The sequence below is a fragment of the Vigna unguiculata genome, chromosome 11 (genome assembly GCF_037176805.1).
Source record: "Vigna unguiculata cultivar grain cowpea cultivar isolate G323 ecotype 2 chromosome 11, ASM3717680v1, whole genome shotgun sequence".
NCBI lineage: Eukaryota > Viridiplantae > Streptophyta > Magnoliopsida > Fabales > Fabaceae > Vigna > Vigna unguiculata.
The window spans coordinates 15,094,499-15,238,677 of record NC_140802.1 but is presented as its reverse complement, the minus strand read 5'-3'; the positions used below and the strand labels follow the sequence as shown (position 1 = coordinate 15,238,677).

At 33.5% G+C, this 144,179-nt stretch overlaps 4 protein-coding genes, 3 long non-coding RNA genes and 1 pseudogene across 7 annotated transcripts; 5 read left to right on the top strand and 3 right to left on the bottom strand.

Moving 5' to 3' along the window:
• Positions 1–11,857: 11,857 nt before the first annotated feature.
• On the bottom strand, positions 11,858–12,405 carry LOC114170190 (uncharacterized). The gene is made up of 2 exons (XR_014986303.1): positions 12,328–12,405; positions 11,858–12,245 (listed from the first exon to the last, which is right to left on the bottom strand). It is a non-coding gene; the product is annotated as an uncharacterized LOC114170190 (long non-coding RNA).
• A 10,078-nt stretch (positions 12,406–22,483) lies between these two features.
• On the top strand, positions 22,484–24,500 carry LOC114170056 (uncharacterized). Its single transcript, XR_003601035.2, has 2 exons — positions 22,484–23,649; positions 23,915–24,500. It is a non-coding gene; the product is annotated as an uncharacterized LOC114170056 (long non-coding RNA).
• Positions 24,501–31,312: 6,812 nt separating this feature from the next.
• Positions 31,313–36,018, top strand: LOC146881563 (uncharacterized). The gene is made up of 3 exons (XR_014986112.1): positions 31,313–31,410; positions 31,729–31,852; positions 32,318–36,018. It is a non-coding gene; the product is annotated as an uncharacterized LOC146881563 (long non-coding RNA).
• A 48,251-nt stretch (positions 36,019–84,269) lies between these two features.
• On the bottom strand, positions 84,270–85,409 carry LOC146881562 (uncharacterized). The gene is made up of 4 exons (XM_085669237.1): positions 85,257–85,409; positions 84,867–85,001; positions 84,588–84,752; positions 84,270–84,461 (listed from the first exon to the last, which is right to left on the bottom strand). The coding sequence occupies exons 1-4, from the start codon at positions 85,407–85,409 to the stop codon at positions 84,270–84,272; spliced, it is 645 nt and encodes a 214-aa protein (XP_085525363.1).
• Positions 85,410–87,151: 1,742 nt separating this feature from the next.
• Positions 87,152–87,736, bottom strand: LOC146881561 (uncharacterized). The gene is made up of 2 exons (XM_085669236.1): positions 87,600–87,736; positions 87,152–87,479 (listed from the first exon to the last, which is right to left on the bottom strand). Exons 1-2 carry the CDS (start codon positions 87,734–87,736, stop codon positions 87,152–87,154), a joined length of 465 nt encoding a protein of 154 aa, XP_085525362.1.
• A 28,659-nt stretch (positions 87,737–116,395) lies between these two features.
• Positions 116,396–117,792, top strand: LOC146881560 (uncharacterized). The gene is made up of 6 exons (XM_085669235.1): positions 116,396–116,554; positions 116,669–116,936; positions 117,020–117,116; positions 117,215–117,336; positions 117,410–117,494; positions 117,579–117,792. Exons 1-6 carry the CDS (start codon positions 116,396–116,398, stop codon positions 117,754–117,756), a joined length of 909 nt encoding a protein of 302 aa, XP_085525361.1. The 3' UTR covers positions 117,757–117,792.
• Positions 117,793–117,801: 9 nt separating this feature from the next.
• LOC146881559 (uncharacterized) lies at positions 117,802–119,174 on the top strand. The gene is made up of 5 exons (XM_085668446.1): positions 117,802–117,954; positions 118,045–118,165; positions 118,307–118,486; positions 118,574–118,651; positions 118,719–119,174. The coding sequence occupies exons 1-5, from the start codon at positions 117,905–117,907 to the stop codon at positions 119,007–119,009; spliced, it is 720 nt and encodes a 239-aa protein (XP_085524572.1). The 5' UTR covers positions 117,802–117,904; the 3' UTR covers positions 119,010–119,174.
• Positions 119,175–122,654: 3,480 nt separating this feature from the next.
• LOC114163728 (uncharacterized) lies at positions 122,655–129,055 on the top strand (annotated as a pseudogene).
• The last annotated feature ends 15,124 nt before the right edge of the window (positions 129,056–144,179 follow it).

The window sequence follows — 144,179 nt, the reverse complement described above, 5'->3', positions numbered from 1 at the left end:
TAACATGATTATAATTGGTACTAAATGGGTGTTTAGAAATAAAATTGATGACGATGGTACATATGCTAGTTGCTAAAGGGTGAAATCAAAAGGATGGCATTGATTTTTATGAAACATATGCACCTGTAGCTAGGCTAGAAGATATGAGATTACTATTGGCATATGCTTGCATGTGTAATTTTAAACTTTCTCAAATAGATGTGAAAGTGAATTCTTGAATGGTTTCTTAAATGAAGAAATATATGTATCACAACCTCTTGGCTTTGAAGATCACTTATATCCTAATAATGTTTTAAAATTGAGAAAGCACCACGAAAATGGTATGAAATGCTAATCAATTTAATTTTGTTAAAAGGATATGCTAGAGGTGTTGTTGGTAAAAAACTCTTCATTAGAAAACATGAAAGTGATGTAATACTTGTTCAAGAATATGTTGATGATATTATCCTTGGTTCAAATAATAACTCTATGTGAGAAGAGTTTGTTGCAGCTATGCAAGATGAATTTGAAATGTCTATGATGGGAGAGAAAACCTACTTCCTAGGGATACAAGTCAACAAACTTGAGCAATGGACTTTTTTAAGCTAGTCAAAATATTGTTTTGATCTGCTGAAAAAGTTTGAAATGGAGAGTTGCAAAGAAGTTACCACCCCAATTGCTACAAACTATCTTATGGATTCAGATTAGGCTGCGCAGTAAGTAGATTCAACTAAATATAGAAGGTTGATTAGGTCTTTGCTTTATCAATTCAGTGTACGCTTGTGTACAAGATTTGAATCCAATCCAAAGGAGTCACATTATAAAGATGCAAAGAGGATTCTCAAGTATTTGAAAGGGACAATAAATGTTGGATTATGGTATCCAAGTGATTCTAAGATAACTCTTAGTGGTTTTTTCAGATTCTAACTATGCAGGATGCAAATTAGATAGGAAAAGCACAAGTGGAACATGTCACCTACTTGGCTTAAGCTTGATATCATGGAATAGCAAAAAGCAAGCTTGTGTGGCACTCTGCACAACTAAGGCAGAATACATAGCATATGTGGTCATGGTTGTATTCAAATCATATGCCTAAAACATTAACTCATGGACTATGGTGTGAAGTTCGAAAATGTATTCTTGTATTGTGATAACACTAATGCAATTAATCTAACTAAGAATCCAATACAACACTCTAAATTCATACCTATTGAAATAAGACTTCATTTCATTAGAGATCATGTTCAAAAAAGTGATTATGAAATTAAGTTTGTCAAAACAGAAAACCAACTAGTTGATTTGTTCACTAAACCACTTACTTGTGATAGATTGAACAAGCTTAGAACTGAAGTGGGTATTCTGTATATGAATAATGTGATTTGATACTTTTTTAGCTTGTTATTGAATCATGTGTTAATTCCATCTAAAGAGTTAAAATCTGCATAAAATATGATTTGTCTGTATTTTAACCTATTGATTTTACAAAAATAACACATAGATTTCATTTAAACTGTCAAACTCTGCATAAAGTGTGATCTATCATTGTTTTAATCAATAGATTTAACCAAACAACACATATATTTCATTTAAATTGATATTGCTTGAATCATGTGTGCTCTAAAAATTTTTAATTTGTTGATTCTATAAAAAACACATAGATTTCACTTAAAACTTTCACTGCACTCCTTCATGTGCTGATTATTAACTACATGAACTAAATTCAATTGATTGACCTAAACAACTCATCATGTGATATTGTGTGGACTATGGTAGCAGTAGATTAATAAAGCCTTTTAGTCAAACCAATTTTCCCTTAAAAATGCAGTATAGGGAGAACCTTGAGAATGAATCTGTGGACATGGCTAAAGTCAAATGCAATATTGGTGGTTGAATTGTGGTGGGAAATGTATTCAAAAACAACACTTAAAAATAGAAAACTCAAAATATCAAATGCAAGAAATGTTATGAACCGTGCATGAACGCATAACTTGTAATGCATAAAATGGTAGGGAATGATGAATTAACTAATCCTAAATGCTCCAAACATGTTTAATGATCAAAACTAAGCTAATGCAATGGTTAAATTGGTCCAAATTCATCAAACTCAAAATCTGCCCAAAATCAAGAATATGTTCATGATAAAGTGCATGGTAACCTCAGATTGGGATCTTTTGATGATACAATTGAAAATGTAATGAAGTCGAATGATTATAAATGATCTCAAATGCATTTAGAAACTGGAATCACTCGATTTGGTACACTACACACAAAGTTCCCAATTTTATGAACCCTAATTCCCAAATTTGAACAGAAACGCGATTTTGATCAATTTTACCAACTTGTGCAATGAAAATGCAATTAAATGTGCAGAAACCTTCATCAGGATGGAGTGAATGAAACCCCAAATCAATTTACATCAACAATCCTTAAATGGAATAGTGTTTTGAATGCACGTGAACACAAAAATGGTGACGGAATTGGGTATGTGATGATTCGAATAGCTTGGGAATCATCCAAGTAGTGTGCACGAATTTCCAGAACTCAAAATGATTCAGAAGTAAGTTAGAAATTCAATGTAATAGTAATTATGGTGTGTGTGAAGTGTGTGAAAACTTTAATGTGATTTTTGTTATTTGATGATGGAAACTCAAAATTAAACTTGCAAACAATTAAAGGAACTTTAATGTTATGTGTGTGAAGTGGTGGAATGAAAAGAAATTCGAAATTGTAGCAAAAGTGCAATGAAGTGGAGAAATATCAGTGAAATGAGTTTGGCTACTACCATTGGTCTTGAATCCAACCCATTCATCTTGTTTACTCTGAAACAATGATGTATAGAGGTCTTTTGGATACACCAATTCATAGGCGTGGTTCCAGAACCTAGATTTTGTAAGGTAGGGTGGAGTTCAAGCTCAAAAAGTGGTAGCCAAGGTGGTGATTTAGTGGAAAATGATGATGAACATTATGAAACCATAGACCAAATGAACAATACTGAAAATTTCATTCATTGAAGCTTAAATCCATATTACAATACAAAAAATGAGTACAAGCTTCCTCTCACCAAAGCTTGAGCTATCCAAGCTTCCAAAAGCAAAAATGGAATGAAAATGGGTGATTTTAGGGGGAACTTTGGGTCTGCTGCATGAGGTGGTGTTGTGCTATCAAAATATGGTCATGGAATTGTCCAAGAAACCTGCAGCCTCCTTAGGAGGTTGCTGGGTTGTTCCCCACTATGCCCCCAAACCAAATCTACCTTAAAACCTACCCTACACTAAGCCACCTCTCACCAAATGAGCCCAAACTTCAAAGTGTAGTCCCCTCTCATATTTTTAGCAATCCCAAGGCCCAAACCAGTCACATTTAGTGTCTTAAAGTGCTCCAAATGATTGGCTCTTGATTTGGGGTCCAAATGGTAAAAGTCAACCTAAGGTCAAACATGCTACTTTTGCATGCTTCATGCTTTGCCAATGTGCAGCCCCTTCTAAGATTTTTGGCAATCACAAGGCCCAAACAGTTCACATTTAGTGTTGTAAAGTTCTCCAAATGATTGGCTCTTGATTTGGGGTCCAAATGGCAAAATTCAACTATAAGGTCAAACATTCCACTTTTGCCCACTTCATGCTTTGCCACCAACTTGACCTTGTTGCTATGTGAACTTCTAGGCCTTTAAATCTTCAATTAAACTTTGCCTAAGGATAGAGGATCTGCAAATTTATCAAAAATTCAAGTCAAATATTAGCTCTATCTAGACACTACTTGAACAACTAAACTAAAATGACCAAAAACTTGAAAACTAAGAATTTTACTCAATTAGCCCTAAACCTCAAATTTTGGTGTTTGATCACTTCCAACAAGTGTAATTAGGCATTTATAATGATTTGACAATGTCAAATCACACAATTTGGAAGAATTTCAAAAAGTCCACTCTAAAGTCAACTATGTCATGGTTTAAAGGCTAAATGCGCAAAATTTGACTCTTAACACTAGGTTTGACTAACCTAAGACCCTAGGACTCAAAATATGATGCAGCCACACTCAAATGATGTTTAAAAACACTATACAAACACTAATTCTATAAAAATGCGAAAATGGTCCTAAGTGAGGAATATAACCTAATATACTCAAATTAGTTATTCTAGAATGGCAAAATGAACACTTTGACTAAAGAAAACTAAAAAAATTCAAGACACATCATAGATAACAACTATTGCATAAGCTAAAACTGTCTTTTCATATTGCATTTACCATAAAGCACTTTTATTACATGATTCCTAATATGCATGCATCTATTGTGATCTGAATTCAGTGGATAACACATAAAACGTCTGGGAAATATCATACTTTATGATCATACACATATTACAATGCATTTAATTGGCTTTGATTGCTAATGTTGCATGGAATACAAAATTATTATGCAAATTAAATGAATGATTATAATATTCAACACGTTGATTCTATATATACTTGCATTAGCATCATGCATTTGTATTCATATCTACTAGTAAGAGCCAAACCAAGAAACAAGATGTGTCACAAATAGAGAAATGTTCAATTTGATGAGGAGATTTCCACTCCACCCACACCATCCTCTCCCATTGCCGTGAATCATGGCGAACTTGAAGCTTGATTTGAAGGCCATGAAGATTATAACATCCCGACCGAATATTACAGATTTAAATAATATAATAAATACATCATAAATAAATTGCATTTAATAAAATTTCATTTCCCAAAAATGCGAGAAAATTAAAACTTTATTACATCATTATGAAACACCTCAAGTCCAATATTATATAAAAACTCAATGAAAATATTCAACTCTGATAAACTGAAAAATATTCAACTCTGATAAACTGAAAGTTTACAACTAATTCAAAAACATCGTTAAAACTATGAATAAATTATCCCAAGCTAGCCCCACTCCGGGTCTACGCCTCACTAGATCCACCTAAACAATCATCTGCTCCCGTGTACCGCGTACATGATCATTGCCAAACACAAACAGATAGGGTGAGCTAGCAGAATAAAACATATGCATACAAATCATATAATTTCAATCACACCAAAGGAACCCGTATTCTTTGATTTCACACACATGGCCCCCACCATGTCAACTGTGTTCTACGTCTTCTGATGAGTACCTAAGGTGTCTTGCTGCCACACCTACCAACCACAACTGGTAGAACACGTGAGGGAAACCTTGCTATGGATCACACAAGTAGAGTTCCCAATACGAATAACATTTGTAACATCCCAAGACTACCAAACTCGTCAGCTTAATATTGAGGAGGGCAATCTAATTAGACCCATTCGTACACGCCACAACGTGCACACTCACACTAGCAACACTTGCCAACCCAAGCCACAACTCAAGAGTTCCTCGTGTTCATCCGCCATCTCGAGCCACAACTCAAGAGATGCCATTCCAAGCCATACTCAAGGAATGCCACGTGCTTAACCCCTATCTCGAGCCACAACTCAAGGGATACGTTCCGAGCCACAACTCAAAGAACACCAGCAAGCTGATCTTCGAGACATCACCAAAACTCGTAGACCATGTACATTCAATCACAAGCAAAGCACTCATGCTTCATCAATATCGCCTGGCACTGCACACGAGTCACCAAGCGCAACAGGCTTCCAGACCGCCTGGCGGGAGACACGTACCCCATTGCGCCACGTGCCTAGAAACCCACTACCTCTGCACTATCGCCTGGTGTAACGTCCCTCACCGCCAGGTGCCTTACGTAGTGCAAACCCTCTATAACACTGGCTATCGCCTAGCGGGTTGAGCCTCGCCGCTAGGCACCACACTAGTACAACGTACTATTCTAGTTTTGTTGCACTTCATCTGATTGCAAATCCTCAATCATACCATTGCACACCTCCAGAACATCGGTTTTCTTAATGGTTGTCTTATTTCTAACGTATTTGCACCCATATGGGCTCACAATTCCACTATATCCATGAGTTGATTTACTTAAGATCAACCCGACTCACCAACCTTTCACCTCATGCAACTCATATTAAATTATGACTAAGCCTTACCCATTCCTAACAGTAACATATTTAGTCCATTCATACCTACACCACAACCATATATCATGTCTTATCATTTAATATGTTATTTGTTCCCTATGCACAAATTGTCAATTTCTCTACGTCAACCATCCTAACTACTAGCTAGGTTTATGAGGAACATATACTAACCACTGCCATATTTTATACTTCAGCCACAATACAATTAAAATCCCTGATTTCCAATCCACTCTTTAGTTCCCATCTCCTTTCATTACACAAGTTTCCTTTCTAACTCTCAAGATAGTCCAAAGGGATCCTTTTCACTAATTGTTCAATATCATTCCATGCCAAAAGTCATCACAACATCTAATCCAAACCCAGCACACCCAAAATCCCTAGAATGCATCTGGGTGTCGTGCTGTCGCCTGGCGGCACGTTATAACCTACCAGGCAATGCATCAGTCGTGGGAAAAATCCCAGGTTCTATTACACCTACTAAAAACTTCCCTCATTCTCTTTTCGCATTTCTTTGTCTAATCTCTTTTATTTCACTCGCGAACACAATAATAGTGGTACAATAATCAACTCTGAATATATCCAGCAGAGGTTCCAGTTCAAATTCACAATAATTTCACCCCAATCATCAAAACCCCCCAATTTGTTAACCCTAATAATCATATATAACTAATTTCACTTAATTCTCTCGTGTTGTAATGTAATTTCACAATTACTCATCTCCCTTTAATCAATATATGGTTTAGACATCTTTTCCACCAATCAAAAACAGCCCAGAACCCAGAAAACATAAAAATTAGGCAACCATGGCACGTGTCGCCTAGCGGATCAATCACCATCGTTAGGCCCTTCATCAGGGAAACCTAGAATTGGGTGTTAAGGGACGTGTCACCTAGCGGCACACTGTTTACCGCAAGGCTGTTCCTCGTAGGAACCCAGAAACACTCATGAATAGCATGAGTCACCTGGCAGCTATGAGTAGCCCGCTAGGCGGTTTCTGGAATTTTTCCAGAAACACAAACATTGCAGAATTAACAAACTATGTGCATCCAATTAACATATATTGCATGCAATTTAAACGATACAAATTAAAATTAACGATTACAGCTCCCCTAACTTGGTTTCCTTTGCTTAAATTTGACTCCTTGGTTGCTCCTAAGGCTGCTAGGGTTTCTGGCTTTTCATATTCATGCTAAAACTAATTTTAGCAAAACTAAAGTTTAATGTAAATCTACCAAGATTCGAACCCATAACCATATGAATGTCCAATTCAATGCACAACCATTCAACCAATTCATGTTTCGTGATAATTCATATAATTTTATGATTATATTATCACTTAACATGATTAAGCATATTGTTAAAATAATAATAATTTAATTAACGCATAAATGGCATACATAGGACTTGAACCCAAGTCCACTCAAAGAATTAAGTACTCTTAACCACTTGAACTAGTACTTTTCCACATCACACATGTCAGAATTAAATGTCATAAAGGCTCCCACTACCCACATTTATTAATTATTTATTTATTTAATTAATTAATTTTCACGGGTCTTACAAAGATAGAGTTCAAACGTTCCTTATTAAGATCACTCGCAAGAAAATCATCATCCCTAAGGTGCTGCATTTCTCATGGCTGAGCATTGAGAACTTTGAAGCCTTACATCAGCATCTCAAGATACAAAAGCTTAAGACATTTCTTGAGCTTTCGGTCAAAATCTATCAATATTTGGTGAAGGTGTTCTATGCAGATCTCAAGTTCAACATTGGCGTACTTAGATTTATTCTGAAAGGAGTTCATATGGAGATTACAAGGAAAACTTGGAAGGTTGTGGTTGGCCTTAGACAAATAGGTGTGCAAGTTCAAAAGGACGAAACCACAATACTTGATGAATTCAACAAAGTTCAGTATTTCAACCAATGTGTGTGTAATCTAGGTGAACAAACTCCTAATTTTCATGTGGGAAAGCTTCATGTTGATGAGAGGTCGCTAGCCATGATTGTGACCAAGATCATTATTGCTAGGGGGAGAGACCATTCAACTTTGAATGAAGGTGATTTGGTGTTGATGTATCCATTCAAAATGTTATAGTTGTTGACTGGATATATATAATTCATGACAACATGATGAAGGAAAAGAATGGATTGTTCTCAATAAACTTCAAGAACTGAATGTGTCACAAAATGCTTATCATGCCTACTACATTACAAGGTTTCAAGACATGGATGATCAAATCCACAATTTCCATGACATCCTCTCCAATTTCTACAATAGTGACAACCCAAGGAATGATTTAGTGGGATGGCTCTTAGGTCATGCATTAAATTTTGTGTGTTGCATTCATGCTTTTTTTTTCTGCTATCAATTCTTCAGTTTGTTGTTTTTATGTTTTAATTGACTGATTGTATTAGTCCCAGGTTTAGTTTGTTTTCTTTTCTATTTTTCTGCTTTTAGTTTGTGTATCCTCTATCAGTTTATCTGACAGTATGTCTCTGGTCGTTTTATTAATGAAAATTTTAACATTTCCAAATAATCAGTTCATTACCTTAATTTGATTAATCAAAAGGGGAAGAAAATTTAAGTAAATTGAGTATAATTAAGAAAAACTAAATATTTCATGAATTGGATAACTTCTGCAACTGAATAATAATGTAAAATGGATCCACAAATCTGAAGTCAAATCACAATAATGATAGGGATACATGTTAAATGTATGCGTGCTTGTATGCTTTTGTGTGTGTACGTATATGTGTGTATTTCTTGAAATCAAAAGTTATTTCATGTTTCTCAATGGATCTTGCCTCATCAATTCAACTCGGGGGTGTTGGCTTCATCGAATTAGGAGGAGATTGTTAGCACAAGTGACCATGGTGTATGGATTTGATGAAGCAAGTGCATGAGATCATATGAGGTTGATGAATAATTGATAAAGATGTATTGTTGATCAAGCTAGGGATTTGTTAAATCTGAAATTGTCTTGAAGATCATTGAGCTTGTTGTTTGTATTGTATTTGTAGACCATATGACATAGGTTAGATGTTGTTTTATCATGGGTGTGCCGTTTTTAGTATGTTAAAAAGGTTTTTAACCGGTTAAAATGCTTGCAGCATATAATTTTGGTATGAATGTATTCAATCAGTTGAATTGTTATTTAATCAAATAATTTCACTTAAGTCAAGTGAAATCAACAGATTGTACGGACAAATCAACCTGTTGAATTCACTTATGATTGAGTTATATATGTTGGCTTTCAAAGAGATGAGATACAACTTGAGATTTCTGAGTGCGAAAAATAGTGATACGAATTTGAAAAACTCTCTCTCTATATTACTCAGTTGCAGTTGTTGATTGAAGATCTTGGTTGGTCTTGGAATTTTTTACTTGGTTGAAGCTAGAAGAACACGTGTCTGGTTGACTAGGGAGAGCCTCCAACGGGTTTGGTTGTTCTTGTGATTTTGAGTTGATCCTGGTGTGATTCCAAGTCTGTAAGTGGGATTCTTACAGTATTGGGGATAAGATTTTTGTGGGATTAAAGAATCTTGGTGTTTTTCTTTATTTAAAAGTGTATTCTTTGAGGGATTGTGTAAAACTTTTGATATAATGCATGACCAGGCCCAGGTTGCCTTGATAAACAAGATGTAGCTTAGTTATTGAGTGAACTAGAATAAAAATCATTGTGATCATCTCCCTTACCTTGTTCATCATTTAAATCTCAAGAAAATCAATTAAATCAATTTGTAAGGTGTGCATGTGTTTTCACGTTATCTAGTAATATAACTATGTTAATTATATTGATTGGAGCATATCTTGGTTGATAAAGCATGTTGTTTGAGTGAGTTTCGTGCATTTTGTGCTTCTGCATAATTTCCCAGAATATCAGCTGATTGATTTTATATTTTAATATTTTGGAATCATATTGCATAAACAGATTAATTTGCTATTTTTGGTTTTAATCACTTGAAAGTGTACAGTTATGCAATACTTTCTTTCTAATTTTGTGGTTAGTTTGATTCTTTTAAAAAAGGAAACAAAGTTTTATAAAGCATATTCAACCCCTTTTTCTTGGCTAAACTATCCATTTCAATACTTACAATAATAAACTTATTTGGTGTTAGTGAAGTAAGTTGATTCACTACGAAAAAAACTAACTTTTGTTAACAATTTATTTTCTTTTTTTATATTAAAAGATTAAAAGAATTATAATTTTTGTTACTTTATGTTAACCATAACAAATGTTTACTTTATTGTAATATTTTTAGTTTTTTACTTGATAGAGGAGCAAATATTCACTCTATTTGCTATGGGAGCTCATAGTCCAAGCCTTCTGATCTATGGAATTCAATTATAATTATTTTCCTAATTGTATTAAACTTCAAGGAAGATCTCTTAATTCACTTGCGCCTTTCCCACTTTTTCATTTATTTATGTTTTATCTTCTTTAGTTTGCTCTTATCACCTAGTTTTTGTGTGTTTCAACATGTAAGGTTAAGATTCTTGAAAGCAGAATACGTGCAAAGTATATTTGAATGTGTGAGTTATTGTTGTGAGATTTCTCAATATGACTATTTGTTTGCTTTCATAGTAAAACAAAGATAATTTTCTATTCAACTTGACTATTTTTGATTTAGTATCAGGATTTTAGCTCCATTGATTTGTCTTATTTTTTCACTAAAACCCTAATGATTCAAGCAACAAATGTTGTTGTTCCCTGTATGGGCCTTCTTCAGCACTGATATATTCTGTTTGAAAACATTGTCTTATGCTGACAGTATTGCGGAGGAGAGGTATGTCATTAATGATGATAATCTTGCCATAAGAAAAAAAAGGCTAATCGAGTACTAAGATGTTTATTCATTTTGAAACCAGATTTGATTTGCTTTTTGGAGAGATGGTTCAATAAAATACCTAATACCTAATGATATTTCAATAATGATATTTGCCATCGCCATGGAAAAGTACTAATCAATTTTTAGTTTTATGAAATTATAATCCTTGTGTAGAAATTAATTAACGTCTATCCAACTTCATTAAATTACTATGAAAAACTTAAGTTTAAATCCAAAATTGATCTGGTATGCTCCAAAATGTAGGTCGCATGGACACAAATCTATATATTAGATCATTATGTGTTTAAATACTCAAAACCATCTACAAACAAGATTATTCAAATATAATAATCTAAAAATATTAGCTAATACTAAAAAGAACATAATCCATCAATCTAACGTCTCAAAAATAAAAAGCCATGATTATATGAGATTTGTACCTTATTTCTATGATCATAATAGAAACTTATACAATAAATTTACAAGTTTATGGGTCTTTTAAAAAAACATTGTATTTGTCGTTATTAACATTATGTTGGAACCATATTAAAATTATGTCAAAAACAAAAAAACACATGTCTTTCATATTAGACACTTCACTAAATATCATATGTATATCGGTGTTTAATAAGTGTCAAACATGGAACACACCATCTATAAAACTATCAACTGTTTTCCATGCAATTATTTATCTTCTATCACAATAAATTTTGAGTGACTATATATCACACTTACTCAATAATTTAATCTTTGAATTTAATATTATTGTAATTTCTAAAATATTACACGATTCTTCTAGAGGGATGGACGAATGTTACATATTTAAAAAGATAGTTGTCCAGTTAAGCTTTATATACGAAATAGTAAACACTTATTACACTATATGGTTTAACAATTTAACTTCATTAACATTAAATAAGTCAATATAAAAATAGAATATATTATTAGCATAGCAAACACTTTCCAAAGAACTAGTAAATAGTAAATTAAAAATTATGAAAAGGAATTCAACATCACAAGAGCAATGTTTTATTACAAAATGGTAATATTGATATATAAGATAGCAGAAAAAATATTTTGGGTGTACGCTTAACACTCAATATCTGAGGAAATGGGATTGAATGGAAATTGAGTGTCCCAAGCATAATTGAATTCAATGGCACCATTAAACAGAGGTTGACCGTCACTAACAAGACAAAAATCACCTAAAACTTTCAAATATGAAGCTTCAACTGCTTCAACAGTTTGAAATCCTTTGCAATTCAACTTCACATTCTTTTGATAACATGCACACCGATTTGTGATAGTCACAGTCCATTCTGTCTTTCCAAGCACTTTTCTTCCGGTTGCAGATTGGGTTACAACGATATTGCTCAAAGAGCATTGACTATAACCTGAAAGCATCATGCATAACACAGATCATCAACAATATTTTGTAAACAAAAGTAATATTTCTCTCATGAGAGAAAATCTCACCTTGAGAGACAAGGACAAATAAGAGAGTTGCAAGAAGAATCTTCTCCATTTCTTGTAACACAAATACAAATTTCACTTCTTCAAATTGTTATGCAAAGAATAACATTGTATATGATATTATTTATAGACCTATTTGAATGTAACCCTTCCATTAAGTTTTTTTTTTTTTCATTTGAAAACATAATTAAATCGGAATTTAATAGTGATAAATTAGAAATATAATATAAATTAGCAAAAGGAAAATATAGTTTTAATTACATACATAATTATGTAAATAAATACATTAGGAATAAAAGAAACAATATTATTCATTCTTATCTTTAATATTATATCATTATAATGTTCTTACTAATTTCCAAATAAATCTTATAAAGGTAATGCATTAATAAATTCCATACTTTTTTCCATACACGTGAATAATTAAATAAAATCAAATTCCTACTTAATAGTTACTTTTTTGTTCTTATATAATACTACAATATTTAACTAATTCACATGAATTTAAAAAATTAATTAATATAATAATTATTTTAATTTTAATAATTTTATTACTTTTCTAAAATTATCTTTAAAATCAATGGGACTAATAATAAAGTAATATATTAATCTCAATTATTATTGCTTAAAATAAAATAACAATATATTTGATATGCATATGTTCATTATATTATTAATTATGATAATGTTCCTATTAATTCTAAAATAAGTCTTATAAAGGAATGCATAATAAATTTCACACACTTTCCCAAAGACATATACAATAATTAATTTCAAATCAAATTCCTCCTGAATAATTAATTTTATGTCATTATACAATACTACATTATTTAAGTAATTCACAATAATTTAAATAATTAATTAATTTAGTTATTACTTTTAAATTTGTAAATAATTGTATTATTGTTAAAATTGTCTTAAAGTCATTGCGACTAATCTGAAAATATTAAATTAAGATAATTTTTTTTTTCTTATAGTAAATTAACAATATATTTGCTATACATTATTTTTCTGATAATGCTTTTATTAATTTCAAAACAAATCTTATAATGTAATCACGAGTGGACCTTGGTGATGACAGGAAAAGTCGTAGCTACCCCAAAGTTTTTTTTTTTAATTTTTACATATATTTATATATCTTTTAAAATTATATTTATATATCATTATATTATTTATATTAAATTTATATTATAAAAAATTAAAATAAAAAATATAATAAAAGAGATTAGAGTTATGTATCTAATTATAAGGTAAATCATAGAGTGTAACACCCCATTTAATTTAATATGCGAAATTAAAGGAAGCATCACATACAAATAACATACTAGCGCAGTCTTGGAGTTTAAAACTCAACTCCTTACAACCCAAGGCACACCACGATGCCCAAAAGAAAACTGGATAAAGAGTTTAACAAAAAGTATATAAATCCAAGGACGAACAAGTACATGGGCCATAGCCCTAAAGAAAAGCCCATGAAGAAATTAAAGTCCAGTCCATGCGGACTAGGCAGCGGAACCATCACCTCCCTGTTGCCCACGGGTGTTCCTCACATCTGCTCACACCAACAAATTGATGATCATCGCAAAAGAGAGTACCACACATCAGAACACACAACAATAAAAGTAGGGTAAGCTAGAGCACAAAAGATTCCATCCATAGAATCAAATATATTTTCACAATCCCATATACACATATCAACCAAGCATGTTATGACTTCTCAGAAAATACACTAAGACACGACTCGACTCATCCGGATACATATAACCTGGTCAGATTCAGCGGATGCTTGCACTTGTGGTGGATACCTCTGCTCACCCCTGAGCTATGTGTTATAAGTGTTACAATGAATCAATTTTCCTCACCACAAGGTTAACCGTTAATGAATTTCAGGCCTCCTGCTACTCTCACCACAGGAGTCAGTCCGCTTTAGGTGAGACTAACTAACTCCTTAGAGTGTCAGGATGCAACCTTACCTTGAATCCTTACCAAGTTATACAGATGGGGCACCACCATAGACACCCACTAACAGGGGCCATGGAATTACGTCCCGACCACTGAAGCACGACCCTGAAGCCTCACCTAGAGACTCCAAGGGATTACGTACTGACCCCTTACACACATATATAAACAGCCAAGAAATAAACACAAACGTCATGCATAGGAACTTCATACCAACATCCATAACCAATCCTCATTTATCCCATGTTGAACCAGTACCAACTCGTTGTTACCAACCATGAGAAAAGTGTCTCCCCTCATACCAATATCATGCCACTGAATTACCAACCATCATTGTTCATCATTGTTCATGCCAGATTTATGACCACATATATACCCAACCCATCATGTATGCTTCACATAACATCATGCCAAACTCACCATTCACTACATGTAAGCCTCCCCTAATCAGGTATACTCATCCCCATCATGCCATCATACAATAAACCCATTAATTACACGCCAAACATCCAAGAATGGAAAGAACAACCAAACTAAATCGCACTCTCGCCTAGCCTCTCGCTCAAGCAGAGGAGTCTCGGTCAAGCGAGAGGATCTCTCGCTCAAGCGAGCTCTTTTCGCCTAGGCGAAGGCTCAAAATCCTGGAATAGTGGCTTCTACGCTATCTCGCTTAGGCTCTTTTTTACTGCGTAGTTCTCGAGCTCCATAGTGATGACCACGGGATCATCCTGCTGTTCGTCGACGCCATGGAAATCATCGTCTGAAAAGGTAATAGGAGGCATGCGGCATCTGTGGTGAGAGTGGGTTATGTGGTTAATGGATTAGAGGTGATGAAGGTGTTTCTTTCTAGCGGAGGAGGTGGATCCGCCGCTGGCAAAGCCTCCTAAGATGGTGTTAATTATGCCGCATAGTGGGGGATTAGCCGGGTTGACGTTAGTACGGGCAGGTTGTCGGTCTTGGTGGGTTGGTTGACTGGTGCGGCGATCGTGGCGGGTACTGCTAAGGGGGTGTTGGTTGTCAGATCGTGATGGATGTGGGTGTTCGTCTTTGCGGACAAAGCGGCGGAAGTGGCCAACGCGAACCAATTCTTCGATTTTATCTTGAAGCATTTTGCACTCATTTGTAGTGTGGCCATTGTTTCCGTGGTAGCGACAGTACTTAGTCATGTCTGCATTGGGGGGTTGGATGTTTTGCAAGGTGGTGGGATGAGGTCAGCATGGAGGGCTTCGTCAAGAAGTCAGGATTTGGGGACACTTAGCGGCGCATATCTGGTGAAACGTGGTTGTCTAGGCTCTCTTGGCTTAGCATCAGGTCGTGGGGGTGGTTTATCGCGGTCAGTGGTGGAGGGGGTGTAATCATTGCAGAACTTGGTGTGGAGGTTCTACATATCTTCTGTGCGAATGTAGTCCGTGGCACGGAGCTTGAGTTCGTGTATGGAGGCGGGGGGTGGAGTTAAACGTTATTAGCGAATGGTCCTGGTTTGAGGGTTAGACCCATACATTACACGATCATTTCTTAATTGGGGTTAGGTGTGCGAAGGGCGGCTTTGTTGAAGCGGTCGATAAACGCACGCAGTGCCTCGTCTTGTTCTTGTTAGACATTGAAAAGGGATAGGGTTGTAGTTTGATGTGGGCGGCTGCCAGCGAAATGGGTGGTAAACATGTGAGAGAGGGTGTCAAAACAGTCGATGGAGTATGGTGGGAGAGTAGTGAACCATTCAAGGGTAGGACCTTTGAGGGTGGTGGGGAAAGCTTTACAGGAGACGACATCGTGGGCTGTATAAAGGGCGACATGGGTTATGTATATTTTGAGGTGCTCGTCGAGGTCGGTCTCTCCCGTATAGTGGTCCAGTGTGAAAGGTTCCCACTGGACAGGGAGAGGTGTGTTGGTGATGGTGATAGTGAAAGGGTGGCGACACTTGGGTGGTTGGGGTGGTAACGGGTGTGGTAGAATGGGATGGTGGACGAAGGTAGGGAAACTAGTTATGAAGTTATGAGGTGGGATATGGGTGGTGGGAAGGGTGGTAGCAGGGGTTGGTGCTGCAATGTGTCTAGGGATGGTGGGATGAATGTTTGTGTGATGGGTAGAGATGATGGGTGTTTGCTGAGTGGTGGTGAATGTGTGCGGGGTGGGGTTGTACTCGTTTTCTTCTTCACTAGGCTGATGAGCCGGAGACTTGGGGGCTTCTAAAGATTCCTTGGCCTTCCCTTTTTGGGTAGGGTCAGCCTCGATCTTTCTTCTCAACCATGTGTTTTCTTGCCTGAGCGCTTCCATCTCGCCGGCACTGCCCTTTCTCAGGTTAGTGAGCTCTTGTTGCATCTTGGCTTGGTCTTCAAGGATGGCAGCCAAGTCCGGGGTGACGTCAGTCAGTGCAGTAGGACCTGCCTCAGGTTGCTTCGTGATTCCAGCTCTGCTACGAGTAGAAACCATCGTTGATAGTATGCGGATTGCTCGGTAAGGTGTTACTTCATGGCCTACAGTGGGCGCCAATTGTTCCTGCAGAAACAAATAAGAGATGTTAAGAACACAAATATCAACTTACCTCAATCCTCCACCTTTCAAGTTGGCTCCTCCTCGGTTTGCATATGCCATTTATCGGTGTACACGGTCTGGATTTATTTAATTTACTGTCAATCTCTTACTTCACTTTATATTTGGCATCGTGGTGTGACTTAAATCTTTTCCTAGATTTCTTTGGGTATTAGTAAGGAATATCGTTACACTTCTGACTTTGTTTCTCATTCTATTTGTGTAACATTTCATTTCAATTAAGGTTATTATTTAAATGGGGTGTTACATAAGTCAAAGTTAATTTTTTTTTGTTTTTTCCTTTTACTTTTATTTGTTATGTTCTTTCAGGATATATATATTTATTGTGAGACATTCTTTTTTAAATGTTTTTCTTCTATATTTCCAGTTTCTATAGTAAATGTTATTACAAAACATATACTGAAACTTAAAATTAGGAGTGAGATAATGAAACAATACCCAACATGTATTACACTACATATATATATATATATATATATATATATATATATATATATATATATATATATATATATATATATATATATATATATATATATATATATATATATATATATATATATATAGTTTTGCGGTTGAAATTGATTAACAATAAATATCAACAATGAGTCAAAGCTAAGGCAACACATCTCTTCGCTCTCCACTACCTCACACATGCAAGAGAGTATAATACTCGAACCCATCCTCTTCTACTACCTCACAAAGGCGAAGATGACCCATTTTTATTGTCTCACGTAGGCAAAATAGTCATCTTTAATCGAAATAGTATAATAACTTGTATATTTTTTCATTATCAATATTCATTAGCTATATTCATTAACTTGGATAAAGCACTAGTATCACAAGAGTGGTTAGATTTGTGGCCTGAATCTAAGCAGTATGTGTTAGATATATTAGTTTCTGATCATTGTGCTTTAGTAATTAAACACTCCCTCATTGGACCTAAACCTTTTAGATATCTAGATGTATGGCACACAAAAGCAGGGTTTATGGACATAGTTAAAGAGTGGTGGAGGAATTACGACATAAATGGAAATGAAATTTGGATTTTAAAAGAGAAGTTGAAAAGGTTAAAAAAGGACTTAAAGGTTTGGAATAAGGAGGTGTTTGGACATGTAAATATAAGTAAGGAAAAAATAATGTCAAAAATTAGTGAGTTAGATAAAAAGGATGAAGACAATGGCTTAGATGAAGAGGGTATGAGTGAGAGAAAACATATGTTTGCAGAACTAAAAAGGATAAACTATAGACAAGAAGTGTTACATAAACAAAAATCAAGAGTGAAATGGTTGGAGGCAGGTGATTTAAATACCAAGTTTTTTCATAGGATGATTAAATGGAGAAGGATGAAAAATATGATAAAGGGCGTTAAAATCGAAAATCAGTGGTGTGAGGAACCAAGGAAGGTCAAAGAAAACATTAAAAATTTCTTTGAAAAAAGATTTACGAAGAAATCGGATATTAAATTTAGGTTAGATAATGTACAATTCACAAGTATTAATAGGGAGGATAACGTCTCACTAACAAGTAGATTTTCAGAAGATGAGATCAAGGAAGCAATATGGGATTGTGATAGTAGCAAAAGCCTTGGACCTGATGGTTTTAATTTCAATTTTATCAAACAATTCTGGGACACTATAAATTGGACATAATAAGGGCTGTGAATAGTTTTCATAGTTGTGGGAAGTTGGCTAATGGGAGTAATGCTTCATTTATTACTTTAATACCAAAGACATAGGACCCACAAGGTTTGGAGGAATATAGGCCTATATCTCTGGTAGGAAGTGTCTACAAGATAATATCCAAAATTTTATCAAAAAGAATGCAAAAAGTCTTACATAAGATAATTGACCAAAAACAATCTGCATTCATAGAGGGCAAAGGCCTATTGGATAGTGTGGTGCTAGTTAATGAAGTCATAGATGAAGTTAGGAGAATAAAGGGTAAGTGCACCATTATAAAGGTTGATTTTGAGAAAGCATACGATTCAGTCAATTGGGAAGTCGTTTTGTACATGATGGCTAGATTGGGTTTTTGTGATAAATGGATAAAATGGATAAGGGGTTGTTTAGAATCATCAACCATTTCAGTTTTAGTCAATGGTAGCCCAACAGAGCAATTTTCCCCTACAAAAGGCCTTAGGCTGAGGGATCCACTAGCTCCTTTTTTATTCCTCATAGTTGTTGAAGGGTTAGCAGGAGTAGTTAGACAAGCTGAGTATAAAGGTTTATTAGAAGGAATAAAGGTGGGTAAGAAGCAAATACCAATTAACATGCTACAGTTTACGGATGATACAATATTTGTTTGCTCACCTAAAACCCAAAACATAATGGTCATAAAAAGTATTCTTAGATGTTTTGAAATAGCTTCTGGACTAAAAGTTAATTTTCATAAGACCAAGCTAGGAAGTATTGGTATGCAAAATAGAATGATTGAAAGATTCTCTATAATGCTGAATTGTATGACTATGAATATACCTTTTCTATACCTAGGTATAAAGGTAGGGGCAAATCATAGAAAAAAAGTTTTTTGGAATGATATGATAATAAATATAAGAAAGAGGTTGTCTAAATGGAAAGGAAGACATCTATCTTTTTGCAGGAAGGGTAATGTTAATAAAATCTGTAATTTCTACCATTCCTTTGTATTACTTATCTATTTTCAAAATACCTGTTAGTGTGGGGAAAATTATTAGAAAATTACAAAGGGAGTTCCTCTGGGGATGGGGCCATGAAGGTAGGAAGATTGCATGGGTTAGGTGGGAACATATATGTAGAACTAAGGAAGATGGTGGGTTGGGAGTAAAGGACTTGGACAAGTTCAACATAGCCTTGCTAGGAAAATGGAAATGGAGACTAGGTAAGGAAGAACCTGGACTTTGGAAAGATATTGTGCTATCCAAATATGAGTCTTGGAGAAAATTAGACGATAAAAAAGTTTGTAGTCATGACTCATGGTGGTGGAGAGATATTAGGAAAATATGTGGGGGAAGGTGTAAGGAAAATTGGTTTGATAGAAATATAAGATGGAATAGAGGGATAGGTAATAAAATCAATTTTTGGGACGATTTATGGCTAGGTGAAATCCCCCTAAAGGATAAGTATCCGAGGTTATATACAAATTCAATCTTAAAGAAAGCAAAGTTAGGGGATTTCGGATATTGGAATGGAGAAAATTGGGTGTGGAACTTACAATGGAGAAGAGAGTGGTTCGAATGGGAGAAGGATATAGTGGCAAACCTCATGAGGGAGGTGGAGGGCACTACATTACTTAGAGATAGAGAGGATGAGAGAATATGGAATGATGACGAAACAAAGGTGTATATAGTGAAATATGCATATAAGAAATTAAATAAGAGTAATGGAACACAACAAGAGAATTTGTTCGAACTCTTTTGGAAAATGAAAGCATTACCATCAGCCCAATACTTTGCATGGAGGGTCATAATTAATAGAGTGGCCACATATGATAACCTACAAAATAGGGGTGTTGAGGTAGGCAGCAAAGTTTGTGTCATGTGTCACTGTTGCGATGAAACCGTCACACATTTATTCTTTAGTTATAGGATAGTTGCACGTTTATGGAAAATGTGTGATTCTTGGTTAGGACTCTACTCAGTACATCATAATTCTGCTGAGATTCATTTTCTCCAATTCGAACACCTAGGATTAAGTAAAAGTTGCAATATTGTTTGGAGATGTATGTGGGTGGCAACAATTTGGAGTATTTGGAACCAAAGGAATAATATCATTTTTAGGAATGCAAAAGTAGATGTTGAGGAAATGTTTTCTTTGGCACAAGTTAAAACATGGGCCTGGATCACAAATAAGTACCCAAGAGCATCTTTTTCGTATTCAGACTGGTGCTTATGCCCAACCACGTGTCTAAAATCAATGCGACGTTAATCATAACATCTAAAACTCCATTGATCTCTTATGCATGTTTTGAAAAGCGTAATGAGTGAGTTGTCACCATTATGTGTCTTTATATGATGTTGTGGTTTTTTGTTGTTGTGGGATTCTTGGTTGTGGTTTTTTTCATGGTTGTAGGATTATGTGGACGATCCATTGAAGACCACAAAATCTACAGTGAAAAGAATTGAGACTATGTTTGATTCAAGTATGCATGGAGGACTCTTTGAATAGATGTTTTTGGCATTGTTATAGAAAAGGAACTATAATGTAAAACTTAGTCTTCAATGGGATTGTTGTCATGATAATGTTTTTTTGCAGCATCATTTAGAGAAGGAATAGTATATTGTTGCCATTTGTCTTTCTTTTTGTATATATTACGTTATGTATGGGTTGGGACAACCCAATTGTCCCTATTAAATATATTTTTTTGTGCTGATTAAAAAAAAAATAGCTATTATATTTCTATTATTGTTAATAATTTGTAGGTATTTGTAATACAAAACAACATTAGGATGGAATGAATATGTTAATGTATGAAATTATGGTGCTCTAGAATTTGATTTGATTTCAATGATTCTTTACTCGTGGATCAGTTCTATTTCCAAAATTACCCCAGCGAAGTGCTTTCAAACTGTTTTCGTAAGAGGAATGAATAATTTGAAGTTCATTTTTATAGCATAGAGTATATTTTGTTAATTAGTTTTTGTATTTACTTTAGATTCATCTGCTACATCATTTAATAAAGAGAGGTTATAAGGTTTCATGCGTTTATAAATTGAACAGAATCGTATATTAAAACTGATAATAAGAAACTGATACAAATAATAAGAGTTAGTAGTAAGGAATAAAAGAAGATTAAAATTGATAGAAATTGATAACATTAGACAAAATATTTGCAATTACAATCTTTTGTAACGCTCCTAAACAATTAAAACTCGAATATGTGATTGATCCTGGTCCCTCTGATACATCTCAGCAGCAAACTGCAGAAGCATTTGAACGATGAATCTTACCCTTTTGCATGCATTCTGATTTCTGTGATGTTGAAGAAGCTGTGAATAATAATCACAAAATAAATCTTACTTCTTTCTCCTCTCTTATTTCTAACCAAAATTTATCTTCAAATTTTCAAGTAACAGACAAACAATATAAAGTGATAACATGCATTGGTTAAATCATATTCTCTCTTCTCCTTTTTTCTGTGGTAAAAGTTTCTTTGTTTTTTCTTGAGGATTTTCTTTGGTACACTGGAATCATTTGCAAAACAATAATTCTTTGAAACCAGAAAAGGACAAAATTACTTTTTAATTATTTCCAGAGAAAGGCAGAGAATGCATCTCAGACAGCCATGCATTGGTTCTTTGCATGCCAATTTTGTTTTATCAGACCAGAAGAACGCAGAAAACAGTGTTCAGAGTAATATTTAATTATTTAATTTACAATTTTCTTGCTATTGTTATAAATACAGAAAATGAATTTGTTATTCAAGTGGGAGTGCATGGTACACTTCACCTCATCGTTATTCAAGTTCTAAAACCACAAAAATGAATTTGTTACATGCTTTTCTTTTGTTTTCTATAACTGAATGCAGATCATGGAAAAAAACAAAAAAACACGTAGGATACTGCTTTCGAAATATCATATAACATGACTTTGGATGAGAATGAACAACAAGAAATAATATTCTCTTAAATTCAAATTATTTAAAACCAAAATATTATTACAAGTTATCTGCTAACAGTAAAAATAAAAAATACATTCTCAAAAATGTCAAAATTTTATGATATGGAATACTGCTTATGATTGATTGTTACAGCATCCATTCCATTTACGTTTTACAACATAATTATGAATATGGAATATTACTTATAATTGATTGTTAAAATCTATAATAGAATTATATTATATTATATTATGCATTTATACTTATATATGGTATCAGAGCCGCTCATATTTAATTCATATTTGTTTTTGTTTTTGGATAAATTAATTAATTTTTCAGAACCTAAATCCCTAATTCAGAACCAATTAGTTAAAAATCCCCAAATCTGGTGGATTGTTCTCGAGGGTTCAAAACCCTAGCATCCCATATGCGTGAACCCTAATTTTCAATTGGTGTTCCTCCTTCCTCGAGTGCCTTCATCTTCATCACTGGAACTGCGCCGTTGTGGTTCGCGTCACTGGATATGCATCGATCTCTGTCACAAAGGTTCTCCAGCGGTGCGCGACTCGTAGTAGTTTCATCGTCGGCGGAAACGATTCAGCTTCACGGCTGCGTCGACGGTGGTTCCTCCAGCAGTGCAGTCGCACGACCTCTGTTGCGACGACAGCGGCCTCTTTTCCCCTTCTGCAAATGCACCTCTGTTTCTGGTTTTTCTGCAGGTTTGAGGAGGTGTATTCTGCAGCGGCGGTGACTCGCGATTGCTTCCTTGTTGCAGATGGACTCGCGGTGGTGGCTCGCGTCCGATCTAGTCCAGAGTCGTTCTGTTATAGCGGGGGTTTCGCGTCTTCGTCTCAGCGGTGCATGACCTGGACTCACGAGGGTGCTGCCATGATTGCGTTTGCTGGGGTTGAGGGGTGCGTAACGGTGGGTCTGCTGCTGCGACGGCCATAGGGGCGTCTGGTTCTGGTTTCGTCGCAGCGGAGATGGCTCGCTGCGGCGGAGATCTCGCAGTGGCTTCCTGCAGCGGTGCGCAACCTCTGTTGCGATGGTTCGTCGCGCTGCTCACGGTGGATCGCAGTCATGATGGTGTTGCCGGTGTTGCGTTACAAGTGTGTGATGGTGTTCGCGTCGGTGGGTGCGTGATAGTGTTCGCGTGATGGTGCTGTGTCACGGTGTGGCGGCTAGGGTGGCCTCGCGGCAGCACCGATCTGGTTCATGACGGCGGCTTCGCAGAACATGGTGGCTAGAGACTAGGGTTTCCCTTCTTGTTCTGTTCGTGTGAAGAGAAGTAGATAAAAAAAACCTAATTGAATTAATTAATTTTGAATTTTGGGTTCAAATAAGATATTTGAACATAAGGATTTATATTTTTGAAATATAAATAATTTTATTTATTTTATATATTTTTTGGTTGTTTAATATATAAAATAAATATATTTGATTTTGAAACATATAAATAATCAAATTTTGAAATCTATTTCAGGTTATATTTTTATGTTGGCAGGTGGTGCGGTTTCTTGGCGCAGTGTCAAGCAAACTCTTACAGCTTCATCCACCAGCAGCAGAATTTGTAGTATGCTATAAGGCATCTAATCACGAGATATGACTGAGAAATTTTGTCACAGAGCTGAAAATTGTGGAAGGCATTGAAAGACCACTTGTGACAATAAATCAGTTGTATTGTATTCCAACAACAATAGGAGCTCGACTAAGTCGAAGCACATCGACTTTAAGTTCCTAGTTGTTAAAGAAAGAGTACAGAGTGGACAGATTTTCATAGAACATTTAGGGACAAATTCCATGATTGCAGATCCTCTAACTAAAGGACTTCCACCCAAGGTCTTTCATGAGCATGTTGTGTTAGGAACAAGGCAATAAAGGAAAGAATAAAGGAGAGAAAAATAGACACAGAGAATTTAACGTGGTTCGGCTACAATGTGTATGTCTACGTCCACGACTACACTAGAAAGTATTTGTATTTTTGGTGTATTTTAAAGCTTTACACAGAGTCTCTTATATAGTAAAATAGAGAACCACATCTCACTATTCTAAGCGATGTGGGACTAAATCAAGCACCATAATTCTAACAATTCTCCCATGGGGTTTGATTTACATTACCACCTAGTGTAGTGCCTTCATCATCAATCTTCTCGAAGGCCAGTTGAGGCAATGCAAAGCCTCAACTTAGTTGTTGTGACAGTCTTGGTTAACATATCAGCTGGATTCTCTGCACCTGGAATCTTCAACAAAATCAAATCTCCATCATTTATCAAGTTTCTGATAAAATGATACTTCAATTCAATGTGTTTGCATCTGGAGTGAAGAATTGGATTTTTAGCAAGACAAATGGCACTTTGACTGTCACTGAACAATGAAGGTTCATCTTGCCCTTTTCCTAATTCTTTTAGAAGATTCTTCAACCATATCATCTCTTTTGCTGTTTCTGAGATAGCTATATATTCAGCTTCAGTGGTTGAAAGGGAGACTCTTCCTTGAAGTTTGGACTTCCAACTAATAGCTGTGCCACCCAACGTAAAAATATAACCTGTTGTGCTCTTTCTACCATCTAAATCACCTCCCAAATCTGCATCAGAAAACCCCTGTAAAGTGAGATTACTTCTTTTAAAGGACAAATGCATCTTTGAAGTGCCCTTCAAATATCTCAATATCCACTTCACGCCTTCCCAATGCTCCTTTCCGGGATTGGATAGAAACCTGCTCACAACTCCCACTGCATGTGCTATATCAGGTCTGGTGCAAACCATAGCATACATCAAGCTCCCTACTGCAGATGCATATGGCACTTTAGACATGTGATTTTCTTCTTCCTCTGTCTGAGAAGATTGCCTTTTTGAGAACTTTAAGTGAGTTCCCAAAGGTGTATTCTTGGTTTTAGCATTTCCAACATTGAACCTGCTAAGCAATTTTTCAATATATTTTTCCTGAGATAAATTTAGAATACCTTTAGATCTATCCCTGGAAATTCTCATACCAAGAATTTGCTTGGCTGGACCAAGATCCTTCATTTCAAAATTTTCTGACAATTGTTTCTTCAACCTGTCAATTTCTGCCATATTAGCACCAGCAATCAACATGTCATCAACATACAAGGCAAGAATGATATAACTATCAATATATTTCTTCACATAACAACAATGATCTTCTTCACATCTGTGAAATTCTGAGTTTCTCATAAACTCATTAAACTTCTTATACCATTGTCGCGGTGCTTGTTTCAACCCATACAAACTTTTATGAAGCTTGCATACAAGATTCTCTTTGCCTTGTACTTCAAAACCTTTTGGTTGTGCCATAAAGATTTCTTCCTCAAGATCTCCATGTAGGAATGCAGTTTTCACATCTAACTGCTCCAAATGAAGATTTTCTGCAGCTACTATACTCAAGATAACTCTGATGGTAGTCATCTTGACAACAGGAGAGAAAATTTCTGTGAAGTCAATTCCTTGTCTCTGTTGGAACCCTTTCACTACGAGTCTGGCCTTATATCGTTTGCTGCCATCTGTTTCTTCTTTTAACCGATAGACCCACCTGTTTTGCAAAACCTTCTTTCCTTCTGGAAGCTTGGTTAAAGACCATGTCTTATTCTTCTGAAGAGACTTTATCTCATCTTCCATTGCTAGCTCCCACTTAATAGATTCACCTCCCTGCATAGCCTCAGCAAAATGCTCTGGCTCACCAGCATCAGTCAACAACAAGTAATGCAATGAAGGGGAGTACCTTTGTGGTGCTACAATGGTTCTGCTAGACCTTCTAGTCGGTAATTCAGAAGTTACTGACTCTACTATCTGTTCAGGTTCTGACCCAAACTCTGACTCGGGCTCTGACTCAGGCTCTACATCTGTATTCTGCCTTCTGATGGCTACATCACTTTTTGAAACTTCTTCTAATGATACCTGCTCTGGCTTTTTATTTGCATTTGCAAATTCTGCAGTCCTGTCCTTATAGAACATGTTTTCATTAAAAGTAACATTTCTACTTCTGATAATTTTCTTGTTTTGGTCATCCCAAAACCTGTAGCCATACATGTCAGATCCATAGCCAATGAAATAGCATCGCTTTGCCTTAGGGTCCAATTTATCTCTACTATTAGAGTTCAACAAAATATATGAAGCACAACCAAAAACTTTCAGATGTGAAAGGTTTACCTCATTTCCAGACCATACTTCTTCAGGTAACTGATAGCCTAAAGGAACTGATGGTCCTCTGTTTATGAGATAGGCTGCTGTGCTTATTGCATCTGCCCAAAATACCTTGGGTAATCCTGACTGGATTCTCATACATCTTGCTCTCTCATTCAAGGTTCTGTTCATTCTTTCTGCCACACCGTTTTGTTCTGGTGTTCCTGGAATCGTCTTGATCATTCTGATCTCATTCTCTGAACAAAACTCCTTGAATTGATTACTGTCATATTCTCCACCATTATCAGACTTCAAACATTTAATCTTTAAACCTGTTTGAGTCTCAACCTCCTGTTTCCACCTTTTAAACACAGAAAACACATCAGATTTATTTTTAAGAAAATAAACCCATACCTTTCTTGTAGAGTCATCAATGAAGGTTACGTAATACTGTGAACCTCCAAGAGATTTCACTGGAGCTGGCCCCCAAACATCTGTATGCACTAGTGCTAGTCTTTCAACTTTAGACGACTTACTTGTTTTGGAGAAGCTAACCTTTTTCTGCTTTCCAAAGATACAATGTTCGCAAGGTCCAACGTCAACATGCTTCAAGTTAGGTATTTTACCTTTAGAGACCATGAGCTTCATTCCTTTCTCACTCATATGCCCAAGTCTCTGATGCCACAAAGAGGAACTGTTGCCAACTTCTGCAACTGATATCATATCCTCATCTGCAATCATGTAAAGAGATCCTTGCTTCTTCCCACGAGCAACAACAAGATTACCTTTCATTACTTTCCAATGTCCATCTCCAAAGGTGGTGTAATGCCCCTCATCATCCAACTGCCCTATAGATATTAAGTTTCTCTTTAAGGCTGGAATATGTCTGACATTCTTCAAAGTCCACACACTTCCATTAGAGGTTCTGATATTGATATCATCTCTTCCTATAATATCAAGAGATTTCCCATCTGCAAGGTAGACCTTCCCAAAATTTCCTGGAACATAGTTAGATAATAGTTCTAAAGAAGGTGTAGTATGAAATGACGCACCTGAGTCCATAATCCATGAATCAATAGAACAATCTAGACTACATAATAGTGCATCTTCAATTTCATCCGTTGCTGCATTTGCTGATTGATCACTATCTTGCCTCTTGTTGTTGTTCTTCCTTGGAGCCCTACATTGATTTGTAAAGTGACCCCTTTTCTGACAATTCCAACAAGTGATATCATTCCGGAATTTTGGTTTTGATTTCTCTCTAGACTTTGATCTGCCTCGGCCTTGATTACGACCTTTCTGGCTACTTCTTCCTCTAGTTTCAGTACTCAATGCTGAACCGGAACTAGAACTGGAAGATTCCCCTGAACTTTTCCTGCGAACATCTTCGCTTAAGATCAAGTCACGGATGTTATCAAGCTTCAACTTACTATTACTTGCAGAATTACTAACTGCAGTAACAGTTGCACTCCAACTTTCCGGAAGAGATGATAATAAAATTAATGCTTTCACCTCATCATCAAATGTTATCTGCACTGATGTCAACTGCGCAATAATTGTATTGAATTCACTAATATGATTAGTAATCGAGTTACCTTCACCCATTTTTAGGTTGACTAGTCTGCGAATCAAATACACTTTATTGGCTGCAGATGGCTTCTCATACATATTTGACAATGCCTTCATCAAATCTACGGTTGTGTTCTCGTTCATGATGTTGAACGCAACATTCTTGGCTAATGTCAATCGGATCACACCGAGTGTCTGCCGATCTAACAAATCCCATTCCGCCTGCTCCATGTCAGTTGGCTTCTGCCCTGTTAAGGGTAGATACAACTTCTTCTGATACAGGTAGTCCTCTATTTGCATCTTCCAGAACCCGAAGTCACTGCCATCAAACTTCTCAATCCTCACCTTCCCTTCTTCCAATGCCATTGCTCTTGCTGCTTTGACGAAAGCTCCTGCCGCTTTTGACCAAAGCTCCTGCAGCGGCTTTTGACCAAAGCTCCTGCTGCGGCTTTTGACCAAAGCTCCTGCTGCCTTTGACCAAAGCTCCTGCTGCCTTTGACCAAAGCTCATGCTGCCTTTGACCAAAGCTTCTGCTGCCTTTGACCAAAGCTCCTACTACTTCTCTAAACTGAGATCCCCAAGAAGAAAAAAATAGAAACCAAATCTTTTCTGATGTGGAAGATCAGACAATGCTGCAACCACAGAGCATACTAAGAAAAATGGCTCTTGATACCAATTGTTAGGAACAAGGCAATAAAGGAAAGAATAAAGGAGAGAAAAATAGACACAGAGAATTTAACGTGGTTCGGCTACAATGTGTATGCCTACGTCCACGACTACACTAGGAAGTATTTGTATTTTTGGTGTATCTTAAAGCTTTACACAGAGTCTCTTATATAGTAAAATAGAGAACCACATCTCACTATTTTAAGCGATGTGGGACTAAATCAAGCACCATAATTCTAACATGTTGCTCACATGGGTGTTTTACAGTTTGAGGAATATGAGGTTTAGGGAGAGATAGTCATTTTCATATATTTTATGTTCTATGTTTAATTTCTTGTATGCATACATTGAACTTTCATACATATTTGGTTATTTATATATGTGGTTTTAATTTTACACTTTGTACATTAAGTTTTTATATCGATCTCATTAAGTTAAAGTTTGGACCAGTTGAAAATAGATGTGTGTATACAGATCACCTTCACATAATTTTTCAAGCTACACATTTCATGATGAATCCATGTCATTTGGTTGTGTCAGAATTAGTGATCATTGTTGGTTTTAGTTGCGATTGATGCAATGAAAAACTGGTTTGGTTATACATATTGATACAATTAATGGACGAGACTTTTGGACTATGCTCGAGTAGTATAATGGCAATTTTGAACTCATAAAGTCTAACACATTTATAAGGTTGTAATGACATATATATTTGTGACCAGTGGAAGATTGTTAGTAATTTTGGGTCATGCATATATATGATACATAATTAAATGTGTTACAGCCATTATTTATAAAGCCAAATAATAAAGTGATCTGACTAAATTAAAGATTTGGTTAAAGGTATATGTCATGAAAATAAATATTGTGTAGAGATCATTTTGTAATTTCTAATTTGATGAGGGGCCAAATTAGAAATACTAAAACTTAAGTAATTCAGTTTATAAATGGTCGTGGTCCCCCTTCTGAGAGCACACAGAGTGAGTCATAACGTACTTTTCCTGTTCCTTTCTCCCTATCCCCATCAAGAGAGAAAACCAAAGGGAAATAAAGGTGCTGCTCTACAAAGGAAATTCACTGTATCATTAGTGCTCTAATATTATTGTTATGACCAATTCAGGGACGCTTGCATTTACTTTTTACAACATGATTATCAATATAGAATATTGCTTATAATTGATTATTAAAATCTATAATAGGATCATATTCTAGTTTATGCTTACACTTTACACACGATAATTTGAGATCAAATATGGAACCTATTATGTGAAAACTTAGGATTTCAGAAACGAGCTTCCGGCGGCGCAAAGCATGAGAATGAAAAAGGAAGTGCGAGCAAGAGTGTGAGTTTTTAGGGTTTTATGTTAAGATTTATATAACCGAATTTGAGGCCAACTTGCTCAATTATGATGCTGTTGTAAAATTTCTATCATTATTTAACTATCATACTTCTGTAGAGTATGCATCATAAAATTAGTATAAAATAAATAATAAAATTTCTCAATAAAAAAATTATCAATTTAGCCAAATAAATGTTTCTTTCCCACTATCCAGAAAATAATGTTCTACACTGCGTTGAATTGCAATGTGCGTTTACGATGCTCTAAGACTAATTAGGTTTTTCTGCTTTGTTGGCATTTGAGATTCCCATCCACCAAGAAATAATTGCATTAAACCAGTTAAAAAGTAAAATAAAAGTTTTTGATAAAAATAAAAACAAAGAAATAACAGTGGTATATATTTTAAGTTAATTTCCTTTAAATTCAAATTATTTACAGCTGTTGTATTTTTTAACTTATATTTTTTACACAGCAGTAAGTTTGAGTATAAATATTGCATGGCTGCCATTTGTATCCAAAAACCCTGAATCAGTTTCTGTCATTCACGTTAGGAAAGGACAATTCATTTTTGTTAATTATTTCAAAAAGACAGTGTCCGGGACAGCAATGCACTGATACTTTTGTTCCATGCCAATTTTGTCTTGTTTGAAAGAAGGTATCAGAAAAGCACATCAAAAATTCTATATATTAAGTACAGTTTATATATAAATTAACCCTGATATCGATGAATGAAGTGAAAACAAATAAATTGTGTATAGGAAAATGCTCGTCCTTTAATCCTTTATCAGATTGTTTTAATTAAATGAAATATCTCATCATCAAATTATTCATGTCTTATCATCGTACTGCATATACTTTAATATCAATAATTTTAAATTTATTATGAAACTTCTATTTGATTAATGTGATAATATTTTTTTAGTAAGTAAACTTTTTTCACGTTCTTCATTCACCATGTTGAACGATTGTGCACAAATGTTTTCTTATCAATACAGATCAATTACATTTCAAAATTATGGATATGAATTCACTCTTTAAAATATTACATATAAGAACTTTTATGACGGTTTTTAAGTGAAGTCATGCTTTAAAAAATTGAATTACTGGTCTTGTTTAATAAAAGATAATTAAGTAATTTTACAACTCTTTTACGACCACGAGTAACTGAGACGGTGGACCCTCGTATTCGGCTATATAAATCTAACCTAAATCGCTGAAACCTTACACTCTCGGTGCTCCCTTTCTTCTCCATTCTCATATATTTGCTGTCACCGGAAGTTCTCGTTGTAAGTTTTTTAATGCAATAGATTTTCATATTTTATGTCAGATTATTGTTTATAAAAAGGTTAAACATCTACATTTTATCTTTTTTTTAATGTTTCTCGATATATTTTTACATATTATAGCCACTTAAAGTTTCTTTTTTTATTTAACAGTAAGCATTATTATGTTTATCTTTAACAACTTCTTTCAAGATATATATCTAACTACATTAACCAAACATTTTATTTATTCACCTCATAAAATCAAGTAAATTAACATCATTATTCACAACTAATAGTTCCTATTATTCCATCTTCTAAACAATGTATTTTTGCAACCAGGTAAGAAAGAGATCCAACAAATGCAACAAGTATGTTATCTGAAGGCAAAGAAAAATGAATGGATGATGTTGTTAATCAAATGCACTATTTCATCTTTCACAGGACAGACATTACAATATACGAGGTTAGCATCTCAAAATTACTGCAACACAATGCTGCTCATGATTTATCTGTGTTTGACAGCATGCAACAGACCAATTTTGTTTGTTAATGATATTTGCTTATCAGTAAATCCTACTAATAATAACAAAACAAAATAGAACAATATTACAGACCAATTTTGTTCTTTATGTCTCGAGAGATTTCATGTGAAAAAATGAGAAACTTTCATTATTTTCTCGGTGATTTAAATTGAAAATTTATTATCATACAGTCACATTTTGACATTTTTGAGGTTACACTTTCTATTTTTATTTTTACTATTAGCAATAACTTGTAATAATACTTTACAGCTGTAAATAATTTGAATTTAAGAGAATATTATATTATTTTTTGTTTTGCTTTTCCATCCAAAACCTTTTTATTTTTTGTTAATTTTTAACTGGTTTAATGGAATTATTTTTGGGTGGATGGGAAATCCAAATACCAGGAAGGAAGAAAACCAAAACGCAGACGTTTGAATTCAAAGTGGCCTTTAGATCTTCAGACAAGTTGTTGATCAAAGGCTCTCTGCGAAGACAAGTTGATTTCATTAAGATTGAAGATGGCAATAATGTACAATTTTAAGGCTTTTGAGGTGTCAAGACATTTATCTATGAATATTTAGCGACAACAAGTTATGTGTGATTTAGATAGACGAATTTGGATTCTTTGTTGGGTTCTTTTGTGATGTTCCTCTACTGTGTTTTCATAATACACTGATTATCACTAATTTTGATGTTTTAAAATATATTAAAAAGATATTTAAAATACCAATACAGAGTATTTTTAATGTTCAATAAAGAACAGCACAAAAAAAATCAGTAGAGAATCTGAACTCAATTTAGACACAGGAAAAAAAGTCATATAAGTTGTTTTTCGTTTCATTTCAAAGATGTAATGAGATAAAAAGTTATATCAGTTGAGAGAATACGAAAAAGCAACTAAATCATGTTAAATATGGAGTGATTCTATGACTTTTATGTATTCTTTTATTAAATTTCTGGTGTGCTTTTTTATAATCTCAACATATATGTTTAAGTTAATGATATTTTCTTTTATACTCTGTTTTTTTATTTTACTAATGTGTTACTTATTGTGGGAGAGTTAAACAAACAACTTTCGTTATGATTAATATTACATGTATATGTGGAAACAATTGACACAATATATACTGTTGAAAAAAAATGAATAAAATTATTTAAGTGAAATAAAAAATCTAGGAATCCAACACTTTAAACAAGTACTGACGTCTAACCTTTCTTCTGTCTTTATTACACACGATACAGTTCAATCTTTTTAGTTATTCAATGGAAACAATAAATGATCTGAGCAGAAAAAATATTAATTAGGGTTCATAGCCCTATATCAGAGCAGCACCATGCATTGGTTAGAACTTTAAACGAAACATCCAAGGCAGTGACGGTGTATTATTGGAAACGACTAAAAACTTGACGAAAAGTGTGCCCAGTCTAATTCTTTCTTTTTATTTTCAGAAAACTTCTCTGATTTCTGAAGAAACTTGGTTGACCCAGCCATCTTAAACCAGTAATATCACACTCAGTTCTTTACAATGAATAAGAGAAACTATCGGTGAATTTTGTATGCATAGAACTGATATACATGATTGCATAAAACCTTCAATATGCATCCAGATTCTAACTCACAAATATTTCATTTTCATGTGCAAACACGACGCACAGATTCAGTAACTTTTATGAGTCAAAGAAAACTTTCCTTTTCTTTTTCCAACAATGCATTAGTTTTCTTTGTCTTAAATAATCAAGAAAACAATGACAACCCATCTCTTGAAAATAGAAAAAACTAATACAAGGAGAAACTAATATTCTCTCTTAATTCTTCTCTCAAAAAAAATAAAACAAAAGGAATAAGATGGGAGAGACTTTGGGATGATTTCCTAAGGAAACACTAGACTCCTTTTATAACATTAAAAGTAAGCCCCAAAGTAAGTTTCCATCGATGTGGGACTTCTTTTCTCACAATCTCCCACTTGAAGATTTTGATGAAATTAATCAAATCTTCACACCATGCTTTATTCTCTGCCTTCATGTTGCTTGTTCTTCTGATAGACTTCAGTAGGATCGAATCCACGTAGACTTTATTGACACATAATTCTGATCCTCCGAAACGCAATGCAACACCTGAGGTTCCTTCTAAGGACCTCTTGTCAATACTTCACTGCTTTCCACTAAACCCGCTATGAACCTACTAACCACTCTCACTGCTTGTGCAATGTCTGGTCTTGTACACATCATAGCATTCATAAGGCTTTCCACCACCGATGCACTCGATACTCGAGACTTCTCCATCCTCTCCGCTTCACTGCTAGGACTCGCACGTGAGGAACAATTGATAGAAAGTGGGGTCGAAATTGGCTTGCAATCTTTCATGTTGAAGCACCACAAGATTATCAGTAAGTATTTCTTCTGAGAAAGCCAAACCTTCCTATCTTTTTGTCTCGGTGAATTTGCATCCCTGAAATCCTTGTTTGCTGGTTCCAAGTCCTTCTTCTCATACTCCCTAGCCAATTATGCCTTCAATTCTTGGATTTGAACTTTGTTGGGGTCTACCTCCAACATGTCATCCATATACAACATCAATGGTCAAAACACTCAGTCTGTTGTAACCGAGGCTTATGAAGGAATCAAATCTCTGGTACAAACACCTGAGCTCTCTTTAAACCATACTGAGATTTGTTCAACCATGCAAACCAAGTTTTTTTGTTCTTTAACACCTTCTGGTTGGAGCATCATTTCATTTCTGCTTAACAATAACCTTGTGGATAGTGGGACCCACAGGTGGTACCCCTTCACATTGTTAGCATAACCCTAGCACTTAATTTTCCCCAATTTCAAGCTCTACTCGTGCTTTGGATTCCTTGAACTGGTAACAACACATTTGACTTCCTCTTGATGTAGTACACCCACAATCTCCTGGAGTAAACTTTGATTCTCCTAGTGATAATTCTGGTGATTCCCTTACATCAGAATAAACTAAGTCTTCTTGTGTTTTCCTTTTTCTTGGTAGTCAAACTAGCAATCTGCGATCTATGACTATGTTTGTTGGTTTACCACACAGTGCCCGCGCAGAGGTAAAACAACCTTTTTGTGCTCGAGTAAGAGATTACATTCTGCCTGGATTTGCAAACTTTGCTCTGACTAATACCCAAGTTTACGACGTCACATCAATATCGCTTGTTCTTGACTCGTCGATGCAATCATTGCATTAGCATCCTGCAACATATCTCCCAAAAGCACATACACATCTGTCATGATCTTCTGTGCTTTCATGACTTACCAGATCTCTCCTCTTCTTCACAGAATATCTTCGTCCTCTGAGGTATTTGCCATACAACCTTGTGAGATTAATGCCTCAGAGTTCTTTCCTCCATTCTTTAAATGCCAACAATCTTTCTTCACATGCCCTCTTTTGCCACAATGGTAGCATTTGAGATGCTGATGAAGGATTATCTTGTTTCTTTTTAGATTATTGAATATGGTGTGAGTTGATTAAGAAAACTAAGTGAAATCCCCACTGGACATTAAGATAGCAAGCTATCTAGATGTGAAGGTTCCTTTCACAAAGCTCAAAAGAAGAAGATGACGGATTGATTCAAAACAAAAAGGAAATGGAAAGCACATAAACCATAGAAAAACAAGAACAATTAAAGGAAGAAGAAAATATAAAATGGAAAGGAAAGAAATAGTAAAAATGTGAGAAGTACGCCACTACAAGGCTAGGCTAGAAGTCATGACAACCTTGAAGATGAGTGGATGTGTGCCGCCACTTGCTATGCAAGATAAGGCATAAAAGTATTCACTCCAAGGGAGGAAACTCTCACAAATGGTTGAGACACAAGAGTGTTTTTACTTCAAAATGTGCAACGCTTTTACATGTCTAGGAGCACCCCTTATATAGAAGAGTTTAGGGGCCTCTAAGCAAATAAAAGATACCTAAGGATGTCTCTACAAAAACCTAACCCTAGCTTCTAGAAACTAGGTCAAATAAGGTTATAAAAATGAGAGACAAAAGAGCTAACTATGGTGTGTGCAAGGCTATTTTCGTTCTATCACAAAAGGAGACAAAGAATGTGTCTCATATGTCTCCAAAAAGTGGTCAAAGTGTGCTAAAAACAAAGGAGACCAAAGGTACATAGGTACACTTGCTTCATGCCTTTTACTTTATGCTTTATGCCTTTGCTTTACTCTCTCCTCCACATCATTTATGCTCCCAATCATCATGCGCCACCTAGCATTGCATTCTTACTCCTAATTAACCTACAAAGCAAATAAACATAGATTAGCATGTTGGCTTAAGTCAAGTCAACTATAGTCAAAAAGTCAAACATAGTCAAAGGTCAACAAGTCAACTAAAGTTGATTCAACTAAGTCAACTTAGGGAATCAAAAATAACAAACACAAATGAAAGGGATGAAGGATTAGTGAACTTCCTTTCTAAACATGCTTAGTCTTCTTAAGCATGTGCCTTCATCCTTGGTTGGGGTCAATCCTTCATCAGATGCTTCTTACTTTGGCATCTATCATGAGACTGACTCCCACTAGATCCACGTTCTGTTGATCTACCTCTTGGCATCACCAAAGCTTCTATTTGCCTTGCACTTTCCACCATATCCTCTTTGTTCTTTCACTTGGATTCTTCTTCAAGAACGGCTCTGGCAATATCCTCAAAGTGTAGGAGGTCAACAACGTTGTAATTTGTAATGTTGATGACAAGTTGATCATACGAATCAGGTAAACTCTGTAGTAGAAGCTCCGCACGTTCATTTTCAATTATGTTGAAATCTGTCGCTGAAAGTTGGGCAAACAATGTATTTAGATTGTTGATGTGGTCTGTCACCGATGTAGACTCACTCATTCGAAAAGTATAGAGTTTTCTCTTCTAGAATATTCTTGTGTGACGTGACTTAACCTCGTACAGGCTTGTGAGAGTATCCCAAATCTCCTTCGTTGTAGTCTTCTTCGCAATGCTGGATAAAACCGCATCTGCTAATGCTAAGTGTAAGACCCGTAGAATTTAATTAATTAATTAAATAATTAATTAATAAATACGGGAGGGGAAATAATTATGACATTAAATTATGGTTGGTATGACGTGGAAAAGTACTAGCTCAAGTGGTTGAGAGTACTTTGATTGTGTGAGAGGACTTGGGTTCGAGTCCTATGTATGCTAACTTTTGTGTTATTGTTTTATTATTTAAATCTATGTAAACATGTTCTTGTATGTTATGATACTTGAATTGTGATGGTTAGCATGAAACATGATTGGTTGAAATGGTTATGCACTTGAGTGGTAACAATGGGGTCATGGGTTCAAACCTTGGAAAGGCTAAATGGAAATTATGCTTGTTTTTATTTTGCTAATGGTGACTTTAGAGGGAAATGGGAAAGGTTAACAGAGGCAATGGGAACGGCCAAGGGGGGGGCTGCATTCTCATTCATGATGAGAGATGGAGGGTTATTAAAAGGTAAATGAAATTAAATTCGTTTTAATATTTTTAAGTAACCTAAAGTACTAGTTTAAAAGGAAAAAGTTAGAGTTTAGGCAAGGTTTTGGCAAGGCTGAACCTATACTTAGAAAAACAGAGGCAAGGGTGAGTGAGAGGGGCTGACGTGAGGGAGTTGGAGGCAGAATTGAGGGAAACCAAGGGTGGCCATTGGTGATCAAGGGAGAGCTTCATCAATTGTTCTAATTTAAGCTAAGGAACCAGGTTAGGGGAGCTTTTACGCGTTAACTTTATTTTTAATTTGAATGGCATGCTAAATAGGGTAATTCATGCGTTGATTAATTTAATTCTGATTGGTATGCTGAATTTGGTATGATTATGTAGGATTTGTATATTCCATTTTTAAAGATTGTGATTCTGGGAAATTTCCAGAATTAGACTAGTTGGTGGTGAACTACCGCCAGACTATCTTTTCCTTGCTAGGCCATTTAGGGTTCCTGTAGAGGAATCACTTGCCAAGTATAACGTAAAATGGGCAAATTGACCCAGGTTGACCAATCCTTGCTCAGAGTTGATTGGTTAACCAGTCTGACTTTTTGGACTGTCCATTGAGAAGCGGACATGTGGCAGCGCTTTCTCTTCCCAAAAATTAGGGTTTCCTCGTGAGTCCCTCCATGGTTAGGGTTTCCTCATGGTGGCGAGCTGCCGTAATGGGTTTGCGATGACACAGAATGTACTTCCGACGAGGCTCATGGCGAACTCGTGGTGGCTTCCATGGCGAACTCGCGGTGGCTTCCATGACTTCGATGGTGGCGCTACCATGAAAGTGTTGAGCTTGGTGCAGCGGGGGTGGTTCGATGCGTGAAGACGAACTGCGGTTCTGGCATGGTGTAAGGCAGATCACACGGGAGGATGCGGAGGTGTTGGTACAGGTGCTGCCGGAGATATTGAACAGTCCGGTGACATCAATGGAGGTTCTAGCAGCGTGACCAAATGGAGAAGATGATGCGTGATGGAGACAGACGAGTGCAGTGGTGGTTCCAGCAACACGACTGCGGAGACGGTGGGGCTTCGTGTGGTGGACGGGTTGATGGTCCGAGGAGTTTCGAGGTGCGCGCAGTGGTGGTGGTAGCGTGATGGAGGGTGACGGCACGGCGTAGAAGACGGTGGCGCGAGGGGTTGTCGGAGGTTGGCGCCAGAGATGTTGTGCGAGCAGGTGGTGGCTGGCGCGGAGGAGGATGGCCGACGGAGGTGCGGTGACGGCCGGAGTCAGGGGTGGCGGCTGCGGCTGCGGCATGGAGTGGTTGATGCGGAAGAGAGAGAAAGAGAGATTAGGGTTAGGGTTTGTGTTGGGAAGGAGACGATGACGTGGCAAACATTGATTGATGATTTGAGTTAGTGGAGGATTGATGATGTGGCAATCTGTCATTGGTTAACTTAGTAAGTGGAGGATTTCCACGTGGCGAAATCTGGTGGACTAGAGTTTAAGTGACATTAGGGGTGTAGCTTAGTAAAAAGGAAGGGTGCAGAACAAAAATGAATTTCTATTACAAAAGGGGGTGTAAACCTGAAAACAGGGGGTGCAACTAGCTCTAGAAATGTTTTATTTTAAAAATGGATATTCCAATTTGAAAAAGGGGTGTAAACGTGAGAACTGGGGGTGCATTTAGTACCTGAACTATTTCTCTCTAAAATTCCTATTTTTGGGACTTAATTTATGAATTAAAAGATTCACTATTTACACCCTTAAGGACCTAAATTAAATTACACTTGCATTATTAAACTCAAGAATATCTAATAATAAATTTGATGCAACTAATATCAAATTTGTAAGCGCAAAAATAATATTAAATTCCCCAAAAGTTAATTATTGAATGTGAGCCAAGGTTCGACTCATCATAGCTTCCAAGCGGTCTGGAAGCTGTGGCGCCTAGCGGTACGTGTCCCCCGCCAGGCGGTTTAGCTGCTGTAAGTCCCAGTTGTTGGACTTCATAGGGTGTTCTACAAGGCTTCTGGTAGTGCTTTAGAGGTGAGGTTGCTGGAGTTCCTTGAGTTGTGGCTCGGAACGTATCCCTTGAGTTGTGGCTCGGGATAGGGGTTAAGCACGTGGTATTCCTTGAGTTGTGGCTCGGAATAGCATCTCTTGAGTTGTGGCTCGGGATGGCGGACGAACACGAGGAACCCTTGAGTTGTGGCTCGGGTTGGCGAGTGTGGCCGGTATGAGTGTGCTGGTTGTGGCCAGTACGGATGGGTCCAGATAGATTGCCCTCCTCAGTTGTTGGCTGACGAGTTTGGTAGTCTTGGGACGATACGGACTTTGTTCGTATGTGGGAACTCTACCTGGCGTTGCGGTGTATGATCCGTAGCATGTATTCCCGCACGTGCTCTATCGGTTGTGGCCGATAGGTATGGCAGCAAGTCACCTTGAAGTAATTAGCAGACGAGGTAGAACACGAATAAACGTATTGGAGATTGAATCGAGGGAATAAAAATATAGGGCAATGTGGAAAGTTAAATTTAAGTGATGTTATGTGTATGTATACTGATTTATATATATATATATATATGTTTATAGCTTTGAATATATATGTGTTTTATTTGCTAAGCTCACCCTATCTGCGTGTGTGTGGCGATGATCGTGTACGCGGTACACGGGAGCAGATGCTGGTGATGCAGGTGGCTCAGGTGCAGCTTAGGCGTGGAGAGGGGATTGAGTTGGGGAAACTTTTTACTTGTATTACTTGTTTTGGAAATATTTGTAAACCCAGATGGGTGACTTAATAACATTGGATTTTAATTATGTGATGGACGTTCTAAGTTTTTATCAGCAATTAATAAAGTTTTAAATTTTCCCGCGTTTTGGGAAAATGAGGTATTATTAAACATGTTGTCTTAATTATTCCAATTATTTATTTATAAATTAGTAATATCCTGATGGGATGTTACACTAAGTGCAAATTTGCTATAGCATTGTTATCTATTTTCTTCCACTTTTTATCCGTAATGCCCTCAGGTTTTTCTTCAATTGCTTCTAGACAGTTGCCATTTCTCAAAATTGCCTTCATCTTCAATTTCCACAATGAGAATTTTTTCTCATTGAACCTCTCTATCTCGTATCTTGTTGCCATGGCTTTAAAACCGACTTATGCACTTCTCATTATGAATAGTACTGTCTACTGGAACAATGGAGGCAGACCGTGAACCAGTGCACCAGGTAATTCCCAGGAAAAAGAGGTGGGTCACTAATGGACATGCTTAAGTACCAAGTCTTTCCTAGCCAGAATTTTCCTAGACATGCACTTTCACACTACCACACTTTATCCACTATCACAGCACTATTCTAATGACAATAGCAGTGAAATATAATCATACGAACCAACAGCTCTAATACCACTGTTGGGTATCAGGGTACTAGCACAAGTACTCACAACTAAAATAAAAGATGAAAATAAAGGAACAAAAATAGATAATAGGCAATGAATATAATTTATTCAAAGAAAGGAAAAATTACACACCATTCTCTCTAATCCCAAGGAAAAAACAATGACAACCCCTCTCTTGGAAATAGGAAAAACTAATACAAGGAGAACCTTAAAGGAGAAACTAACCTTCTCTTTTAGAGGAGAAACTAATATTCTCTCTTAATTCTTCTCTCAATCAAAATAAAACAAAAGGAATAAGATGGGAGAGACTTTGGGATGATTTCCTAAGGAAACATTGGACTCCTTTTATAACATTAAAAGTAAGCCCCAAAGTAAGTTCTCATCGATGTGGGACTTCTTTTCTCACAGAAAAATAATGGGACCAAAAATAAAAATAAATCAGATCAAGAAAATTAGATTTTTTTTATCCCTAATCATCGAATAAAGAAAATTAGATTTTTTTATCCCTACCTCGTATGCATAACATTATCTTTATGAACATACTATATAACCCTATTTCCAAGCCAAGTGTAAGATTATTAAGTCATACTCCCTTGTCTAACACCTTGGCTAAGAATTTTTGTATAACCTACGGAATTTTTCTTTAGTTAGGACATTTTCGTTCCACCTATGCTTCCAAATTCAGAATTTGTTTTTTACTTATTTGGCAACACATATTTTTATCAAACCACCCTTGATAGTTCCCTCATCCGATTAATTTCTTTAGATATCTCTACCACACCTATTCATACTTACATTTAGTCATGGGTACTTGCAATTGAATGGTCGATAATTATATTGTTTTAAAATAAGGCTTAATACCTAATTTGTTCCTCTAATTTTATTCAAATTTTTAAAAAAGAATCCTAATGTTTCATTTATTCAATTTAGTTCTCCAATTTCTAAAAAATATTTAATTTAGTCATTTCCGTTAAATTGACGTTAACGTTGTGTCCATACAGTATCATATATCATGTTATTGTCACTTGACAATGTTTGTTTTCAATTTAGTCCCCTTATTTATAATTTAGATCTAATTTGATCTTTTTTTTTTCTTAAAATGAAGCAATTTGGTCCCTCTCAAATTTGAGGTCAAATTAGTAATTAAACTTAATTACAACTTATATATACATTTATATATACATGTTCATTTAAAAAAAAATTATAAATCAAATCACTCCATCTAAATATTCAAATTATTTTATTTTTACATTTTTACATAAAAATAATCCCTATTTAAACTTATAATATTTTAAAAGTATTAAAAAATGTAAATATAAAGTGACACTTGTCACATTAAAAATATTTGTTACATTAAACATTTAAAAATTATAAGTGCCATTTTACATTTACATTTTTAATATTTTAAAAAAATTATAAGTTTAAATAGGGATTTTTTATGTAAAATGGAAAAAGAAAAATAATTTGATATATAAATGTTTAAAAAGTATTTAAACACACACACACACACATATATATATATATATATATATATATATATATATATATAAGTTGTAAATAAGTTTAATTACTAATTTAGTCTCAAAAATGAGAGAATGTCGAAATTGCTTCATTTTAAAAAAAGAGATGACCAAATTAGATCAAAATTATAATTAAGATGACTAAATTGAAAACAAACATTGTTATGTGACAATAACATGACATATGACACTATACGGACACGACATTAACGTCAATTTAACATAAATGACTAAATTGAACATTTTTAAGAAATTGGAGGATTAAATTGAACAAATGAAAAATTAAGGATCTTTTTAAAAATTTGAATAAAATTAGAGGATCAAGTATTAAGCCTTAAAATAAATTCTAATATGCTTTTCTATCTAAGTAAAGGTAAGGAATCATAATTAATTATATGGGTTGGTGTATTCCAAATATTTCTATAATAATATATTTTGTTTTCTTTAGATAAAAAAAAAATCTATGTATTATAATACGTGTTTAAATAAACTACACATATAGAACGTAGGAAAAACAAATACTAAAACACTCAGAAAAGACCTTGCTATAAACAAACTAACAGGGTAAGAAAAATATTAGTAGTCTTTAATATAGAAAAAACTGATTGAAAGATATTATTATGGTGTAAGAACACTAGGGATGGCAACGGGGCGGGGCGGGGACGGGTTTCACTATCCCATACCCATCCTCGCATAAAAAATTCATCCCCATCCCCATACCCAAACCCAACGGGTATCAAACTTTTTTCCCATCCCCATCCCCACCGGGTAACGGGTATAATCTCGTACCCATACCCGTACCCATGTTCTAACTACTTCAATATTAATTTTTATAAAAGAAAAAAAATTACGGTAAAGAAAACATAATATTATGAAATATTTAATATTAGGAGGATTTTCTTCGATGCCAAATACATTAAAATAAATTATAATTGTTTATATTTTATATTAGAATACGAAATAAAATTTCATGTGAACCAAAACATTTATTAAATTTGCAAACTACAACATTAATGAACTTAGTTGATAAAATTAAAAAATATTTCAAAAAAGTATAAAAGGAAAACAAATATTCAAATTAAAATATATTTTAAATGTTTGTTTACTTCAATTTTTTAAATTCTAATGAATCTCTTTTTTATACACTAATAAAAGTTATAATATATCACTTGATCAAAATGACACAAAGAACAAATATTCAAATTAAAATATATTTTAAATATTTGTTTACTTCAATTTTTTAAATTATAATGAATCTCTTTTTTATACACTAATAAAAAGTTATAATACATCACTTGATCAAAATAACACAAAAAACAAATAATAAACATAATAATAAAATTTTGACATAGATTTTGTATCTTTTGAACTTCAATATATGTTGCATAGTGACAAAAAAATATTCATAGAAATTACATTAAATTTTTATATTGTAGTAAATAAAAGTTATTTATACAATTAAAGTAAAAAAAATTACAGTATGATTAATAGTGAGTTATAAAATAACAAATAATTAGATAGAATATATCGAAATATTTTATTCTACATGATGAAAATAAACAATAAATAAAAATATTAAAAAACTAACAAATGTGTGTTTTAGAAATAATTTGAGAGACTATCGAAAGAAATCGCACAAAGGAAATCAAATATATAATTAAGGTATGATAAAATGAAAAAAACCTTAGAGAACTAATTATTAAAATTATGTTTGAAGTGGTTAAAAATAAATAGAAATATCATTAGTGACCAAAAAATTTATCATTAAATTACAAATAAATTAGTAATTAAATTGGTCACTAAATCAAGTACCGATTCGATCATTGAATCAGTCACTAATTTAGACAATAAATCAACTACTACCACCAATGACGAAAAATAGTGACTGATATGGGTTACTGACTAAATCAGTCACCATTTCATTTTTTCTTGTAGTGAATTATCATATACTATTCCTAAATATCATTATATATATATATATATATATATATATATATATAATTTTAACCACTTCAAACAGAATTTAAAGTGAAACAATTACATTATGATATATTATTCTACATGATGAAAATAAAAACAATAAATAAAAATATTAAAAAACTAACAAATGTGTGTTTTAGAAATAATTTGAGAGACTATCGAAAAAAATCACACAAAGGAAATCAAATGTATAACTAAGGTATGATAAGACGAAAAATATCTCAGAGAACTAAGAAAACTTTTCAAATATCAACATATATACTTAATGGTTGAAAAATAACGAAAATTACTTTAATGAAACAAAAGAGTTCTTCAAATTAAACAAAAATTAATAATAATAATAGTAATAAGTAAAGAATTTTTTTTATATTACCTTAAATTGAGAGTATAAACATTCTCATGTGAAAGGAAAATTTATAATAAATAAAAATATTAAAAAATAATATAAATATTCAAATGTAAGGCATAACTTTTTTTATTAACATACATTATTTTAACATAATTACATAAAGGTTATGATAAGATAAAAAATATATTGGAGATGAGAATGAGTTTAATGACAAATGAAATAATTAAAAGAAATAAAAAATAGAATATATATATATATATATATATATATATATATATATATATATATATATATATATATATATGGGTTACTTGATTAATTGTGAATATTTTAATAATTTAAACGAGAATGAAGATATGGCGGAGACGGGTATTATGGCGGGTATATGTACATCCCCATACCCATCCCCATACCCAACTGAAAAAGTCGGGGATTCCCCATACCCATACCCATACCCAGTCAATGCGGGAATTCCCCGTCAAAACGGGAACGGGTTCGGGCAATACCCACGGGGACGAGTTTATTTGCCATCTCTAAAGAACACACACAGTCTTTTAATATCTCCTCATAAGATTGCTTGACATAATTTAATACATTAATATATTCATTCGATCCTAATGAAGTTTTTTTTTCTTTTTTTTTTTAAGGTTCGTAAGGAAGTTCTTATTGTAAATAACGTTATTAAAAAACAATTCTTTATTTTAATAATTGTACAATGTTAATGTAAATAAGGCATAATGTTGTTTTGTATTACGAATACTTGCAAATTATTAACAATAGAAATATAAGAAATATAAGTTCCTTTTTGTTTTTAGAGGCATCTTAGGAAGTTGGATCACACTAAATTAAATAATGACTAGTAAATATGACCTAAACATGTAATAAACAAAATTTTGATAAATGTTGTATAAATATTATGAAAGTCTATACTTGTATAACTGTTGCATTAAACTATATGTAGACAAAACCAATAAAAATGTGGTCTAAAAATATAGGTGAGGTCTAAAATCAATCTGAAAAAAAATTGTTGTTTATGGTGAGAATTTTAAGCAACGGCCTTAAAATTATTGTCGTGCTAAAAATCGTTGTCTATTACCTATAGTCACACTCACTTCACCAGTGTAGTAAGGGCTTTTTGCCCCGGTTATTTTCCTCATTTTACCTCGGGTCTGGAACCGAGGCATATTGGGGTGAGGCCAAAAGGTACCCCTTTTGGCCTCGGTTATTACCCGAGACCATAGACTCCCTTTTATGCCTCGGTTCTAAATGAACCGGAGCCATAAGGTTCCTTTTCTGCCTCGGGTCCACGAGAACTGAAGCCATATGGTAAATGCAGAAACTTCTGTAGATTCTCCCGTGTGCACTCCTCCGAGTGTGACAGCTATTTTAGGAGCCACCGTTAGCGCCGCAACTGTATGGTGGGCTGCCCATGGACTGCTTCCTCTGTGTACTCCACTTCACACACCCTTTGCATGTCCTTTTGTACCACCCAGTGAACCTCCATCCATGGCTCCCACTGAAACACAACACAAAATCCAACAAGGAGAGGTTAAGCTAGAAAACGCTCCTCTACAAGATTAGATACTGGATCCAAAACAATCGGAAGTTCTGCAAGCTCAACACTCGGTTTCGAATTCACCAGGTGTTTCTTCATCGGAATCTGAGGAGAAGGGTGATACCAATGTAAATACCGCATCAAAGGCTACTAATAATGAGATGAACCAAGCAGTTTCGAACTCACCCGCGGCGGGAGGTGATTTGCAATCAGTGAACCTGGACAGCGCGACGGAGGCGACGACACACGACTATTGACGGAGGATGCTGGTCGGCGAAGGAGGCAGAGCATGGTGGTGGTGGCAGAGCGGAGAAATTCGCGCAGAGAGAAGAGAGTTGGGGGAGACGATGAATAGTAGCTAGGGCTCACGAATTGGGAATTTTAACATCCTTTATGGCCTCGGTTCAATTAATAACCGAGGCCAGAAGCCCATTTATTGCCTCGGTCCTTAAAGACCCGAGGCCAAAAGCCTGATGCTGATGGCATTTTTGAAAATTTGAAAACTGACGCTGCCTTTATGGCCTCGGTTCAATTAATAACTGAGGTCGAAAGCCCATTTATCGACTCGGTTCTTAAAGACCCGAGGCCAAAAGCCTGATGCTGATGGCATTTTTGAAATTTTGAAAACTGACGCTACCTTATATGCTTCGGTTCTGTTGCAACCGAGGCCAAAAGTCCTATTTATTGCTTCGGTCCTTAAAGACCCGAGGCCAAAAGCCTGATGCTGATGGCATTTTTGAAAATTTGAATACTGACGCTGCCTTATATGCTTCGGTTCTGTTGCAACCGGGGCCAAAAGTTGGATGAAAATTGCAAAAATGCCACCGTCTCCTTATAGGCCTCGGTTCAGCGGCAACCGAAGCCTATAAGGCGAAGTAAAATGTCAAATCTGCACTAGTGCTTATATACCACGTCTAAGAAACTGTAGTCTAATTTTTAGATCATGATTTTTATAATTTAGATCACAATTTTATGACATTGTCTAAAGTGATTTTTGTTATATATAGGGTAAGAATTGAGGAATGTTCATATTTAGTGATGATGTTAATCACACTTAGTATAGGTATTAAATTTATCTTGTCTAGCCTAGTGTTATGAAGCGCTAATTCTGTGAATTTTATGTTTTGACATCATTTTGTAAAATTATAAAGGATATGTAAAAGAGATAGCCTAATAACATAATGAGATTTTGGATGCACATTTTAGAAATGGCATTCAAAGTTGAGAAGAGGCAATGAATTTGGTGAGGCCAAAGGTGATAGCCATAGCCATCCAACCTCCGATGAGAACCCTTACACAACATCTCATCAGTGGAGTTCTTCCAAGAACTGCTCCTACCCCTCCAAACACCATCAAAGCCATGCTAACTGCAGCAGCAACAACTCCCATTCTAATCTTGTGCCTCCTTACAAACACAGAGACTTAATATTAGGGGGTTGGGAGGATCGACTAAGTGGAAATATCTTAAGGAGAACATCACTAAGGAGGATGTGGATATGATATGTCTCCAAGAAACTAAAACAAATATCATCATACCTGACAAATGTTATAGAATTTGGGGAAATAATAATGTAGAATGGGTGCATAGCGTGGCTGAAAATGGGAAGGGGGTATATTAAGTATTTGGAACAAGAATAAGTTTTTATTAACAAACCATCATTTTGGAAAAGGATTCATAGTATTGGAAGGAAAATGGGGAGAGGAAAACCTATTGTTAACTTTAGTGAATGTTTATTCTTCATGTGTATACAGTGAAAAGAAAATCATGTGGGAGGAATTGCTTAAATGTAGGAGAGATGATGAGAACAAGGTATGGTGTATGATAGGTGATTTTAATGCAGTTAGGAAGCCAGACGAGAGGAAAGGATTAAGTCAAGTAACTATAAGTAAAAGGGAGATACAAGATTTTAATCAATTCATTGAGTACATAGATTTGCTAGACATACCTATGATAGGGAGGAGATATACATGGTATAGACCAAATGGGACAGCCAAAAGTAGATTGGATAGAGTCTTAGTATCCATTGAAGACTATGCTTTGTTAGGCATAAAGTAATATCATGGGCTAGGTATGAAGGATTTGAGAATGTTTAACATGACTTTGTTAAGAGAATGGAAGTGGAAGTTGGGGAGGGATGAACCAGGATTATCGAAAGAAGTATTCATGGAGAGCACTAGACAAAGGAATAGATGGAAACTATTGTTATCAAACTATGATTCCAGCAAAGATTTGTTTTGATAATATTTATTATAAGTTATTATTGCTTTTATATTAAGTTTCTTTTTAAAATGCATTAACATACTCTTGATTTTACAAATTTTATTCTATTCCAGAGTTTTAGTTGCACAATTTTGTGATAATGATTTCTTCCAAATTTTGAGTTTATTCTTTTGAAAAATTAGCTAACCTTTGCAAATTTTTTTGTGTACATTTTGTTTCTTTTCGTTTGCAATGGTCGTATTTTGAATATGCGGGCAGAGATAGGATCTGATGGCGACAATATCATTGGAGCTGAAAGAATTAGTATAGGAGTATTTTTAGATAAATAGTTGAACATTTTGAAAATTTGTATATAGTTTATATCTTGAAGTACTAAAAGAATGTTTGTTTAGGAAAAAAAAAGAAAATTAAGATGTTACACTTTTTATATCAGAGCAGTTGGAACCTTAGGCAAACTGTGGGAAGTAGGGTTTTGTGTTCCTGTTGCATTAGTTGTTTGTTCTTCTTAGCTATGTGTTAGAGTTCAAAGTAATTCAATCTTAGGACTAGCATGAGGGTTGCGGGTTTGTGTGTTCCTTTGTATGAAGAATTTTTGGAATATATATAGAGGCGTGGATAACAATAGTCAAAATTAAAGCATTAACAATGAAAGAATTTTAATATTAAGAATCTTGATATTACTTTTAAAGATGGATTGATTTTTTTTTCAATTTAATATTTATAAGCAGTGATTGATAGAAATTTTACCTTCATATTAGAAGAATATAAAGTGAATAGAGTATAAAAAAGTGAGGAGATAATAGGAAGGATGATGGTAATGTTGGTTGGTGTTGAAATCACTCTTTATGTGTTAATCGATAGGTTAACTTATTGTATTAGAGAGAAATTAGCAAAGGGTGGAAGAAAAATGTAGGGGTTTTATTTTTGCTACAAAATGAAACACTTGTTAGTTGAAAGCTGCAATTCTTAGCCTTCTTTTCGTTGTTGCATCTTGTTTTGTGGTATATGTTTGTTGTGACTTATAACCATAGATTCCTATGTTTATTGTTGTTTTCGTATCAATTGATAAACTATTTGTAAGTTGTCATTCAGGTTTTACTATGTATGACCCAACAACTTTATATATCACCATGTTCTGAGCTATGAGCTCTAAGATGAAATTTTATAAAAAAATATATATATATAAGATATATACAAATTAGAAGTAGAGATCCAAATTATAAAATTTCTTATATGAAAGGTTTCCACCTTCTTATATTTTCAGTGAAGAAACCTTACGATACTCATCGGAATAACCTAAATTCTGAATTTTTATTTTAATTTATTTTTTCATAATTCAATAAGTAAAGTTATTTTCCGATCAATGTATAAGAGTAAGAGAGTACGAGTCTGTAACTTTTCCACAGAAATCAGAAAAAGAAATTGAAAATAAAAAGCCAACAATTAAAGCGTCTGCCACTGCCAGATGGAAGACAACTAGATTGGGTACACTTTTCGTCGAGTAATTTTTTTTTTCTTTTGTGGTTTAAAATAATAGAATTTGCGTTTGCATTGTGTTACCGTCATTAGGAAGGCCTGGCTGGTTGGGCTGGCCTCCAGGCTAGTGAAAAAAATGTGGAGTGATTCAGGATAATGAATTTGTAGGTCTGTAATGATTCGGTCCGTATAAATTTATAGTTCACGCGGATCTGTCCGTAAATTTACATAAAAAAGAAAAAAAAATTATTTATGTATATTAGTTATTTTTTTATCAATTTTTCTATTAATATTTTAAATTTTTGTATAAGTGGAAAAGATAAGTATTACGTATCTTTTAATGTGCTAAAATTTAAAGAATACATTGTGTATGTCATAGTATGAATATGATGAAAATGTTGAATTATCAATTTATCATCAAACTCTTCAAAATTTTTTACTTAATTCTGTGAACTTTTTAAAATTTTCCAATTTTTAAACATCGAAAGTTTTATCATAAAAATTAAAAATAAAAAAACTAGTCTGTGAACTCGCAATTCAAGTGATGTGCGAGCCAGACCAGTGATTGCAGTCCGCATAAATTGTACAGAGTAAGACGAACGAAATCACGATGTATGGGTCGAGCTTAGACGGGTCGAAAGAGACTCAGATTCCCATCCGTAACTGCCACTGCCTCTAATGTTTGGATTAAATGCAAAGCAATGCATGTCGTTGATCTCACACAGTATATAAGGAATCCACCGTTGATGCTGCCAATTAACGTTTTTTTCTGCCACCAACCTTCGACATGCATCACCGTAAAATGGCAGGTACAAATATGTATGAAAAACAGAGAAAGATACAAAAATGTTATTTTTCTATTAAGCTGATATAAATGGACACACATCAAATTTGTTATTTTTCTTCCAAACATTTTCTTTAACAATTTTAATTTAATTATTTCGTGGTGAGTGTATTTCTGAAAAAACAAAGCAGAAGACAGATTTCAAATGAAAGGATGGTATTTACAATATATTATTTTATACAACAAGAAAATTTTGTTAGTCGGATAAAAATATGTTATTTACAAATGGTATTTCCAATTATTTAATCTTCTAAACCAAATACAATTATTTCAATTCATACCTGATAAATTAATGTCAGAATGTAAATTTTCACACTAATTTTACGTAAACATCATTTAGAGCAGATTCCATTAAGATTAAACTGATATCTAACATTTAATGCAAGGATGCTCACAGAAATGGTGAGTTTACATGTGATTCTATTGTAGTTTATAGTTTATGTTATCGTAATATTAATTTCTTTTATCAGCTATCGTAATATTAATGTATAACTTTTATGTAAAAGACTTAAATTATCTCAATTTCTTTATTTATTTAATTTTTGTTGTTCAAAAAGAAAATAAAATGTGATTTAGATGTTCATTAAAGAACTCAATATGTACTATGTTTTTGCTATTACATCGGTTTAGATGTGTTGTAAACAATATTTGAATGTATTGTTTCAATGGTTAAATATATGGTTAAATATATGATATACATTTATTGGATATACATATATGAGTTTTGTTTGCAACATAAAGTATATTAGAAATTCTGAAGAGATTCTGGCTTTCAGAAACAACTAGTTGAAGATTATCTTCCTATGACTAAAACTTGTTCATATTTTGAGAAAAAAAACCTATGAAAACAAGAGAGCCTTGCTTTTTTATGAAAGTTGTAAGTACATGTGATTCTGGTTGTATTTTGGATCTCCTAATGCTCCTGCTCTGATTGGAAAGTGTCAAACAGATTCTTGATGAAAGAAAACGAAGAAGAGTGAAGTTTGATGTTCTTTTGTCTTCATATGAGAAGATAATTTCTGATTCATCTCATTCATCATCTCATTATATCTGTGAATGCAGATAGTGGATGAGGGTCGTCTTCTCACAAACAAAAATTCACATAATGGAAAAAATAAAAAACATACTTTCGAAATATCAGATAACAATGCTCACTTTGGATCACAAAACACAACAACAAATAATATTCTCCGAAATTCACAAAGCAGTGTTTATGTGTTGCAGTAGTTTGTATATGCTAACCTCATCATACAGTAATGCTTTTGCTGTGAAAGATGAAATCCATGCATCTTTTGGATCTCTTCTTACCTGTTGCAAAATTATACAGTTTAGAATATGAAACAATAGGAGGTTTTATTTGTGAATAACATCTTTCTGCCAAAGTTTTCTTCTTTTATCATATGAATAAATAAAGTGTTTTATTGAAAGTTGTTAAAAATAAACATAATGCTTACTTTTAAATGAAAAAAACTAATACTTAAGTGGCTTTATACGTAAAAATGTATTCAGAATCTAAAGTACATAAACCAAATGCATCATTATTAAAAATTTTCATATTAGATGAGATTTTTCTTGTAAATTTATTAACAAAAGTTTGTAAAAAAAAAACTTTTTTCTGTTATTTTTGTTAAAAATATTCTTTCGTGAATAATAATTTCTTACAAAATTATAAAATTTATAAATATTTTCTATAAAATTTGTTGCAAAAATGATTTTATAAAAAATATTTGAAAAAACAGTAGTAATTTTTAACAAATTTTTTTTCACAACAAACTTATATATATTTTTTACGAAAATATTCTTCAAACAAAATTGATAAGAAATATAAATTTTGTTAGTAATGTATATAATTAAAAGCAAGTTTTTCAAAACAGATACCCGCTGTTATAAATTAAGGTTTCACATAAATTCATTCTTTTAATTATCTGGACAAAAATAATAACAGTTATTTAGAAAAAAAAAAAGGTATGGATAACATTAAAGAAGAAAAATCTGAATGTAATCGTTTAACTTCTTTTAAACACAATGATTTGACATATGAAAATATTAAAACTTACGATTTCAGAAAGGAGCTTCCGGCTACAGCAAAAATATACGAATGAGAAAGTAAGGAAAGAGCAAAGAAGCGCCACAAGATGTGAGCTTTTAGGGTTTTCAGTTTGATTTATATAGCCGAATCGGAGGGTTGATTGTGTGGTTGTAAAAATTCTATCATTATTTAATTATTTTTAATAAATAATATCAAAGATTCAATTTCTTAAAATATAAAAATAGATATAAAATCAAAATTTTATAGAATATGCATCATAATATATGAACAGCGTTATATAATTAGTATAGAATAAATAAAATTTTATTCAATAAAAAATTGACAATATAATCAAATAAAAGTTTCATACTAAATTGAATATTTGTTAATATATATATATATATATATATATATATAATTATAATTATAGAAAGTAGTATAATTAACTTAATTAAAATAATAAGATAACTTGAAGATATTATTTATTAATATTAATAAATTAATTAATTATCTAAACTTCTATAAAAATATTTTTTAGTGTTTATAATTGTAACACCCCATTTAAATATTAACATAATCAAATGGAATATTACACAGGATAACATAAAGGGCCAATTTGTTGAGTATCAAGTCACTCCTTACAAATATCCAGTAACTAGACAGAGAAAATAGTTCGACAGTGTTTAAAATAAATACTTAGAGAGCAATAATACATGGGCCATAGCCCTAAACTAAACTCTGAAAAGCGGGATTTGTCCCAACACGGACTAAGCAGCGGGACCTCCATCATCCTGATACTTACACTTGTGGTGGATACCTCTATGTGTTACAAGTGTTTCAATGAATCAATCCCTCACACACATAAGGTTAGCCCTTAATGAGTTCCAGGCCTTCTGCTACTCTCACCACAAGAGTCAGTCCGCTCTAAGTGAGACTAACTAACTCTTTAGAGTGTCAGGATGCAACCTTACCTTGAATCCTTACCAAATTATATAGATGGGGCACCACCATGAACTCCCACTAACAAGGGTCATGGAATTATGTCCCGACCACTAAAGCACTACCATGAGGTCTCACCTAGAGGCTCATGGAATTATGCACTGACATAGACCAAACATACTCAATCAATAAAGTAATATTTATCATGCACATAACTCTCATGCCAACCTTTATAACCAAATCCTCATTCATATTCCATGTTGAATCCATTCCAACTCATCCTTCCCAATCCATGAATATAGAATTTCACCTCATACCAATACCATGCCATTTTGATACCAACCATTTCATTGAAATCACATGCCAAGATTTATCCAAGCTCATCATTCACAACTCATACACCCTCTTACTCATGCATATTCACTCATCTCATGCTTTAACATAGCAATCCAACTTAAAGCTCAGAAATTTTTTGTATCTATATTCAAATTAAATATGATTTGAATCAAGAACCAAATGAAACAAGAACCAAATGAAACAAGAACCAACTTAATTGAATAACTATAAAGAAAGTTGTAAACCAAACAAGCAACAAAGGTCAATGTTGTCAACAACTAAACTACAGTGATCTTGCGATAAAAACTGCTCTCACTACAGAGCGTTGATTCAAGATCGACCCGGCCAAAGTCCAAAACTATGTGTTAAGGATCAGCTGTCAAAATATCAGCTCGATCCAACGGTTAACAAAGTAGTAAATTTTATTTTACGAAAAGTGTGCAGTGTTGTCAACAACCAAACTATAGTGACCTTGCGATAAAAATTGCTCTCACTACGAGCTCTGATTAAAGATCCGACCGGTCAAAATCAAGAATTTTGTGTTAAGGATCAGCAGTTAAAATATCAGCTCGATCCAACGGTTAATGCAGTAGAAATCTTCATTTTACGAAAAGTGTGCAATGCAGAAAAGGAATAGCGCCACATCAATCAAACATACTCGCACACCATACATTTTTATTTGGCCAACAACCTCATTCAAGCATCACAGCCATACAAATAGACCAAAAATCAGCAAAATAACTTTAAATACATAAACCCTAGCTTCCCTTACCTGGAAAAAACTAACAGAATATCCTGACACCCAAGCAAGTGAGTACTACCGACCACGGAGCAGATTTACGATCTATAAAACAATGGAATAGATTCAAAATGGGTTACCATGGTGAACCCTAGTTAGAATCATCAGAGCTGCGAATGAAAAAGGTACGGTGGAGAATCAACTTACATATATTGAAGAAGAAGGGTAAAACCCAAACCCTAACAGAGCTTCTGTGGAGAGAAGAGGGAAGAGCGAAAGTACTGATTTTGGCAAGTGAGTGCAGAATGAGGGGCCTTGGCGGCTTTAGAAGCCTTGACTGCTTTAGGGGCCTTGTCACTCTATGGGCCAGCCTTTAGGCCCAACAAGGACAGTTATTAAAAATAAGAGTGGAAAATAATTGAGCCTTACAATAATATCTTCTGTAAAATAAATAATTGGTTTTGAAAACCATCACTTTTAATTTATTTATGCATTTATTTAATCACATAAGACACTCATAAATATGAACTAGTGTTAGAGAATTGAACTTTCAAAGATTTTCAAATATATTTTTATCATCAAGCTTTGCATATCGATTTCCATTATATTTTTATCATCATATCGCTAAGGTGCAATTCAATATTCCATATAAAAGATAAGAAAAGAAGAAACATGAATTTTTATCTATTCACCTTCACAACAAGCTGTATTGAGTTTCCAATAACTTTAATTATCAATCCACTTCCAAGTTTTATAATATTCATACAAGAAAAACACACACACACACAAAAAAAAAACAAATACTTTAGGCTTAGAAAACTTCTTACAACCACACCAGAATCTTGTATAATATAGAATATTCTTTTCCTACTGTTTGTGAAATTCTATCATAAGAAATATTTTGATTGCCTAATCAAAAACAAAAGTACGTTGAAAAAACTTAAAAAAGAAACAAGATCACTTTCTGAATTATTAACTCAAAATAATAAGAAAATGAATGATTATCTTTGATATTATTTTATTCTTCATAAAAAAAAATACTAAACTTTTAGCATTAAATCAAATTACGAGTAATATTTTACTAACCTCGTACTATATATATTTTCATAAGAATAATTGTGAACCAATTAATTGAGAAAGCTTAATTTAATTAAAAGAGTCTATTAAGTTACAATATTTATTTATTACCAAATTTCATCAATTAATTAATATTTTAAAAATTAATAATTATAAAATAATCAATATAGTTGATTTATATTAAAAAGAAATTTTTGTTAAGAATGAGATTTGAATCCATGCCCTTTTGGACCAGAACTTTAATCTGACGCTTTAGACCAACTCGGCCATCTCAACTTTAATGATGAAAACTTTATAATATCAGATTTATAATCCAATACGTTAACAAAAAATTATTAATTTTGTTATGTAAGGGTTGAAAACTTTGATATTTTTATTACATTAAGTTTGGTGATAAACTATGTAATAGTGATTTTTTTTAAAGTATGTATAACACTTTTTTTTTTAATTTTTGATAAAGTTTAATATAGAATGAGTTGAATTTTATTCAATAAAAATCATTTTATTAGTAAAGCAAAAATTTCACTTTAGAATCTTTGTGTATGAAATCTTCGTTTTTATTTAGGATGGTTTGGTTAATTATCATAAAAAAATTAAGTAGTTATACATAAAGAAAAAATAAAAACAAAAAATATATTTTATTTGAAATTACACATGTCAGTCACGTGACAACTACATGTTCTAATGTCAATCCAGTCAATATGGTCATTAAACACGTCACCTAACAATTAACGTTGTTTATTCTAAAGGACAAATTCCATGCATAACTATAAGTATACGACGAATTTTGTATAAACTTTGAGGAAGAGACAAATTCCAATTTTGTATATAAGTACATAGACTAAAAACATATTTATCTCTATTTTATACAACACGAAAAGTTAGTAAGACAGAAATATGTTATTTACAAATGATATTATCAATTATTTCATCTTCTAAACCATTCCATTTTACAGACAGGTAAGAAGAGAAGCACCAATTGTGGAGGATATAGCAACATTAGTGGCATTATCAGCATAGTATTACACGAAAAGCTCATCTTGTTCTTTATTGTGAACTGAAAAAATTGTTTGTTCGGTAATTAGTATATTAACTTACATGCATGTGTTGGTTAATTTGAAAATATATTATATTTTGTTGTTGTTGGAACTCATCCTGAGTTATGCCTATAAATATTGCTGAGATTTGATATCCATTATAATCAATATAACAATTTTTTTTTTCATATTGATTCGTGCATATTGTTGTTAGCCAAATTATGATTTATGGTTATATATATTGTTACATGTGTCTAATGTCATTGTTGGTTTCAGGCTAAAATTTAATAATTAATTGCATCCAGGCATGAATTGTAGTTTTAGTTTTGAAACCATATATAAAAAGTTACAAATTAATCCTTTCATAATATGATTCACAAAGTTAGAATCATAAACTATTGGTCACATATATATAAATATTACATAGTTAGATTAAATAAAAAAATGATATGTATTTTAGAAACATGTGACTATATATACTTATGAATTAAAGTAGGTCTAACATCATAATTCATTAATAAATATCGAGAAAATCTTATAAATAGATTAAAATGAATTTGAAATCTCACCAATGCATATAATCATAAATTAGAATAGATTCCAAGAACAAAAAGACTTGAAACAATGATATAATGCACACTCAATTTAACCAATACATGAATGTACTTTAATATTCTAATAACCAATACAATTAATTCAATTCATACCTAATAAGGTTTATAAGGTGAGTCCCTCATATATAAGTTAATGTTAGAATGTAGATTTTAACACTAATTTTACTCAAACATTATTTAAGAGCAGATCCCATTCAAGATTAATGTTGTATCTAAAATATGATCTTATATATTAATTAAAATGGTTAATATTTTTATCAAATTTTTAATAGCTAATGTAATATAGGGAATCCAAATAGATTGTTACATTTTAACCTCTGAACACTGTTTTCTGCGTTCTTCTGATCTGATAAATCAAAATTGGCATGCAAAGTACAAATGCATGGCTGTCTGAGATGCATTCTCTGCCTTTCTCTGGAAATAATCAAAAACTAAATTTGTCCTCTTCTGCTTTCAAAGAATTATTGTTTTGCAAATGATTCCAGTTACAACTGTGATGCACCAAAGAAAATCCTCACGAAAAAACAAACAAACTTTTACCACAGAGAAAAAAAAGAGAGAAAGAATATGATTTAACCAATACATGTCATCACTTTATATTGTTTGTCTGTTATTTGAAAATATTTTAAAATAACAAGTAAAATAAACAAATTTTGCTTAGAAATAACAGAGGAGAAAGTAGTAACATTTATTTCGACATTATTATTCACAGGTTCTTCAATTACTTAGTGAAACTCTTCTCAAGAAGTTGACTTGCAAAATATTAATGGAGCATTGGTGATCTCAACAAAATTTATTCATCCAATATCTGTCATATAGATATGTCAGATTTAATTTTATTACTGAATCAATTTAATGGTTGAACAGATAAAGAAGAATGACAGACATGCAAGGTCCAAATATATGCAGAAATGACAGAAACTGATTCATGCTCATTCAATATACATGGAAATATCTGAATTCGTGTACAAATGGCAACCATGCAAAACGGTAACATTCATCATTCCAAGGCTTCTGCAACACAACACGGAAAATGGTGCTGAGATGTATCAGAGGGACCAGGATCAAGATTCGAATTTTGAATGTTTTTGAAGCGTTACAATCAAAGTTTGTTGTAATTTGATTCGAAAAATGAGTATTTTATATAAGGAATAAATATTTTTTTTTCTTAATTTTCGGTTAATTTTAAAATTAGTTTATTTTGAAATTTTAAATTAATTTAATTTTTTATTTTTTGAAATATGTGAATTTAGTCTTTTTAATTAAATTTTTTTAAGTTTATTTAATGTTTTGTACGTATTTTAAGATTGTGTTTGCGTTTTAAATATTAGATAAACTTAACAAAATTTGATTAAAATGATTAAATCCAGAAATGAAGAACTTGGTCTAAAGTTTTGAAATAAACTAAATCCAAAATTTACTGAAAGTTAAGGGACAAAAACATATTTAACCATGTATATAATCATACAATCACATTATGACAGATACAACATTGTGCCGATAAGCCTTCTTTATGAGACAAGTTGGAGCCTGGGTGCACTATAAATACATGCAAACTTTACGTAAAACAATCAAAAACATTTAGAATTTGATCGTTATTCATAGCGAAACCTCTCAAGAAAACAGATTTTGCAGATACACATTTTGTTCAAGTTCAATCCTAGAAGTTTGTTATTAATTCCATCTTAGTTATGTGTATTTACTTCTCACTGCTTTAGTCTATGCTTCTCTTGCTTTTGTAAATGTTTCTTCCTTTTGTTTGAAATGAATTTAATAATACAATGATCGTATGAAGTTATTCTATAAGTTATTATGTGGTAGTTGATAATTAAGTTAGGTATATGGAAGTCTCTATAAATTGGTGTATAGTTAAATCGTTTCAGTTTTATTTCATGACAGAAAAACTCACTCAGAAAATCGAAACCAGTGCATACCACATCCATTCTACATGTGATTAAAGAATAAATAAACAAATTAATAGCTAGTCACTAGGCAATTTTATGTTTTTCTTTAAAAATTATAAACATAAATATTTTGTTATCCAAAATATTTGAATGTTATGTATTGATTGTGAGTGGAAGAGATCAAGATAAATGTCCTCCTCGTTCATTCTATAACAAACATGCAAGGTTCAAAAGTTATGCAGTAATGGCAGAAATTGATTCTTCCTTCTTGAATACAAATGGAAGCTAAATTCATTAGTGTGCATTTCAGACTTTCAACACTTTCAAGTTGAAAGTTTAGAAAACACAATGATAATTTTGAATACGCCATTTTTATCCAAGAAATATGAATCAGTTTATTATTGTATAAATTGAACTCTTCATGTTAGTTTTATAGAATGGATTAAGACATTTATCTTGAACTGTTCCAGTCACAATCAATGCGTAATATCCAAATATTTTGAATAATAGAATATTTATGTTTATAATTTTAAATAAATAAAAAATGGCTAGTGACTTGATGCTATAAATTTATTTATTTATTTTCTTAATCACAAGTAGAATGGTGATGTGGGATGGAGAATATTGGTTGTACATGATAGGTTTCGACCTTCCCAAATTTTGTTATATGTGTATAAATTAATATATGAATAAAAATAAATATTTTTTAATTTTTTGATGTTATTCTACCTTCTTCATCTTTATTTTGTCAAACATAGTTAAGTATGCTAAATAATGATTATTTATATTAAAGAATTTTAAGATTTTAAACTCCTAAATGGAGTTAAACAAAGTTCCTTTTAATTATAAATCCGTAAAAAGATGTAATCCTAGTAATAATATGAGATTAATGTGTGGTTGTTTTTAACATCCAAATGAAACATGAATAATGATGATAGAAGAAGCATTGGGTTCCCCAATTGACTGTAATTATATTGAACAAATCTCAAAGAGAACTTGTAATTTTCTCAGAGAATTATTAACATTAACCAAAGCAAATGATTCCATTTCCAGCAATACTAAATTATAAATTTATATTACATTTATTTCTTTGTCTAAATGTATAAAATTTAAATACGAATGAGAACAATAATAATAAATATGATTTTGCAAATGTCTAAATGTATACAGGATTTTATAAATACCTGGATATGATTTTTATCTTTTATCTTTTTTATCTTCCTCTTTGTTATATATTGTTTTAGCTAAATTTTAAGATATACATACAGTGATGCATGGACATATATACAGAAATAAAATATTTATGGTATAGTTTGTTTGGTACAACGTTAATCCCTAAACATATGAGAAATTTTAAGAATTGAAATTCATCATCTACCTTTAAAAACTTTTGCACACAAATGCCAAATCCATAGCCATGGCATGGAAGCCATTGCCAGAGCTTTTTAAAGCCACCTGCATAATGGCAGAACTCATGCATGGAGACAGAAAAAATGTTAATATAACCTGTCCCTTTTATCATTTTCAGAAGAAAAATACAAAACAATTAATATGTCTAGGTTCAATTCAAATGGAGATATTATGGATTTGTTTGCAGTTTGGTTGCATGTTGTATAATATGTATGTTGTAGCTTCCAGGAGGTGTTGGAGCATGGCTTTTAACTAGTAGATCCAGAAAACATGTATGAATAAAGTATCTACCGGTTTGATACATGAAAGAAATCACTGTCAGTCTTGGATAAAAAATATTTGAGATTTTGGATGTTCAATTCATTTTTTCTGTAGTATGGTTTGAAATTGTTTTGTATGTATCGGCATGTAATGTTTATGTACAATAGGTTTAATATGAAAAAAAATCATAAAATGTTAATATTTTTTGTTTTCTTTTTATGTTGTGTATATGAATTGAGGTAACTCAATTATTTCATTAATTTGATTTGTTTTTGTTTTGTCGATAAAAACAAATCCTTAGCCTTCATTGTTATTATTTTGGTGTACTCTTCCTCATTTTTCTACCAATCCTATGGAAGATGTTTATTATCTTTTAATAGTTGGTATATATTTTAAGTTAATTTCCTTTAAATTCAATATGGAGGTGTATGTTGATAGCAATCATTTGGACTATATGGAGTCATAGGAATAGTGTCATCTTCAAGAATAAGAGAGTGGATGTAGAAGAGATATTTTATACGGCACAATTAAAGGTATGGACGTGGATTACAAATAAATATCTAAAGGCAAATTTTATGTACCCAAATTGGTGCATGAACCCCACAATATGCATAAAATCCTTAGTCCAATAATCAGATGTATAGAAGGTAAGTTGATAGAGGAAAAAACCGAGCTAGGTAAGGGTGTGGTGCAAAGTTGTTTGAATAATAATAGGTTTTAGGATTATTGGAGATTGCATAGGAGATCCAATATTCTTAACAAGGCTGCAAGCCTTCCTTTTTTCCTTTGTTTTTAAGCTTGTGCAGGGTTAAAATATTTGGTCAAGATAGCCTGAACATACAACTTGCAACTCCATAAAAGGGTTTAATGTGGTCAATGAGATGGCAATGGTTGACAAAGCTTGCAAAGGCCATATCGTTTTGTGCTGATATCTTACCTATAATTGCTCGTGATTATGTTGCCATCTTGGGAAGTCCACACCTAAGGTACTCAGTGCTAATAGGCAGAAGAGACACCTCAATTGCAAGCAATGATGCTGCAAACACCAACCTTCCTAAAAGGTTTTGCTAGTTAGGTGGTTAATTTTCTTAAATAGTCACTGCCTATCATTTGCCAGGGTTATAATTATGCCTCTGAACTGATAATGTTTTGTGGGCTTGAAGAAGAGGTTTGTCCTTTGTTATAATAGCTTATTTTTGTTTTGGTGACTATCTTATTTTGTATGACCATGTTGTCATGTTTCTCTATTTCTCTCAAGTAATTGTGTATTTTTTGTAAAAGGATTAGAACACCCCTTAAGTGTTCTCCTATAATTTATTTATTTTTTGTTGATAAAAAAAAGTGATTTGCAGGTGGTGTTGTATTTCACTGTCCACTTTGTCTTTTATGTATAAAATGTTAGAAGTCTGTAACGAACATTGTATGGCTGCCATCTGTATCCAAAAACCATGAATCACTTAACAGTCCTAAAATCGAAATCAAGTGAAGAAGAAAATTAGGTTTAAATTCAATATGAACAATAGAAGATTCTTCAATTTATACATATATGCTACACCATTCACTCACTCTAATTCATCATCGCAAACTGAAATCATTTGCCTTTGTTGTTAACGTTGATTCTTTGAAAAAACTATAATTGTTTAAAACTAGAAAGAACAACCGTGTTGCATCAGATTTCAGATCAAATCTTGAGAAGGATGTGTTCTTAGATGATGTTTAAATAAAATTGGTGTCAAAAATTACATTCTAACATTAACTTAAATATTAAAGACTATCACCTTGTTAAGTGTGAATTGAGTTAATTGTATTGTGATATTAGAGCATTAAAGGGCATTCATACATGAATGGATTTGAGAGGTGTAATATTTCATTATTTGAAGTTTTGTTAATCTAGTATGCATTATGTTTATTTCATTAATGGCTATATGCATTATGTTTATTGATCTACTATGTTTGATGTATTTAGATTCACAAATTACATTGATATCATGATTAATTAAATCTAACTATGTAGAATTTCATAATCATTTTAGTTCGATGACAAATGATTTGTACTTCTAATTTTGTAAAATATACTTATGAACTTTTCATTACATTAGTATTTATTCTTATAAGATTCTCAAAATTACAAATAATCATTAGTAACATAAAATGGATTCAATTAATTATTAAATCCTACCTGATTAAAGCTAATTAATCATGAAATCTAACCAATATATGAAATCATAAATGTAACCTTGAATAATAATGCATCTAACAATGTAATACATGATAATATTAAAAAACATATTGAATTAATTAAAATGATTATCAACTCTCGTTAATGCAAGTAGCGGTAAAGAATAGGCTGCAAGAACAACAAATCATAAAAATAAGACCAAACTACACTCTCAAATTAACTAAAACATGCATATAATTCAATGTACTAAGTACGGAAGGGTTCATGTTAACGAAGTGTTCACTCGAGCCTAACTTAAATCATAATCTTGGATAATATATAAAATTCCGAAAGCATTTTTTCATACTTTGATTGGTGTTTGTGTCCAACATGTGTTTACAATCTTTGTGCCTTTAACAAATATTAGGCTCTTCTATTCAGGTTGATGGCAGACTTGTTTCTTATCCCTTTTATTAGTAGACTCTTATATTATGTGATGGTGTGGGGACATGAATGCAAATTTGTCTGTTTACAATGGGTTCAAAATGAAATTTTATCTATATATATGGTCATTGCAAAAAAACTTCTAAATAGTAACCAATTTACTAGTCAATAATTATTACTAGCTATAGTGACCAATTTAAACATAAATTTACAAAATTAAATATTATTGGTTACTAAAACAGTCACTATTATGGATGAAAAAGTATAATTGGTCACTAAATTAGTTTTTAAAATGAACTACCATAGTTTTAGCTAGCAAAGAAAATTAGTCACTTGAAATTAACTACCTAGGTCTTGACTACCAAAATGACTTAGTTTCTAATTGGTCTCTAATTAATTAGTGACCAATTATAATATTTTATTTATAATAGTGACTATTTTAATAACCAATGATTTTTAATTTTGTAAATTGCTATTTAAATTAGCCACTATAGTTATTAATTTTTTTTTTCTAAAATTAATTTTTAATTGAGAATTTTCTTGTAGTGTCACGTAGGAATCAATCGAAAATCATCCCAACATTTTTTATTATTATCTAATACTTTGGCTAAAAGTTTTTGTATAACCTAAGGATTTTTTCTTTAGGTAGGATATCTCCGTTCCACCTATCCTTCTAAAATCTGAATTTGTTTCCATCACTTATTTGCCAATATATACCTTTATCAAACCACCCTTCATAATTCCCCCGGTTAATTTCTTTAGATCTCTATATACCATACCGATTCATTATTATGATTCAGTACTCTCCGATCATATTGTAAAACTTAATATGATTTTGTCATTGATACTTTCAATTCAATGGTCGATATTTTATATTGTTTTGAAATAAATTCTAATATATTTTTATATAATCATAATTAGTTATATAATTTATAATTAGTTATATGTATTCCAAATATTTCTATAATAATATATTTTTGTTTAGATAAAAACACGTTCATGTAATATAATATGCGGTTAAATAAACTACACATCTAGAACGTAGGAAAAACAAATACTAAAACACACTAAAAAAAGACCTTGCACTAAAACTAGGAAAAATTAATTCATCTAAACAAATTAACATGGTTAGAAAAAATACTAGTAGTCTTTTAATATGGTAAAAACTGATTGAAAATATGCTATTATGGTGTAAATAGCTTGACATGATTTAATACATTAATAATTAACTAATATTGATAATAAACAAAGATTGTTGGGTATTAGACTCTTTCTCAATTAAATTAAACGTTACTTCCATAATTTATCGTCGCAGCATTTTATTAATATTATACCCAAATCACTGGTTTCTTTCAATTGAATGATGGTTCTTCAACGGTTGGTTTGAAAATATATAGAATAGTATGGAAAATATGTCTCTAACTAATCTCTTTTATAATTAGGTTTATACTTTAAGCTAAATAGACTACATTTCATTACACAGATAGAAAAAATTAAGATTGTGAGCAAAATCATATTTTGACCATCGTAAACATTGAACTTTGAAACATCATTCATCTAAGACAGAGAAAAGTAATGCATGGTTGGGAAAAGAAAAGGAAAACTGTCTTTGACTCATAAAAGTTACTGAATTTATGCTTCGTGGATGATGCAACGTGTATTCAAACATGCATTTACTTTACTCAGGAAAAGTTCTATTTGAACATGCAAGTAGTTTAAAGTGTGAAACAGAATAACATGAACGCATTAATGTATTCAAATATCCATTTACTTTGGTAATCAAAGTTTCATTTCAACATGCAAGTGGTTTAAAATGTTAAATAGATTAACATGAAAACATTAATGTAGCATTGAGATGGTGAAGTAAGTTACAAAACACAAGACTATGGTAAATTGCGATATTACTGCTTTAAGAGAAAATTTCTGAAAATAAAAAGCCAAAAGCATCTGTCAGAAGGAATTGAATTACACTGCCCAAACTTTTCGTCGATTTTTTTTTTTCTCGATTAAGTTTTAGCAATGCATGTATTTGATCTGACACAGTAGAAGGAATCCACCGATGATGATGCTGCTCTGACATACTTTTATGAATCCCAATTAACGTTTTTGCATGCATCACGGCTAAGCGGAGGACCACCTTAAAAAATGTCTCACTATGAATTTGTCGTTTTTTATTCTTCATAATTTCATTCAAGAAAACGAGAGAAAGAGAAAGACTATGAATCTGTAACTTTTTATGATAGCTGGATGAAATTTCAGAAATCAGAGGAACATGATGAACATATCTTGAAACTGAACAAAAAATACAATAGAAATTAAACGAAAAAAAAAAGTATATGAAATTTACAGGATCACTCTATATTCAAGGAATCGTTTAGTTCTTTTTCCATGAACTCCCAAATCATATTGGTTGGTGCGTCGTTATTATATTCTCGAATAAATGCCATGATTTCAAACTGCACATCAGCTTCGTATTTTTTTGCATAAGCAATCACACTTTGTACAAGAAAAATATGGATATATTACTCAGCGTGGTAGATTGTTGACAAACAAGAGACAGGAAGACAGTAGGGTGCATATGAATATTTATAATGAAACGAAAGGCAGATGAATCAATAGACAAGTATAAAGATACATTGGTTAAAAATGGATATTCTCAGACTTATGTTGATTATGATAAACTTTTTTTTATTTACAAAAGATGAATATAGTTTGATTTGTTCTTGCCCTACCCGTTCATTTTGAATGAAATAACATTATGGATGTGAAAAATGTCTTCCTTTGTGGAGATTTTATGTCATGTTAATCTTACTAAAAATACATCTGGACGATTTTTTCATAGAGATGGTTAGAGTTGGAAAGAGCAATTCTTCATTTCTTTTTGCAGGTATGAAGCATGCAGGAGGAGTGTTATTAACAAGGGAGTTTCCTTCTTCACTTTTGCAGAGACGATGGATAAGAGAGCATTCATAGTGGACAATGACAAAGTAATCGTCATTGATCTTTCATGTCTGAAACTACCACACGATACAAAACAAATTTGTTAAGGTGTAGCATAGAAAACACTAACCCGTCTCAATGTACATATCTCATGAATGGGTATTCTTTTTATCTTGTAATAGGTTAATGTAGGGTATTGGGTTTAGCTCTTGGTTGCATATAATTGTGTTTTTAGAGTGGTTCTTTTAACTCATTCTCATTTGAGTTTTAGTTGAGCTATCATCCATATTATATATATATATATATATATATATATATATATATATATATATATAACTTAAATAAGATGATATTGTATTTTGTAAAAGGTTAAAACAACCAAACACTACAAGAAAATACTTTTTTAGTAACCAATTTTAGTGACAAAAAGTTGTTAGTTACTATAGTGATCAATTTTGATACTAGTTCGCAAAGTAAAAAATTATTGGTTACTAAAATAATCACTATTATGAACAAAAAATTATAATTGGTCACTAAATTGGTCTTTAAAATTAGCTACTATGATTTTGGCTACCAAAGGAAATGGTCACTAAAAATTAGCTAGCTAAATTTTAGCTACCAAAATGACCTAGTTTCTCCATATTATAGAAAAAGATGTGAGGTTCCATGTCTTTCCTTGATGTGGGATTCTTTTTATTTTCCTTATAGTGCCATTCAGCATGCCTTTGGGGATGTCACAAGAAGTTTCCAAAGCTATGATTGTAAGAAAAGGAGCTTCTGCAACACCAAAAGACAAATGTGGACTAGGAATCTAGAATGGTTAGTACATAGACAAGATATTTTAAATTCCCTAGACTAATGAAAAGAATCGTAAGATTTTGTATTGTGGTCACTACTTTTCACCCTACCCTACTCTCCATCCAAGTATTATACACAGTGTATGATTATTTATTTTTCTTTTGCATTGCATGCGCTCCAGCTAGATCAAACATCCATAATGCTTTCATATTTATGTATACTTAGACCCACTAGATTAATTAAAGACCTACAAATTTTATGCATGTAATGACATAAACACCAATCCGAGTAAAAGAAGCTTGTCTTAGGAACTTTATTAGTAATTCAAGTCTATATCTGAACTTGAGCTAGATTAAAGATCTCCTCAACATCTTTTACCTTACTTCTAAATATGATGTTATTCCTATGTATCCAAATAGACCATACTATAACAATCCACATACATTTTCATTTGTATTACCCTTTCTACCTTTGTGAGACTAAATTTTATAGTTTAATCCAACAAAATATATTTATCTCATATTTCGTCTGTGCTATTAAGTTAATTCTTTTGATTATTCCTTGAAATAATTTCAGATTTTGTCATTTTCTCAACTCATACGCAATATATTTTTATCGTTTGGTAATGTATTTTACTATTACATATTAAAAAGAACACTTAATACATATATCCTTAACTCTCCAAATTATATTAAATTCTGAGGGTGTGTAAAAGAAACAAAGAAAGAAGAAAAAGAAAAAGGTGCCAAAGAAAGTGTGAAGTTTTAACCTATTAGATTAAACTTATATACACAAATATGAGGACATTAAACTTATATACACAAATATGAACACCCACTATCTCAATTAATATGTGGTTGGAAAATTTTATTGTTAATTAATTATTATATTACAAATAGGTCCGTGTATATATGTACTCTAAACTAAAGTAAATCATCTTTATAATAATATTCAAATTAATAGTATCTTTATATGGAAAAGTAAAATAAATAAAAAAGTATTACATTTTATTATTTAAATTCAATTAATATATATATATATATATATATATATATATATATATATATATATATATATATCCTAAAAGTTGTTTTCTAATTTATTTTGTGCATTTACTTATTAGTATTATTTTATAAAAAATAATTACATTTTCCAACTACATAAATGAGATAGTGGGTCCACATATTGTGTATATTAAAAATATTATTTTGACGTAAGAATTAAAATTGGCCATTGATATTTTCGAGAACAAAGTCAGACACAAAATTGGTGACGAAAAGCTTTCTTGAAGACAAGTTGTTTTCTTGGTGGACTATGAATGCATGGAACATTTACGTAAAAAAAATAAAAAATCAAAACACTTGAATTTTCATCTGTAGTCATATTTTCTGTCAAGAAAACATATTTGCAGATACTTGTTGTCTGAGTCATTGTTATAATTGATTTAAACTGATGTTTTAATCTATTAAAGTTACTTAAAATATTAATAGTTAGGATCTATTGAGATGTGAATTAAGCAAATAATAACATTGAAAATCATCATTTCTTATTTTCGTTTAAAGCTTGTCAAAGTGATTTTATTTCTTAATTTTTTTAATGTATTTTTGTTCTTGATTAGGGTGATCAAAATATTTTTTTTTTCTATAATAGAATTTCACAACTAGTGGTTAAAAAAATGTACTATACAAGATCTTGGTGTGTGTTGTAAAAAACTTCCTAAGGTTCAAGATATTTTGTTTCTATGTGGATTTTTTATATTTTTATAAAAAATATATCTCAATGCCAAATTGATAATCAGATTCAACGATCCATCTCAATGTATCTATCATATGTTATCCACATTTAAATAATGTGATTAAGGAATGCAACACCCATAAAGAAATACTGACATGTAATCCTTCCTTTTGTGTTTATTAAACACGATCTTCTACACTATTTATTCAACTTTTACCTAACTTCTCATGCATATAATATATATATATATATATATATATATATATATATATATATATATATGTATATATATGATTTGATATATTTAGCTCAAAACTGTTGCAAAACAACAATGATTACTGAATTAGTGCAGTTTTATTTTTTTAGAGTTCAGTTTGTCAGAATTTCATTTAATTTATCTAATTTTATATCAAATGTAATTCTGACAAAGTGAACTGCAAAAGCATTCAAACTACATTAATATAACAACACTTGTTGCTTTGAAACAATCCTGATTAGTAGTAATATCTCAAAACTACATGAATGCATTGAGGTTAATTTGTTTAGAAATAAATTACACTTAACTAATATGTCAGATCATGTATTGCTCACATGACAAGTTAAGTAAAAACTAAAGAGTTATATAGCTGTAGAAAATGTTACAAGTTAGTATTTCTTTTTTTATATAAAATTTCATTTTTGAACTTTGAGCTCATTAGGATGTTATTATATTGTTATTTAGAGTATTGCATTCGTTATTATAACTAAATTATTTAGATATGAACAACACAATGAAGAATTTCATTATGAATGAAGATGTTATTTATTATGAATGTGTTTTCAGAAAACAATAAACTAAACTTTTAACACTAAATTAAGAGTTTCAAAGGGTAAATTTGTATTTAAGATAGAAGCATGCATTGTTGAATCTGAATATCCAATTTGACATTTTTGTATACAACGTTAGATAATTGAAAAGTATAAGCTTACGTATCTATCATATGCAGATATTATCAACATTGTACCAATCAAACTAATTTTCAAGTGCATAGGAAGCAAGTGTTTGAGACAATGAGTTTTAATATTATAAATCAAAGAAAGTTTATCTTTTTTTTCATTATTTCAAGGTTTCTTTGAATCCAAATTCTTAAAAACGGATTTTTGACTTTTCTAGGATATAGGATAACATTTGTATCTACTGATTTCTATTTTTTTTTAAAGCAAATTCGTCCTAAGAACGGTTTCAGTTTATGAAAAAAGTGAAGTCGTCAAGACAAATGACGACTTCATTTTAATTTTTTTTTCTATTTGTTTTATAAATGTTGCAGTTTTAATTTTTTTTATAAGTTTTGTTATTTATAGAGATTATCTTTTTTTTATAATTTGTAAAATGAAAAAAATTGAAAAGTGTAGTCATTATATATCTTGACGACTTCACTTTTTACATAAACTGAGATCGTCCTGTATTAGGAAGACTTTGCTTCCTAAAAAAAAATAGAAATTGATTGAATATAAGACGACTTACATGTAATATTGTCTTGTATCCTGACAACTTACCCTTATATTAAAAAAAACAATAATCGACCCATTTTTACAATTTTAACATTAAAACTCTTAAATTAAAATAAGGCCTGAAAATCTACTGTATTTGATGAACAACTACTACAACTTTATATGGTAGATACCTTATGTTTTGATTAATATATTTAGTTTTGATTAATATATATATAAATAATAAGACACATGGGTATGGAAGGGAGAAGAGACAAAAAATTTTACTCTTTAAGTGTATTGGATTCTTTTTTTTTTTAATGATTTGGAATATTAACTACACAACTATAAACAAACTTTTCAATGCAACATAATCAACTAAATATGTATTTCCAACAATTTTCTTTAATGGCCTTAAACAACAAAGAAAATAAAATATGGAAGGGCTTATGGATATCAATTATTTGGAATATTTGGAACCATAGAAATAAGATTGTGTTTAAACAAGGGAAAGTGAATCCAGAGGAAATATTTACTTTGGCACAATTAAATGCTTGGACATGGATGAAATACAAAGTTTCACATGTCCATTTCTCTTATAATGATTGGAATTTGTGCCCAATTGAGTGCATCAAATCAATAACGTAGAATCCTCCAATCAAAATATGATATGGAGGAAACATGTGTTATAACCCACTCAGACTATTCAGTCTAGAGGTCTCTTTTGTTTTATGCAAAATATTTCACAGGGAAGTCTTCAAAGGTGCAATGATTTACTGGACGCACAACACTTTGCTGTTTACTGATCAGGAAGCTCTCAAATAGATCATGAACGTATTTGAATCTAGCACTGGACTAAAGGGAATGAATCCAATAATTGTCAATGTTTACCAACTTGAATAAGTTCCTATGAGTGGATATTCTTAAGGTGGTATTTTTTAGTTGTACTTTGAATATGTAAGGTACTCTATTTGCCTTTAATCTTTTTGCTATACACATCTATTAGATTGTTTTGTTTATCTAAGAACCTCAATGTAAAATTAGGATCTGTATAAGGGTTGAGGCACCCCTAAAATGTTTCTGTGTATATATTAATATTCTTCTTTGATGATAAATAAAAACTATAAACAAACTTTACATCATTTTAATCAATTTTATATGTTTGATTTGAATATAAAAAGAAAATAAGTGATAGAAGATGACGTGGTTAGCTATAATTAAAAGTGTACAAGACTATAGAAATTTCATTATATTTAGACTTGATATGCCCCAATTTAGATTTTAATTTGATTATATGCATTTACATAAATCTTGATTTAATCCTCCCAGACTCTTTTTTATTATGCTATATATCTAACCATCTCTTCTTTAGCTAGGTGCTCAAAGACGGAAAGTAATAAACAAAAATGTAATAAAAATAAGTGATAAAAAGACATTGAATAATATTTGGTAAATTATTCTTTTTCTTTGAATTAAAATTTCAGTTATTTCTTTTCTAATATAAATAATCATATTATCATCGGTAAAAATTTCATTTTCCATTCGATTTCACAATATACATATTTACATTATTTTTTTTTTCATATTTATAAAAAATAAACATACAAAATATTCATTATTTTTTTAATAATGCTAACCATTAAACTTATTAAACTAATATTCATCATTATCTTTTGCATATTTTTTAGCTGGAATTTACTTAATACAGAGATGCATGAACATATAGAAATAAAATATTTATCATATTTCTGAGAGTTTGATTGGTACAACGTTGAATCCTTACTTTACGAACTTTTATGATTTTACAGATAAATATATGTATTAAAATCAGAGACATGCATTGTTATGCATCAGTAAAAGTAAATTGTGGGAGAAGATTGAGTCTTTGTATGCTTCTAAGTCGGGCAATAATAAATTGTATTTATTAAATTGCTTGATGAATTTGAGGTACAGAGAGAATTCTTTTATTTCTGATCACTTAAATGAGTTTCAAGGGCTCCTAGATCAATTGTCAGGAATGGGCATAAAGTTTGATGACGAAGTTATGGGATTATGGTTGCTTAATACTCTACCAGAGTCTTGGGAAGTATTTCGGGTTTCAATTACGAACTATGCCTCGAAAGATGTTGTTTCTTTCAGATGGCAAAAAGCGGTGCTCTTAATGAAGAGATGAGAAGGAAGGCACATGGTTCTTCATCTCAGTCTGAGATGCTTGTTACAGAAGCTAGGGGGAGAAGTCAGAAAAAGGAACATAAAGGTGGTAGAGAGAAGAGTAGGAGCACGTCCAAGTCAAGATACAAGAATTTAGAGTGCAATTTTTTTCATAAAACTAGACACATTCAGAAATACTATTTTAAGTGGAAAAAGGAGAACAAAGACAAGAAGGGCAAACAAAGAGAGAATGACCATGATGATGATGATCGTGTCACTACTGCTACAGATGGTGATCTTGTTCTTCTTCGTGACTTTGAGTCCGTTAATCTTGTATTTGATGAGAGGATGTGGATTATTGATAGTGGTGCTACACTGCATGTTACACCTAGGAAGGAGTTCTTCACATCTTACACTTCTGGTGATTTTGGAGTGTTGAATGGGTAATGATGGTGAGTCTAAAGTGATTGGTGTTGGTGATGTTTGCCTGCAAACCAACATGGGAGTGTAGTTGTTGCTTAAAGGAGTCAAACATGCTCCGGATGTTCGTTTTAATTTAATCTTTGTGCAGTTGCTTGATGATTGTGGTTATGACAATCACTTTGGTTCTAGTAAATGGAAGCTCACTAAAGGTAACTTGGTTATGGCCAGAGGGGAGAAACAATCTAAATTGTACTGGACTAAAGCTTTGGTTGCTAAAGACAGTGTGAATGCTATGTATATGGAGGCATCTTTGTGGCACCGGAGGCTTGGTCATATAAGTGAGAAAGGGCTTAACTGCTTAGCTAAAAAGGATGTGCTTATTGCATTGGAGAAATGTTCTCATTGCATGGCTGGTAAACAAACCAGGGTATCTTTTAAGAAGCATTCACCCTCAAGGAAGTCAGAATTGCTTGAATTGGTGCATTCTAACGTTTGTGGCCCATTAAAGGTAAATTTATTTAGTGGTGCACTTTACTTTGTTACTTTTATTGATGATTGTTCCAGGAAGATATGGGTCTATGCTCTTCAGCGGAAAGGTCAAGTACTTGAAAAGTTCAAGGAATTTCATGCTATGGTTGAGAGGCAATCAAGCAAGAAGCTGAAATGATAGTGATAATGGTGGTGAGTACCGTGGACCTTTTGATGTTTATTGCGGGCAGCATGGTATTAGACACGAGAAGACTCCTCCTAAAACTCCTCAGTTGAATGGTCTAGCGGAGAGGATGAATAGGACCTTGGTTGAAAGGGTTACATGTATGCTTTCAGAAGCAAAGATGCCTAAGCACTTCTGGGGAGAGGCATTGCTTGCAGCTGGCATGTTATTAATCTCATTCTCGCAGTTGCTTTGAATACTGAGGTGCCAAACAAAATTTGGTTTGGTAAGAATGTTAGCTATGACCATTTGCATGTCTTTGGTTGCAGGGCATTTGTTCATGTTCCTAAGGATGAAAGATCTAAGTTAGATAAAAAGACAAGGCAATGTATCTTTATTGGCTATGGTGAGGATGAATTTGGCTACAAGTTTTATGATCCTGTTGAGAAGAAGCTTGTTAGAAGCCGTGATGTACAATTCATGCAAGATCAGACCATTGAAGACATTTATAAGGTGGAGAAGACCACACCTGAGAAAGATAGTAATCTCACCGATGGTAATCCGATGAGGTTGCCCGCTCACAATTTGGAGAATGTTGAAACGGAAGCTCAAGACAATGAGCAACATGGTGATGTTGATGATCAACAGGTTGGAAGTGGAGTAGAGGTTCCAATTGATGATGCTCAAGAGGAACATGATGATGATGATCTTGGTGATGTACCTGAACAATCTCAAGTCCAACTCAGGAGGTCTAATAGACAGAAACAACCTTCAACAAGGTATTCTTATTCTTGTGATGAGTACATAACCTTGACTGACGGTGGAGAACCTGAGTGTTTTGAAGAGGCAAAGTTCATTGTTATTACTGAAGCATGCAAGGAGTTGCTATGGTTGAAGAAATTCTTGCAGGAGCTTGGTTTTGTGCAGAACAACTATCCATTATTTGTGGATAGCCAAAGTGCTATCCATCTTGGTAAGAATCCAACTTTTCATTCTAGATCCAAATATATTGATGTGAGGTATCATTGGATACGTGATGCTTTGGATGCTAAGTTGTTGGAGTTGGAAAAGGTTCATACAGATGATAATGGTGTTGATATGATGACTAAAGCATTGCCAAGAGGGAAGTTTGAAGTTTGTTGTGAGATCACCGGTTTGGCGGTTATCTCCACATAGTTGTGAGGGGGAGATTTGTTAGGTATTGGGCTCTCTTCCTATGAGGAGAAAAAGCCTAAAATTTGAGAAACTCATGTCTCACTTAACCTAGTGGAGAGGAGGCTATAATCAATATAACAATTTTTTTTTTCATATTGATTCGTGCATATTGTTGTTAGCCAAATTATGATTTATGGTTATATATATTGTTACATGTGTCTGAAGTTTGAAGAATTTTATTTTATGGATCGAGACATTTTAAATTTTTTTATATATACTAGTATATTCTTTATTGTTACAGAAAAAGTTATATTAATCTGTTTTACAAATTTTAGGCATAAAAAATATTAAAGCTATTCGCATCAAGTTGTGCCAAGTGTGTGGACTATTTTTTTATTAAGTTGCTGGCCTGGCAATATATATATATGTATTAAAATCTTTTATCATTAGTTTTACGAACTTTTATGATTTTACAGATAAATATATGTATTAAAATCAGAGACATGCATTGTTATGCATCAGTAAAAGTAAATTAAAGAGAAGAAACATCATAGATAGTGACAAAACTTTAAATGAAAAATGTTCCCAGCAACAGTAATTCTCTTTTCTTCATTTTTTTTTTAATTTCTCAAGAAATATGGTTCAACCAGATATCATAAAAAGTTACAGATTCACACTCTTTCTCTTTCTCTCGTTTCATTGAATTAAATTAATGGCAGCAAAAGTGTTAATTGGGGTTCATAGTACACATGCATTGATTTCCATTAAACCACGTAAAACTTCAATCCAAGCATCGTTGGCAGTGACTGTAAGAAGTTATTTACATTCCATTGACTTGTTTTTCTCTATAAAACCTAATTAATGCAGCAGCTACTGTTTTTCTTTGCAGTAGTCTTGTGTTTTCTAACCTAATTAATACTTTGAATACGTTGTATCAGTAAACTCATTGGATATCCATATGGCACACATTTCAACGTTTTCCTTTTCTTTTTCCAACCATGCATTTTACTTTTCTCTGTATATCAGATAATGATGTTTAAAACTTCCGTCCCAGCAAAACAAGAATAGAGAGTATGAGAGGAAATATCATTATTAACATCGAACATAATAAACTTTGAGATTAAAGAAAAGACACACTGATTTACATGTTGAAATGAAACGGAAAACAAAAAGAATACATAAAAATTTATAATCACTCTATCTATCGGCTTTTGACTTGAATTTCTGAAGTCAGTGACGACCTCGTATGAGAAGCTAAGCTGGTCTCAGCCTCCATAAGTTTCCTGAGGAGATGAAAGTAAAGAAGTGATTAGCATTAGTCAATGAATGCTGATACTTGCAATAACATACAAATAACATACAAAGGTACTCACCCACCACCAGCTTCACTGAACTTTCTCCATATATTAATCTTTAGGATCCATCGCTGCCTTTAAAAATAATAATAATAATAATAATAATAACTTAGCAGTGTCAATTGGATGCAGAGAAACAAAAAATAATGTCAAAATATTTATTGTCTGTAATATTATTGTCCTATATTATTTTAGGTATTATTGGTAGAATTTGCTGATAACTAACCAACACAGATTTTTTTTTCTAATTTTATTTAACTAATTTAATTAATTATTTCTTGACTGTACACAATGTTGCTTTGCATGCTCTAAAACACAACATTTATGTGTTGCAAGAGTTTTTATATGCTAACCTGGTGTGATACCGTAATGTTTTTTCTGTGAAAGAGATGGAATCGTTCATTTGATTTACAGCAACATCCCTAGATTTTTTATGCATTGAGATAACATACTTCCATACATTTCTTCGATCTCTTCGATCTCTTTTTACCTGTTTGCAAAATCAAATGGTTTAGAAGATGAAATAATAGTAAATATTATTTGTGAATAAGATCTCTGCCACACATATAAAGTCTAATAATTTAAGTATTACATTTCTGAAATAGATAAGCTATTTTACTTTCTTTTATCATATGAATAAACAAAATGTTTTGTTAATGTAGTTAGATATATATCTTGAAAGAAGTTCGCGGAAATAAACACTTACCAGGAAATGAAAAAGAAAAATCATAAGTAGTTGTAATATGTAAAATATATTCAGAATATGCATTACAAGTACATAAACCATAAACCAGATTTTTCAAACATATATATAGGTAACAACCACCTACTAAGAAATAAATTTAAACTAAAATGTGAAAACCTTTTTGAAAACTTAAAGCAACTTCCGGCGACAGCAATTTTGAGAATACGATGACATATAGAAAGGAAAGACGAGAGGAGACGCTGATGTGTGAACATTTTAGGTTAAATATATATATATATATATATATATATATATATATATATATATATATATATATATATATATATATATATATATATATATATATATATATATATATATATATATCCGAATCCAAGGATGTGGTTGTAAAAATTCTATCATTATTTAATTATTTTTATTAAACATTACCCGTAATTCAATTTCTTGTAGTTTTTTTTAGGTATTATAAACATATGAACAACTATATAAAAATTAGTATAGTATAAATAAAATTTTACTTAATAAAAAAATTATCAATTTAGTCAAATAAATGTTTCATACTAAATTGAATATTCATTATAATGTAATGATAGAAAAAAAAATACAATTAACGACATCATAAACAGCTACCATAATGAGCCATCCAAGTGGTTACAATCTCACATACATTTGTAATATAATACAAAAACACAAGTACTATTAGACAAAAATAACCCAATTAGTACTATAATACACAAATCACAAAGAAGTTACTGAAATAAACTACCGTTGTTTGCTTAAAAGCAGTTAATCTGACATTTCATAAAGGATAATGATAGAATGCCCCCTTTTTTTGACCCTGAAGTTACCCGCCTACGTGGCTGTTATTATTTTAATATTTTTTAAGAAAACGGCAATTGAAGGCAGCGGCAAAGGAAATCTAGCGTGATGTGCACGCGCTTTGAGTTGGATAAAGTTTTTAAAAAAACACATTGTCTGCGCGTTTTCCCTCGTTTCTTCCCCTCAAATTTCTTCTTGGAGCAGATACGCACAAGCAAGCAGAGAGGCATTTGAATCGCAAGGCATTCTCTTCCCCAAAAGGTTATCGTTCCATAAAGGTTGGTGTTGTGGGTCGCAGTGGAAGCGGATAGCGGAGTTGTGCAGAGTGGTTTGGGTTGTTGGAGGCGGCGGGTTCCGCGGAAACCTAATACTTCATTTTTAAATTTTTGCCATTCAGGACCTAAACGCCAAATTTGGTACCTTGATAAGGAGCAAGCATATCAATCAAGTCGTTCTTAGTGGCCCCAATACTGCGGTAGTTTGCAAACTTCTAATTTCAGATTCACCCCGCTCGATGAAGATAGGGAAGGGCTGGAAGGAATTTTGCAATCAACATCAATTCAAAGAAGGGGATCGTGTGCTCTTTCAAGTGGATCACACTGATGCTGATGAATTCATTACAGTCTTTGTCAACAAATGTTTGTGGGACGACTAATTATGATCTTCAAACAATTTCATGTGATGTAATGAAAGTTAAGCTTTTCATAAAAATCTGATATTTGTGTTTTCTGGTATTTCAATGAACTGTCCTTTTGTGTTTCCATAACTGCCTTTTTACGATGAACATTTTGTACTGCCAGTACTGCAACTGATTTTACACTGTATTATTACTTGAAATAGGGTTTCGACACAATCGTATAGCCATCGAAATAATTCCATCACCATGGATCATCACCAAACAAACTAAATAAGTAATTGGAATTCAAGATTCAATTAAAAACGAACTTTTCTTGTTCGATAATCAAGTGTCCTTTTGTGATTCCATAACTGCCTTTTTACCATGAACTTTTTGTACTGCTAGTACTACAACTGATTTTACACTGTATTATTACTTGAAATAGGGTTTCGACACAATCATATAGCCATCGAAACAACCTAAATAAGTAATTGGAATTCAAGATTCAATTAAAAATGAACTTTTCTTGTTCGATAATCAAGTGTCCTTTTGTGATTCCATAACTGCCTTTTTACCATGAACTTTTTGTACTGCCAGTACTGCAACTGATTTTACACTGTATTATTACTTGAAATAGGGTTTCGACACAATCGAATGGCCATCGAAATAATTCCATCACCATGAATCATCACCCAACAACCTAAATAAGTATTTGGAATTCAAGATTCAATTAAAAACGAACTTTTTTGGTTCGTTAATCAAGTGTCATTTTGTGTTTCCATAACTGCCTTTTTACGATGAACTTTTTGTACATGCAGTACTGCAACTGATTTTATACTGTATTATTACTTGAAATAGGGTTTCGACACAATTGTATAGCCATCGAAATAATTCCATCACCATGAATCATCACCAAACAACCTAAATAAGTAATTGGAAATCAAGATTCAATTAAAAACGAACTTTTCTAGTTCGTTAATCAAGTGTCCTTTTGTGTTTCCATAACTGCCTTTTTATGATGAACTTTTTGTACATGCAGTACTGCAACTGATTTTACACTGTATTATTACTTGAAATAGGGTTTCGACACAATCGAATGGCCATCGAAATAATTCCATCACCATGAATCATCACCAAACAACCTAAATAAGTAATTGGAATTCAAGATTCAATTAAAAACGAACTTTTCTTGTTCGATAATCAAGTGTTCTTTTGTGATTCCATAATTGCTTTTTTACCATGAACTTTTTGTACTACCAGTACTATAACTGATTTTACACTGTATTATTACTTGAAATAGGGTTTCGACACAATCGAATAGCCATCGAAAAATTCCATCACCATGAATCATCACCAAACAACCTAAATAAGTAATTGGAATTCAAGATTCAATTAAAAACAGACTTTTCTGGTTCGTTAATCAAGTGTCATTTTGTGTTTCCATAACTGCCTTTTTACGATGAACTTTTTGTACATGCAGTACTGCAACTGATTTTACACTGTATTATTATTTGAAATAGGGTTTCGACACAATCGAATGGCCATCGAAATAATTCCATCACCATGAATCATCACCAAACAACCTAAATAAGTAATTGGAAATCAAGATTCAATTAAAAACGAACTTTTCTAGTTCGATAATCAAGTATCCTTTTGTGATTCCATAACTGCCTTTTTACCATGAACTTTTTGTACTGCCAGTACTGCAACTGATTTTACACTGTATTATTACTTGAAATATGGTTTCGACATAATCGAATGGCCATCGAAATAATTTCATCACCATGAATCATCACCAACCAACCTAAATAAGTAATTGGAATTCAAGATTCAATTAAAAACGAACTTTTCTGGTTCGATAATCAAGTGTCCTTTTGTGATTCCATAACTGCCTTTTTACCATGAACTTTTTGTACTGCCAATACTGCAACTTATTTTACACTGTATTATTACTTGAAATAGGGTTTCGACACAATCGAATGGCCATCGAAATAATTCCATCACCATGAATCATCACCAAACAACCTAAATAAGTAATTGGAATTCAAAATTCAATTAAAAACGAACTTTTCTGGTTCGTTAATCAAGTGTCCTTTTGTGTTTCCATAACTGCGTTTTTACGATGAACTTTTTGTACATGCACTACATAACACCACAAACACTTTAGAAAAATCATTATTTATTAATTGCACCATAACACAACAGAAACACAACAAATAGAATTGTACACAACTTAATGTTTCATAGGTTTCAATTACATGTTCGAAACCAACAAACTCAGTTTCGAACATCCAACAACACAACTGCACTTCGCATTTGTAGCCACCCGACCCTAACTGCCGAAACAGTTCGCATTTTTGGTTACACAAAACAGTTCACATTTCAATTAACTATCCACGACAACATTTACGATTTACAGAGCATCAATTTGGGGAACAACTCATCAAAATGCCATTTCAATCATCGAACAAGAAAATACGATAATGGGGTTTCATTTCCGGAAAAACATCACAAAAATAGTGGTTTCATTTGGGGAAGAACATCATAAAAATAGGGGTTTGTAATCGGATAGTAAAACCAGAGCATCCTTTGATTTGCAGAACAAGAACACTTCAAATTAGGGCTTCCAATTCGACGCACGAAGCTATGACAGCAATCCGCACTCTCGCCGCACTCTCGCCTTTAGTTTAAACCGCAAAGGAAAGTTCTGTTTTTCTAACTTTTCCTTTTTCCTCTCTTGCGCGTGTATCACAACCTCACCATTCACTCCACCTTCTCTCACGCGTTTCTGCTCCCGTTTGGTTAAAAATTATTAAAATAATGACTGCCACGTAAGCGGGTAACTTCGGGGTCAAAAAAAAGGGACATTCTATCATTATCCTTTCATAAATGATCAATTGTTGACATGAAGAATTATAAGAAAATGTTATCTTTTTCGATAGTACTCCTGACAAGATGTTGAATGTACTATTAAACTCTTTGAATACAATATTTTAGTAACAAAGTCTTTTGTAAAAATACAACAGTGTTCTTTAAGACATTGGAAACAGATGAAAGATGTTTACACAAAATTAGGCACATACTATTAAGGATTATTCACATATTTAAGAAAGAAAAGAAGTGTTTGTCCATTATTCACAAAATTAGGCACATACTCTTCTCTTTTTTATGCTATCTAACATCTTTTGAGCTAGGCGCTCAAAGATAGAAATTCGATAAAAAAAAATTATAATAAAAATAAGTGATGAAAAAACAAGGAATTATATTACTTACAAAGTAATTTTTATAAATTATTCTTTTTCTTTACATAATTATTTACCTAATTATTTAAAAATATATAATTTTAAGTATATATATATATATAAGTATTTTTTCAAATATTTTCTTATCTAAATTATTCTTTTTATACACTTATTTTTCTAGATAGATGTTTTTTACATAATTATATTTCAAACCAATCATTTGTTTAATTATTTTCTTAAAAATTTCCTTCATTCTTTATTTTTAAATAAAGAACAAAAAGAAAAAAATACTAAAACCCATCTCAAAATTCAATTCCTCACAAATTGAAATTCGACTGGTTTTTCAATTCTGCGTCGATCGGTGTTCAGGATTCTCTCTGAAACTGAAATTTTAGACGTGGAAATAATTGACATAATATATTGTTGAAAAAGAAATGTAAAATATGTTATTTAAGTGAAAAGAAATATCTACGAATCCAACACTTTAAAGAATACTTAGGTGTAGTCTTTCTTCTGTCTTTATTCACACGATGCAGCTCCATCTCTCTTCAATTACTTAGATTTTCAATGCAAACAATAAATGTTGTGATACATACATTGTTAGTAACAAGTGCTGTGTTAATTACTTATTTTTTTATATACACTCTTGAAGAAATAATTAAACTAATATTTGTTAAAGAAAATGTTTCGGAAGAGAAGAAATAATTTTGGTGTTTGTCAGCTTATTAGTAAAATCTATATTTTAAACTACAATAACTAATCACTTTTTATAGAGAAAAACAACTTCATAGAATGATAATGTGTGCATTCTTTGTAAACAAAACAATGTTAGTCTGACCCATCCTTTCATCCGATATGATATTTATCTTTATCTTTTACATATTTTTTAGCTGGAATTTTCCTTAATACAGTGATGCGTGAATATATAGAAACAAAATATTTATGATATTTAAGAGATTTTGATTGGTAGAACGTTGAATCCTTGTACATATGGCAAACATGCAGATTGCAGAGGTAAGAAGTTTTTATGAATGGTCCTCTTCGCCTTCTGCTGCATAATGCAGAGCAGAAGTCATGGCTGGATTCATAAAACGTTAATTGGCAGCATCATCGGTGGATTCCTGATACTGTCTCAGATCAAAGACATGCATTGGTAGTGACAGTCACCGACAAAAAACTTGACGAAAAGTTTGGCCAATGATGCTTTACCCTTCTGCATAATGCAGAGCAAAATGTTAATTGGCATTTCTCATACTATGTCAGAGCAGCAGCATAAATAGCTGAAAATTTTTACAGACCAAAGACATGCATTGGTGATCATTAAAAACAAATTAAAAGGAGGAACGAAACTTTAAACGAAAAGTGTGTCCGTAATAAACAACATGATATTTCATAAACAAATTACGCACCGACACGGACCAACATAATAAATAACCAAGAATTTTCACATACAATACACATGATATTTCATACCAACATCCGTAACCAATCCTCATTTCTCACATGTCGAATCAATACCAACTCGTTATTCCCAACCATGAGTAAAATGTTTCTCCTCATACCAAAACCATGCCACTAGTTTACCAACCATCAAGATCCATTGTTGCTCATGCCAAATTTGTGACCACACACACATATATATGTATCCAACTTCTCATGTACAACTCATATAGAAATCATGCCAAGCTCACAATCACCCACATATAATCCCTTCCTAATCATGCATACTCATTCCCATTAAGCCATCATACAATAACCCATATAAGCACAATTTAAACATCCAATCACAGAGAACACAACATCTCGGGACGCATCCTTGCCCAACTCCTCGCTCAGGCTGGAGGGTCTCGCTCAAGCGAGAATGGCTCTCGCTCAGGCGAGTCCTCCTCCGCCTAGGCGAGAGCTCGACAAAGAGTACAGTGGCCCCTGCGCAATGCATACACACACACCCAACAGATATTCCAGCCAGTCCAGACACTCATAGCAGTACACAAACTCAAGGAATCAACAAACTACAACGATACAAACCAAATCACACCATATGAAGAGGGTCTAACTTCCCTTACCTGGAACGAGCTAGTTTTAAGTGCCTCGACACCGAACAGTGGAGTACCACAACTCTAGCAGAAGATCGCAAAGCTGGAAAAACGAACAAGGAGTGTTTACTACTAAAGCTCTAACATTACACACGAAAAATAGGACCAGAGATTTTAGAAGCATGGATTGGAAACACTTACGTGGGTCAAGAACGAAGTCAAGCGGAACGTGAACTGAAGGTGTGCTCTAGAACCCTAGCAGAGGTGGCAGCAACTCTAAGGGAAGGGAAATCTGTTTTTACGAAAATGAGCTCAAATTAGGGTTTGGGCACTTTAGGTCAGAAAACGAATTGGGCCAGCTCCCCTTAGGCCCAAAGATTGGACAATCTATAAAATAAAAAAGGGCGGAATTAATTGGGCCTTACATTCCCTCCAATAACAAAATTTTTGACCTCGAAAATAAAGACTCACTAGGTAAACATGTGTGGATGTGATTTTCTCATGTCTTCCTCTAACTCCCAAGTCGAGTCACCCGTTCTTCGATCCTAGATGACCTTAACAAAGCTGACGGCCTTTCCTCGGCACTCCTCAACCTTGCTATCCTCTAAAGCGATGAGTGGTACTTCCACTGTGAGGTCCTCTCTAATCTGTATATCTTCAGCCTCTAGTACATGGGACGGGTCGAAAACATAATTCCTCAGCTGTGATACATGAAACACTAGGTGAAGGTTGGCCAACTGCGGGGTTAAAGCTATCTCATAGGCCACTGGTCAAATCCTCCTCGTGATTTGATATGGACCAAGGAATTTAGGAGAAAGTTTCCTTGAGCGGAGAGCCCTTCGCACGCCCGTGGTTCGGGTCACCGTCAAGAACACATGATCGCCCGCTGCAAACTCTAAAGGTCTTCTTCTGCGATCTGCATAAGCCTTCTGCCTACTCTGAGAGGCCTGCATCCTACCCCTCACCATCCTGACTTTCTCGATAGTTTGTTCCAACAATTCTGGCCCGACGAGTACTGCTTCCCCATTCTGATACCAACATAGGGGGGTCCTACACTTCCTACCATAACGAGCCTCGTATGGCGCCATGCCAATGCTCGCATGAAAGCTGTTGTTGTAGGTAAACTCAATCAAAGGCAACACCTCATCCCAAGCCCCCAGGTGATCCAATATATACGTCCGTAGCAAGTTCTCAAGTGACTGAATGGTCCTTTCTGATTGGCCATCAGTCTGGGGATGGTAGGCTGAGCTCATAGTCAACTTGGTCCCCAAAGCTTCCTATAAGGTTTGCCAGAACCGAGACGTAAACCGTGGGTCTCTGTCAGAAACTATGCTCGTAGGTACTCCATGCAACCTCACGATCTCCTTAATGTACATCTGGGCTAACTTGGCCATGGACATCCTCAAGTTCATCGCCAAGAAGTGGGCACTCTTGGTCAACCGATCCACTATCACCCAGATGGTGTCATGTCCTCTAAAGGTCCGTGGCAAATGGGTCACAAAGTCCATCGAGATGTTGTCCCATTTCCACACTAGTATTTCCAAGGGCTGTAGGATCCCACCGGGTCTCTGATGCTCCACCTTCGCCTTCTGACATGTCAAACAGGCTGATACAAACTGATCAACATCCCTCTTCATTCCCTGCCACCAGAAGGTCTCCTTAAGATCTTGGTACATCTTAGTCATGCCAGGATACAAACTAAGACGACTCTTGTGTCCTTCTTCCAGAATTAACCTTTTCACCTCGACATCATCAGGTACGCATACCCTACCCTGAAACCTCAATATACCATCACCACCCAATGCAAAATCTCTAGCCTCATCTGACCCAAGCTATTCTCTGACTCTGTTCAGACTAGCATCCAATAACTGCCTCTCTCTCACTGAGCCCAAGAAGTCACTAGATATAGTTAGGGTACTACATCTAATGAACTCAGATCCTACCTCCACCTGTAGCTTCATATCGCGGAATTTCTCTAGTAGTTCCACCTCCTTAATCATAAGGTGTGCGGTATGCACTGTCTTCCTAGTCAAGGCATCTGCCACTACATTCGCCTTCCCGAGGTGATATAGGAGCTCGAAATCATAGTCCTTCAGGAATTCCATCCATCTTCTCTGCCTCATGTTCAGCTCCTTCTGGTCAAACAAATACTTAAGGCTCTTATGATCGCTGAACACACGGAACTGAGCGCCATAGAGATAATGCCTCCAAATCTTCAAGACGAACACTATGACTGCTAACTCTAGGTCATGAGTGAGGTAGTTTCTCTCATGAATCTTAAGTTGCCTTGAAACATATGCCACAACCTTCTTCTCCTGCATCAATACACAACCAAGTCCGAGGTGGGAGGCGTCATAGTAGACCTCGAATGGCTTCCCGACATCCGGGATCACAAGTATCGGAGCGCTGGTCAATCTTCTCTTCAGCTCTTAGAAACTTTCCTCACACTTATCTGTCCAAGTGAAGGGTTGGTCCTTCCGGGTAAGCAGTGTCAGGGGTGCCACTATCTTGGAGAATCCCTCTATAAATCTCCTATAGTAGCCTGCTAACCCCACAAAGCTCCTGATCTCTGTGGCCGACTTAGGACTTTCCCACTTTACTACCACCTCAACCTTTGCTGGGTCCACTGTAATCCCCTGGGCGGATATCACATGTCCCAAAAACTGAACCTCATCCATCTAGAATTCGCACTTGGACAACTTGGCATACAACTGTTTCTCTCTCAGAACACCAAGCACCAATCTCAGGTGTTCTGCATGCTCCTCTTGAGTCTTAGAATAGTAAGGATGTCGTCTATGAAGACCACAACAAACTTATATAAGAAGGGTCTGAAAATTTGGTTCATGTAGTCCATGAACACTGCTAGAGCATTGGTCACACCAAAAGGCATAACCACGTACTCATAGTGTCCATACCGTTATCGGAAGGCCGTCTTTTGCACATCATCAGCCTTTACCAAAATCTGGTGGTATCTTGACCGTAGGTCTATCTTCGAGAACATTGATGACCCATGCAACTAATCCATCAAGTCATCAATCCTCGAAAGCGGATATTTGTTCTTGATAGTCATCTTGTTTAATTGTTTGTAGTCCACACATAGACGTGAACTCCCATCCTTCTTCTTTACTAGCAACACTGGTGCTCCCCACGGCGAAGTACTGGGTCGGATAAACTGCTTCTCCATTAGTTCCTCTATCTGTTTCTTGAGTTCCACCAACTCTACCGGAGCCATGCGGTATGGAGCCATCGATACCGGACCTGTCCCCGGTACTAGGTCAATAGAGAACTCCACCTCTCTACTGAGAGGTAACCCAGGTACTTCATCCGGAAACACGTCCTCAAACTCATGTACCACAAGTATAATTGATGGTCTCTCTCTCTCCCCCACTTCCATACGGGCGAAGATTATGAAGCATTGTGCGCCACTCTAAATCTCCTTCACCACCCCCTGAGGAGACACCAACTCAAGCTCCTCTAAATCGGGAAACAACAACCTCTTCTCCCGGCAGTCTATAAGGATGCGGTTGGTCGAGAGCCAATCCATCCGTAGGATTACTTCTAACTCTTGGAGAGACAGACATATCAAATTCACCTTATATCTGCGTCCCTCCACCTCCACAGGACACCTAGCACACAAGGACGATGTCCTGACCAAACCCGATGCCAGAGTAGATACCACAAGTTCACACTGCAGCTCAATCACCGGCAGACCCAACTTTTCCACACAAGCATCTGACACAAAGGAGTGTGTCGCTCTAGAATCATATAGCACACAACATTTCATCCCAGCTATCAAACAAAAACCCATCACGAGGTTACCATAACCTGTAGCTTCCGCTCTTGTCATAGCATAAACTCGGCCCGTCGCCTAAGACCTGTTGCCCCTGTCTCTCTGCTGATATTGGTGAGAAGCCTGAACCGGATGGCGTGTCGCTGTCCTAACAAAAGTGGGACAATCCTTCCCAAAGTGGCCCTCCTTGCAACAGTTGTTGCATCTGCGATAACCCTCCATACATGGGCAGGCACTCCTCAGGTGAGGACCCCCACATATGTAACACTGCACGCGACCCTATTGGGGAGGAAGACCCCTAGACCCTTGAGGCTGAAGAGGAGGTCTGTCATATGGTCTCCTTCGCTCCTCATGTCTGGGTTTGGACCCAGATGGTCCGCCTACCCTCTGTGACTGTTGAGGCCTCTGGCCCTGCACTTCGTTTTTCATTTTCTCTATTACTCTGGCCTTCTCCACCAGAGCGACGAAATCCTTAATGGATAAAGGTGCCACCATCAAGCGAATGTCGCCATGCAGCCCATTCTCGAACTTGCGACATCTCCACTCCTCATCGAGTGGCAAGATGTAGAAGCGGCTGAGATGCTTGAACTTCTCAGCATAGTCAGCTACGGACTTCCCTCCCTGGGTGAGCTGGAGGAACTCCACCTCCTTGGCATATCTAACGCTATTGGGGAAATACTCTAAGAGAAACCTTCCCAGGAAAGCCTCCCATGTGACTGGCTCTCCCTTCTCCTCCATGATGGATTTGGTGCTGGTCCACCGATGTTCGGCCTCCTCGGTGAGCATGTACACTGTGAAAGCCAACCTGTTCTCCGTTGGACATGTTTTTGCATCAAAGATCCTCTCCAGATCCTTTAGCCACTGGTCTGCTGCGTCAGGGCTCGTCTTCCCGTTGAACTTCACGAGATGGTGTTTCAAGAAGTCTTCCAGACTCCACTCCCTAACTAGCGTTCGTGGCTCTGGGCCAAACGCAGGGGCAACCGTCTTGTTCTCCTCCAGCTGGTAAAGGGCCTCCATATGCTGCCGATGGGTATCCTCAACAGCTGCCCTAGTAGCCTCCATCTGCTGCATCACAAGTTGTTGCTACTCAAGCGATGCTGCCTATCGCTGCATGGTTGCTTCGTGCTGCTGCATCATCGCGGTGCTCTGTTGTGTCATGGCGGCCACCATCGCCTCTATTGCCCTGGCGATATCGGGCACGTCACCCTAGGACAATTGTGAAGTCCTACGAGGAGGTGTCATAGTTCATTGGCACAAAGAAAATCACTTGGTTAGGCTCGAATAAGGCAAGAATTTAACTAAGAACACTCAGAAGACACAGAGAAAGCTAAGCGGACATCCAAGTTCACAGACCTAAGGAATGACCGCTCTAATACCATAAATGTAACGTTCCATTTAATTAATACGCGTCATTAAAGAAACGTCACACAATTATAATATAACAATGCAGTCTTAGAGTTTAAATATAACACCGTACAGACCAAGGCATACTGCGATGCCACCAAAAATAGAGGAAACATATTAAACAGTTTACTGGGTTCCTAGAGAAATATAAAGGTAGACAAGTACATGGGTCGTAGCCCCAAAGATAACCCAAGAAGGATAGAAAGTCCAGCCCAAAGAGGCTAAGCAGCAGATTCGTCTCTCCCCTGTTGACCACGGTTACCTCTCGCATCTGCTCCCATCAATAAAATTGATGATCATCGTGAAGATAGAAGAACAACATACAAAACAACCAAAAAGAAAGGGTAAGCTAGAACCAACACATTTACCATGCAATCAAATGTACTTTCATAATTCAGTATACACACATACAATATACATCTATCACCCAAGCATGCTATGACCCTTCAATTAATACACTAAGACTCGACTCATCCGGATACATATAACCTGGTCAGATTCAGCGGATGCTTACACTTGTGGTGGATACCTCTGCTCACCCTCGAGCTAAGTGTTACAAGTGTTATAATTAATCAATTTCCCTCACACACAAGGTTAGCCCTTAATGAATTTCAGACCTCTTGCTACTCTCACCACAAGAGTCAGTCCGCTCTAAGTGAGACTAACTGACCCCTTAGAGTGTCAGAATGCAACCTTACCTTGAATCCTTACCAGACCATATAGATGGGGAACCACCATGGACACCTACTAACAGGGGCCATGGAATTACGTCCCGACCACTGAAGCACGACCCTGAAAGTCTCACCTAGAGACTCCAAGGAATTACACATTGACACGGACCAACATAATAAACAGCCAAGAATTTTAACATACATTACACATGATATTTCATACCAACATCCGTAACCAATCCTCATTTCTCACATGTCGAATCAATACCAACTCGTTATTCCCAACCATGAGTAAAGTGTTTCTCCTCATACCAAAACCATGCCACTGGTTTACCAACCATCATGATCCATTGTTGCTCATGCCAAATTTGTGACCACACACACATATATATGTATCCAACTTCTCATGTACAACTCATATAGAAATCATGCCAAGCTCACAATCACCCACATATAATCCCTTCCTAATCATGCATACTTATTCCCATTAAGCCATCATACAATAACCCATATAAGCACAATTTAAACATCCAATCACAAAGAACACAACATCTCGGGACGCATCCTTGCCCAGCTCCTCGCTCAGGCTGGAGGGTCTCGCTCAAGCGAGAATGGCTCTCGCTCAGGCGAGTCCTCCTCCGCCTAGGCGAGAGCTCGACAAAGAGTACAGTGGCCCCTGCACAATCTCTCTTAGGCGAGATCCCCTCTGCCTAAGCGAGGCATCTACTCGCTCAAAACACGTTCTGGTCGCCTGGGCGACCACTCGCGCAGAAACCCCTGGGCGAGCCTCTGCACATCTCGCTTAGGCGAGGCAAGCTCGCTTGGGCGAGACTATTAGTGCCCGCCATTGTTCGCACCAGCACAACGCATACACACACACCCAACAAATATTCCAGCCAGTCCAGACACTCATAGCAGTACACAAACTCAAGGAATCAACAAACTACAACGATACAAACCAAATCACACCATATGAAGAGGGTCTAGCTTCCCTTATCTAGAACGAGGTAGTTTTTAGTGCCTCGACACCGAACATCGGAGTACCACAACTCTGGGAGAAGATCGCAGAGTTGGAAAAATAAACAGGGAGTGTTTACTACTGAAGCTCTAACACTACACACGAAAAATAGGACCAAAGATTTTAGAAGCATGGATTGGAAACACTTACATGGGTCAAGAACGGAGTCAAGTGGAACATGAACTGAAGGTGTGCTCTAGAACCCTAGCAGAGGCGGCAACAACTCTAAGGGAAGGGAAATCTGTTTTTACAAAAATGAGCTCAAATTAGGGTTTGGGCACTTTAGGTCAGAAAACGAATTGGGCCAACTCCCCTTAGGCCCAAAGATTGGACAGTCTATAAAATAAAAAGGGACAGAATTAATCGGGCCTTACATGTAGCTGCGTTGAAATATGAAAATATATTTGTAAATGAAATTATTATATTAAATAATATATATCGTAAGTAAATGTAATTGTTTTTAATAAAGGTATGTTATAATTATTAAAATTGAAATATGTAATCATATTTATTATTAATGAAATTGAAATAAAACTAGTTAAATTAAAATTTTATATTCAAACTATAATTTGATATGTATTTATGATATGTATTTATTTTTTTATTCACATACATTTTTTATCACGTTTTTCATTTCCTTCGTTTAAATTAATATCGTGGATAAACTTACACAGACTAAATTAATATAAAAGAAATTATTTAACATTTTTTAATCTACTCTATTATTATTGGCTCACCTACTATAAAGTCAATAATATTTAGTAGATGCTAAATGTTTGTTTTCCTACAATGTTCCACAGTATTTATCATTATTTTTGTATTATTCCACAATTTAACTAAAAGGTCTAAATTAATATATAACCGGATATGAAATATAACAGAGATAAAATTATTACTCTGCAGTTTATTTTTATTTTTTAAATATTAGCTTACAATATTATTTCACATAAAAAGTTAATTAACATTAAATGATTTCATATATCAATAATATTAAATTTATTATGAATCTTTATTTGACTAACGTGATAATTTTTAATTGAATAAAAAAATCATTTTATACTTATTTTTAAAAGGATATACACTGACATTTATATATGTGTAAATATACTTATGCATAATTTTAAAAGTATTATTCTATAATTTTTTTTAGATTAACTTACACGTATATTTTATATAAAAATATTTAAATAACAATAAATTTTTCCAACCACTCGCTCCCAATATTTGTGTATATATACGTTAGACCTAAATCGCTGAAATATCACACTCTTTTTGCGCCTCCTTTAGGTTTTTTTTTTTTTTCTTTTTTTCACTCTCATTTGGTGTGCTTTGAAGATGCAAAAGTGAATATTTTTTTTGAGTAAGTAAACACTTTCATACACACTGTTTTACCAATGTACGTGTGAAAAACTTTATGGATCTGATTTATATATTATGTTCTTCTGTTTTCTCAATTTCTATTCTATTTGTTGTGTTGAGAGGCTGTAAAAATGTATAATAATTTGTGTACTCTCACTCACATTCTTTCATTCACCATCTTGAACTATTGTGCACAGAAAGCACATAAATCTTCTGCAAATTCTTGCCTAATATTGTCTATTTGTTTAATTTTTTTTAATAGACAACTATTCTTTTTAATTTTTGTTTTCAATGATTAGATTTTATTATGAATCAAATTTAAGTAATGGATTGTTTTTGTAGTATTTGAATCTAGTGTGAAAGGATGAAAATCTATTATAATCGATATAATACTTAAAGTTTCATCCTTTCATAATATATTTTATAAAACTATGAGCACAAGCCATTAGTTATATGTTTGGATTCAAGTGATTATAAATTTTTTACATAATTAAATTTAAAATTATCTGATTAATATATGTGATTGCCTATATAATGAATATTACATCTAAAAAAAGTATGCTGCTAATTAAGTGAATATTCGATTTTTTACAGTAAGAACAAAACTCATCAGGTTAGCATTTAGTTCACTGCAACAAATATTAAGTAGGAAATGTATATAAACCTGTTTCAGTAAAAGATATTAAACAAAATTAAACAAATATCATTTAGCATAACTTATTTAATGAATTAAAACTTAATAAATATAAATAAACATTTCATTATTATCTGTTGCAGTGTCTTGATACTAACCTAATAAACTAATGAGATTTTGTATAATATGTAATGTTTTTGCTGTGAAAGATAAAATGTACATTTCATTAGCAGATATATAAAATACTTGCATTTGATGTATCTCAATGTTCAATATTGTTGGATTGCAGTAGCCATAACAATTATATTTTCTTGATAACAATTATTTTACAATTCTTCATCAAAAAAAAAAAAATATATATATATATATATATATATATATATATATATATATATATTTACATTCTAAACATTCTTTATTTGTTTCAAACTTTCAAGATTGTGTATACATATTTTCTGCAAATTATTGATCTTGTATATTTATTTCAATTTGTTTTCTAATAAACCACTGTTCTTTCTTATTTATTTATATTCATGTATACAAAAATATTTATGTAATGGTATACTGAAATATCACCACATTATTCACCACATATATTTTTCTAGGATAATGATTAAATGACTACTAAAATTTGACTTCTATGTTACTTCCTGACGTGGAAAGTAATTTTTAATTTTTTTTTACTTGCAAAAGAGAGTGTGTCACGTGAGGGAAATAGAAGTTAATTAATGTTAACTTTTTTAAGCCGTGAAAGTGAAACAAAATGGCCAAAAGCGGTTTTGGAAAAAACCCATTCGCAAATCATTGAGAATGGTGTTGGAATCCTTCCGAACTCCATCATACCTACGAAATTCACTGAAACTCAAAGATTTCTTCAAAGTTTTGTTCTTTATTCCTAAAATATCCAAACCCAACAGTAGATCTCCCTCTTCAGCTCCAATTATGAGACGAAGAAGTGCAAATTTTCGAAAGCCAAGAAAGGGGAGGCTCTAGGATGTCGTGTGGTGGATATTGTGTTCCATTTTGATTCTTTTTTTTATTTATATTCTCGCCAAAGGCTCCACCAACATTGACTCCAGTCACTAAAATATACTTATAAGAGAAATTGGTGTGGAAAAATTGGCCCACAACTCCCCAGCTCACACATGATAACAGTGGTTGCATTAACTGGTCACCCCTGATGTATTACATGTTGACCTGTCCATTACTTTTTGCACATCAATATCAAATGGGGTCTGTGGTTACGACACTAAACTTGTACACCATTCAGAGTGACTACATGACATTCAAAGCATGTCTACAACGAATATTGAACCTAATAAATATTGTTGCGAGATAATTGGTCCACGAAATCTAGCTCTCTCTCTCTCACTCACACACACACACATTATATACATATATACATATATATATACATATATACATATATATATATATATATACATATATATATATATATATACACATATATATGTGTATATGTGTATATACACACATATATATGTGTATATATATATATATATATTCTGCATGGAATAACTGGTGACCACTAATTTATTAAGTGGTGACCTGCCTTGAACGTTTTGCACATTAGTTTCACCACTTCTCTATTGTAAGGAAGTCCACAACTAAAGCATGTTTACTGTCTAGGAAGACCTCAATAACATGTATGGAAGGTATATTTACTCCTAAGAGAAATTGGTGTGGAATAATTGACCCACAACTCCCACCTAACACACGTGATAATTGTGGTTGCATTAACTGGTCACCCATGATGTATTACTTAGTGACTTGACCATCAATTTTTGCACATCAATATCAAATGGGGTATGCAGTTAGGGTGCTAAACTCCTACACCATTCACAATGACTCACATGACCTTCAAAGCATGTCTGCAATGTATATTGAACCTAATAAAAATTGTTACGAGATAATTAGTCCACAAAATCCAGCTTATATATATGTATCAATTCTGCATGGAATAACTGGTGACCACTGACTTATTAAGTGGTGACCTGCCTTGAACTTTTTGCACACCTGTTTCACCATTGCTCTGTTGTAAGGAAGTTCACAACTAAAACATGTTTACTGTCTAGGAAGACCTCAATAAAATATATGGAAGGTATATTTACTCCTCAGAGAAATTCATGTGGAATAATTGACCCACAACTCCCACCTAACACATGTGATAACTGGTTGTATTAACTGGTCATCCCTGATGTATTACGTAGTGACCTACCCATTACTTTTTGCACATCAATATCAAATGGGGTCTGCGGTTAAGGTGCTAAACTTGTACAACATTCACAATGACTCATATGACCTTCAAAGCATGTCTGCAACGTATATTAAACCTAATAAAAATTGTGAGATAATTGGTCCATGAAATCCAGCTTATATATATGTATCAATTCTGCATGGAATAATTGGTGACCACTGACTTATTAAGTGGTGACTTGCCTTGAACCTTTTGCACATTCATTTCACCATTGCTCTATTGTAAGGAAGTCGACAATTAAAACATGTTTGCTGTCTATGAAGACCTCAATAACATGTCTGGAAGGCATATTTACTCCTAATAGAAATTGGTATGGAATAATTGACCCACAACTCTCACCTAACACACATGATAACAATGGTTGCATTAACCCCTGATGTATTACATGTTGACTTGTCCATTAATTTTTGCACATCAATATCAAATGGGGTATGTGGTTAGGGTGCTAAACTTGTACATCATTCACAGTGACTCACATGACCTTCAAAGCATGTCTACAACGTATATTGAACCTAATAAAAATTGTTGTGAGATAATTGGTCCACGAAATCCAACTTATATATATATATATATATATATATATATATATATATATGTATATATATATATATGTATATATATATATATATATGTATATATATATGTATATATATATATATATATATATATATATATATATATATATATATTATAAATTCTGCATGGAATTATTGGTGACCATTGACTTATTAAGTGATGACCTACCTTGAACATTTTTCACATTGCTCTATTGTAAGGAAGTCCACAACTAAAACATTTATACTATCTAGGAATACCTAAAAAACATGTATGGAAGGTATATTTAATCATAAGAAAAATTCCTATGGAATATTTGGCCCACAAGTGCCCCCCTCACACACATGATAATAGTGACTGCATTAGTGAGTGACCCCTGATGTATTACATAGTGACCTACCCATTACTTTTTGCACATCAATATCAAATGGGGTCTGGTGTTAGGGTGCTAAACTTGTACCATTCCTTTAGGGTTTAATGGTAATGAAAAAACTTCCAAAGGGGATTTCGAAAAAATGGGGTCTTCTTCCTCACACTTTCATCTTCACCACTTCTCTCTAACCCTACGCGACAGACCCTTCTTTTCGATGCTTGTGACTATTCTTCGTCTTCCGTATTTGCCTTCTCCCACTCGTTTTCCCTTTTGCATTTCTCTTCTCTCACGGAATGGAACAAAGATTGTGGCTTTCGTAGGGAGTGTGGAGATTTTCCAAGGAAGAAGACCAGCACCGTGGATTTCGCATGGAGGAAAATATAGATTTCGTAGGCACAGTGAAGTTTGGAAGGATTCCAACACCATTCTCAATGGTATGCGAATGATTTTTTTCAAAACCGCTTTTGACCATTTCCATTCACTTTCACAGCTTGAAAAAGTTAACATTAATTAACTTCTCTTTCCCTCACGTGACACACTCTCTTTTGCAAGTAAAAAGAAATTAAAAATTACTTTCCACGTCAGGGAGTAACATAGGAGTCAAATTTCGGTAGTCATTGAATCATTATCATTTTTTTCTAACATTGGTTCGTATATATGGGAAACTCATCTTGTTTTTATATTGTGAATTGGTTAAGTTTATCTTGTGTAGTTAGTACATTGAATTTCATACACGTGTGAATTAATTTGAGAGTGTAATATGTTCTTATTTTATGTTTTATTGTTCTTGCAACCTATCCTTTCCGGCTACATATATTAGTTAAATTTGATAGGCATTTTAATCAAATTAATAATTTTTTATATTAATATCATTTATTTAGTTGTTAGATGTATTATTATTCATTGTTACATGTATTATTATATATAAATTGGTTAGATTTCATGATCTGTTAAATTTAATCATGTAGGAATTAATAATTATATGAATCCATCATTTATGTGAGTAATGAATTCTGTTTGTAATTTTGAAAATCCTGTATGAAAAGATGAAACTGTAATGCCTTAAACTTTCATTCTTTTATAGTATATTTTACAAAATTAAAAGCACAAATCATTAGTCACATGTTTGGATTTAAAATGATTATAAAACTCTACATTATTAGATTTAATTAATCATGGCATCTATTTATTATATGTAATTTGTGCACGTAGTTATGAATCAAAATACATCAATAAACATAATGCATATGTAGCCATGAATAGGATAGGTTGCTGAGATTAACAAAACTTGAAATAATGATATATTACACTCTCAAATAGATTAATGTATGAATTTCTTTTAATGCACTAATTATCACACTGCAGTTAGTTCAATTCACACTTAACAAAGTGAGTCTCTAATATGTAAATTAATGCTTAGTTCAATCCGATATTAATATATATGCATACTTCTAAATTTTGAAAATTGTCTTAATAGAAAGTAGGAATATTATATATAGAAAATTTATCGATGTATCCAACCAACACCCACAAGTAACTAACCCCAAGATAAGATTCGTTCCCCAAGTGATACATACGAGCAAAAAGAACAAACCCTAACCCACCAAGGATAAATCCAAATGCATCTGTATTCATGGATTAGGGTACGGTGACCGATCAAGACTATAATTGGCTTGAACACCCAACTAGATGAACCATATGGCTTCATGGGTCTACACCCAAACATAACTAAAAGAAACAAAATTGCATGCGCCTCATGCATCCTACCAATCACCCAACTACGTAATTGTCAAAAGGAAAAATAACCCCAATGCCTCACCAATCACAAGGGGTAGGTTGATGTAGGTCGTGTGCCCCTCCCCAGAGTAGCTCAAAAGGTATAACATAGAGGTTGAACCCCAAAAAGCCACCCCACTAGGTTAAAGTCAAATCACTTCTGTAAATCTAAAAGAAGGAAAAGGAAGAATTACTATGGAGGAAAGAAAAATGCCCAAGCACTGTAACAGAAACTCTTAAGTGCATGTTGTTGTTCTCAAAAGACCAAAACTAAGAAAGATCCCCTACAACTAAAATTGGAGACTACATTAGAAACATTGTGTCCAATGTTAAAATTAATTGGCGAATTAATTATATTATGAGACTCATTTGAAATATTATGATGGGCCCAATTGTGATTTAATTAATAAAATTAAAGACTTATTGGTTATTATGGGAAGTGATAATAAAATAAAATAGAGATAAAATAAAAATCAACTTGATGGACGTTGGTTTAATAAAAGGGATTGGGGTTCTGTCTTTAACCATAAATTTTTTTTTCACAATAATTCATCAAGAACGTGTGAGAAGAAAAAAGAAAGGCAAAGAGATAGATTAGGAAACAGTGCTTGAAGAGCACGCAAATTACAAATTGAAGAACGCATACTCACAAGATCTCTTATGGATCAAGGTCACTGCTCTATCATGTTTTATTGTGTGAGAATATTAAATCTTAAAGATCCTTAATTGTAAGGTCCCCTTTTCTTTCTGCCTTATAAGTTTAGGGCTTGGCTTCTTAGTAGGCCTAAAGTCAGCCCACTTAGGGACTTCAGAACCCTAACTATCCTTTCATTTCCCATACTACTCTCACTTTGCAAACAACACTTCTCAAACGCTCTCTTCTGTCTCCTTACAGAGGCTCTGCTAGGGTCTGGTTTCCTTTTCGTGTCAAGCTAGCAGACTCCTTTTCAAATTCATGTAAGTTAGTTCTCAACTCACACCTTCCCTTCCCTAGCATGTCTTCGTGATTCCTACTAGGGTTCCTCTAAGTAACCTTATTTTGTTCTGGTATTACTATTTTTTAGCTCGCTAAACTGTTCAAGGAGCTGGGTGTTTTTCTGTTCATGCCAAAAACCTCTCATAGTAACTTTGATAAGGTAAGGGAAGTTAGGGCTTTGCTATTTTCAAGTTCATATGTCTCTTTGGTTGATTATACGTGCTAGGTGCTTGATATATGTTGTTGGTTGCGTGAAAATGTGTTACTTGTAAGACTCAAGAAAAATTAGACTAAAAAGAAATACACGGAAAAAATTAATGACTTAATTAAGATTGTTGATTTATTTAATTTAATTAGGTTATTAAATTATGAACTATGAAATAATTATTATTTAAGTGATGTAAGTTATTATTTTTTTTATTTTAAATTTTAATCTAATTATAATTTGTTCAAAACGAGTTTTTATAATGTAATAAGCGCGCACCAAAACATGAATAAGCATGTAGCTTAGTGGTTTGAATCTGGTTAGCTGATTTTCGGAGGTGTTGGTTTAAAATCATATTTTTTTTCTCATTTAGAGTGTGGGGCCCACGAAACTTTGCAATCAATTTTCTCTCTCCTAATTCACGATGGTGCAAAGATTTTCGGAATGGAATTGAATTGCATGCCACTTTCTTCATTCACTTCACGTCGTGATACAATATATACAGGGGCTGAACTTTTTGGGGGCAGGGAGGGCTGGCATCCCCAAAATTTTGAATTTATATATATATATATATAAATATATTTAAAATTTTTTAAATTTTTTAAATTGTAGGTAATATATATTAAAAATTAATAAAAATTAAATTTTTAATTTTAATTTTTTTATTTAAACATAACATTTAATGTAAATATAAAATAAAATATAATAAAAAATAAAAATATTTAGGTTTAATTTTTCTTTTGGTTCCTGTTTTTATTTAAAAATTGACATTAGGATTAGGTTAATTATACCAACAAAGTAAATTATTCATAAAGAGTCTCAATTTTAATGAAAAGATCATTGATCTGTTTCGAGGAATTGAACGAAATTTATCATAAAAGATCGAATTACATCAGTTTTCTCAAAAATCAGGATCAAATTGAGACTAAAAAAATTGGAGGACCAACTTAACATTTTTAAACCAAAACATGAATCAAAAGAGTAATTAAACCAAATATTTATTAACATAATTTTTATTTTCCTTTTCATTGTCTTTTTAGTTTTTCACAGATTGTAATAATCTCTCACTCTCATATGTCTTCTTTTTGTTTTTTTTTTTTTAAAAAAAGTTACACATAAACTCATTATATTTCTCATTTATCCTCTTCCTTTCCTGTCTCTTGTTTTACTTGATAATGAAAACATTATTTTTTTTACTTCATGAGCTTTTTGTATATTTTTTTTATGAATATAGAAAAAAAATAGTGTATTATGTATTAATAATAGTGAATATATTTTTCTTTTAATAATTACAGGTCTCAATTTTTTATTAGATTATGATCAATTATTTTTTAGTATTGTTTACAAAAAAGGTATATTGATAAATAATGAAAGAATAAATTAATCGTTTAAGAGTGATGAAAATGAAATTATTGATTAAAACAAGATAGATTCTACCTCTTCACATATTTTGAAACATTATACTAATGATAAAAAATGTTCAGTTAAAGAAGTCATTTTTTGGCACATTATACTAATGATTGAATCTAATAATCTCAAAATTATATTATTTTGACCCCTCCGACAATTTTGGTCAAGATTTGTCACTAAAATATATATATATATATATATATATATATATATATATATATATATATATATATATATATATATATATATATATGATTGCTGGTTTTGTTTTAGTAAAATCCGTTTTTCTTTTCTTTTGGAAAATCTCTGCTGTCATATATTAATAGAACAACCAAAGAATATATTTTATTTTTTAATATATAAACAGAAAAGGCTAGGAATAATAAGAGAAAAATTTAGTTTTAATATTAGGGTTTTGAGAGGGAGAGAAGGAGAGTTTGAGAAACGGGAGAAACATGGTGAGGGAAAGAGGAAGCTGCGGGAGAAACGCATAGTAAGGAACCAAATCAAGGTAGGGGAAGTGATATCGCTGTCGTTAGGCGATCAAATTACCACTACTTTAGCAACTTCAGTATTGCCAGTTTGTAGTGAAGAAAATAGTTAGGGTTAAGATAACCCTGAGTCGTCTCACAACGAATACGGAATTGATCTCAAATATTTGATTCTCAAAAATGTAATTTAAAACTAGCAACTATAAAAATAGGGGGTTTTGATATGCAAAGAAAATGACACGGAAGATTGTAAACACAGTAATAGTAAATAGGCCAATTCCACTGCTTTTTCTAAATAAGATTCTTCATTGGTTATCTAGAGATTATTGTTAAATTAATTATTGTTGTTGATTTATAAATAAATCAATGTAAAGACTCAATTCATTTGTTGGCATCCTCACTTTTAATCAAAGTACAGTCTCAATTAAAAGTGAGAATTTTTTAGATTGTCCATAATAAATTTAATCAAAGTACAGTCTCAATTAATTTTACTATGCCTAATCATGTCTATTCCTTTGTTTCTTTACCAAATAGAAAACTTAATTAATCAAAGTAAAGTCTTGACTAATTTTAGTTAAAGTAATTACCTCTAATCAAATTAAAGTCTCAATTATTGGCAAAAACTTATTTAATCAAATGAAAGTTTCTAAACAAAATCAAAGTAAAGTCTCAATTTAATTTAAAAACCTTTTAACTCATATGATTAGCATGCATGTAGATTTAAAATCATTATTTTCTATTCAATTTAGAAGCAAAGGACATAGAATAACAAAAAACCACAACAATAATCAAAATAACAAAACATATAAATTCATCTAACCTCAGAATCCATTTAAGAAATTACAGTGGAATCAACCCTTAAAAGCTTAGCCTTCCATGGCTTTGATGGAATACATGATGATATGAAAGAAAGAAAATAAAAGAAAAAATGAGAGATGTGGTGGAGACGGTATCTGCCAAAACCAGAGAGTTCTAAGTGTCTAAGCTGTGAGTTGTAAAATTGTCAGTTCCCCCTTTTGCTCCCTTAAGTCTCTTTATATAGGCTTCCACTGGACTTTGGGCTTTATCTGTCAGTTGCTAAAATCTTTTATTTTTATTTAATTAATTAACAACTCAATTTCTGTCCAATTTCTAATTCTGCCCCTCTTATTTAAGCATTTTTACAAAATTGACCAGAATTTGACTGCTGACTTTGACCAGTTGACCAGAGTTGACCAGAGTTGACCAGTTTTGACCATTTCAGTGTCCATTGAGAGGATGACACGTGGCAGCTCCTTCTCTCTCCCAAATTAGGGTTTCCGCTTGCTCCTTTGGCTGCAGAGAAGTGCAAGGTTCGTGTGGAAGCTGCTGCGACGGCGTGGTGGCTTCTCCGGTGGGCGCGGTGGTGCAGGTGCAGTGGCGGCACTGGTTCGCGCGAAGATCTGTGATGCTGCTGCGGTGCGGAGGCGAGAAGGCGTCGTTGCTGCTGCGCGGTGGTGCGCCAGTTTGCTTCGCGGTCGCTGCTGCCATGGAGAAGATGGAGATGCGCTGCAATGGTGGAGTTGTTGCTGCAACGGTGCCGCACGAAAATGGTGCTGCAGAACAGGTGGTGACTGCGCGATCTGGTGGCGCGAGTGAAGAAGATGATCGCGATGGTGGAGGAACTGGTGCAGGCGAAGGAGCTCCATGGTTGTGCGCTGCAGAATCGTGGTGGTCGCAAAGCAAACCTCGCGGAGGCGTGAAGATGGTGTTGTCATGGTGAGCGCGACGGAGAGGATGATGGAGAGAAAATGGAGGTGCTGCGTCGCGGTGGTTCTGCAGTTTCCGGCGAGTTTTAGTGGTGGCCGGCGAGGTTGGCGGCGGCGGCTGCCGTGGAGGGTGGAAGGGAAACTAGGGTTAGGGTTTCATGTGTGAGATGGAGGAGATGATGATGTGGCAAGATCTGATTGGTTAATTTGGTGAGGGTAGGATTATGACACGTGGCTTGTTCTGGTTGGCTAATTTTAAGAGGTGGGGATTGCCACATGGCATGATCTGGTTGAGTGGAGTTTAAGTGGAAGGAGGGGCGCAACTTAGTGAAAACTGGGGGTGCAGAACAGGTTTTTGGTGGTCCACTTTAGAAAGGAGTGTGCAAATAAAATCTGGGGGTGCATTTAGCTCCTGATTTATTCTTTTTCAGAATTTCTTGATTTTGGACTTATTTTGTAACTTTGAATACTTCAAAATCACACTATTAATTGACCAAAAATAAACTCCAGCTGCATTAACAAACGTTAGAATATCCAATAATATTTTATGCAACTAAAATCAATTTTTACGCCACTTTTACCAAACTTACTCAATAAATCCAATAATCACAAATCCTAATTAAATCAATCTTTAAGCACAGAAAATTCAATTAAATCCCCAAATTTAAATATTAAATGAGGGCAAAAATTTGAACTCATCACACACCCACACTTATCCTTTTGCACTCTTGGGCAAAATTTAACAATTTCAAAACTTTATTCTGAGGTCTTTTATTCCATATTTTCAGTGGATTAAAGAAATGAATACCAATGGAAACAGATCAAACTTCTAGAAATCATGTTGTCATGCACAAACAAATGGATAAAATTCTATTTTTCACACATGAGTTAATCTTTTGAGTTTACAAGATAATCAAATATGAAAGAGAAACACTCAAGTTAAATATATATTTTCTCACCAAGATTCGCTCAAGTGTTTTGGCTTGTGTTTTCACTCAAAATACCCATGCAAGTAAACACTCTCAATGCTTAGCAAGACTCTAATATCACAGCTTTCAGAAAACATGCATTCAAAAATCATGAGGACTTTTCACAGGTTATAATGAGGCCAAGGCAAAGGTAGGAAAAAAAAACTTTAGGATTTGTGTGTTTTTGAAATAGTAGGGAAGAAAGAGTTATGGAGCATAGTTTCAAAAACAATCCCTTTTTTTTTTTTCTTTTCCTTTTATCCTTTGTTTCTCTTTTTCAGACAGCAATCATTTCAACACTCTGTCATCAACAATTATTTTCCTTTTTGCCATTTTTACAACTTTGTGGGGGGAAATACACACCCCCACACTTTATTCCTCAACCAATCTCAACATAATCCACTAGCTCCTTCTTTCTCCCTAAGGTAAGGATAAACATGGTCTTTTTCTTTTTAAGGTTTAACAATATGCTCAAAACAAGAAAAAGAGGTTTAAGCTCAAGGGGCTACCAATGGATCAATGTTATGGTTAGCTTATTTGGCCAAGTAGCTAAAAACAAGAAATGCCTCAGTCATATCAAATCATGCATGTCCACCTAAGATGCAAAACAACAGAATCAAGCTAAACATTTGAGTACCAACAAGACATGAGCAAATCACACAAGAAAAATAGGAATGACACACAATAGTTCATCCTTACAATAAAGCTCAAAACTCACAAGGTCAAAAACTCTTTCACAAAAGATTTATTCCAGAAACTCTCAAATCAACTCAGTCAGTAATTCACAGAAATAATCCATTCATAGCACATGACTCTTATTTTCCCAGAATTATGATCGTTCCAATTAGTGAATCAAATCCAAAAATCCATTGTCAATATGTTTTATTGAAAGCAAAAACCTTTTTTTTTTTTTAAATAAAAACAAACAGAAAACAAAATTAGAAAAGGAAAAAAAACAAAACAAATAGAAAACAAAAACAGAAAGGGGGAAAATCTCCCCACACCCCCACACTTTATCCATGCATTGTCCTCAATGTATTCAATATGTATAAAATGCAAAGAAAAAGTATGAAGTGTACTTACCTCCTCAAGGTGGAAGGTATGAGGGAGAAGTCAAGTTCATCCCATCCATCGTCTTGTTCAGCATATCTTGATTTTCATTGAATATCTGAAGACGATGCCCATTAACTTTAAAAGTTCTTGCTGAAGATTCTTCCTTGATCTCCACTGCTCCATAAGGGAAGACTTTTGTAACAATGTATGGTCCTTCCTAAGTAGAACGCAACTTACCACTCATGTGACCAAGCTTGGATTTGTATAGTAACACCTTCTGGCCTACCTTGAAATCCTTTCTAGCCACAAGCTTTTGGTCATGGAACTTCTTGGTTTTCTCTTTGTAGAACTTTGAATTTTCATAGGCTGCTAGCCTAATCTCCTCTAGTTCTTGCAATTGAAGCTTTCACTCATTTCCTGCTTCTTCCAAATCCAAGTTGCATGCTTTCACGACCCAATAGGCCCGATGTTCAATCTCCACAGGTAGATGACAAGCCTTTCCAAAAACCACCCTGAAAGGTGACATACCTATAGGTGTTTTGTAGGCTGTCCTATGTGCCCAAAGTGCTTCATCCAATCTTGTGGCCCAATCCTTTCGACTAGGCTTCACTACTTTCTCTAGTATCTTTTTAATCTCCCTGTTAGAGATCTCTGCTTGCCCATTGGTTTGGGGGTGATATGGTGTAGCAATGCGATGTGTCACCCCATACTTCTTCAACATGTTCTCAAGTAGCCTATTACAGAAATGAGTCCCCTGGTCACTGATGATGGCTCGTGGTATCCCAAATCTGCAGAAAATGTTAGACCTGACAAAACTCATAACAACTCGAGAATCATTAGTCCTTGTAGCTATGGCTTCCACCCATTTGGAGACATAGTCTACAACAAGCAAAATATAAGAAAACCCAAAAGAAAGAGGAAAAGGACCCATAAAATCAATACCCCAAATATCAAATACCTCACAATATAGCATGGGTTGTTGAGGCATTTCATCCCTTCTTGTAATGGATCTGGCTGCCCTTTGGCACTGCTCACAATTTTCATATACCCTCTGTGCATCTTTAAAAATGGTAGGCCAATATAATCCACAATCCAACACCTTCCTACCTGTTCTTTGTGTGCCATAATGTCCACCAAAAGGAGACGAATGACAGAACTCAAGCACATGAGGTATCTCGATATCTGGAACACACCTCCTTATGACTTGGTCACTACCAATGCGCCATAAGATTGGATCTTCCCAGATATAGTATTTTGCCTCACTTTTTAGCTTGATTCTTTCATATTTGGATAAGGAAGGAGGAATAGCAGAAACAACCAAATAATTAACAATGTCAGCAAACCAAGGTTCAGGAAACATACCTTTCACAGCAGTCAATGCTAGGAGGACTTCATCAGGAAAGTCATCCTTAATAGGAATGTTATCTTCTCCATTTTCAATCCTGCTAAGATGATCGGCTACCAAGTTATGTGCTCCACTTCTGTCTAAAATCTCAATGTCAAACTCTTGGAGCAGTAGCATCCATCTGATCAACCTCATCCATCTGATCAACCTTGGTTTCGAATCTGCTTTCTTCAGAAGGAATTTTAATGCTGCATGATCAGTATAAACAATTACCTTGGAACCAAGTATATACGGTCTGAATTTGTCCAAGGCAAACACAACAGCCAATAATTCCTTCTCAGTCGTGGTGTAGTTAGCCTGCGCTGTGTCCAACGTTCTGGAAGCATAATATATCACATGTGATAGCTTCCCATCTTTTTGTGCAAGCACCGCTCCTACTGCAAAGTTTGATGCATCACACATCAGCTCGAACGGTAATGTCCAGTCAGGTGGCTGGATGATAGGAGTAGTGGTAAGCGCCTTTTTCAATGTATCAAACGCATCTTTGCACCTCTCTCCAAAGTCAAATACTACATCCTTTTGCAACAAGTTGGAGAGAGGGTTGGCTATCTTGCTGAAGTCCTTGATAAACCTCATGTAAAATCCTGCATGTCCAAGAAAAGATCGAACCTCTTTCACAGAAGAGGGGTAAGGCAATTGTGAAATAATATCTATTTTAGCAGGATCTACAGATATACCATTCTTGGAAACAACGTGACCTAAAACTATACCTTGTTCCACCATAAAATGACATTTTTTAAAATTTAGAACAAGGTTAGTTTCTTCACATCTCTCCAAGACTCTAGCAAGATTAGACAAGCAGTGATCAAAAGATGAACCATATACACTAAAATCATCCATAAAAACCTCAATACAATGCTCCAACAAATCTGTAAAAATACTCATCATACATCGCTGAAATGTTCCAGGAGCATTGCAAAGGCCAAATGGCATTTTCCTATAAGCATATGTACCGAATGGACAAGTAAAAGTAGTCTTATGTTGATCCTCTGGGGCAATACAAATCTGAAAATACCCAGAGAATCCATCAAGAAAACAGTAATGAGACTTACCTGCCAATCGATCTAGCATCTGGTCCATGAATGGTAAAGGAAAGTGGTCCTTCCTGGTGGCCTGGTTTAGTCTTCTATAATCAATACATACCCTCCAGCTATTCTGAATACGAGTAGGAATCAACTTGTTCTTCTCATTCTTGACCACGGTGATCCTAGATTTCTTGGGGACCACATGTACAGGACTCACCCAAGTGCTGTCAGAAATAGGATATATAATACCTGCTTGTAGCAACTTGGTGACTTCTTTCTTCACAACCTCCATCAGCTGAGGATTCAGTCTCCTCTGAGGTTGCCTCACTGGCTTAGCATCCTCCTCCAAGAGTATTCTGTGCATGCAGAAAGAAGGACTAATACCAGGAATATCTGCCAAAGTCCAGCCTATTGCTCGCTTGTGGTCTTTGATAACCTGTAATAGCTTTTGTTCCTGCTCGTCAGTAAGCAAGGCAGATATAATAACAGGGAGTTTCCCATCCCCTTCAAGATAAACATATTTCAAATGAGATGGTAAAGGTTTCAACTCCAAAGTGGGTGGCTGTTCCACAGATGGCAACATTTTACTGCCTAAGGTAATTTCAGCCACCTCAGCATCACACTTGGACGCCACAGAGGTATCAAATAGTGACACCGCGTCCTCAACATCACCTGTTTTGCAATTTTCTCTTTCGTCTAAAATTGAGCCCGAAATATTCGAAAAAGAAAAATCCAAAGAAGAAGAAAAACCAGATAAAACGTCCAAAAGTCCAAAAGCATAATTGTTCACTACATTACTCAATAAATCAATACAAAACAAAGAATGGTCTTCAATTGGGTGCTTCATGGCTTCTAGCACGTTGAACTGCACCTTCTCATCTCCTATGTCCATAGTTAAGGATCCTGCATGCACGTCTATCTTGGTACGTGCTGTCATCATGAATGGTCTTCCCAAGATGATTGTAGTTGAACTCATTCCTTCATCATCCTTCATATCCAAGATATAGAAATCTGCAGGAAAAATTAACTTGTCCACACGGACAAGCACATCTTCTAGCACACCTGCAGGGTTAACTGTGCTACGGTTGGCCAACTGAATGACCACACCAGTAGACTTAAGAGGTCCAAGATGAAGTGAAGTAAAAACAGATAAAGGCATTACATTAATGGAAGCTCCTAAATCTAACATAGCATTATCAAACTTAGTACTTCCTATAATGCAGGGAACAGAAAACATACCTGGATCCTTACACTTTTGCGGCATTCTGACTGTAGGCTTCTTAATTAAGCTAGAGACATTCCTTCCCATGTTCACTACCTCTTTGTTCATAATACGCCTTTTATGTGTACATAATTCTTTGAGAAACTTAGCGTATTTAAGAATTTGTCTCACAGCATCCAACAAAGGGATGTTTATCTCCACTTTCTTGAAAGTATTCAGGATTTCTTTGTCTAACTCCTCCATCTTTTTAGTTTTTGGTTTCAAACGGTTTGGATAGGGAGGAGGAGGAGAATAAGGAGAAGGATTTTCAGAGGAAGTATTAGGGGATACCAACCTGGAGTTATCACTGGGTGCAGGCATTTCAGATGTTGCTTGTGTTGCTTCATCTGATCTTCCTCTTTCATCATTAGGTACAACTTCATTATCCTTATCTTCATCTTCTTGGGCATCCCCAAGACCTTGTATTTGCTTACCCGATCTTAAAGTAATAGCACTTACATTTCTCGGGTTGATTACAGTTTGTGCAGGCAAATTGCTTGAGCCTTGTTGAGACTTCATCTGATTTAACTCATTTGCCATTTGTCCAATCTGATTTTGCAAGTTCTGATTGGTTGCTTCCATTGTCTGTTTCAACTCATTGATTTGTCCCTTCATCATGTCAGCCATCATTTTCATCATTGCCTCCATGTTTGAATCACCAGAGGTTGCCGCTGGTTGTGGTTGTTGCCTCTGTTGAGGTGGAACATAGACTTGTTGGTGTTGAGGCTGTTGATTTCCCCATTTCTGGCTGGGATATTCCTTCCAATCTGGGTTGTACTTGTTGGAGGACAAATCATGGTTGTATTGCTGCCGAGGTGGTCTATTATTGCCATAGATGTTTGCAGCATATGCTTGAGGTTGTTCATTGTCTAACGTCCCTGTCTCTTTTAACATAGAACAAGCCTCTGTAGGATGATTAGTAGAAGCACAAATTCCACATAAAGTAGAAGGAATAGGCTTTTTCTGTAAGTCTGTCAAGGTCCTTACCATTGCCGCTAAGTCATCCAACTTCCCTTCTAATTTCTTGTGATCTGCAACATATGAAGCTTCTACTCCATGGGTTCCCTTCAATAGAGTTATAGAATTACTCCTTGTGGAAAATTGTTGATGGTTCGACGCCATAGTTTCAATCAATTGTCTTGCATTTGTTGGCGTTTTGTCCACCAATGACCCTCCACTTGCAGCATCTATCATTTGTCTATCCATGATACTCAATTCCTCATAAAAGTATTGAATGAGGAGATGCTCGTTTATTTGGTGATGAGGACAGGAAGCACATAACTTTTTGAATCTTTCCCAATACTCGTGAAGACTTTCTCTTTCTTGTTGCCTTATCCCATAAATATCTTTGCGAATAGCAGCAACTCTAGATGCTGGAAAAAACTTTTCCAGAAATAATCTTTTCAGAGTCTCCCAGGTATTGATGGATCCTGGCGGAAGGCAGTATAACCAATTCTTAGCGGCATCTTGCAATGAGAATGGAAAAGCCTTAAGCTTGATATGTTCCTCTGTCACTGTTGTAGGTCTCATGGATGAACAAACAACATGAATTTCCTTCAAGTGATGGTATGGGTCTTCTCCTGCTAATCCATGGAATTTGGGTAAAAGATGGATTAACCCAGACTTAAGCTCACATTCTCCATCTGGATATTGGATGCACATGTTTTGTGTAATTGCTGCATCCGGTGAAGCCAACTCTCTTATTGTTCTTTCTTCCATTCTATTTTCTTGAATTTCTGGTTCAGGTGATGGTTCAGAAGATATGTTAATCACCGGAGGTGATTCTAGTGGTACACTTTCAGTGGTAGGTTCAGATGATGATGGTGCTCCTTCAGTAGAACACCTGAGATCAAGTCTCCTACGTGATTTACGTAAATTCCTTTCAAGTTCTGAATCAAGTTGATAGAATTGACCCGGATTGGCCCGAGTCATGCACTATGCAAGTCCACCTGAAAGTGTTTCCCTGTGTGTTTTTTTTTCCTATTCTTGTTTTGGAGAAAGATTTCAAGAAAGAAATGAGTTAAGATGTCGTTGGGTCTACTCCCAGGAAAGAGAGGTGCGTCACAATGGACAACTTAAATACCAAGTCTTTCCTAGACAGAGTTTTCCAAACTAGTCTCAAAAAATTTCTTAAAAGAAATTCTTAATCAAAACAAAAATAGAACTTTGCTTGGAATATATTAACAGAAAACTAGATACTACAAAATAACAAACTATATCAAACGTATATGCGTAAAATAAATAAAAAATAAAAAAAATAAAATAAAATAAAATAAAATAAATAAAAACAGAATCAAAATAAAAGAAATACTAACCGTATTCCCCGGCAACGGCGCCAAATTTGATATCGCTGTCGTTAGGCGATCAAATTACCACTACTTTAGCAACTTCAGTATTGCCAGTTTGTAGTGAAGAAAATAGTTAGGGTTAAGATAACCCTAAGTCGTCTCACAACGAATACGGAATTGATCTCAAATATTTGATTCTCAAAAATGTAATTTAAAACTAGCAACTATAAAAATAGGGGGTTTTGATATGCAAAGAAAATGACACGGAAGATTGTAAACACAGTAATAGTAAATAGGCCAATTCCACTGCTTTTTCTAAATAAGATTCTTCATTGGTTATCTAGAGATTATTGTTAAATTAATTATTGTTGTTGATTTACAAATAAATCAATGTAAAGACTCAATTCATTTGTTGGCATCCTCACTTTTAATCAAAGTACAGTCTCAATTAAAAGTAAAAGTGAGAATTGTTTAGATTGTCCATAATAAATTTAATCAAAGTACAGTCTCAATTAATTTTACTATGCCTAATCATGTCTATTCCTTTGTTTCTTTACCAAATAGAAAACTTAATTAATCAAAGTAAAGTCTTGACTAATTTTAGTTAAAGTAATTACCTCTAATCAAATTAAAGTCTCAATTATTGGCAAAAACTTATTTAATCAAATGAAAGTTTCTAAACAAAATCAAAGTAAAGTCTCAATTTAATTTAAAAACCTTTTAACTCATATGATTAGCATGCATGTAGATTTAAAATCATTATTTTCTATTCAATTTAGAAGCAAAGGACATAGAATAACAAAAACCACAACAATAATCAAAATAACAAAACATATAAATTCATCTAACCTCAGAATCCATTTAAGAAATTACAGTGGAATCAACCCTTAAAAGCTTAGCCCTCCATGGCTTTGATGGAATACATGATGATATGAAAGAAAGAAAATAAAAGAAAAAATGAGAGATGTGGTGGAGACAGTATCTGCCAAAACCAGAGAGTTCTAAGTGTCTAAGCTGTGAGTTGTAAAATTGTCAGTTCCCCCTTTTGCTCCCTTAAGTCTCTTTATATAGGCTTCCACTGGACTTTGGGCTTTATCTGTCAGTTGCTAAAATCTTTTATTTTTATTTAATTAATTAACAACTCAATTTCTGTCCAATTTCTAATTCTGCCCCTTTTATTTAAGCATTTTTACAAAATTGACCAGAATTTGACTGCTGACTTTGACCAGTTGACCAGAGTTGACCAGAGTTGACCAGTTTTGACCATTTCAGTGTCCATTGAGAGGATGACACGTGGCAGCTCCTTCTCTCTCCCAAATTAGGGTTTCCGCTTGCTCCTTTGGCTGCAGAGAAGTGCAAGGTTCGTGTGGAAGCTGCTGCGACGGCGTGGTGGCTTCTCCGGTGGGCGCGGTGGTGCAGGTGCAGTGGCGGCACTGGTTCGCGCGAAGATCTGTGATGCTGCTGCGGTGCGGAGGCGAGAAGGCGTCGTTGCTGCTGCGCGGTGGTGCGCCAGTTTGCTTCGCGGTCGCTGCTGCCATGGAGAAGATGGAGATGCGCTGCAATGGTGGAGTTGTTGCTGCAGCGGTGCCGCGCGAAAATGGTGCTGCAGAACAGGTGGTGACTGCGCGATCTGGTGGCGCGAGTGAAGAAGATGATCGCGATGGTGGAGGAACTGGTGCAGGCGAAGGAGCTCCATGGTTGTGCGCTGCAGAATCGTGGTGGTCGCGAAGCAAACCTCGCGGAGGCGTGAAGATGGTGTTGTCATGGTGAGCGCGACGGAGAGGATGATAGAGAGAAAATGGAGGTGCTGCGTCGCGGTGGTTCTGCAGTTTCCGGCGAGTTTTAGTGGTGGCCGGCGAGGTTGGCGGCGGCGGCTGCCGTGGAGGGTGGAAGGGAAACTAGGGTTAGGGTTTCATGTGTGAGATGGAGGAGATGATGATGTGGCAAGATCTGATTGGTTAATTTGGTGAGGGTAGGATTATGACACGTGGCTTGTTCTGGTTGGCTAATTTTAAGAGGTGGGGATTGCCACATGGCATGATCTGGTTGAGTGGAGTTTAAGTGGAAGGAGGGGCGCAACTTAGTGAAAACTGGGGGTGCAGAACAGGTTTTTGGTTGTCCACTTTAGAAAGGAGTGTGCAAATAAAATCTGGGGGTGCATTTAGCTCCTGATTTATTCTTTTTCAGAATTTCTTGATTTTGGACTTATTTTGTAACTTTGAATACTTCAAAATCACACTATTAATTGACCAAAAATAAACTCCAGCTGCATTAACAAATGTTAGAATATCCAATAATATTTTATGCAACTAAAATCAATTTTTACGCCACTTTTACCAAACTTACTCAATAAATCCAATAATCACAAATCCTAATTAAATCAATCTTTAAGCACAAAAAATTCAATTAAATCCCCAAATTTAAATATTAAATGAGGGCAAAAATTTGAACTCATCAGGAAGCTAACCTTGCTTTCTTTTATTGTTTTCTTATTGTTTGCTTGATAAATGAAACTTGAAAAGCATGGATGTGTAGTGTAGGAGAAGTTGATTGTACTTTCTATTTTGTGTGAAGCTTGACCTTGTCTCTTTTCTCCTTTAACGTTTTTACGGGTTGATGCTTAAAACTTTGAAAGTTATGTATGGGTTATGAAATAACATAATGATGAGAGTGGTTTTGGATCGTGGCTTATTTTAGGGCTGTTAGTGCAGTTTTACGTAAGCATGCAATGTGCACTTTCGAGTCTCTTTTATTTTGAGTTGCCATGCATTTTAGTGGTTGAAGTTCTCTCTGGTTTGGTCTTTTGGTCTCTGGTTTGCTTATACTTTTGGTCCAGAGTCTCATAGAGGTGCAGTTTGGTTTCTTTAGGGGTAGTTTTTTTGTCACATTACTCATACCACAACACGCATTAGGATGATATAGGGGATCCAAGTTTTGCATGTGAATTGGTCTTTGGTTCATGTACGTGGGTCTGCACAATCTTCGCTCATGAAGGAACACAAGGGGTTTGAGGTTTTAAGTTTTGTTGTCCACATTTTCTTTGGTTTTAATCTTTTGAAAGTAGGTCTAATGGATTTCCGTGACAGTACCTGTTGTTTTGTATGCCATGGTCACTTTCTTTTCCTTTCTTTTCTAATAGTTTGTAGTGGTTGGTGCACTTTTGTCTTTTATTGTTTTACTCCACATGTGGATTGGGCTCACAAGTATAATCACATTTCTCTTTCTTCCACATTCCACTAATCTATTTATAATACAATTCGAAGAATCACAAAAGGCAAAAAATTACACGTGTCATTTTCTCTGAATTTGTTCAATTTCAAAATTTTTAAATTTTTTACCTCTTAAGGTAAATGGGACACGTGTCATCTTCTTATCCCGTCTCAGCCATTTTCACGTTTCACCACACTCACTTTAATCATCTCTCTCGACTTCCTCTCTCTCTTCATTTTCTCTCTCTGTTTACGCACACTTCAGTTCTCTCCTTCCTCAAACCTTTCACTTCCTCTCTCTCTCTTCACTTTCTCTCTCAAACCTTCATGCACTCTCCACTTATCTCCTTCCTCAAACCCTAGCCACACCTCTGGCTCCGCCTCTACCTCTCTGCCTCCTCCTCCACCTCAGTCGCTCTTATTCGCTCTTCCTCCACAAACGTGTCACCAAATAACGTTCTCCACCTCTCTTCACTTTCCCTATGTGGAACCCTAACCTGTTTTACGCATTCTCCACTTCTACGCCATCGACCTCCCTTCCTTCTCAACTTCATTGGACCTTTTTGCCGCGTCCAACCATCTCGACGATTCTCTCGATTCGTATTGTTTTAGGGTTAACATCAATTTTTTTGCTTCTAACTAATTTTTTGGTTTGTTTTGTTTGTGTAGATGGTTTTTTTGCTTCAGACGCTCTTCCTGCACAAACGCGATCCACCTCTTTTCTTTCTGAACTTCATTCGACATTTTTTTTCTGTTCACGATTCTCTCGATTCGTACTGTTTTAGGTTTAACATCAATTTTTTCTGCTTTTAACTAATTTTTTGGTTTGTTTTGTTTGTGTAGATGGTTTTTTTGCTTCAGACGCTCTTCCTGCAGAAACGCGATCCACCTCTTTTCTTTGTGAACTTCATTCGACATTTTTCTTGTGTTCACGATTCTCTCGATTCGTACTGTTTTAGGGTTAACATCAATTTTTTTTGCTTTTAACTAATTTTTTGTTTTTTTTTTGTTTGTGTAGATGGTTTTTTTGCTTCAGACGCTCTTCCTGCACAAACGCGATCCACCCCTGTTCTTTCTGAACTTCATTCGACATTTTTTTTCAGTCCACGATTCCCTTTCATGAAACCATGTCCTCTTTTGTGTCGCATGAAACGCTCTCCATGGGAATCGCACTCTCCCCCTTTCTGCGTCATCAAACCCTAGCCAGCTCTTTGACGCCGCCTGAAACGCGATCCTCAAACCCTAATTTTTTGTTCTTAGACTCAGTGAATCCAAATTGGTTTACATCAATTTTGTTGTCTTCTAACTCTTTTTTTGGTTTGTTTTGTTTCTGTAGATTGTTTCTGTTCTTCTGTGCGCCCATCTCTCTCACGCCGCGTCAAACGCTCTCCATCGCTCTTTGGTAATAACTTTTATCTCTTCACTTTTAATTTGAAACCCTAATTTTTCCTTTCTTACTCATATTTTTCTTTGTGTAGATTTTTTTTGTGGTTCTGTACCTTTTGAAAACCTCTCGATTTCTCTGTTGAATCAGACTCAAACCCTACCATTTCAATCTGATATGTTGCCTATTGCATGTTTTATTGGTTTCTATTAACTGAGAAAGTTGCTTCACTTCTTAACAAATCCCACCATTTCAGGTTTGCTTAATTCGAACCCCAAAATTTGAGGTATATTTCATTTTTTTGTTAATTTTATATTTTATGTTACTTCATAAATCTGTTATGTTTTTGTAACTAATTTTTTTGTTTTTTTTTTGTTTATGTAGGTTGTTTTTGGGTTCATTCCTTCATTAACTCTAATAAGATAACTTCATCCTGACGTCCACTACGTATTCCAGTTGCTGATCAAATTTCTTTTTCTCCACTGCTGAGGAGAATATGTTTTAATCAAAGGAATTCCTTTAATATGTTGTATTGTTTAATTGTTTAATTCATGTTTTTTCATTAAACATGTCTTTCTTTGTTATTGATTTTGTTATGCCTGATGAAGAAGTTTGAGCTTCATCTTATTGTCCCTCAACTTTAAATGTAGAATCTGTTGCCATTTTATTTCATAACATAATTTATTGTTGATTCTTTATGAATTATTTATGAATTTGTTTTATTGATTTATTTTTTTGTTTTATCGTTCATTCAAAGATATTCCATATTACAGTTTTTAAAATCTATTTTTGTCGCCTATTTCATGTTTTATTGGTTTCTATTATCTGAGAAACATGTCTTTCTTTGTTATTGATTTTGTGATGTCTGATGTTCTTTGTTTGATTCAAAGATCTTCCATACTATAGTGTTAAAAATATATTTTTGTGGCCTATTGCATTCCCTTACTTTTTTCATTAGTGGTATATTGAAATCAGATCTTTATTTCCTATTTTCGTTGATTTGTCAACCTTTTCCAACATTTAAAGTTACTTTTGTTTTTCTTTTTGTACTGCTTTCTGCCATATTTCCTTTTATTGCACAACATTGAGCCATGTGAAAAACAGCTTTTGTTCTTTTTTGTGATCTTCGTATTTTTGTCAGTCACTTCTCCCAATTTTTACTCCATTTGTTTAACCTAAACCACACTTTGCGTGTTGTTTCAGTAAATATCTTTTTTCGTATCAAAATCTGATTTTGCTTTTGCAGATTGTTTCTAAATTTGTGAAATGAAGACCAGAGCATGCGTATGCTGTTGTTTTGTATTTATGATCTTCCAATCTATTCTTTTGTACAAATACATTTCTGTAGACCTTTCTTCATTCCTTACTCTACTCTACTCTGATTTCCCTCATTTTCCTCATTCCTTCAACCATGTCTGTTATCCCAAAACACACTCACTCTTTAGAAGAACTAAACCCTGAGAAGGAGAGTTGGAATATCCTTGCAAGAGTTGTAAGGTTATGGTTTGTTGAAGATTACACAAAAGGAAAAACTCCATTTTCCATGGAAATTGTTCTTCAAGACCAAGAGGTATCTTCCTTGAACTATAAACGACTTTTATTTTTTGACTTTTCCTAAATTTTTTTTTACCCAAAAGTTTACATATGTGCTTCTCTTTTTTCATTTATGACTCTTTTTTTTCAGGGTGTACTAATCCATGCATCTGTTAGACGCACATTGATATACAAATTCCAGTCTGAAATCAAAGAGGACAAGGTTTACAGCATCCAATCTTTCAGTGTTTCATGTAATGGTGGTTCTTATAGAACCACAAAACATGCCTATAAGATCAACTTCCAATTTGGAACCAAGGTCAATATGGTGCAAAGTACCTTAGTTCCGAAAACTACAACTTCATACACCCCTTTTTCAACCATCATAGCTGATGGTTTTGACACAGATTACTTAGTTAGTAAGTATGTTTTGCTTATTTTTCTTCATTTTTTTGTATAACTTTTTGTTAATTTATTTTCTTTCTTTTTCCTCTTTTTGTAGATGTGATTGGGATGTTTACTGCTGTTGGAACAGAGAGGGAGCTAGAGAAAGCTGGTAAGAAAACCAAAATGAATGTCATCCTTATTGAAGCTGATGGGTAAGCAGATTTCATTTGTTTTTGTTCTTTATTGTTTTTTATTTTTCTTCATGTATTTCATTTTCTTCTCTTTTGATGTTATTTTTAACATTCAATAGTTTGCAACTGGAGTGTACTTTATTTGGTCAATATGTTGATATGTTAAATGCATTTCTGGCCTCTGGAGAGGATCAACATGTTGTCATTGCTTTGCATTATTGCAAAGTGAAGACCTTCCAAGGTAACTAACATAAACCACATTATTACAGTTGTATTAATGAATAAAAATCTTTTTGACATTTTATCTTTTGTAGATAAAGTTTCTATTCAAAACTGTATGAACTGTACCAAGATTATCTTTAACTGTGATGGTGAAGATGCAACCAAGTTGAAAAAAATGTAAGTCTATATACATAACATACATCTTTGTTTATACATAGATATATGTATATCTTTGTAATATAAAATATTTTTTTAATGTAGGATGTGGGATAATACTGAATCTCCTTCTCAAGCTCTTACCCAACTTTCTGCTTCTTCTAAAGTTAGCTTAGAAGATGATTTCATTAAGCTGCATCCTAGGAGTTCAATTGAAGGTCTAAAAGATTTTAAGCAGGTTCAAATATTTGTCTCTATGTTCCACATAAATTTTTTTATTTAATGACTATTTTTTTTTTCATAATTTTATATTCTAAATTTTACAGGAAAGTACTTTTGTAGTAAAAGCTACTATCAAACATGTGCTAGATCATGATGATTGGTGGTATACAGCATGTATCTGCAACAAAGCAGTTTATCCTGATTCCAAAATGTTTTTTTGTGAAAAGTGTAACAAGCATGTCATTAAGGTTACACCTAGGTAATATTTTCAATATTCACATAATGATTTTATTAATATAATATTAAGAAAACTTAATAATGTTCATAATGTCTTTATTGTTTTTTTTAGGTTTAAACTGAAACTTCGTGTAATTGATGCTACGGATTCTACAACTTTTGTTGTATTTGATCGTGATGCAAGTGCAATGTTGAAGAAATCATGCTCTGACATTCTTGAATTGCAAGACAAGGTTAAGTTTTTAATCTAATCATTTCTGCTTTGTTGACATTTAACTTAAATGTTTTATATTTGGTACTTCGTTTGCACTTATTCTACTCATTATTGCTTTTACATTAATTTACATCATTTATATTAATTGCTTTTTTAATAGAACACTGCTGCTGGAGACTTGCCTAAAGAGTTTGAAGTCCTAATTGATAAGACCTATCTCTTCAAAGTTGAGTGCAAGAATGATTATAATACCAAATTTGAACAATCATTCAGAGTTAAAAAAGTTTGCATGGATGAAAAAGTAATTGAATGCTTTTCTGATGTTGAAATTAAGTCTTTGGTAAGTTTATTTTTCTATTTTTTTTTCAGGTGTTAGCCTAATTTTTTCTTAAATTTTATCATTATTAATATTTTATACAATTTTTAGGATCTATACTCTGCAAATGAAGAAGAAACCAAATTAAATGAGCCAACAAATCAACTCTCACCTGATTCCATTGCAGAGGTAGTTGAAGATTACAATTTTACTTATTTTGTAAAGCTTGGTATATTCTAATCTTTTGTTTTTTTAGGATTTGTTGATCAAATTCACAGAAGAATCAAATGATCTTGAGACTCTAAGTGATCATTTGAACAATATAGTATCAAGCCATGTTCCTCCCGAAGAATCCTTGAAAAATAAAAATGTAATTGATGTTCAAATTCATGAGTTAACCCGCAAAGAATCATCTCATCTGTACAATCTTGATTTGGGTACTCAACCACCTGTTCCAGTACTTAAAAGACAAAGTCGATCTATGGTTCAAGAAAACAAGAAGATTCCAGTGAAGATGTTGAAGAAGAATATAAAGATTGAAAAGTGATAGACTTTATGTTTCTTATGTTATTTTTTGAAAAACATTTGCTGCTGTTATGTATTTGTACTCATGACCATTATTTCCTGTTTGTCTGTGGTTGTTATTTTGAAAACAATATTACTTCAACTATGTTTTAATTTAATTATGAATAGATTTGATGCTTATTTTTAATTCTGTACTCTATTTTTTCTTTAAAAATTTGCTAGCTGAATCAAAGTGTGTTGATATAATTTGACATTGTCAACACCATAATCATGCTAGCTACATTAAATTAATTAATTTTTGCATAGGTTTTTCCTTTTGTTTTGGTTTATAAAAAATCCTTTATTTTGAATATTTGCTTACCTTTTTTAAATAGATTTCTTTAAATTTATATACATTTTGTTGTATATGCTTATTTTTAAAATTTAGTATATATTGCTAGCCTAATGTCGAAGTTTTGATATTATTTTTAATATCAATTACATTATGATGCTAGCTACATCAAATTCACTAAGTTTTTATCTATGTATTTGTACTCATGAACATTATTTTCTGTTTGTCTTTGGTTGTTATTTTGAAAACAATATTACTTCAACTATGTTTTAATTTAATTATGAATACATTTCATGCTTATTTTTAATTCTATACTCTATTTTTTCTTTCAAAATTTGCTAGCTGAATCAAAGTGTGTTGATATAATTTGTCATTGTCAACACCATAATCATGCTAGCTACATTAAATTAATTAATTTTAGCATAGGTTTTTCCTTTTGTTTGTTTTTATAAAAAATCCTTTATTTTGAATATTTGTTTACCTTTTTTAAATAGATTTCTTTAAATTTATATACATTTTGTTGTATATGCTTATTTTTAAAATTTATTATATATTGCTAGCCTAATGTCGAAGTTTTGATATTATTTTTAATGTCAACTATATTATGATGCTAGCTACATCAAATTCACTAAGTTTTTATCTATGTATATTTTTGAACTACATTATTGTTTTCGTAACATAAAAAAATTATTTAATGTTTTTGGATTTATTAACAAATCAAAAAACATTTGTAACTTTTCATTTAAAGGATAAAAGTTGATTTTTATTTTTCTTAATCATTAAGTTTTGTTCTTTTATTAATCTTTTATTATATTATTTTTATGTGCTATTACTCTGCCAACTTCTTATTTGTTTTTATTTAATAATTTCTTTTTATTTATACTTTCTCAAAATTAATTTTAAAATTTTTTTAAGTAGCAGTGAATTTTGAAAAAGCCTTCTTTTATTCTTTTATTAATTACTTTTAATTAAAAGTCTTTTCATATCTATTTATTCACTTGAATATTATCTTTTATTTTTTTATTAATTAAATTTTTTTCTGAATTCTTTATTATATTAATTTTATCTGTTATTACTCTTTCAAATTCTTAATTTTTTTTAAAGTTATTTCTACTTTCTCAAAATTAAATTAAAAATATTATTAAATATGATTCAATTTTCAAAAACCTGTCTCTTTAATTACAAGTCTTTTCGTATTTTATGTTTTTATCAAGTCTTTTCGTATTTTCAAAAACCTTCAGTATCTATATAACCGTCTGTTTTCCTATTTACTATCAAGTTTTATGTTTTTACAAAATCACTGAAAAAGAAAGCTCACTCCTCTACACTTGCTTCCATGGCTTCCTCTTTGAGTGTCACTGCCAGAAAAACTTTAGGAAGGTTCACCACGTTTCATTTTGTTCATAATCAGGTACGTCTATTTCACAATATCTACTTCACAATCGTTCAAAAACATGTTTTTATGTCATCACTTTTTACACAATATTACTTATTATCGATTTTCTTTATAAAAATTCAAACTTTCTGCAATAATCCTTCAAAGGTCGTTTTTTTCTATTTGTTTCCCATGCTTCATGTATGTTAAACTTACTTCATTTTATTTTTTGTTATGAAAATGTCATCTTTCTTCAATAATCGTTGAAATCAGTTAAAACTACTGTTTTTTATGCATTTATCATCTATGTCCACCTTTTTTGTCTTTTATAACACAACTTATATTTTTACTTTGTTTGAACTCTGACTTACTATTGGTTTCTTCTAAAGATGTCATCTTTTTCCAGTAACCATTCAAATTGACTACTTTTCTGTTCTTTGTTTTTATCAGTTTTACATCACCCATGCATGTTTTTATTCCTGTATTTTAATAGTTATGCTTTCATCATCAGTTTCATATTTGTCTTATTCATCTTTTTGACCTTTCTATCTATTTTTTGTCTCATTAGTAGTTTGGACATGTTGATCCAATATTTTTCGCTATTTTTGGTGACGAATTAGGACCCGTTTGGCACTTGGAAGATATTGAAGGGAATCAACATCAGTTAAGCTTTAATATGGATTTGAATCATCCCGTTCTCACGGATGGTTGGTATAGCCTACGAGTTTTTTATAAAATGCAACATATCCATCAAATTGTATTTAGATATGTTGGCAATTCTACCTTCCACATCACTGTATTCCCTAACATGTCTACAATATCAACTGGTGCCAAATTTCTTTCAAACCTAATTCGGTTGCGAAAAAAACATCTCTTTAGAGTCAAATTGTCAAAATCTCAATGCAAAGGAAGCCATCTGGTGAACTTTTAATTTTATTATTTTGGTTATATATTTTGTTTTCTTTATATATTTGTATTTGTGTTCTTATTTTGTTCTTTTTTCAGGACCTCCAATCTGACTTTGCAGATTACGTTCGTAAACGTAGATTGAGGAGGTTGGAATTGCAGGCACGTAACAATACCTTCATTGTTCAATGTAAACTTCTGCTCCGTAATACACCAAAGAAGTCAAGTAAGATTGGGAAGGGATGGAAGGACTTCTGCACATTCAATCGTTTGGAAGAAGGAGATATTCTGGTGTTTCTAGCGAACAAAAAAATGAAAAAGAAGAAGATCAAAGTATACGTCCACAAAGAATGCAATTTCTAATATTGCACTTTTCTTTTAGTTTACTATTTATATTATGTATGTTTTTTTGAAGAACTTTGAAAGTAGTTTGGTTTAATTTTGTTTGTAATAGTTTTAGCATCCTTTTTTTGTTGCTTCTAATAATTAGAAGCCATATCTAAAAGTATTTAACCGAATTTAATTATCGTCACGTTTTATATTTTAATTATTTTCGTAATACATATTTTATTTAAGTAATGATTTTATAAAATAAATTTACATATCCGATACTATAAATAATTTGAAATGATTATGATAAGAATTCAAATATGTTAAAATATTTCATTGTTTTCCTTTTAATAAAGAAGCGAACTTCATATTGTACAATACTAATAATTGGGCATACTAACAGAATATAATTTTCAAAAGATTTTATTAATTTCTTTACAATTTTTTTTTAATATTTGTTGCAAAATTTATTCAAATTGTTTTTTATTAATATAGTAACTATGAAAACTTTAAAACCCATTTAATTTTGAACTCTCTTACAAGTATTTTAATTAAAATTTAATTTCTTCGAAATTTTTTTTCATTTCTAAACTTGAAAACAATAAAATTATTTTCTTTTGGCCTTTCTTTAGTAGTTGCATTTTACTTGAATGGTTGACTATTACAAAGCATAGTACTTTTGTGCTTGGCAAAAAAGGACATATATCACAGATCCACATTCTGAAATGAGACTTTGCATTGTCTGCAAATCATCAATTTGGACTTTGCAGATCAAATCTTTTTCAAAAGGTACGCTTTTCCAAATTTTGATTTATTTGTTCAGTTCTGATATTTCCATATCAATGACATGTTTGTTCTTTTTTGTCAAAACATTGTACTGACAGTACCTGAATCATCAGGAAGAATGTTGGTTGAATACTAAAAATGTGCCTACATATACTAATAGGTTTTTTCTTCCTCTCTGCTTTACTTTCTTCACAGTGCAATGAATTGTTTTTGTTATTAGTTTTCTATTTGTAATTTTAAATCTTCCTCCAACATGTAATGAATTTGTAAAACACCATAATACCACAATACAATGCATAACTTCTGCACACTTTGAACATTATCACAACAAAATGGATTCAACAAATGGAAGAAGAAAAAGGAAGAACATTATCCCACAAAATTTATCCAATACCTTGATGAAGTTCACAGGTTCAATATTTTTATGTTTCTCACATTGCATTTTTAAGTTTCTTCATTTTTTGGAGCTCATTTCATTTCACTATACATTTCATCCAACAAATTTATTACTGCATTCATTGTTATCAAACTATTTTTCATTTCATTCACAAATCTGAATCCATTGATTGCACTAACACAAATCTTTATTAATGCATTCGTTTGACATGTCAACTTCTATACTTTCTCATTGGACTTTTTAACTATTCTACCAGTATCCAAAGAAAATGTTACGCCAGATTCAAGTGAAGAGATAGACGTGCAGAATAAAAGAATTCAATCCACTATTAGAAAGCCACTTTCCGAGTTGACATATTGTGGTAAGTTTGTTTTTTAATTTATTTTTAATGCATATTATACAATTAACACCCATAATTAATTGGTTTCATCTTTAAATTCATTTCATAATCCTTTTTTTAACTGCATTTTTCAGAACTTGAACAAAATAATGGGAAAGCTGCAAGAAGAAGAAGGAAACTTATTATAAATCACAAGTTGGAATATAAAAGTAATTTCTTTCATATCTAATTCTTTATATATCTATTATTATGAAATCTTCAATTGAATTTCTTTCATAGTAAATTTTTCTATTACTACCTCTCTTATCAGAATCTCATGGTTCTACATCAATTGGATCTACCAATGCTCCAATTTTGCAAAACAGCAACAGTAACAACAAAGGTACAAATGAAAAATATATTAATTTTTTTAATGCTTTTCTCTTAATATATTAGTGCTTTAATATATACCACTAATATATTTTACTATCTAAAATTATATTTGAATGATAAATTAAATTAATAACAGAATTACAAAATCACCTATATAAATAATATTTAGTTCATTAATTTATGGATGTACTTGCAGGTATTGTTCAATTTGATTGTCCTATTGGAAGAAGCAAAATCAATGTCTTTAATACAGAACTGTTACCTAAAGAAATTGTGGGTACCAGCTCCAGTCATGCTTCACTAAATTCTTCTGGTTTTTCTGAAGTTGTCAATCCTTTTTATGTTCAACAACACCAAAGTCCTGGTAATTTATAATATAAACAAAATTCATTTCATTACTTTAATTTCTGTAATTGTTAAAAATTCAGCTTCCTAATATTAATTTCAATTTTTGTTAAAGGTTTACAATTCTGTCAGCCTTCTCGGGAGCAGGCTATTAGATCTATTTCGAAGATATTGGATTTTGACAATAATTCTGAAGAAGATGAAAATGATGGTAATCAATAATAAATACTTTGTGTTTTTTTATTTAAATTGTTTTTTAAATAATAAATACATTCTTCTTCTTTCAGATAACATAATTGGACATTTCAAATCTGATTTGTATTCAAAAGCTGAAATTCAAGGTGAAACAATACTTTTTAGTGTTCTGATATTTAAGTATAAATGTTATTTAATTACTGACATATATGTTTTTTATGTAATTAGGAAATGTTGATGTTGGGGAGTGTTCACTTGAGTGTCCCTATTGTCAAGCTCAACTGTGGTACGAAGAAAGATCTGATAAATGCAAAAGATTAAAACAAGTTGATTTCTCTCTTTGTTGTCAAAAGGGAAAAGTACAACTTCCATTGTTGAAGAAACCTCCACAATTGCTTCAAAAGTTGTTAAAAGGAGAAGACAGTACAAGCCAGAATTTCTTACATTACATAAGAAGTTACAACAACATGTTCTCATTTACATCCATTGGTGCTAAGATCCATTCCTCAATCAACGATGGATCAGGTCCTCCTCAATTTATTCTTAGTGGTCAAAATTACCATCGCATTGGAAGTTTATTGCCCGAAAAAGGATCAAATCCCAAATTTGCGCAACTATATATTTATGACACAGAAAATGAAACAAGCAACAGAGTTAGTCACTTTGGGTATGTTTAAATAGTTTCTTTATGTTTTAGCCATCATTGGCATATAATTGACTAATATTTACTTTTTCAGGTCTGATAGTCAGCAATCCATATTTGATAAATCATTGATCGAAGAATTGAAGAAAATGATTGACAAACACAATGTACTTGCTCAAACATTCAGAAGAGTAAGAGATTTTATACATGATGATGAACAATCAGATTTTGGATTGAGGTTATTTAGACATCGCTTTAAGGATCCTAGAGTATATATTACACCAGTAGCAGATGAAGTGGCAGCATTGATTGTTGGTGATTTGAGCACCTTAGATGTAGGAAGGGACATCATTGTCAAGAAAGTTTCTGGTCAATTAACAAGACTACATGAAACACACACATGTTTCATTCCTCTTCAATATCCTTTGATTTTCCCATACGGAGAGGATGGTTATCAAGAGGATATTCCAATTAGAGATTGTCAAAAATATGGACAAAGTAGAAAAAGAATTCGCATTTCTTTACGAGAATTCATTACTTTCAGAATACAAGAGAGAAAGGTGGAATTTGGTAATGTTGTAAATTCACGTAGATTGTTTCAACAGTTTTTAGTGGATACATACACCATGATTGAATCCCAAAGGTTGTCTTTTATACGAAATAATCAAAAACTCATTCGTTCACATATTCTGAATGGGTTACAAGAAGCTGTTAACAAAGGTGAAACTGATCCTTCTTCCATTGGTAAGCGTATTGTTCTTCCAGCTTCATTTACAGGTGGTATGAGATACATGTTCAATAATTGCCAAGATGCTATGGCAATTTGTAAGAGGTATGGCTATCCAGATTTGTTTATAACAATCACATGTAATGTAAATTGGCCTGAAATTGTTGATTTTGTCAAATCAAGAGGATTAACTGCTTCAGATAGGCCAGACATAGTTTGCAGAGTTTTTAAAATGAAATTAGACCAAATGATGACAGATTTCAAGAAGAATCATTTCTTTGGCAAAGTCAATGCAGGTATACAATTTTAATTTTCTTAATTTATTTTTCTTTTCTGCCTATTGTTTTCTCTAATAATTATTTTACAAATTTAGGAATGTATACTGTTGAATTTCAGAAGAGAGGTCTGCCACATGCTCATATATTACTATGGTTGAGTGACTCTAACAAGTTAGAAAATGCAAAGCATATAGATCAAGTTATCTCTGCTGAACTTCCTCATCCAGATCTCTATCTTAAACTTTCAAAAGCTGTTCAAACATATTTGATACATGGTCCTTACGGAGCTGCTAGATTCAACTCGCCATGTATGAAAGAAGGTCGGTGTTCTAAATTTTTTCCTAAAAAATTTAGACATTCAACTACAATTGATGAAGATGGATATCCTGTATATAGACGTAGAGATGATGGTTTATTTGTGTTGAAAAATGGACATAAATTAGGTAATGCAAATGTGGTGCCATATAGTCCTCTTTTGTTAATGCGTTATCAAGCTCATGTTAACACAGAATATTGCAACAAATCCAACTCAATCAAGTATTTGTTCAAATATGTAAACAAAGGTCCTGATAGAGCAACAATTAAAATTACAGACAAGGAAAATGAATGTACAGAGATGCGTATTGTCGATGAGATAAAAAGATACTATGATTGTAGATATTTATCTGCATGTGAAGCAGTTTGGCGAATTTTTGGTTTTGATATCCATCATCGGTGGCCAGCTGTTCAACGGTTAACTTTTCACTTACAAGATCAACAACCAGTTTTGTTTAAAGATGATGATCGAATTGATGATGTATTGCATAGGAATGAGAATATGAACACCATGTTCTTAGCTTGGTTTGAAGCTAACAAAAAATTTGAGGAAGGTAGAAACTTGACCTATGCTGAATTTCCAACAAAGTTTGTTTGGATGCCTCAACAAAAACAATGGAAACCAAGAAAGCAAGGTTATAGTATTGGTCGACTAACATATGTTCCTCCAGGATCAGGTGAATGCTACTACATGAGAATCTTACTAACAAAACAAAAAGGTTGTATTGATCATGATAGTATAAAGACAATTAATGGTAAAACATTCTCCACTTACCAAGAGACTTGCCAAGAATTAGGATTATTGGCAGATGACAAAGAATTCATTGATGGCATTAAAGAGGCTAGCCATCTTGCATCTGGAAATCAACTTAGAAGGTTATTTGTTGCTTTGTTAATGATGAATACAATGTCTAAGCCAAATGTTGTTTGGGATGCAACTTGGACTTTACTTGCAGATGGCATCCTATATCAAAAAAGAAAAGACTTGAACATACCAGGTACTAAATTCAATTATTGTACACTGTTTTTTCCATAATTAGGTATTAATTACATATTCTATTTTGTAGATTTTCAAATTGAAGAGCATGATTTACACAATCTTTGCTTATTAGAAGTACAAGAACTTCTAAATTCAAATGGGCGAGCTTTATCAGATTATAGTTGCCTTCCTCAACCTGATCTTTCAAATTCATTCAAATTTCAGAACAGGTTCATTGTTGATGAAATGAATTATGATAAAGAACAAATGGAGAAGCTACATCAATCTCTATTGCAGTCTGTCACTAATGAGTAACTACATGTTTATAACAGAATTATGACAGCAGTGAACTCAGAGGTAGGGAATTTCTTTTTCTTATATGGTTATGGTGGTACTGGAAAAACATATCTCTGGAAACTTTTGTCAGCTGCTATTAGAGCAAAGGGAATGATTGCCCTTAATGTAGCTTCAAGTGGCATTGCATCTTTATTGCTTCCTGGAGGTAAAACTGCTCATTCTACTTTTTGCATACCATTAGCCATCAATGATGAATCAACATGTAACATCAATCAAGGAAGTCTTCGTGCTAAACTATTGATGGAAGCAAAACTTATAATATGGGATGAAGCTCCTATGATGAATAAGCTATGCTTTCAAGCTTTTGATAGAACATTGAGAGACATTATGAGAGCTAGGAATGAACATAATGCTGACAAACCATTTGGTGGAAAGGTGGTGGTCTTCGGCGGTGATTTTAGACAAATCTTGCCAGTAGTTAGAAAGGGATCAAGGTATGATATTGTCAACTCATCAATTAACTATTCTGATTTGTGACAATATTGTACAGTTCTTAAGCTATCACAAAACATGAGGTTAAAGACTGCTACTTCAAATGAAAGTGCAAAAGATATAAAAGAATTTGCTAATTGGATTCTTAAAATTAGACATGGAAATATGAATTTGAATGAAAGTGGTGAAGCCAACCTTTCAATACCAGCAGATCTTCTAATTCAGGAAAGTGAAACACCTTTACTTTCTTTAGTCAAATTTGTTTATGGTGGTCTAATTGAAAATATCATGACTCCTGGATTCTTTGATGATGGTGCAATACTTTGCCCTACAATTGATAGTGTTGAACAAGTAAATGACTTCATTTTATCATTGATTCCTGGTGAAGAAAAAGTTTATTTAAGTTCAGACACTCCTTGCCAATCTGATGATGATCAAGAAATTCAAGGTGAGTGGTTTACTCAAGAGTTTCTAAATGATATTAAATGTTCAGGAATTCCAAATCATAGGATTAAATTGAAAGTTGGCGTACCAATTATGCTTTTAAGAAACATTGATCAAGCAAATGGTTTGTGCAATGGTACAAGGTTGCAAGTTAATGATTTGGGAAAGAATGTTATCTCTGCTACAGTAATAACTGGCAAAAACGTTGGTGACAAAATATTCATACCAAGAATGAACTTGACACCTTCTGATTCCAGCATTCCGTTCAAATTTCAAAGGAGGCAATTTCCAATATCCTTATGCTTTGCGATGACAATAAACAAAAGCCAAGGTCAAACTCTTTCTAAAGTTGGACTTTATCTTCCTCGCCTAGTTTTTACTCATGGACAATTGTACGTAGCAGTTTCTAGAGTCACATCAAAGAAAGGACTAAAAATCTTAATTCTGGATGAAGATGGAAAAGTAACCACTACAACTACAAATGTGGTTTACAAAGAAATCTTTGAAAATCTTTGATAAAGGTATACAAATTACTTTTATATAATTCTTAAAATTTTTCAATTATTTTACATTTAACTGTATTTAATTTTTACCTTGCAGATTACAATTGGTGCAGATTACTTTATATTTGGGGTCCATATACAATTTTTGGTGAACATTACAGTTCATGCAGATTAGAACTGTATAATTTATAGTGATTTATAAATGTTTTCACACTTTCATTGTTTATAATTTTTTTTCCAGGACCTACTTCTTTGCATTCCAGTAATGCTTCTTATATATTAATACACTATTGTTTCTTCTATTAGTTATATATATATGTTGGTTTTCAATTGTTATTTGTTACTTTAAATATCTACATACATGTGCTTGGGTGTTACTGAATCCGAATTGACATAAAGAATCTGAATTATATATTTTTACTGTTAAAGAATCTGAATTATATATTTTTGCTGTTACTTTACCTGTAACTTCTATACTTTATTTTATCTGTTACTTTACTGACAGTGAACAATAACAATTTTAAATTTGTTGACACTGTTTGCACGTGACAATGTTCTCTATTTTATCTATGTTTGCACTTCACAACTTTCACTTTACCATTTCATACACATCCTTCACTCAACACTACATTTCAACCTCTATTTCTCTGCAATTACAAGATTGGAAATGGACCAAACCCAACATCAGAGAAGAATACTTTGGAAGTTCAACACCATCTACATATTCTCTAAGGTTTGTCTTCAATTTTAAAAATTTAGATCTATTACCCTGCATTCAGATGTTCTATTGTATGTGGTTCGCAGTATTCTCTATTCATAACGTATGTACTGCACCTCTCACTTAGGTTTCTTTATTATTTGAATGTCCAGAATTTTTTCAATTTTTATCAACGTCTGTTATAAATAAATATATTTTTTGTTGATATATAAGTCTGTTGACAACTTATATATGTTTTGTTTTTCATTCGGTTATTGCAGAAAAAATATTCATAATGTCTTTATTGTTATTTTTTGTAGCCATTTTTGTTTGTTGATCGACACTTTGCTGTTGGTTATGCACACGAATTAGGCCCACAGTGGCACTTGGTAGATGTAAATGGTATCACCACAACAGTTACCTATAACATGGATTCAGATAACCCAAGGATCACTGAAGGTTGGTTTAATATGAGAAATTTGTATCAAATTCAAAGTGATTCTCACATCCAGTTTCAGTATTTGGGAAATTGTTTATTTCACCTAACAATGTTTAAAGGTGGATGTACATGAACAAGTTGGACAACATTTATGAACCGTATTACTCATCAAAATACAAGATCTATATTTTCAGTGAAATTGTCAAAGTATCAAAGCAAAGCAAGTCACTTGGTATATTCCTTCTTATTTATTATTATGCTTATTACTATAATTAAATTCAAATAATTATGCTAACAATAAACGTTTTAATGATGTAGGATTTGCCATCAAAGTTTGCCAACTTTATTCGGGAGGTCAAGGTAGAAGACGTCTTTCTTATAGGGCCTAAAACTATAGTGAATTGCAAAATACTAATATCCAACAAACAACGAAGTTCAACAAAGATTGGTCAAGGTTGGAGGTTATTTTGTTCTAAAAATGAATTAAAAGAAGGAGATATTGTTGTCTTTCAAGTAGACAATGATTTCATTGAATCAAATGTTGAAGTATTCGTGAATGGTTGTTGTTGTGATTAGATTAACGATAATGTTTGAATGTTGATGAATTATGGTCATTCAACTTTGTTATATGACAATATATTTTTGTACTTCATCAATTATGAATATTGAACTTTGTTATATTACAATATAATTGTTTATAATAAATGGTTTTTGAAATTTTGTTTAAAATATATAATTCATGATAATTATTATAAATAATCCCGTGCATTGCACGGGTCAAAAAACTAGTTCATAGTACACATGTAGGGACCATGGTTGCATGTGATTTGGTTTCTTTTTCCATTGGTGCAATTTCACTTTCGTTTTATGTTTGTCGCTACAAGACCATTATTCAAATTATATATATATATATATATATATATATATATATATATATATATATTAGTGGCAGAGCATCTTAAGGGCGGGAGGGGCCATGATCCCTCAAGATTTTTGAATTTTTTTTAATATTATATACATTTTGAAAATTTTGATTTTTTTTAAAGTTTTTTAAATTATAAGTAATATATTTTCTAGTTTTAATTTTTTAATTTGATCCCGACTTTTGAAAAATTGATACAATTTGGTTATTTTCGTTAAATTTATTGAAGTGGATCAACAATTTTCATCAAGATTGACAGTGAGATTGTGTTAATTATACCAACAAAACAAACTATTTCTATTTACAACTTTAATTTTAATGAAAAAATATTGATCTATTTTAAGAAATTTAATAAAAATAACCAAATTACATCAGCTTTTCAAAATTCATAACCAAATTGAAACTAAACAAAATTGAAGGACTAACTTAACATTTTTGAACTAAAACAATAACTAAAAGAATAATTAAACCAAATATTTATTAAGATATTTTTTATGTCCTTTCTTGTTGTCTTCTTAATTTTACAAAAAATGTACTCATCTCTCACTGTCATATTTCTTTTTTAAGAAAAAAGTAATTATTTTTTCTCTCATTTCTCATTTCTCTTATTTATTTTTTGAAGAAAAAAAAAGTAATTATCTTTTATCTTACTTGATAATGAAATATTAATTTAATAGTTAGCATTGTTTCTTTTATCTCATGAGCCTTTGGTATATTCATTTTTTATGAATATAGAAGAAAAATAATGTATTATGTGTTTTATCATAACCGATTTTTAATTGTGACTTAACTATATTATATTTTTCCTTTAATATTTACACTTCTTAAATTTGTAAGTAATGTATGATAAATTATTTTTAATATTATTTTAAAAAATTGGTATATTGATGAAGAATAAAAGAATAAATTCATTATTCAAAAGTGATAAAAGTGAAGCTATTCGTGAAGATGGAAACAAGATAGATTATATTTTTCACAACATTATACTAAAGATCAAATTATTCAGTTAGAGAAACCAATTCTTAAAATATTATACTAATGATCCAACAATCTAATGATTAAAAAATTATATTATTTTGGCCCCTCCAAAATTTGTGAGTAAGATCCGCCACTATATATATATATATATATATATATATATATACATATATATATATATATGTATATGTACATATACATATACATATATATGTATATGTATATATATACATATATATATTATATATATATATATATATATATATATATGTATATATATATATATATATATATATGTACATATACATATATATGTATATGTATATGTACATATACATATATATATATATATATATGTACATATATATATATATATACATATACATATATATATATATATATATAATATATATATATATATATATATATATATATATATATATATATATATATATATATATATATATATATATATATATATATATATATATCATGTTTAGGTGGTTGTAGGAGACATGGTCCACATGCTTTGTCTTGTTTTGATAGGATGAAAATTGGTTCCCAAATATCACGCTGCAGCAAGTATAGGAATAGTTTTTCTCTTTTCTTCTTTCTCTGTATTCTCTTTCTTCTTTTTCTATTTTGCATACGTAAATGCATGTAGTGCATGGTTCCTTAAGACTTTCTCTTTATTCCTTTATGTTCCTGCAGAGAACAAATAAGATGAATTAGGCACAAACGTCACCTTACCATGTAGTCCGCTATCTCCTCAGTTGGCTTCTTCCCAGCTTGTACATATCGGTTTGGACCCAGAAGGCAAATAGTGGATTGTTCTCAATAAACTTTAAGAACTGAATGTGTCACAAAATGCTTATCATGCCTATTACACTACAAGGTTTCAAGACCTGGATGATCAGATCAAAATTTTCATGACATCCTTTCTAATGTCTACAATAGTGACAACCCAAGGAATGATTTAGTGGGATGGCTCTTAGGTCATGCATTAAATTTGGTGTGTTGATTCATGTTTTTTTTTTCTGCTATCAATTCTTCAGTTTGTTGTTTCTATGTTTTAATCGACTGATTATATTAGTCCTAACTTTAGTTTGTTTTCTTTTCTATTCTTCTTCTTTTAGTTTGTGTATCCTCTACCAGTTTATCTGACAGTATGTCTTTGATCGTTTTATTAATGAAAATTTTAACATTTCCAAAATAATCAGTTCATTGCCTTAATTTGATTAATCAAAAGGGGGAGAAAAATTGAGTAAATTGAGTATAATTAAGAAAAACTAAATATTTCATGAATTGCATAATTGGTTCAACTGAGTAATAATGTAAAATGGATCTACAAATCTGAAGTCAAATCACAATAATGATAAAGGAACATGTGAAGTGTATGCATGCTTGTATGCTTTTGTGTGTGTATGTATATGTGTGTGTATTTCTTGTATACAAAAGTTATTTCAGATTTCTCAATGGATCTTGCCTCATCAATTCAACTCAAGGGTGTTGGCTTCATCAAATAAGGGGGAGATTGTTAGCACAAGTGACCATGGTACATGGATTTGAAGAAGCAAGTGCATGAGATCATATGAGGTTGATGAATAATTGATAAAGATGTATTATTGATCAAGCTAGGGATTTGTTAAATCTGGAATTGTCTTGAAGATCATTGAGCTTGTTGTTTGTATTGTATTCGTAGACCATATGACATAGGTTAGATGTCGTTTTATCCTGGGTGTGCCCTTTTTAATATGTTAAAAAGGTTTTTAACAGGTTAAAAGGCTTGCAACATATAGTTTTGGTATGAATGTATTCTATCAGTTGAATTGTTATTTAATCAACTAATTTCACTTAAGTCAAGTGAAATCAATAGATTGTACGGACAAATCAACCTGTTGAATTCACTTATGGCTGAGCTATATAAGCTGGCTTTCAAAGAAATGAGATACAACTTGAGATTTCTGAGCGTCAAAAATAGTGATATGAATTTGAAAAACTCTCTCTCTATATTACTTAGTTGCAGCTGTTGATTGAAGATCTTGGTTGGTCTTGGAAGTTTTTTTACTTGGTTGAAGCTAGAAGAACACGTGTTTGGTTGGCTAGGGAGAGCCTCCAACGGGTTTGGTTGTTCTTGTGCTTTTATGTTGATCCTGGTGTGATTCCAAGTCTATAAGTGAGATTCTTATAGTATTGGAGATAAGATTCTTGTGGGATTAAATAATCTTGGTGTTTTTCTTTATTTAAAAGTGTAATCTTTGAGGGATTGTGTAAAACTTTTGCTCAGGTTGCCTTGATAAACTAAATGTAGCTTAGTTATTGAGTGATCCTCTCCCTTACCTTGTTCGTCATTTAAATCTCAAGAAAATCAATTAAATCAATTTGTAAGGTGTGCATGTGTTTTCACATTATCTGGTAATATAACTAAGTTGGATATATTGATTGGAGCATATTTTGGTTGATAAAGCATGTTGTTTGAATGAGTTTCGTGCATTTTGTGTTTTTGCATAATTTCCCAGAATATCAACTGATTGATTTTATATTTTAATCTTTTGAATCAAATTACATGAACAAATTAATCTGCTATTTTTGGTTTTAATCACTTGAAAGCGTACAGTTATGCAATACTTGCTTTCTAATTTCGTGGTTAGTTTGATTTAGTGAAACAGGGTTTTAAGTTTTTAAAAAGTAAACAAAGTTTTATAAAGCCTATTCAACTCCTTTTTCTTGGCTAAACTATGCATTTCAATACTTACAATAATAAGCTTATTTCGTGTTAGTGAAGTAACTTAATTCACTAAGAAAAAACTAACTTTTATTAACAATTTATTTTTTTATTTTAAAAGATTAAAAGAATTATAATTTTTGTTACTTTATGTTAACCGTAACAAATGTTTACTTTATTGTAATATTTTTAGTTTTTTTTACTTGAAAGAGGAGCAAATATTCACTCTATTTGCTATGCGAGCTCATAGTCCAAGCCTTCTGATCTATGGAATTCAATTATAATTATTTTTCTAATTGTATTAAACTTCAAGGAAGATCTCTTAATTCACTTGCGCCTTTCCCACTTTTTCATTTATTTATGTTTTATCTTCTTTAGTTTGCTCTTATCACCTAGTTTTTGTGTGTTTCAACATGTAAGGTTAAGATTCTTGAAAGCAGAATACGTGCAAAGTATATTTGAATGTGTGAGTTATTGTTGTGAGATTTCTCAATATGACTATTTGTTTGCTTTCATAGTAAAACAAAGATAATTTTCTATTCAACTTGACTATTTTTGATTTAGTATCAGGATTTTAGCTCCATTGATTTGTCTTATTTTTTCACTAAAACCCTAATGATTCAAGCAACAAATGTTGTTGTTCCCTGTATGGGCCTTCTTCAGCACTGATATATTCTGTTTGAAAACATTGTCTTATGCTGACAGTATTGCGGAGGAGAGGTATGTCATTAATGATGATAATCTTGCCATAAGATGTTTATTCATTTTGAAACCAGATTTGATTTGCTTTTTGGAGAGATGATTCAATAAAATAGCTAATACCTAATGATATTTCAATAATGATATTTGCCATCGCCATGGAAAGGTACTAATCAATTTTTAGTTTTATGAAATTATAATCCTTGTGTAGAAATTAATGGAAAGGTACTAATCAATTTTTAGTCTTATGAAATTATAATCCTTGTGTAGAAATTAATTAACATCTATCTAACTTCATTAAATTACTATGAAAAACTTAAGTTTAAATCCAAAATTGATCTGGTATTATCCACAATGTAGGACGCATGGACACAAATATATATTAGATTATGTGTTTAGATACTAAAAACTATACAAATAAGATTATTTAAATATAATAATCTAAAAACATCAGCTAATACTAAATAGAATATAACCAATCAATCTAACGTCTCAAAAATAAAAAGTCACGATTATATGAGATTTGTACCTTATTTCTATCATCATAATAGAAACTTATACGATAAACTTACAAATTTATGAATTTAAAAAAAAATATCGTATTTATTGTTATTAACATTATGTTAGAACCATATTAAAATTATGTCAAAAACAAAAAAATATGTATCTTTCATATTAGACACTTCACTAAATATCATATGTATATGGGTGTTTAATAAGTGTCAAACATGGAACATACCATTTATAAAACTGTCAACTTTTTTCATGCAATTATTTATCTTCTATCACAATAAATTTTGGGTGAGTATATATCACACTCAATAATTTAATCTTTGAATTTAATATTATTGTAACTTCTAAAATATTACACGATTCTTCTAGAGGGGTGAACGAATGCTACATATTTAAAAAGACAGTTGTCCAGTTAAACTTTATACGAAATAGTAAACACTTATTACACTATATGGTTTAACAATTTAACTTCATTACCATTAAATAAGTCAATATAAAAATAGAATATATTATTAGCATAGCAAACACTTTCCAAAGAACTAGTAAATAGTAAATTAAAAATTATGAAAAGGAATTCAACATCACAAGAGAATTGTTTTATTACAAAATGATAATATTGATATATAAGATAGCAGAAAAAATAGTTTGGGTGTACGCTTAATAGACAATATCTGAGGAAATGGGATTCAATGGAAATTGATTGTCCCAAGCGTAATTGAATTCAATGGCATCGTTAAACAGAGGTTGACCGTCACTAACAAGACAAACATCACCTAAAACTTTCAAATATGAAGCTTCAACTGCTTCAACAGTTTGAAATCCTTTACAATTCGACTTCACATTCTTTACATGCACACCGATTTGTGATAGTCATAGTCCATTCAGTCTTTCCAAGCACTTTTTTCCGGTTGGAGATTGGGTTACAACAATATTGCTCAAAGAGCATTGACTATAACCTGAAAGCATCATGCATAACACAGATCATCAACAATATTTTGTAAACAAAAGTTATATTTCTCTCATGAGATAAAAACTCACCTTGAGAGACAAGGACAAATAAGAGAGTTGCAACAAGAATCTTCTCCATTTATTGTAACACAAATACAAGTTTCACTTCTTCAAATTGTTATACAAAGAATAACATCCTATATGATATTATTTATAGACCTATTTGAATGTTTCCATTAAGTTTTTTTTTTTTCATTTGAAATCATAATTAAATCGGAATTTAATAGTGATAAATTAGAAATATAATATAAATTAGGAAAAGAAAAATATAGTTTTGATTACATACATAATTATGTAAATAAATACATTAGGAATAAAAGAAACAATATTATTCATTCTTATCTTTAATATTATATCATTATAATGTTCTTACCAATTTCCAAATAAATCTTATAAAAGTAATGCATTAATAAATTCCATATTTTTTCCCATACACATGAATAATTAAATAAAATCAAATTCCTACTTAATAGTTAATTTTTTTCCTTATATAATACTACAATATTTAAGTAATTCACATGAATTTAAAAAATTAATTAAAATAATTATTATTTTAATTTTAATAATTTTTTTATTTTTTAAAAATTATCTTTAAAATCAATAAAACTAATAATAAAGTAATAAATTAATCTCAATTATTATTCCTTAAAATAAAATAACAATATATTTGATATGCATATGTTCATTATATTATTAATTATGATAATGTTCCTATTAATTCTAAAATAAGTCTTATAAAGGAATGCATAATAAATTTCACACACTTTCTCAAAGACATATACAATAATTAATTTCAAATCAAATTCCTCTTGAATAATTAATTTTATGTCATTATACAATACTACATTATTTAAGTAATTCACAATAATTTAAATAATTAATTAATTTAGTTATTAGTTTTAAATTTGTAAATAATTGTATTATTTTTAAAATTGTCTTAAAGTCATTGGGACTAATCTTAAAATATTAAATTAAGATGAATTTTTATTTCTTACAGTGAAATAACAATATATTTGCTATACATTATTTTTCTGATAATGCTTTTATTAATTTCAAAACAAATCTTATAATGTAATCACCGATGGACCTTGGTGATGACAGGAAAAGTCGTAGCTATCCCAAAGGTTTTTCTTTAATTTTTACATATATTTATATATCTTTTAAAATTATATTTATCTATTATTTATATTACTTATATTAAATTTATATTATGAAAAATTATAATAAAAAATGTTCCTGCATAGAACAAATAAGATGTCAGACACAAGTGTTATCTTACTTCAGTCCACAATCTTCTCAGTAGGCTTCCTCCCGGTTGGTATATGTCGTCTATGAATATCTCGGTGTGAATTGGTTTGCCGAGAGGGGTTACCTGCAGAAGAGACTCTGATGCTCAAGTTAGCAAAACCTCTTAGAAAAGTCAAATCTCGTAGTTAGGGGAATAATGAATGCATACCTTTAATTGCTGGGGTCCATGCTTATTTATAGATTTATTAATTATGTCTTGCCACGTCATGGGTTGGGCTCCTACTTGGGTCATAGGTGGGCCTGGGTCATGATCTAGGCTCCTTAATTTGAATATCGTGGGCCCCAAGGGCCTTACTGGTAGTGCCCTGAATATGCTAAGTTGTTGCTAAGTTCTTGTTTAATTATCCTTAGTTAGCGGCTTAGGCCGATTACTTCTTTGGCGGTTTAGGCCGGGTACTATCATTCGTTTATACATGGTGATTATTTGTGTCCTTGGTGGTTACGTAGACGAGTTTTATGGTTATAATTTGGCTAGGTCGACTAGGTGTGGTACACCAGTCCCCTAGCCTTTGCCGGTATAGCTATGACGGTAAAGGATGAGAAGTGTTGGTATGTTTGGCTAGGCCGGCTAGGTGTGGTACACCAGTCCCCCAGCCTTTAAATGTGATGAACAATGTTAAGGCTTAAAATGTGAAGAGGTTTGTGGCAGGTGAAGGGGTGTCAGAAGTCTAATCCAAAGGGGTTTTGCGCTATCATTTTTATGTTCATGACCTTTGGTGAGCCTTGTGACGATTGATATAGGTTGTGACTTTTGGCGGGAAGAAGTTGTAACGTTTGGGATTCATGTTTATAAATGAAGATTGTTGAAAATGTGTTCATGTTGCTTCATTTGTAAAAAATCTGAGATCAATTACTTTGTGTGCGTTAGAGCTGTCCGATATCTTCCTTATCTCCACCGTTATCCTAAAAAGAATCAGGTATGTCTAGTAGTAGTGATAGGGTTTCCTTGTCGAGTTCGAGTAGTGAGAGGTCTGGGGGACCGGGAGTAGTCAATCAGATAGTAGTGATAAGGAGGAACCGAGAAATGTGGGGAGGATCCCCATGGAGAGGATAGTTGAAGTTAGGGAGGATCTACTTGAGGAGTTGGCGGAAAGCAGTTGGCCGGCAAGGACGGGATACGAGTGGGTTGCAGCAGACGTGCGAAAACAATAGTCGATATTCTAGTGGTCGCAATTGTTGAAGTCGTGGCTGAACTGTACTCCTATCTTTGAGAAAGGTGCTCGAAGGGACATAGTGGTGCCAGAGAGGGTAACTGCTGTAGAATGTGTTTGCCATGGCCGAGATAGAGTTGCTGAGGAGTTTTTTTACATGTACATGTGTCATTTCTCACAACTACATATCCGGTTGTCGTTTGATGAGTTTACTATGGGAGTGCTACGGCTGTTGAATGTTGCTCCCACTCAATTGTACCAAAAAAGCTGGGCATACTTCCAGGCGTTTCGGCTATTGTGTATGGCTTTGTATTTGCAACCTTCTCCGCGGGCGTTCCTCTACTTTTTTGTTACGAGGTCGAGAAGTCCAATGATGTGGTTGTCGCTTATAAGCCAGCCTGGTTTTAACAGATTGGATGCTTTTACCTAATCTTTTAAACACTTTAAAGATGGGTTCTTTAAAGTGGTGATAAAGCAAGTTGGTTGTTCGCATTTTTACACTATTGACGGTAATACTAAGTTCCCTTTTTTCTGGACCGACAACCCTTGGAAGTATAAAGGGATGGCGAGGGAGGAGTTGTCGATGGCTGACAAGGAGGTGGTGGATGCAGTGATGCTCTTTAGCAATAAGATGCCCACTAAGGCCTTAGTTAGGGTTTATAATTCGGTTCATCTGATTATAGATATTGAAGGTATCTTTTTGTATTTTTGAGTGTTACTTTGTGTTTGAGCGTTCTGACGGTTGTATGTTGTGGGTTGCAGGTCATATGGCACAGATGGGAAAGAAGAATTTGACACTCTTCCAAACGTTGCAGAAGGAGAAGGCAACTAGAGCTAGAGCCCCTGGGAACACTGAGGTTCCTAACTTGCAAGAGTCGCTAGTAGACGTGCATGTGCACGGTGGAACGAAGAGGAGGACGGAGTTTCCGGCTAGGCCTCGTAAGGGAAAGGATGTGAAGAAAGTGCGTGCCACCTTGATGGGGTCGGGGTTGTCTAGCAGAGGTAAAGGACCAGAGGTTGGCTTGATCGAGCTTCCGGAGACAACTATGCAAAAAGACATCGAGATCAATATGCCGGAATCGCTAATTGATTCGATTGACAATATAATGCCTAATGCTTTAGTGAAGGCTTAGGTTGAGTTTAGCAGCAAGACGCTGATACTGGGGTGGTGGGTGGGGTCTTTATATCAGAGAGAGTTGAAGGAGGGAAGCCGGGCAAAAGTCAAAGAGTTTCAAGGAAAGGTTGACAAGTATGCCGAGGAGAAAGGGGAGTGGAAAAAGGAGAAAGAGGATTGGAAAGAAGAAAGGAAAAGACTGGCAACTTGGAAGGTGTGCGCTGCCTAGACTCGGAAGAAAAGCTGAAGGGTTGAATTGCGGATCTGGAGGCCGATTATGATGAGGTGAAAGAGAAATATGACGGGTTGGAGGTGGAGCTGGAAGATTTGAAAAGTTGTGTTATCTAGGAGCATATAAACGACTTTCAGAAGGGTTTGCGGCAAGCGGCCTTCTTCTATAAGGATGTTGATGTTAATGATGCGAGGTTTGATGTAAATAAGGATGTGGTTGATGGTGTGCTTATGGATGAGGCAGAATCTAGTCCCGAAGAGGATGCGGGGAAGAGGGTGGAGGAAGTGGATGCGAACGTTGATGGCGCAGCTGCAAAGGATGCTGACCAAGAGGCGACTTAGAACTGTTATTTTAATACTTCCAATTTGATGTTGATTCTAAGTTTGTAATAACTCGTACATTAATTACTTTTATGCTAATGTGACGAATGCTTTGTGTATGCTTTGTTGTTTGTTTGATACCGATAACTCGTGTTATAGCGGTGCATTTATGGTATGATATAATCGTGAGTGTGAGTTTGATGCATGTGGTGTTTGCTTTAGAGTGTTTAATTCGATAAGAAGCGTTTTGGTTTGCGAATGCGATTTTACATTAAGGGTATTCGACCCAGGCCGCATTCTTGTAGAAAAAAATAAGAGATGTTAAGGACACAAATATCACCTTACCTCAATCCTCCACCTTTTGAGTTGGCTCCTTCTCACTTTGCATATGCCATTTGGCAGTGTACATGGTCTGGACCCTTGAGGGGTTACCTACGGAGAGGGCTCCGACGATCAATTCAGCGAAGAGATTCTCAGAAAGTCAAAGCTCTTGATTAGGGGATTAATGAAAGCGAACCTTTAATTGTTGGGGTCCACGTGTATTTACAGAGTTATTAATTATGTTTGCTCCTCTTGTGGGCTGGGCCATTGCTTGGGTCATAGATGGGTCTGGGCCTGGCCCAGGCCCTTAGTTAATGATTGTAGGTACTAAGGGCTTTGTCTTGTAATATTCTAAGTCTAGAGTGGTCAACAATTTTCGTCTTGTCCTCTGAAGTAGGCGGCCTAGGTCGCTTCTGCTTGTCCGTCTATTCATTTTATAACTTTGCTTGCGAGGTTATATGTAGGCGAGCTCAGTCGTGCAGTTTTATTAGTCCGCCTAGGTGCAGTACACCAGTCCCCTAGCCTTTGTCGGTGAGGCATAAGGGCAAAGGAGTAGAAGTGTGTGAGCAGTTTTATTAGTCCGCCTAGGTGCACTGCACCAGTCCCCTACCCTTTAAGTCTGATGAAAGAGTGGTAGATGTCAGAGGTCTAATCATGGGTTGCCACCGTTTGGAGTGTTGTGATGTTTCACATTTCGTTGTGACGCTTCGTCTAATCATTATTTCTGGCGGGAAAAATTGAAACGTTTGAGATGCTGGTTATAAATACAAATACGGAGGAGAAAAAGTTTTACTTTGGTTCATTTGCAAGAAATTTGGGGGGAGCTATCTGTCTGCATGAGATCTTGTCTGATACCTTCCTCTTATCTACCGTCTACTTGTTGTTTAAAAAGAAAAAGTATGTCTAGTATTAGTGATTTTGTTTCTTTGTCGAGTCCGGGTAGTGGGAGTGATTGGTTAGGGGGGATGGAAGTAGTCAGTCTACGAGTGGTGAAAGGGGTCAACTGGGAGGTGAGGGGAGAATTCCTATAGAGACGACAATCGAAGTGAGGGAAGACCCACCAGAAGAGTTGGCGAAGAGCAACTGGCCGATGAAGGCAGGATACGGGTGGGTCGCCAAGGATGTGTGGACACAGTACTCCTTGTTTCGGTGGTCGCGGTTGCTGAAGTCGTGGCTAAATTACATTCCCATATTTGAGAGGGGCGCTCGAAAGGATATTGTGGCATTGGAGAGGGTCAGTGCCGTTGACTATGTATGTCACGGTCGAGAAAGAGCTACTGAGGAGTTCTTCTATTTGTATATGCGTCACTTTTCACAGTTGTACATTGGGCTGCCTTTCGATGATTTAACTATGGGGGTGTTGCGATTGCTGAATGTCACCCCTACTCAGCTACATCCGAATAGTTAGGCATACCTGCAGGCATTTCGAGTATTGTGTAAAGCATTGTATTTACGACCCTTTCCACATTTGTTCCTTTATTTCTTCGATACTCGGCCGAGGAGTTCAACAACCTGGTTATCGCTCATAAGTCGACCAGGGATAAATAGATTGGACGCATTTACCTAGTCCTTTAAACACTTTATACTGATGACGGGAGCACTAAGTTTCCTTTTTACTAGACCAGCAATCCTTGGCGGTATAAGGGTATGATGAGGGAGGAGTTATTGGTGGCGGACAAGGAGGTGGCGGACAGGGAGTTAGGGTTTATAATTTGATTCATCCAATTATTGATATAGAAGGTATCTTTTTGTATTTGTAAGTGTTATATTGTGTTTGAGTTAACTGATTGGCATTCGTTTTTGTTTATAGGTCATATGGCATAGATGGGGAAGAAGAATCTGAATCTTTTTCAAGCTCTTCATAAGGAGAAGGCAGCAAGGGCGAAGGCTGCTGGGAGCACTAAAGTTCCTAACTTGTAGGAACCTCTTGTGGAAGTCCATGTGCATGGGGGCTCTAAGAGGAAAGCTGAGTTGCTGGTCAGGCTTGGTAAGGGGAAGGATGTGAAGAAGGTTAGGGCCGCTTTGTTGGGGTCGGGATCTTTATCTGGTGAGAAAGAACCGGAGGCTGGACTCATCGAGTTGCCGAAGACTATTGTTCGGTGTGATATTGAAATGAATTTGTCGAAGAGTTTGGTGAACTCGATTGACAACATGGAGTCGAACGCACTGGTGAGGGCAATGGTGGAGTTTGGTAGCAAGGCGTTGATATTAGGACACAGGATGGGGTCCTTGTACTAGAGGGAATTAAGGGAAGGGAATCGGTCAAAGATAGATGAATTGCAGGGTGAAGTTGATAAACATGTTGAAGAGAAGGCGGCGTGGGAAAAGGAGAAGGAAAAATGGCTGAAGGAAAAGAAGAGGCTTGGTACCTGGAAAGTTCGATGTTTGGACTCGGAAAAGAAGTTGAAGAGGAAGATTGTTTATTTGGAGGCCGAATACGACGAGCTAAAACATAAAGGCTTGGAGGTTGAGTTGGAAGACTTGAAGGGTTGTATCATCCAGGAACATATTAACGATTTTCAGAAAGGCTTGCGGCAAGCGGCTTTCTTCAGCAAAGATGTTGATGTGTCGGACTCTAGGTTCGATGTGAACAAGGATGTAGTTGACAGTCAGCTGATAAGTGAAGAGGAGAGCAACCCAGAGGAAGAACCGGTGAAGATGGCGGCTGAGGACGATAAGAATGGGGAAGAAGTCGTTGCAGTCATAGATG

What these genes read in the sequence shown, in the direction of transcription:
- LOC146881560 (XM_085669235.1), top strand. Translation starts at nt 116,396, where the DNA reads ATGTCTGTTATCCCAAAACACACTCACTCTTTAGAAGAACTAAACCCT. An exon ending in TTGTTCTTCAAGACCAAGAG is followed by an intron (nt 116,555 to 116,668) that starts GTATCTTCCTTG and finishes CTTTTTTTTCAG; the next exon opens with GGTGTACTAATCCATGCATC. An exon ending in ATCCTTATTGAAGCTGATGG is followed by an intron (nt 117,117 to 117,214) that starts GTAAGCAGATTT and finishes AACATTCAATAG; the next exon opens with TTTGCAACTGGAGTGTACTT.
- LOC146881561 (XM_085669236.1), bottom strand. Translation starts at nt 87,736, where the DNA reads ATGGAGGGTTATCGCAGATGCAACAACTGTTGCAAGGAGGGCCACTTT. An exon ending in CAGAGAGACAGGGGCAACAG is followed by an intron (nt 87,480 to 87,599) that starts GTCTTAGGCGAC and finishes ATATGATTCTAG; the next exon opens with AGCGACACACTCCTTTGTGT.
- LOC146881562 (XM_085669237.1), bottom strand. Translation starts at nt 85,409, where the DNA reads ATGACTAAGATGTACCAAGATCTTAAGGAGACCTTCTGGTGGCAGGGA. An exon ending in ACCTGGGGGCTTGGGATGAG is followed by an intron (nt 84,753 to 84,866) that starts GTGTTGCCTTTG and finishes TGTTGGTATCAG; the next exon opens with AATGGGGAAGCAGTACTCGT. An exon ending in GCGATCATGTGTTCTTGACG is followed by an intron (nt 84,462 to 84,587) that starts GTGACCCGAACC and finishes TTAACCCCGCAG; the next exon opens with TTGGCCAACCTTCACCTAGT.
- LOC146881559 (XM_085668446.1), top strand. Translation starts at nt 117,905, where the DNA reads ATGTTTTTTTGTGAAAAGTGTAACAAGCATGTCATTAAGGTTACACCT. An exon ending in TTCTTGAATTGCAAGACAAG is followed by an intron (nt 118,166 to 118,306) that starts GTTAAGTTTTTA and finishes CTTTTTTAATAG; the next exon opens with AACACTGCTGCTGGAGACTT. An exon ending in ATGTTGAAATTAAGTCTTTG is followed by an intron (nt 118,487 to 118,573) that starts GTAAGTTTATTT and finishes TACAATTTTTAG; the next exon opens with GATCTATACTCTGCAAATGA.